The following is a 144179-nucleotide window of genomic DNA, read 5'->3' on the forward strand; positions in this document are numbered from 1 at the left end:
TGTATTGGTCGATCAACAAATAACATCGCTGAATATAGCACGTTGATAGAAATTCTCTCTGATGCCATCACACATGGTATACGCCGACTGATTGTCAGGCTAGACTGACAACTCGTCATACTACAACTCACTGGTATCTACTCTGTTCGAAATCCAACTATTTATCGCATGTTCCTAAGGGTTAAGATTTTGGAAAGACAATTTGATTTTATTCAATATCAGCATATTTCCAGAAACTTAAACACATTAACTGACTCATTGGAAAATTATGTGTTAGATAGACATTTGCAACATTTATAAAAAGAAGCATACCATCAATATTTGCATTTGGATCATGTAACTTAACTGAAATAAAGCTCCGAAAATCAAAAATATATATATATAACTGTTTATGGTTTACACATAATGTTCTGTAACCAAGACAAAATTGGTCAAATGACCAAAAACTCAAAACGCTAGGGGGCACCCTAGTCTAATGATGCTCGTGATAGCAAGTCACAGCCTGTGCGATCATGCGTAAGAGCCGAGTCCATTGTCTTGGCACACCAGTAGTATGTCGCTGCAACCTCAATGGAAACTCGTCTGTCCTCACATCTGGAATACCAAGAGTGAGGCCCTCAACCTGCTCCTGTAATGCTGTGAGAGTCTCGGCCACATCGAGGTCGCGAAGGATAGCCCTTCCAACAACCTCTCTTGCTGGGGCGGCAGCTGGCACTCTCAGGCGTACTACTGGCCGAATGGGACCAACATCTGCATGAACACATGAGTTTTATTAAGTCTTGATAGAATAAAGCACAAGGACATTATAAGAGAAAAACGATAAATAGGGATATGGTCAAAGAATTTACCAATGGCACCCCACTGTTCGCCAGCCGACAGTACTAAATCTGGGTCACCCCGGAAGTCCATACCAGCGTATGGGTACTCGGAATAAACCATCTCCTGATGATCAAACCACCCGAAGAAGGTATCAGAAAATTAAATCTGAGACTGACCAGCATGCCTAGACATATGGTCGACACATCTCTGCATACGTGGTTCAGTCGGTGAAGGTAAATCAAGTGCAATATACTGCGGTTGCATCAGTGGTATCTTTTCCAAGGCAAAGGTAGTCAAAATAGAACCATACCCAAAGTTCTTCAACCTCCCACTCTTTACCTTGGTCAACTATTCTTTCATCACAAGAAGTACCGCGTCGCACCAGTTGAACACCTTCGGTTGGAGACATTCCAAGGCATACTGCATATAAGATCGGTTGGCTACATGAAGAGCCGCTCCACCAGCCATCCTACCAAAAGTAAACAGAATAGTCCTAAGGGACCTATCAGTGACATCACAGATGATGATCTTGTCGTCTTTACTCGGTTGAGATCCCTCTCTGCAATACCGGCGAACATAATCTCTCACAGATTCACCTCCTCGAGCCGAACCTGATAAAGAGATGGGGGCACCCCGCCTCGACAAGCAAGTCAAGAAATAGATGTCCACTACAGTCAAGGGGATGGATTTGCCCTTGATCTAGAACACCTGGTTGGTAGGATCCCAAGCATCGAGAAAATACTGTAGTAAGTTGATTTGTTGTCTCATGCTAGAAATGCGGAAAAACTTCAGCAAGCCACAGTTCTGCAGTGCGTTTACTGTAACCGGATCATGTAGAGAAAGCATGTCCTCTTCTTCATGTTCACGTTCTCGCCATGTAATAGTCATCTTACTCCAAAGATCTCTTAAAAACAAACAAGAGAAGAGTTAGATCCTGATTTTGGTAAGAAACAGGCAAAATTTCCATCAAAAACTCTGTATAAAATTCCTTCTTTGCGCCCATCGCACCTACAGTAGTGCTCTGGGTGCGTTGCATGTCAGATGGCCAGTAGACAGGCCAACATCCAACGCACCTTTCGATACACAGAGGGTGCGCTGAAGGCAGAGCGAGTTTTTAAAACCCCAGAGGCTCAGGAAAACCAGGAATCAAGCTTAGAATGCAAAATGGAAAGCATGAAATGAAAGAGCTCAAGTTTAGCTCCTACCTGGTCCAGACGGCACCGAGAATTGTCCACAGAATCTCCCGAAATCAGCTGATGAAAATCAAAGGGGGAAAGCACCTCCAAAGCTGCAACAAACCAAAGTTCAAATGAAATGGTAGAATGGGAGGTAAAGGCACTTTTACATTACTTTTTACGTAGTTCAAAGTAAAATATTAGTGTTCTAACTCATTTTTCAAGCATATATTGTTCATTTCTGACTAGTTTGATGAAGCAATTGAAAATACAGTACAATCTTTGAAAGAACAAAGCTATTTATGGTAAAGTCAAGAAGAGACCATTGTATCGAGCAGTTTTAAGACATAGTTCAAGCTCGTTAAAAAATAAACATAAGTCATGAGCAAATGTTTCCCTCCAGTGTTTAAGCTCAATAAAAAAATGAACCGATTTCCCGGTAAATAACCATCGTGAATGTAGTATTTCAGCCTTAAAAAGCCTTGGTCATGTTCTCATCATCACCTCCACTCTGTATTGGCCGATCATTCACCTCCATTTGATTGTTTACCCCTTTTTGAGGAACAACTGCGAAGAGTGATCTCACTAGCCATCCTTGTAACACTGCTGTGATTGGAAAATTCCAAACCTTACCTGGAATCATCTACTACCCATTTTATCTCTCGTTCCTCAAAAGACGAGTCTCCTTTAAGCTCTTTTCAATTGACTCATAAAATATGAAAAGATTGCCGAGCCATTGGCCTCTCCAACTCGTTAAAGGGACCGGAAGTGCTATCCCTCCTCTAAATTTTAATCTTTTTGGACCTGAGGGATTATTACACAAAAAGATCGAGCGCTTGTTTTGTTTTGGCTCGTTAAAAGTATTGAAAATTCATCCCTTCTGTATTTTTTTATACTTTCTCGGACTTGAGGGATTAGATGACGAAAAAGGAATTTTGGAGTTTCCTTTACATTCCTTTTCAGACTCTCTAAAATTGAAAAGGACCGAGTTATCTTTGTCGTTAAACTCGTTAAAATTTTAATAGAGACAAACTTGTCTATAGACGAGAACGCGTTTCACTATCCCTAGGCTCGTTAAAACATAGCGATGGGTTTGCCCGAAGGGCAAATTATAGAACAAGCATATGTTATCCTCCTCAAGCTTGACAAAAATAAAGAGGTACTGGTCAGCAATGACTGGGGAAAAATTGGGAAGAAAACTTGAAGAAACTTTGTTGGTAGCAAGTTGCCCTTGAACATGACACTTTCACTCCGCATCCAAGTCAGGTTGGGTTGTTTCATTCACCGGTCACATCGCCATGGTCCCATCACACCATCCACATTTGGGGTTAATGCTACCAATCCATCATGTCAGTGTCACCGATATGTTCAAGAGAAGTCATTAAGAGAATTCACCTGTGTCTCACCCACTACAATACATTCATACTCCATTCTTTCATGACTGCCACCTGAACCTTAGTCACCAGATCGTTTTCACCTCCGTTAAAATCATTTGCTCCATTACGTGTCATTGATGTGGGATTCATTAATGCCCTCCTATGACGGATCACTTCTTGTCGACATCATCTCATTATCCAAGAAGTTGATCTAGGAACACCCCATTCAGTACTTTGAAGCTTGCATGCCTCAATGGCAAGTTTCTCACTTCCGGCGACAGGTTTACATCAATGACCTTCGACCGAAAGATTTTGCGTGGTGTTCGATGCCAAGTCCTTTATTCACACCATGTGAATTGTACTGCAGTACCTTGAGGGTCATTATCATTATCGGTGATTCCTCTCGCGCTTGTTAACAGCTTACATCATTGGCTGGTAATCAAGCGATCTCTTTCCATGTTCGACTCCAGAACATCTCTCACATGGATTGACTTGTACTTCAAGTGAAGATCGAACGAGATTGAAGACCCCGGATCTAGTTTCATCCATCCGGGCTGCGATATATATTCAGGGAAATAAAGACATTAAATGTACATCATTGCTGCATAGATAATCATCCAATCAAAGGGATGATGGCTCTATCAGAATCATCAGTCTACACTCAGACGATTGTCTGTCCTATGTACATGAAAATGAATTTATAAAGCTGAGCATGGGAATGCCCGCCTCAGCTAGATCATGAAAATGTTATGAAGATAATGTATTGTATTGTATCTTATTACAGGTCTCCTCCTAGTGCGAAAGAACTTCGAATCCTCATAATAAAGAATTTCACCCGACATCAAAAGATTAACGACTTCATGCTTTAGGGGGCAACTGTTATAGACATTTTTGGGCACTGCAACCCCAAGCATGAAATTTCCATAAACCAAGGGCTCCTAAGTCCCTAAAAGTGTTGTTCTAACCCCTAAAGGAACAAGGTCAACTGATTACAGCTTCTCCCAGAAGTTCTCCATGAAAAACTGCTCAGAATTGGTCAAAACAGGATCATTTCAGCTACTCCATAGGAAAAGTGCGTTGCATCTCACCTAAACACACTGTGTGGGTGTGTTGCATTTCAAAAATCCCTTCTATGGGGTGCGATGGGCGAGAAATGACAAATGGCAGTGTCATTCCGCGAGGTGGAGAGGCAATGGAAGCTTCCAGAAACTTCTCCTGTGACACTTGCCTCTCTGAATTCGACCAAGGATGAGTAAGAGATCATCAATCTCCAAGTGGAAGAAAGAATTATTAGAGGGAAGACACTAATCAAATCACAAGCTGACTCATCTCCCTTATAGATATCTATATATGGATCCCTCATCCCAGAGATCCAGAGGCTGGAATTTTGCATATTGTAAGGAATTGTTGTTGGTTTCTTGAGACATACATCAAATTGTTGGGTGATCTAAGCTTTGTATGAGGTGAAGAGGGGCTTCCTTGCTGAGAGGATGATGCTGGGTCAGAACAACTGGTTGTAACTCCCCTTGGCTCTTTCTTGTTTATCAATAAAAGCTATTCAAGTTTTCCTCCATACTCTTGTGTAATTTATGTTTGCTGCATTTGTATGGTCAATTTACATTTGATCCTAGATTGTTTATGATTATAGATCCATGTTCTCATATAGTGCTATGCTACTGTGATCTTACAGGTACTTTTTGAAGCTGGACGTGCAAGGGAACAAGTAGCGAAAGACTATCAAGAAAGAGAATAATCGAACCAGGAGATTAGCACAAGACAGAGGTTGGTCTTCTTTGTTCTTCTCTATCTATACTTCATAAAGGAAAAACGAAAGTAGCTTTACTTTGTTTGTTTCTAAGGCAGCTATCACACCTTAGTGGGATAAGCAGTTCTGAGTAGACACTTTTCCCTGTAACAACGAGAGAGTGGCCCCTAAAAATAAAGCAAAAGAAGAAAATAAAACAATCACAAATTTAAGCTCAGGACCTGAAACAGGGTGACATAAAAACTTCCCTTCCCAAGATGAGAGAGTGGTTCCTATGAAAAAGAAAACAAGACAATCAAAGCAACAAAAATGATCTAATGCTCAGGACCTGGAGCAGGGTGAAAAATTCCCTCCCCAAGACTAGAGATCAGTTCTATGGTCAATATTGGTTGTACTTTCGCGCCTTCGATAGCCTCCCTGGCAATGGCACCAAAATGTTGGTGTTTAGATATGAATCATGCAATTCACCCAATTCCACATTAATTGTCAACCTAGGGCTCTACGAGTTATTTCAAGGCTATCATGCAAAGTATATGCAGGCCACAGTTTCCCTACCCAGTACTGAACATTCAATTATAAACTTAGCAATGTGTAACAACGAGCAATAACTCTAACAAAAAATAATAGTAACAACAAGTAATGATTGTAACATCAATAAGAATAAAAACAAAGAAAAGTCACTGTAACACACTGATAATAATTCAAAACAACAAATAACTTAACTAAAATAAACCTATGCGCACATCTATCCAACATTAACACTTGGCCAAGAGAGTGGGCCCAACTCCCTGATTAGGGCCATGGCAAGATCAAGAAGTCATGAAATGCTTAGAAGGTTAGAATTCCATTAATCAAAAAGAGTATTACAATGTATGTTATTACAGACTCAAAGTTAACATAATTCTCTACGATCTTAACTGTCGGATTTCACAATCCCGTAACTCTACTTATAAAATTTGTTAACAATAACAACTCCTAGAATTACGACAGTTGTCTGCCTACAATTACATAGTGGTTCCTAAAGCAAAACATAATATAAATATAGCAGTGTGTTGATTGAGAGGTTGATCCACCGTTGCAGCTGCTATCTCAAGACAACACTACCAGCTCGATGGTCACCATTCGTTAAACCACAGTCTTGATCATTCTTCCTCCAAATCTGCAAGAATAATTGAATTAGAAAGCCACTTAGGTAAAAATCCCCTATGACTATGCATCATTAATTAATGATTCATAACGACATGACAAGAGGTATACCTGTGCAGTTTAGAATGTAAATTGACCAACAATGGTGTAAAATGGATACATGAAATAGGGTAAAAATGTGGGTAAAAACATGAAAATTCAACCACCAACATAAATATAGCCAAATTTGGTGCAGGGCGTGGTGATAATTAATGAAAATTCTCACAACTTATAAGTTCACATAGGTATGTTAAATTATTATTATTCAAACGAAAGAGAGAAAAGTGAACTCCAGTCTCCTGGTATGATATTACCACACGTACATACAAACATTGCAATGATTGTGACATAAATCAAGATTTTGCAACGATGTGTGAAGGTTTTGATCACCAAAATCAAGAAATCAAGAAAGTTTGGGTGATGGCATGGGTGATGGTGTGGGAATTGTTGCTTCTTTTCTTATTCATTGTAGTGTTCGCAACAACCGAACTGCATGGAGGAGGTGGTAATATATTGATGGAAAACTCCAGCGTCTTGATCATGCACATGCTCCTACCACACAATATGATCATCAAAATCTAGGCAAACACCGCAGATCATATTCTTTCTGGCATCGTCAGTGGGTCATGGTCATTCAACTATCTGAGCTCTTCCTCCTCTATTCTCCTCCCACTGGAGAACAGAGTCACTGATCCAACTGATTAGGTGCTCATCATCTGTGGTGAGGGAGCATAGTCTTTCTATCTAGTATCTGATAATGATGCACATGTTGTAGACGCGCATCGACCCTTAATCATGTTCTTGTGGTCTGCCATGGGATTTTTCATCCATAGCTAGATTTGTCAACTAAAAGAGAATATATATGTTTCAATGGTGGCGTCATCTTCCACCACTACTACTCACAAACTACAATGACTCTTCACACTGTAGATGGTGGCTTCAATGATTTCACTTGTTATCACTCACTCTTCTAAGCAGGGAAAATTTTAAGAACCCCCCCTAAATTTATAAATATAATAAATGGGCGAATCTCCATGGTATATAGGAAAAATGGAAGGCGATTTTATCAATAATATAATATTTATATATAATTTTTTGGCGAATCTCTCACTAGGCATGGCGAATATTTTACTCAATTATAAAATCTTGTAAGATCTTGGCGAGTCTTTCACTAAATAATAAAACTTTGTAAAGTCCTAGTGAATCTTAGCATAGGCTACATGCTAGTTTAACTCCCCCATTTAAATAGGCTACATTCCAGGTGAATACCATGGGTCAATACCATGTGCCATTTTGGTGAATACCATGGGTCAATACCATGTGCCATTCTTATTTTTATTAATTCTAATATTAGGGTTAATAATGGTTTTTTGCATGGTATTAATAACACTCTAGTCCATGGTATTTGTCCCATAGTATTTTGGCCATAGGTTTCACCTAAATATAACCCATTTTTTGAGTGTTCGTAAATATAAGGTGACTTATGGAGTAAATATAAAAAAATGTTTTATTTGTTTACCATACCTCTCGTTTATTTATATTTTTATTAATTTACCATACCTCTTTTACAAATATGGTATTTGGCCCATAGGATTCACTTAAATAAAACCTCTTTCTTGAGCCTTCATAAATAGAACGAGGGTTATGGACTAAATATAAAAAGAGGTTTTATTTATTTACGATACGTCTAGTTTATTTATATTTTTATTTATTTACCATACCTTTTGAGTAAGTATAAAGAGACGTTTTATTTATTTACCATACCTCCACTTTACTTATATTTTTATTTGTTTACACCCTTACATGTATATAAGGTGACTTATGGAGTAAATATAAAAAATGTTTTATTTATTTACCATTCCTCTCATTTATTTATATTTTTATTAATTTACCATACCTCTTTTATAATATGGTATTTGGCCCATAGGATTCACTTAAATAAAACCTATTCTTGAAAATGGGCGAATGGAAGGTTGTAAGTCCTAATTTCAAGGGCTAAATTTACCTTTTTTACCCTCTCCCTTAAAATAAGGTGGGCTATTTGAGGTGATTTGTAAAAATTTACTATGATACAAAATATTCGCCCACTAAAAATTTAATACCCCTTAATTTCGCCGAAGGGCGAACATTCGCCCCTAAAATTATCCTTGCTTCTAAGGCTATGTAAAAGACGTGCAATGGCAACACTAGATATGGTTCTGGATTTTATAATGAAGGTAATTTTATGACAGAAATGGTTGTGGCTCTCACTATCATTCTTTCTCTCGCTTTTTTAAGGCTATGTAAAAGGAGTTTAATGATGGTGATTTTAATGAAAACACTATTTTTGGTTCTATATTTTTAAGGGTTTCCTAAAATACTTAATGATGTTGATTTTAATGACAGGGATGTCTTCAACTCTAGATTTTCTAAGAGTTTATGAAAGACTTATAATTATGATGTTACTAACAACACTCGGTATGGTTGTGGCTTTTCAAGGGGTGTCCACAAGATTTGAAATGATGGTGATTTTAAACACAATATGAGCTTTGGCTCTTGCTTTGGGATTTTTATATAGAATTCCAATGATGGGAATTTTAAAGACAAGACGAACTTTGGATTTATCTCTGGAATTTTTATATATACTTAGAATGATGGTGATGTTAAAGACAAAAAGAGCTCTGGATTTTTTATACAGACTTAAAATGATGATGATTTTAATGACCAGGCTAGCTCTCGGTCTAGCCCTAGCTTTTCTAACTGTATCTAAGAGACATACAGTGATGGTGTTTTTTTAAAGGTATCTAAAAGACTTAGAAGGATGGTGATTTTGATGAAAAGACTAGTTTTGGTTGTGGATTTTCAATATAAACTTATAATGGTGTTGATTTTAATGACAAAACTCACTCTGGATTTTCTATGGATATTTTAAAGATGTACAGGGATGACGATTTTAATTACAGGAATCGTTATCGCTTCCGGATTTCTAAAAGTTTGCTAGAAAACTTAGAATGATGGTGGTGATTTTACTGGCTCCGACTTTCATTGTGGGTGTATTATTATTCAACGATTTCTTCTTAATTGTAAGCTTCCATATGCATATGTATTTTCAATTACATATATGTTAGATGTTTTACATGGAAATAATTCAATTCCAAATGGAAATATATTAATTGGTACCGAATTCTAGCATAATGTTTTCATAAATGGATTCTTGTAGGGTTATGCCTACAATATTTTGCATGGGAGTTGTAACTATGAAAATCACTGGGGATTTATTGTTACAAGTTATCAATTCCCTCGGTATCACTCCTATGCGTTCAATTTTTATTTTTCAATAGAAAGAGAAAGAAGCGAACTCCTTCTGATATTGTGTACATACACTACACACATTGCAACGGTTGGTTTGTTAAGGTGTTGATCACTAAAACTAATTGTGACATAAATCAAGATTTGGGCATATAAAGATCGCTTGAATTTAGGCACCAAAATTGTGATAGAAATCAAGAAATCAAGAAGGTTTGGATATCTTGACATCAGAATCAAGAAAGAAAATATTGGGTTTACTAGATGGCGTGGGATTGTTGCAACTTTTCTTCTTTGTAGTGCCTGTAGCGGAAGAAACGCAAGGCGAAGGTGGCAATATGATGGACAAATTAAGTGTCTCCATAATGCACATGTTGCTTCCATGAAATATGATCATCTTCCACTCATCCAGCATGTGTTTTACGATTATCTTTAATTCATCATCTAACGTGTCCTCTTCGATCATCTGACCCATCATCCAACATGTGTTTTCAGATCATGTTTGGGAAATGCAGGAATCATCAAATTCTAATACCACGGGACTATTGGGCCCACTCCAATGACTATGATAGTAATTTCAATGAGAACTTGGTGCAAACCATTGATTTCAATGTCATCATCATAATCAATTTATGTGATTGGATCAAAATTTCTACAAACACCACAGATCATATTTTATCGGGCGTCATCTAGGGGTCTCGGTTATTCAACTATAAGAGCTCTACCTCCTCTATTGTCGTCTCATTTGATCCACGAAATGGAGACACTCATCAGGTGCTCATTATCTATGTCTAGGGAGTGGAGTCCTCCTATCTGGGAGTTAAAAACAATGCGCATGCGGGAGATGTGCCTGGGCCCTTAACCACATTCCTACGGTCTACCATGGGATTTTTCTTTGACAGTTGAATTAGACAATGAAAAGAGAATATATTTGTTTCAATCATGGTGTCGAATTTTAGCACTACCACTCATAAGATACGATGAATTTTCACACTGCAGATGGTGCTCTTAATGATGGCACTGGCCCTCTCTCTTAGTCTTCTAAGGCTATCTAAAACACATACAATGACAACATTGGATCTTGTTTTGGATTTTATAGTGAAAGTGTTTTTTATAACATAAATGCCTATGGCTAGTGGCATGCATGCTTGCATTATATTCTTCCTTGAAAGCACATAATTTGTTTCATGTTTCTTTATTGAAAAATTATGTTATGGTCCTAACCATGTCATTGACTAGAATTTTATTAATTGGATCTAGAAGGAGATGTTTTGGTACAACCAATATATATAGTGGACAACAAGGCCATGATGCTTTGGAACAAATACATGGGGTGGTTAAAGATCTAGTGGATGTGCCAAAACCCTAAAGAAGGAACATGGGGTCTTAAAGATTCTTTGTGAGAAACATACCACATTTAGTTTTGTATTTTTAAATGTAAGTTTGTATATATGCACACTTGTATGGTGTTGAACACTAAGGATGGTCTAGAAATAAGGGGATGATGAATGTAAATCCCCAGGTTTTAATCCCCAGTTTAATAATTTTCTTTTGTACCCGATGATAGGACAAAGTGCTTATCAGTGCAATAGTTTCAACTATTATTAATAAAATACACCAAAGACTATAGATAACAAGGAATAGAGTTATAAGTGGGTGGCTAAAGAGTCTATACTACTTTATTTATATTTTATTATACAGATATTTGATACTAAGGAAACGTTTGGTTATGTTTTCTTCTTGGAGAGGTCATGTGGCACTTTGAAATAATGCATATTTAGCCTTACTTTTTTGGGTGTTGGGGGTTCATTTGTTCATTATTCTCATTCATTTTTGGTGTTCTTACTTCTTAAAGAGAAGTGTAATTCTACAAAATTGAATCATTTTTTGTGATTTTGTGTCAAATATTATTATTATTCCAACATGTGGAATATGCCTAAGTGCATTATGCATTGGCCTTTTCAATGAAACTATCCATGGATGAGATTCTTTTGAGCTTCTAGCATTGAGATTTCTTGATTAGTGCCACTATAACACTAGATGGAAAAAGGAAAAGAATAAGGGACTCCATTGCATATAAGGGATTCATTTCCTTGGGTTGTGCGAGCTAAATGGGAAAGAGAGTTAGGAGTTTGGGTCAGGGAAAATTTTAGGCGCTAATATTCGCAGGTGGGCTAATTTTCCATGCTTTTTCCAAAAAAAAGATTTGCCAATTTCCATTTTTTTCTAAAATTATTTTCCCAATTTTTATAGTACACCATTATTTTACCTTGAAAATTGCCAAAATATTATATTGACTAATATAAAATCATTTTAAATGTAAATATTTCTACAAAAATATCAACAAAAAATTTACAATTTGCATATTCGGGGCGAGTAAGATTCACCAAGGTTTCTAAACTTTAAGGTAAACTTCCATCCTTAAATTTTTTCTTGGTTTGGATTGCTATTGAATTGGTTGAGTAAAATATTTGTATATATGTCGATTACAATGTGATTGTATGCATATAGACAACTTGTGAGCTAACTCTATGTTAGTGATAGATTTTTCCTATGGATCCATCATTGTATAATCATAGTCTAAGCTAAGGGGTGGCATACTATGTAGAGAATGAATGCACAACAAAACCCTGATGTTAAGTGGAATTTCTAACATTTGAAATTAGTTTGTGACTATTCTTAAAGATGATTGGTCTCCATTTCATCTAAATTTTCTTCTCCATTGTGCTCTTATGGTTTGTCAGTTATTTTCATGAGCATGTACATTTTCTGCATCGTTTTTTACTTTATGGCATAATAAATAATGATAATATATGCACATGTTTACCAAGAAATTGGTCCTTCGAAGTTTACATTGGCATGAGTATGCTTATTTAATGTTGACATCTATTATTGAATTTCCTAGATTTAATTCTCCATGAGAAAGCATTCTACATCTTTCTCCAATAACAAAGACATAAAATCCTCCTCTTGAATGAGTAGAACTGATAAATCCATACATTAGCCTCATGTAAGTTAGGCTAAATAAGTTGACAAGAAATAATGCAAATATATGGTGGAGAAGGAAGTAGGTTAAAATATTTTGAAATATTCTTTTACGAATCTAATCATTGTAAAGGAACAATTGGATTAATGACGACTATACAAAACTTGAGAAAAGCACTGAAAAAAGTAACTAAAAAGAAAAAAAATATTACTAATTTATAACAACATAACTCACCCTTTATAATAACTATACTTTTTAATTTACTAATTTATTAAACTTAATTCCCCAATTAATAATACTAACAAAAAAATTTAACTTACCAAATTCAAATTTCTTAAAACATAATTCAATCCAATCATCCTTTTCTAAAACAATTGAACTCCAATCTTTTAACCACCCACCTTTCATTTCATTTATAAAATGATTATTAAAATAATATAATCTTATAATAGTTGTGAGCTTTAATTATGGTTTTAATCTATTTTAAACAAAAACTATCATGTACTAAATATTATGGTGTTGCGTGAATAGATATTCGGCTAAAGAAATAATTAATTTTATTTGGTGTTTAATTATTAAAACGATCAGGTCAATTGTGTATAAAGATCATAAATATCGCCAAATTTGGTGCAAGGCACTATGAGAATTAACGATAATTCTCACATCTTATAAATTCACATGGGTCTATTCAATTATTGGTCTCATGTCTTAGTCCCCGATCTCATGGAATAAGGCCTTAAGGTCTCTCTTTCTACGCACCTTTTCACCACTTGGCTTGCCCACAACAACCCTGTGTCCCAAGCATCCAAAGAGCATAAGTTCGTGCAAGAAATAATGCCAAGGAGATAAGTGAGTCAAACGAAAGAGAGAAAAACAAACACCTGATGTGATATTACCACAGACATGCATACAAACATTACAATGATTGTGACAGAAATCAATATTTTGCAATGGTGTGTGAAGTTTTTGATCACCAGAATCAAGAAATCAAGAAAGTTTAGGTGATGACGTGGGAGATGTTGTGTGATTCATTCTCATTTTCTTATTCATTACAGTGCCTACAATGACAAACCCTCAAGGTGGAGGTGGAAACTCCAACGTCTCTGCCATGCACATGGTCTTGCCACACAACATGATCATCAAAATCCTGACAAATGACAGGGATCATATTCTGTCGGGCGTCATCCGTGGGTCACGGTCATTCAAATATCCAATCTTTGTCTCCTCTATTGGCTCCCCACTGGAGAACAGAGTCACTAATCCAACTTATCAGGTTCTCATAATCTGTGGCGAGGGAGCATATCAATCTTCCTATCTAGAAGCTAACTATGATGGGCATGTGGAAAATGCACCTAGGCCCTTAATCATGTTGTTGCAGTCTACCATGGGATTTTTCTTCCGTGGTTGGATCAGTCTACTAAAAGAGGAAATATTTGTTTCAATGGTGGCGCCTTATTCCACCACTACCACTCACAACCTGTGGTGACTCTTCACACTGCAGACGTTGGCTTCTATGATATCAATTGTTATCACTCTCACTCTTCTAAGGCTATTTAAAAGAGGTGAAATGGAAACACTAGATATGGTTCTAGATTTTATAATGAACATGATTTTTATGACATAAATGGTCGTAGCTCTAGTTCTCATTCTTTCTCTGGCTTTCTTAAGGCTATGTAAAAGAATTTTAATGATGGTGATTTTAATGACCACACTAGTTCTGGTTCTAGTTCTAGATTTTTTAAGGGTACCTAAAAGACTTACAATTACCTTGATTTTAATGACAGAGTTGTCTTTAACTCTAGCTTTTCTAGGAGTTTCTAAAATAATTATAATTATAATGTTAGTAACATCACTCGGTACAGTTGTGACTTTTCAAGGGGTATCCACAAGATTTGAAATCATGGTGATTTTAAACACAAGACAAGCTTTGGCTCTTGCTATGGGTTTTTAATATAGACTTCCAATTATGGTGATTTTAAGACAAGACAAGTTTTGGATTTAGCTTTGGATTTTTTATATAGACTAAGAATGACAGTGATTTTAAAGACAAAGAGAGATTTGGATTTTTATCTCGACTTAGAATGATGATGATTTTAATGACCAAGCTAGCTTTCGGTCTAGACCTAAGTTTTCTAACTGTATCTAAGAGACGTACAATGATGATGATTTTAATGACAAGTTTGGCTATGGCTATGGATTTTTTAAAGGTATCTAAAAGACTTAGAAGGATGGTGATTTTAATGACAAGACTAGTTTTGGTTGTGGCTTTTCTAGATAAACTTATAATTATGTTGATTTTAATGACCAGACTCACTTTGAATTTTCTAAGGATATCTAAAAGATGTACAAGGATGGAGATTTTAATTATAGGACTTGTTGTCACTCTTGACTTTCTAAAAGTTTCTAGAAAATGTAAAATGATGGTGGTGATTTTACTGGCTTTGACTTTCGTTGTGGTTGCTTTATTATTCAATGATTTATTCTTTATTGTAAGCTTCCATATGCATATGTATTTTCAATTACATACCTGTTAGATTTCTGGCATGGAAATAATTCAATTCCAAATGGAAATTTATTAATTGGTTCCATATTCTAGCGTAGAGTTTTTAGAAACATATTCTTGTCCAGTTATGCCTAAAATATTCTTCATGGGAGCTATAACTGTGACAATAATTGGGGATGTATTGTTATAATTTATCAATTCTCTTAGTCGCAGTCTCACACGTTCAATTTTTATTGTTGAATAGAAATAGAAAGAAGAGATCTCCTTCTGATATTGTCTACATACACTACACACATTGCAATGTTGGTTTGTTAAGGTGTTGATCGCCAGAATTAATTGTGACAAAAATTAAGATTTGGGCATATAAAGATCGCTTGCATTTAGGCACCAAAATTGTGATAGAAATCAAGAAATAAATAAGGTTTGGGCTTCTTGAAATCAGAATCAAGAAAGGGTGTACTAGGTTTACTAGATGGCATGGGATTATTACAACTTTTCTTCTTTGTAGTGGCCACAGTAGCAGAAATGCAAGGCAGAGGTGGAAATATGATGGACAACTCAAGCATATCCATAATGCACATGGTCTTGCCATGCAACATGATCATCTTCCACTCATCCAAAATTTGTTTTCCGATCATATTTAACCCATCATCCAATGTGTCCTCTTCGATCATATGTGACCTGTCATCCAACATGTGTTTGTCGATCATGTTTGGGAAATGTAGGAATCATCAAATTCTAATACCACAGGATTGTTGGGCCCACTCCATTGACTATGAAAACAATTCTGACCAGTGCTTGATGTAGATCATTGATTTCAATGATGTCATCATAATTGATTTCCGCAATTGGATCAAATTTTTTACAAACACTACAAATCGTATTCTATTGGGTGTCATCTAGGGGTTGCGGCCCTTCAACTATCAGAGCTCTACCTCCTTTGTTCTTGTCCTGTTGGATCCATGAACCATATATGTTGATCAGGTGCTCATCACCTATGGCGAGGGAGCGAAGTCTTCCTATATGGGAGCTGACAACAATACGAATGTGGCAGGTACACCTAGGCCCTTAGCCACATTCTTGTGGTTTACCATGGGATTTTTCTTCAATAGTTGAATCGGTCAACGAAAAGAGAATATATTTGTTTCGACCGTGGCGTCGTATTTTATCACTACCACTCATAACCTGTGGCAGATTTTCACACTGCAGATGACACCCTCAATGATAACGTTAGCCCTGTCGCTTGGCCTTCTAAGGCTATCTAAAACACATACAATGACAACATTGGATCTAGTTTTGTATTTTATAGTGAAAGTGTTTTTTATAACAGAAATGCCTACAACTAGTGGCCTGCATGCTTGCATTATCCGCTTCCTTGAAAATGCAAATCTGTTTCATGTTTCTTTATTGAAAAAATATGTCTATGATCCTAACCATGTCATTGACTAGAATTTTATTAAGTAGATCTAGAAGGAGATGTTTTGATACAACCAATGCATATACTTGAAAACAAGGCCATTATGCTTTGGAAAAATACATGGGGTGGGTAAATATCTAGTGGATGTGCCACAACCCAAAATAAGGAACACGGGATCTTAAAGATGCTTTGTCAGAAACATACCACATTTATTTTTGTATTTTTAATTGTAAGTTTGTATATATGCACACCTGTATGGTGTTGAGCACTAAGGATGGTCTAGAAATAAGGGGATGACGATCGCAATACCCGAAGTTTTAATCCCTAGTTTAATAATGTGCTTTTATACTCGATGAGAGGACAAAATGCTTACCAATGTAATAGTTTCAACTATTATTAATAAAATACATCAAAGCCTATATATAAATACAAACAATAGTTATAAGTGTGTAACTAAAGAGTCTATACCACTTTATTTATATTTTATTATAGACATATTTGATATTAAGGTAAAAATTGGTTATGTGAGCTTCTTGGATAGGCCATGTAGCAGTTTTAAAGAATACATATTTAGACTTACTTTTTTGGGTGTTGGGGGTTCATTCATTCATTATTCTCATTCATTTTTGGTGTTCTTACTTCTTGAAGAGAAGTGGAGTTCTACAAAATTGAATCATTGTTAGTGATTTTGTGTCAAACATTATTATTATTCCACCATATGGAAGATGCCTAAGTTCATGAATGCATTGGCCTTTCCGATGAAACTATCCATGGATGAGATTCTTTGGAGCTTCTAGCATTGAGATTTCTTGATTAGTAGCACTATAACACTAGATGGAAAAGGAATAGCATAAGGGACTCCACTACATAAAAGGGATTCATTTCCTTGGGTTGTGTGAGCTAAAGGGGAAAGAGAGTTGGGAGTTTGGATTGCTATTGGACTGGTTGAGTAATTTTTTATAGCCATGATTACAATGTGATTGTGTGAATAGAGACAACTTGTGAGCTAACTCTACGTTAGTGGTAGATTTTTCCTATGCACACATCATTGATGAATCATAATCTAAGCTAAGGGGCGACTTATTATTCAGAGAATGAATGTGCAACAAAATCCTGATGTTAAGTGGAATGTGTAACATTTGAAATTAGTTGGTGAATATTCTTAAAGATGATTGTTCCCCATTTCTTCTAAATTTGCTTCTCCATTGTGCTCTTATGGGCATGTTATCTATCATTTAATGTTGTATGTGTTTAGGAATTGCTTCATTACATATAATTTTGTTTGATGGTTATTTTCATGAGCATGTGCCTTTTGTGCCTCACTTCTTAATTTATGGCATAATAAATAATGATAATATATATGCAAACTTTGACCAAGAAATTGGTCCTTCAACATGTACATAGGCACGGGTATGCTTATTAGAACAATTTGTGACTTTAAATTTATTATTTATTAAAAAGATTTCGCCAACAAACATCAAAGTCAAGCACCCGAGAGATACAAAGCCAAACAATTCGAGGGATCTATTTAAACGAAGAAAAAAACTCACACTTACTTTTTATATTTAAATAATAATATATCTTAAAAGATATAATAAAGATTTAAATAATAGTATATCTTAAAAGATATAATAAAGTTATATGCATAATTTAATATTATTAGATTTGATTAATTATGAAAATAATAAAAATATAGAAGAACAAGAAATTTTAAAATATGAAATTTGTATTTTTTAGTTTAAATTTTTTTTTTTTAATATTTTTTAGTTTTATAAATTTAAAAATAATTTCTTTGAGTGTTAAAAAAATCATATACTATTCATGTTAATTTATTATGGACTTTAATAATTTTTTGATTTTTTAATTTAAATTAAAATAAAATCTAAAATAAATATTTTAGTATAATAATAATATTTATTTTTCATTTTAAATCAATTTCTCATTAGTTTTCATTAATATTAAATGAGAAGCTTTTGAACTCAATAATGCATGTCTTCATATTGAGTGAATTTGCCCTTTCTTTTTGAATTGATTCACTCTCACTAATCTTACCTGAGGAGATTTTGTAAAAGTTAAATGAATATGTTAAAGTAAATAGTAAATATTTATTTAATCAATTTTGAATATTAAATACTTATTTTATTTTTAGATATTAATTTTTTAAAGAAAACTATAAATAAGTATTTTAACTATCTTTTAATAATTATTTGTTTAAATTGATTAAAATCATAAATAAATATGGTAAATTCATGAATGAATAGATTATTTATAATACTAAATTATTTAAGTTCATTTTTTATAAGTAATTATTGATATAAAATTTAGTGTTTAATTTTTATTATTCAAATGGTTTTGGAAATAAAATACAAGATTTTGGGAAGTAAGGTTAGAATTACATTATAAAATAATTATTTAAAATATAATTGTTAATGCTTCTTGTAACAATAAGTTTGTCTTTACCTAATAAAATAATAATGTACCTTTAAAACAATTATCCATCTTACCTAGAAACTTATAGTTAGGTTATGGAATAATATTTATCTAATTCTTTAACATAATAAAACTGTTTATACACATTCACTTTAAGTTGGAGAGGTTAATTATTCAAAACCACGTATTTGTTGTGTAATATCCCTCCCCTTAATAATAAATAATAAATAATAAAAATAATACCTAATTCAACATAACTTCGGAACGAAGTTCCTTAAAGTGGGAGAGTATGTAATATCCCTCCCCTTAATAATTAATAATAAATAATAAAAATAATAAATAATAAATAATAAATGATATTTAAAATATACAAGAAAATAAATAAAAAATAATAAATAGTAATAACTATAGTAAAGCTCTAAATAAGAATAAATAGAAATAAAACAAAGAAAACAATAAAAAAAAATCAGTGAAGCTATCAAAAAGAAGAAAATAAAACAAGAAAGCTAAAAATCAAAAGAAAAGTAAAGAAATAAAACAAGAAAGCTAAAAATCAAAGTCGCATGTAGACACATGGAGTGTGTGCATGTGGTTCCCATCCAATGTTTGCTCTCTTTATTAGATGGTGAGGAGGATGGGAGGCATTCCATCTTTCTGAGATTCTATCTTCCATTCTCTTGGGAGAATGGTGTTCTAAGACTAGGAGTCACTGGTAGTAGTACGTTGATTGAGGGCTCGGGGTGGCCAATTGTAGCAAATCCTTGCACAATTGAGCCTACGGTTGGGTGGAGAGTCGTCCCCAAAACCTTGTTGCGGTAAGCCTACTTCTACCACAGGTAAGCACTATTCATAGTTGAATTTAATTACATGTTTATTTGGCTAGGTAAGTGCCACTCGGATTTAAATTTAATGTTAATTATAAAAGGTAATTAGATATTTATTTTTGGACTGTTACATGGTGGAGTACTTCAAGCTCCCTTAGTCACTAACTAGGTGATATTTGTCTCACATTTGGCTAGATAGACTCAATTTTCCACTACTCCCTTAACATATATTTTAATTTAATTATATTTAAAATAAGTTAATTTAACTATATTTTAATCTAGCACGACACATCGGTCTTTTCCCATGAGAGCATTTCTAAAAGGTAGTTGTACATTTTTTCGAAAAAAACAAAATTTCCATACAAATCTATACAAATAATAGATTAAAATGAACAAATATGATAACAAAGTTTATAAAAAAAAAACCATCTACAAATAGAGTTCTTATTATTTTTGCCTAGCCAAAGATAATGTAATAATGAATTATCTTATTTTTTTTTTACTTTAATTTATTCAGACAATACCTTTGCTTAATCCCAAAGCCTTACAAGCAGAGGCAAAGAAGCTAAAGACAAATTATTTGCATTTAGGGTGCATTCCGTTGGAATCAATCCTTTAATCCACAAAGGATTACACAGTTTTGTGCTTGCTACTGTAAGAGACATGATGCACAATAAATATACAGATTCCATTATTGGCGGAATCGTGGCCCCACTGTCTGATGGTCCAGTCTATTTCGACTGCTTCCCAAATTTCTCTGTATATGTTTATGATGAAACCATTGAGGAAATCCTACAGCTGCAAATCCAAACAATGGGATTTTATATGAAGAAAAAGAGAAATAATATAGCCATACAGACTAAAGCTTGTTTCCGACATACAAATACTTTGTGGCCAGCTATCTGTCATACACCCAGTAGAGACTCCAAGTCCAGTGTTGTTGTCAAAACAGATCCCAAGAACCAAAAGGTTGAACACCTGTTAATCAAATGGGAAGACTTGCAGTTTCCAGAACATTGGGTTGTAAACCATTCTAGGCCTCAGATACCTAGAAATATCACCTCTGCAAATATTTCTGAAAATGCTTCCAGTGCAATCATCTCTTTTCCCCAAAGATCAACCATTGACTGCCGAAGAATTGATGTTGCTTGTAAATATTCTAAATATTATAGAGATCCTTCCACTGTGGATACCGCCTGCTCATCCTTGTCTTCCTGTAGACATAACCAACTATATGAATTAGCTCAGCTTGTAAATTATTCTTCCTTAGAAGTAAAATGTCCAGACTATGAAGATACCATAAATATGCTTATATTAGCCGAACAAAATGTTCACCTACATCATAATCCAAGAATTGGTATTGCTCCTCCTTCTACTTCCATAAATTCATGTCCGAATCCCAAATGCTCTGATATTCCGTTCCCACATGAGCCAGAGCCAGATTTAGACCATGTCCTTATGATACATATAGTTGAAGAAGAAGATCCTAGACTTACTAAGATGATTTTTCTGATGAGACCATCAAAACCAAGATATGGGCTAGGAAAACTTGAGCAATCACAATTGATTCCAGAATGCAGATTTAAACAAATTCCTTATGATTGTAAAAAGCCGGCAGTAATGGAAATGTATAAGTTCTTTTCACTTATGGATGGATGTCTGAAGTCAGAAATTAGTGCAAAGTGGATGAAAGACATGTTGAATTGGGATTTGTATACAAATCCCCAGGCAGAAGAATTTGACCAAGCATACAATCCTGAACAAAAGAGATAGTTGGCAACAGATGGGAAACATTATATGAAAGCAAATAACACTTAGATATCTTTCTATTCATGGAAAGATAAGGTTGCCCCTATAAATGTTTTCACTGGAACCACCTCTAGTACTACAACTGATAAGCATGGGTGGACTGCACTTGATGGGTCAAAAGTAGAAACTCCTACTACATTTCCTCCTTATAAAGGAATCATTTTAGGAGAAAAAACTAATGCAGCCAAAGCCATTCCTCTGGTCCAAAAGGATGACAATGCTTTAGGCATTGATGGAAGAATCCAAAAATCCAGTCAACAATTAAATTGGACCGACACTGCTATCAAAGGCCTGGAGATGAATGTAGCAAAAACAGAAGATGTAAAGAAGCAGATAGATGTTGTACAGTCTTCATTGAATAGTGTAAATAGTTGTTTGAATAATTTGCATTTTGATTCCAGCATGACTCACTCTTATACCAGAGAATCAATAAATAAGATAGAAGAAGTAGGAGAAAATTTAGTTGGACACATAGGTGTAACTAAGACTCTCCTTACTGGCTTAACAACAAAAATTGAAAGGATACAATTGTCAAAAATTGAAAAGCCAGTTCCAAATTCTTTTCTGGTAAAGAGAAATATTAAGATTGAAAATCCTGTGAGAAATGTCCAGAAATTTCCTCTATTGTTTCCTAAAGAAATTGCCTCATCATCAGGAGCTGATGAATCAGAACATATCAGTATTGCTTCCTTATTCAAGGAAATAGAGGCAGAAGCAGAAACAAAAGAAAGAAGGCAGGAATCACCAGAAACACAGATTCTTCCAATCTATGAGCCTCTGGAGCATAGATTTACTAGATATTCTGCTCCTGATATTGAAGGAAAAGGGAAAATGCCTGAAGCTCATACTTTCTTCCCTGATTCTCACAGAGAATGGAACATAGATAACATGAGCATTGGCCAAATACGCCAAATGATAGATTTGATGTATACTGAATATAAGCTCATGTGTCTCAGAGGCAAATCTGAAATAGATGCTTGCAGAACCATCATTCAATGTTTCACAGGTACTCTCCTCAGGTGGTGGGAGACTGAATCCTCTCCTAAACTCATTGAAACAATGGAAGTTGAAGTTCTCAAAGATGAGAAAGGAGATGTTATTCACAATCCAGATGGCACTGTCATTAGTAACATGATTGGTGCACTGACATCAATGATTCTAGAGCATTGGTGCGGCAGTGAGACAGAGATAGCCAATAAACATGAGGTTATTCTGATGAACCTCAAGTGCCATAAAATGTCGCAATTTGATGATTTCCATAGAGACTGGATGCAACGGATCTATGAGGTAAAAGACTCCAAAAACTTGTTATGGAAACAGGTATACCTTGCTGCTTTACCCTCTAGATTTGTTGATTATATCAGAATGCAAGAGATTTTTCAGTTACCTTTTGAATCTTACACATGGGGTGAGATATATTCTCATATTACAAAGACATTGGTGAGTCTTTGTACTAGTTCAAAGGTTAACAAGTCTCTGGAAAAATTATCAAGATTACCAGATAAAAAGTCCATCTGCAGCAAGTATGGACTCACAGTAGATGATCCTTTGGTGAAGAAAAGAAAGTCCAGAAAGAGAGCCAAAAGAGAATTTAAAGAGACTTTCTATAGAAATAAAAAGAATTATCCAAAGGACAAGAGAAGGTATCTTGCAAAAGATAAAAATCAGAGATATAAGAAGAAGGGTTATTACAGATATGTTCCAAAGACTCATTACTACAACCCCTCTGATATTCATTTGCATTCAACCAAACAAGAAAAATGGAATAAAATCACTTGTTGGTTGTGCGGCCAGAATGGGCATACAACTTCCAGATGTCCCCAAGGAGAAGAATCAAAGCTCAATAAAGGAAAGAAAACAATTGTTTATGCTCAGAAGTCCAAGCAAGTCAAGCAAGAACATTCAGGACCTATTTTTTGTCTCAGATGCAAATCCAAGACACATGTCACAGAAAGATGCCCAAATCTTTCCATCAGAGATACAGCCCAGCAACACCAACTAGAAGAATCTTCTCTCGATTCTTTTAGCACTACATCAGAAGAAGAAGTGCAGGTCTATATGGGCCAGTATTCTGAATCAGACTCATCAGAATGCCCATGCTCAGATTCAGATGAGTGTGCTTGTCATGCTATATACAGAAGTGATCTTGAGTATTACACCAGCTCCAGTGAAGAAGAAGAAAATTTTAAGCCGCCAAAAGAAAAAGTTCTTATGGCATCTACTGAAGAAGAAGCAGAACTGAAGATTTTATCCCAAATAAGGGCAATGGAAGAAGGAGATATGAAGAATCGCCTGATTGAAGCATTCACTGACCAGCTCAAGAATAAAGCAGACCTTGTTAAATGTGAGAACTAGTTCATACCTTTCAAAATTCAATAATTAAACCAAGCAGCAAAAAATGCTAGCTATACAATTAGTGATTGTTCATTTAATTTTTTCTCATTAATAATTATACATTAAATAACAATTTTTATAAAAATTAAAAAAAAAAACCATTATACCTACACTTCATAGTTCATTATTAATACCTCATTATTAATACCTCTGTACTATGTATACCTGTAGGTCATAACTCGCATTAATATATTCGTACCGAGTTTTACGGTTTAGTTAGTGTACCAGTGCAGCTGAGTCAATTCAAGTGATGAAATAGGCAACCAATAGATCCCATGCTATTGGGCCATTAATGCCCACTCCATCTTATGTCTATAGCATGGGATTCGTATGCACCACCATGCCATACCCATCCCCCATGGCGTAAATGCAATGCTGCGTAAACAACCGAGATTTCCGGCTTTCCGAGATTTCCGGCTTTGCTGCGAATACCATTGAGATTTCCGGCGCCGCGTATCTACCACGTTATAAATTTCCCGCCGTCCGAGGGTTGAATTTCCCATTTAAAAAACAGCGAAAGGGCGAAATCATGGTATCCATTTCGGCATCCATTTCTGCGTCTGCGTTTTGAAACCAGGGTCCATTTCTGCGTCTGCGTCTGCGTTTTGAAACAGGTAAGTTTATTCTGTTAGCATGGATGCCTTTTCAATTTGTTTTTTTCCATGATGAATCTACGATGCACGATTTATAATTTCAGGGTTTATACATGAATCTACACTTGAAATTATTCGACCCACTTACACCGTATTCCAACATTTTTGTCCATTGGTAAAATTGGTTAGAGTAAGGGCAAAGACGCGTGAACACATTATCGCTGCAATTACTACATTTTGATGGTTCAAAATGTGGTTGAAGACAACGGAGGCAGATTTAGCGAAATTATTGCTTCATATCGCTAGCTTCATATCGGAAGCTTCATATCGCTAGCCGTTGCATGGTAGTTATCTATTTAAACGTGACTGCAATTGGAATCTGGGCACAAAATTGTGAACTGGGGTTGCAATTAGATTTTGTGTTTTTTTATTTTATTTTGCTTTGGTCCTTTTACTTTTTCACTGGTTATTTGCTTTTGCTATATTCCTGTTAAATGGATTCTTGTTTGTTTTCTATGGTGTACTGCTGCTTTAGAATTTCTGTTTATGAGTGATGGGTCCGTGTATCTGGTTGTCTTCAATGCTGTCTTTTTTTTTGGTCTTGTATGAAGCGAGTAGAACCTGTATGCGGGTGGATTTCTTCGGTTTTGCTTTTATTCTGGGTTTGAGTGATTCCTGAGGAGGGCAGGTAAAAGACTTGTTTCTAAATTATATTCTACGATGCACGAAATTAACGAAATCTGTTGAAGTATTCCAAGTTTTTGTGCTTTCATTATATATGAAGTATATTTATAATAATAATATAAGGAGATAAAGTTATAAGTTAATGACTTACAAATATATGTAGAGTAATAGATTTTTTTGGTGGACTATCAATAAATTATTTTTTTAGTATCCAAATTTTATCTACCCATAATGATGTAAGCTAAACCAATAACCCTAAGTAATGTAAGTTTTTACTTATTCAAGATATAATTTTGTTTTTTTAATTGAACACTACATATTTGTGAATGAAAGTTTATAGCTAGCCTCTTAAGAGAAACGAAGTGTGACATCGTTTTTAATTTGTTTTTTTATTTTTCACAAGTCACATAACTTAAGTGGTCCATAATCCACACATATTTTTTTACTAACCAAAGCATTTTTACTTCATTAGGAGTGGGACTTTGAACAAAGGGCATCAAGTTTCAAGAGCTTTTGTTCATAGTTTATTTGAGCTTACTTTTTCACACCATAAGTGAAGGAAGACACATAAAAGCAATCATAACTTGAACAAACTAAATTTCCCCACAGGGGCCATAAAATAATTTATTTTGTACAAATTGAAATATGTTCCGAAAATACTCTTGTTAATATCTAAATGGAAATTTTGTTATACTAAAATGGAAATAATTCACGTATTTGTCATTGAGATTTTGAAATTTGTTACCAAATGATATAGAACCAGTTATGGTTTATTAAGTTTTATGTCTTAGGAGCCAAATCAATGTTCTTAACATTTATTTATAAGTGGAGAAAAAAATACAACTAACACATTTTAATAAAAGCACACACATATTGAATAAATAAATAACCTACCGAGTTCATCAAATGTACTGACAAAAGTAGGATTCTAATTCTTACAACTAGCCGCAAAGTTTATATCAATATATATCAAAGTAAAAAAAAATTACTTCCAAAGCTTGTGTTTTTGAAAAACAATATGTTTGATTAGAAAAGTTCAATGAAACTATTGCAACCATATAAATTAGATGACTAGTAAATAATAGATATCAATTCATAATCAATAACAATAGACACTACTTTAGCATATCTCATTTTATTAAGATTTAAAAAAACATAAAACCCAACTAATCTATAATTGTATTTCCCTTCGACCCCTTCCACCTCAACCACTCATCACAAGTTGTACCATGAGACCAACATGGTGACACCACCTCCACAAAGACATCATATGTCATACATGGTTAGTCTAAATTTGTATGAAATCTATAAGTTGATGAATGACCCAAATATTACCTTTACCAAAGTGGTTTACCTGAAAAGTATAAAATAGCTACCTAAAAATGTGATTGCTATTCTTAGTGATATGCATTAATCAAGACCATAATATCTACTCAAACCAAATTATTTTCGATGCAATTTTTATAGGTATTTGAAGAATGAAGAAGTGGGAGAGGATTAATGAGTTGGAAGTTGAAGACCCGGAGGATATGATTGAATTTTCAGCAGAAGATTTAACATGGACAGAGATTAATGGGGACCAAGTTGCAATTATTCCATATTGTCGACTTGATGATTTTATAAGAGGAGAGGAATCGAGTGAACGGGCACCCACTCAATTTCTTCTTGCTTCTCAACGAAGTAAAAAAGCAGAGGATATCGGACAAACATATTTTTCAACATATCTGGAGTACATGATGTGAGTCTTTATATCTTTTTTCAATATATGTATAATTATTTTCAATATGCATAAATTTTATATCTAATTTGTTGTAAATGTTTTATATATAGTTATTGGTGTGCATATGGTCCGAAGTGCAACAACAGAATTATGAGTGCATCCTCAGATCAAAACAAAAAACACAATCAACGTGAAAGTATTAAAGTTGGTTGCCAATGTCACTTCATTGTGCGGCGACTTCAACTTAGACCAGATGATGCTGTAATAATATATATTGCATGTAGGCATATTGATAAATCCAATGTTGTTTGTCATGGAGAAGATGCAATCGGTAGGCCTATGAGATTCAATTATGCACCACATTTAACAAGGGATATGCGATCTATTGTCCAACATTTAATCCAAAGAGGTTTTAATGTTACAATGATATGGGATAAGTTCATCTCTGATGTGAAGGATGGATTCGGTGAGTTATACACAGGGACCTCTCGAGATACATACATGACAAGACAAGATATATTAAACATTTACAATGATACCATAAGGCTAGAGTATGTTAAAGATCAAAGTGATCCAATCAGTGTAGAATGTTGGTATAAGGAACACGCTGAGAGCTTTTTCTTCTACCAGAAACAAGATCTTGCTGAAAACATCCCTTTTATCATAGGCATACAGACAAAGTGGATGCGTTCAATGATGCTAAAATATTCTCACAACAATATAATCTCAATGGATTCAACATTTGGTACAAATAAGTACGGGGTGAGTACAAAATTACCCTAAATCTAATTCATTTATTCAACACCATTTTAATGCTTCTATCTTATATAAATATAATTATGTACTTTGTTTGTAATGTAGTATCAAATTTACACTTTAATGGTCTTCGACAAACATCACAATGGGGTTCCAGTAGCTTGGGTGATATCATCACGCAATACTATAGTTGATATTTGTAAATGGATGTCAACTCTCTTTGCCATTGGGAAGAAAGAGCAACCAGATTGGCATGTTAAAGCCTTCATTACAGATGATGCTACTGCTAAAATTGAAGCATTAAGGTGATGTGTTTATTCTTTTTATAAGAGACATAAAAATATTCTTAATGTATATTCTCTCTAAAAATTATGTTATTCCAGGTCTTCAATCAACTGTACAATATTATTATGTGTGTGGCATGTTCGTCGTGCATGGTTGAAGAATGTTGGAAACAAAGTCCAAGGAAGGGAAAACCAAATCCAAATTTTCCGTGCTTTAGGAGAAATCATGCACACATGTGCAGATGATGAATCTGTAAAAAAGGCAGTTGAAAATTTATTTGAAGGATTCAGTGACCATACAAAGTTTTTGGAATATTTTAAAGCAACTTGGTTAGCCAACAACAAAATATGTAAGTTTCTTATAAGTGGCTTTAATGACTCTTTTTTGCATGTCATATGTATAGTTATTAATTCATAACCAATAAATTTCTTTCTACAGATATGTGGGCAAAAACGTACAAAAATTTTCCACATTCCAATCAAAATACAAATAATGCAATTGAGTCTTACCATCGGTATATCAAGCAGAGGTACCTAAGTGAGAAAAACAATGCATGCCATAGGCGGGTTGATTGGTTGATTTATGTGTTGTTGACAAAGGTTGTATTATATTACAATCATATGCAATGTTTAAAAGAAGCTGGTTTTGTACGACCCAGAAAAATTGAGGAACAGTTGAATTCATCCAGGTGTAGAGCTAACCAAATCCCAAATGAAGATTGTGTGCCTGATGAAAAGAGTAACAACGATTATTGGGTTCGTAGCCAAAATAACAATACTCGTGATATTTGGTACAATGTCATATATAAAGATTCCACTCTACACTTTTGTAATTGCAAGTGGGCCTTAAATGGAAACATCTGTAAACATGTATTGAAAGTTGAGATGTTGGCAAGTAACATTAGCTTGGGTGAAAATGTATTCCCTAATGTCACTAATCCTACTACAGAAATTCCTAGAATTTTATTTGATTTGAATGAGTCACCTATATTGGGCCCAGAAATCCAAACAGAGCTTCTACCATGCTTTGATTCTCCTCCCATTCTAAATTATCATAATGAAACAAGCAATGATAATTTAGATAATTTCTCATATAATGTTGAAACGACCAATGTACGACCAAATAGTGCATTATTTGAAGATGATGAGATGAAACGTGTTAACTCATCAACTCATGAGAAATTGAGATCCATAATACCTACAAATTTGGAACAGGCATATGCATTAAACAACTTGTTAGACAAAGTATGTCAAGAATACAACAAAATGTTTTTCAATACTATAACTCCATCCAAGATCACTACCAAGAGAAAACATAGTTTCTTGAGCCCAGTCAATAAGAAAAGGTGTTGTGGTCACAAGTCAAATGCAGGGAAAGATAAACTACAATTTGAAAGGGTTGGACGAGTTCGTGCAAAAAAAAAGAGCATGAATGAACAGCTGGAGTTGTCTTCTCAATGACAAAGAACTGTGGACCACATGCCTGAGTTAGTGCAACATTCTATTATACACAAAAATGGTAAATCTGATGTTATGCATTTTTTCATGTGAAATATGATATACTATCATTTGCAATGCATAGGCATAACTATATGAACTTTTTTTGTTGTTACAGTTGACAGGCCAACTTGTCGACTCCAATTATTTGATGAGCATGTCGATGAAAGAAACTATAGCATTGGGAGCACTTCTCCAATCAGTACTATCCCAATTCCCTCCCCGAGGGTGCTTCCCCCTATTGTACAACCAATGGGGATGTATTGTCGGACACACCCACCACCTTTTTCCTTCATAAATTCTCCCATGCCTATAACCGACTCCCCAAACCCTTCCCAATTCCCACCCCTCCCCTTTAACCATCTGCCCTTCTCATTGTTCCAATCATCCACCCTCAACATTCCAATTTCCCCCCCTAGGGTGATCGCTCGCCCTAGGGTTATTCCCACTATCGTACAACCAATAGGGATGTATCATCGCCCCAACCCACTACATTTTTCCAATTTTTCTCCCACCATGCCTTTATCCATCACCCCTGAACCATGCCTATATCCATCACCAAGTGCTCCACCATCTACCCAGGAAGGGCAGTCTTCTCCATTGCCTTAGATCTTCATGGTGAGAATGAGTAGTTGACCAAAAACTTATCATTAATTAACGAAATTGATTATATGCATTTTGGATTTTACAACTAATTGGTTATTGAATTTTTGCAGCAATATCACTTTGGAAATGCACTTGGGAGTGCCAAGAGTGGCGATGGTGACTTATACACCCAATTTCTAGATCAGTCGTGAGGCGGCATTTCCATAATGTCATTCATGGGCATGAACTTCCATTATCTATGTTGGGAATGAAGTTCCATTTTGTAGAAAAGAAAAATGTATAACTAGACAAATTTGGAATACAAATACATGAATTTGAACTTGTGTGTATGACAATGTCTTCATTGACTTTTAAATTCATGATGTGGATTTGATGTTATATTCTATCAATGTTACATCAGGTTTGAGGAATGTAGTTAGAATGGATTTATTTGTTTCATGTACAAGTTATCAAGTTTGCAAGTTAAGTTACTTTTATATTTATATCTTACTCAATGTTGCACGCATGAAAAAACATATCATTACCAAGGAACTTTGCTTAGTTATAATAATAGATGTATCATGTACATGAAGAGAGCATATATATGGATTTAGATTTATTTTAATTTTTTATTTATGAAAAAGAAAACTAAAGTTGAATTTATGAAAAAGAAAAGTACACTATACATGCCATATAAGAAAATCTGCAAAAATAGATAATGATTTGAGCCTTTACCACTTAACTACTAACATTTAGAGATGAAAAATTTATTGATAAGTGGTGTAGTATTATTTAAGTTTTATTATATATATATATATATATATATATATATACAATTCCTTTATTTATCTTTGGAGCCCTGTAACATAATGTACACAACTCAATGCAACATAATGTCTTACCTAAATTCCATTAGGTAGAAAAAATTAAGTATCCTATTGAACTTTACAATACCTTATAGAATATGTGCCACATGTCAAGTTTAGGTAGCTCAGAGTGGATAGAGACAAAGAGAGCACAATTGAGAGGGTTTACATTTTGTAATAGCCCATGGATCACATGTCTCAGGTAACTACATAGATAATGTCTTCTCCTTTGCACTTGCATTATTTCAATTCGAGATAAAAGAGGACATAGTAGATTCACTTTTCGAATGAATTTTCTTTTGAAAGGGTTTTCCAGAAAATAATTGGCATTCATTGTGGTTTGTGAGTGATTGTGAATACTTTTCTTTATTTTTCACATTTAATTTATTGCATACATAAACAACAAAATTGGTAATAAGGGATCTAGAATCTAAAGGAATTAACCCTTCATAGTATAGATTTATATTTAAGTAACATATATGTTTTGATGGACTATCTAGTGGAATTTCCACTAGATAGTTTATAGATCAACTATGGTTAAGGACCTAATGTACATGAACAAGATAAACAACATGGATGATAAGAGAATCCCCAAAAAAAATTTGAACTCTATCCATTACTATCAACACCTTAAGCAAAGATGGCATCAAGATGATGTGTTGGTTAAATCATTAGGGAATATAGCAGGATGTCATCCTACCCATACGGACAATATTAAAAATATAATTGTATCTAAATTTAAAGAGGATTTGTGGTGCAAAGAAGAGTTAGACATTAAAAGGAAGCCAAGATATTACGAGGGAGTAACTCGGATTCTAAAAGATCAAAAATATCTTTTAGTTCTAACTAGTATAAAAAGAAATCAACATTACTAAAACAAGAACCAACTCCCATGAACTACATAACTACAATGGTCATTGGGAAAATTCCTAAAACCGTGGGATGTAAAAATTTGTCACCTTTGTGATGGTTGAAGATGAAAATCAATTTCTCAAATTAAAACTCATTTACCTTTCTAACCTCCCAAATCTAAAAAACTATGATAATCTTGGAATGCTTCTCTTACAACTTTTAAAGGATAAAAACAAGATTTCAATGAATTTAAATAAACTTTCCCTTTTAAAAACAAAATTTTTAAAAAATTTAAATAATCTTGGTTTTTAAAAATGAGATAAACTAATTTTGATCTCAATGAACATGAATTATCATTATTATAATCACATTAACATAAACATTATTATTTGTTATTAATATAGATACCATTATTTCCATGATTAAAATCTATTCTTTATATTCAATGTATTTCTTCTTTATAAAAAAATGATAATAATAAATGAGATTTAAATAATAAGTTTGATGTCTATGTTGAATTTTGTCAATTTTTTTATAAATTATATATAATTTTTTTTATATAAAATTATATCATATCCATATGTCAATAATTATTATTTATAAAAAAAAATAAAAATTTAAATTATTATAACATTTTAATTAACTTATAATCTTTAATTCATAAATATGTATTTTAAAATATTTTAAGGAATTGTAAAAATAATTATTTTTTATTAAATATAAATTATATTTTATAACATATTATTTTTAAAAACATAAAAGTTTAACAAATATGATACAAACAAAAACCAAATTCCGATTGAATTGACACGTACGATCGGAATGTAATATTTAATGCTATTGCCGAGACTCGCTATTGCCGAGACTAGCTGGGAAGATAGAATCTGTCAATTGTGCGATACTCAGAGGGTGGAGGATGAAAACACTTTCTTTTAGATTGTCCAACCCTTACTCACATCTGCTCTCATTTCCTTAACATTTGTCACACTTCCAATCTTCTTGACTTGTTAAGTCAGCCCAACTATAGTGATTTTGGTGTGCTTCTTTCCTTTTTTTCTAAGCATAGAAATAAGATTTTGAATGATTACAATTAGATTCTTTTTCTTCTTAAAATCCGATAGACCATATTAATCTCAATAAACGTTAAAAATCATCATTATAAATTTTATTTGAATACTATTAATTATATGTAAAAATTATTTAATAATTTATAATAAAAAAATTATTTTAAAATAATAGTGAAAAAAACATTTTATTAAGTAAATTACTTAATGAAATACCATTTGTATATGGAAATATAATGTATAGACGTATTTTAATTATGTAACACTATGTATTTAATAAGGTGTTTTCAAGGCTTATAAAATCATGTGAAATTAATAATATATGATGCATTCACACCTTAGTGTTATATATGTATATATATTAATAATGTATTAATTATATTAAAAAATATTTATAATATTTTAATTTTAATATAATATATCTATAATTATAATTATATATAATTTAAAAAATACTTGAGAAAAAAGATACAAATGACAATGATATTATTGTTGGTTTCCATATCACAAATAACCAAATCTCACTCACAAACTATGACTAAATTATAACCTAAAATATATATAAAGTTTATTAAATTAATCTTTTATTAATTTTTTATTAGAAAATGATACCGTCATTTTCAACAATGTCGCCATTATATTTGATTTTAGCATTCTACCTGTAGCACCTACTCGACTTTAATATTCTATTTCATGTATATAATTTACGATTAAATTATTAAAATTATATTTTTAAGAATATATATTAGTTAGTCAAGAAGATTTCCCGCAAGGTGAAATATGGTAAGGTGGTAAGAGGAGGTTATTGAACACTATTCCAGGGGTATTTTGAGGATAACAATAACTCTTGCTACGAGCATAGAAGTCAAGAGATTATCAGGATCAAGAGATTATCAGGATCCTTGTTTTCGTTGAACTACGTTTTGGTTTTGGTTCGCCCAAAGATAAATGGCATTAAATGTAAAATAGTACCACGTACTTGCGATTGGCCAACTCACCTATGCCTCCGAGATTCAATCTATGTAACAGGGTCCCACTGTACACGTGAAATCAGTGATGTGTAGATGCATGAAATGGTATGGTCATACATAAGAGAGGATACTATAAGGCATTAAAATCCCTATAGCATGGGATTTATGGCTTGCCGATGAAATATATATTCCATTCCGGTGATGTTGGACGTTTTGATAATTGTTCATTAGAATAGGTATATGACACACATTGAAAGATGACACACATTCCACTCAAAAACAGTGTTTCTGCTCTTTTTTTTTTTTTTTTTGAAATCTTTTCCAAAATATTCTATTTTGGATTTATGATTCGGAGCTTTACCTCATCCATTCAAGCTTAAAACCCGGGTTAAAACCAAAATACTTTATTAAAAACATAGGCATGAAATTGAAAAATATAATTTATAATTATTATTTTTCACATTTGATTTTTTCTTTTGCAATAAACTCAACAAATATAATTTATAGTTATTATTTTTGAAATTTGACTTTTCTTAAGGTATTATAGGGTGGAAAAAAGTAGTTGTAATCATTGATTTCATAATGGTGGTAGTGGATAAATCGAAAAATGATGTTTATTTTATTCTAGTAAAAATTAGTCATAAGACAACCTCTACTGTGTAAATATAAATATATATGAAGGGAATTACTAGAATGCATGGAGTATCAAAAGTAATTGTTTCAAATAGATATCAAAATTTTACTTTGAATTTTTGAAGAGGATTATTTATAGGATTTGGTACAAATATGAATTTAAGCATAATATATTATCCACAAATAAATAGGAAGATAGAGAGAGAGTTAACCAAGTGCTTGAAGACATGTTGAGAATGTAATGGTGGATAAAGGATCTAAGTCAGAAGATTACTTGCACTTGGTTGGGTTCTCCTATAGTAATGACTATCAAGATTCATTGAATATATGTCGATTTTAAGATTTGTATGGTATAAAATGTAATACTCAAATGAGTTGAGATAACCTAATAGAGAGATTAGTACCTAAGCCAAAGTTACTCAAGGAGATGGAAGAGTAGAAAGTAAAATATAAGCGAAATTTTAAAGCATCTAAAGATGCATAGAACTATTATGAAAATAATAGTAGTATAGCTAAATAATTTAAAGTGAGCTGGCATGTATTTTTAAAAGTGAATCCAAATAGAATTCCATTGATGTTGAGTACTTGTACTAAGCTAGTATTCAAATTTTATGGTCCATTTGAAATATTGGACGAAATAGGACTAGTGGCATGCATGCTTTCATTATCTGCTTCCTTGAAAGTGCATAATGTGTTTCATGTTTCTTTATTGAAAAACAATGTCTGTGATCCTAACCATGTCATTGACTAGAATTTTATTAAGTGGACCCAAAAGGAGACCTTTGGGTACAACCAATGCATATACTGGACAACAAGGCCATGATGCTTTGGAGGAAATACATGGGGTGTGTAAAGATCCAATGCATGTGCCAAAACCCTAAAGAAGGAACATGGGAGCTTGAAGATGCTTTGTGAGAAGCATACCCACATTTATTTTCATATTTTAAATTGTAACTTTGTATATATGCACATTTGTATGTTTTTGAGCACTAAGGATGTTCTAGAAATAAGGGGATGATGAATGTAATGCCCTAGATTTTAATCCCCAATTTAATAATTTACTTTTGTACCTGATGAGAGGCAAAAATGCCTATCAACAATGTAATAGTTTCAATTGATATTAAAATACATTAAAGACTATATATATATATATATATATATATATGGACAATAGTTATAAGTGGGTAGCCAAAGAGTCTATACCACTTTATTAATACTTTATATACACATCTTTGGAATTAAGGAAAATTTTGGTTATGTGAGCTTCTTGGAGAGGTGATCTGGCATTTTGAAAGAATACACATTTAGCCTTGATTTTTTGGGTGTTGGGGGTTCATTCATTCTTCTCATTCATTTTTGGTGTTCTTACTCATTTTTTTTGTGTTATTACTCCTTGAAGAGAAGAGGGGTTCTACTAAATTGAATCAATATTAGCGATTTTGTGTTAAAAATTATTGTTATTCCACCATATGAAATTTTCCCAAGTGCATGAATGCATTGCCATTTTTAATAAAATTATCCATTGATGAGATTCTTTGGAGCTTCTACTTTGAGATTTCTTGTTTAGTAGCACTAGGACACTAGAGGGAAAAGGAATAGCCTAAGGGACTTCATTGCATAAAAAGGGCTTCATTTTTTCGGGTGTGAGATAATGGAGAAAGAGGGTTGGGAGTTTGGATTGCTATTGGACTCGTTGAGTAAAGTTTTTCTAACTGTGATTGCTATGTGAGTGTGTTAATAAAGACAACTTGTGAAGTTAACTATATGTTAGTGTTAGATTTTGTATATGCACCCATCGTTGTGGAATCATAGTCTAAGCTAATGGGTGATTTATTATACAAAGAATAAATGTGAAACGAAGGCTAATGTTGGGTGGAATATCTAACATCTGCAATTAGTTGGCGAATCTTCTTAAAGACAAATGTTCTCCATTTCTCTAAAATTGGTTTTTGATTGTACTCTTATGGACATGTTATTTATCCTTAATGTTGTATGTGTCTAGGAATTGATTCATTGCATATAATTTTGTTTGTTGGTTATTTTCATGAGCGCATGCCTTTTATGCATCATTTCTTAATTATGGCATATTAAATAATGATATTATACATTCAAATATTGACCAGGAAATTGGTCCTTCCAAGTATACAATATAGGCGTTGGTATGCTTATTTAATATTGGAATCTACTACATAGTTTCCTACATTTAACTCTCCATGAGAAACCCTTCTACATCTTCCTCCAATAACAAGGACATTAAATCCTCCTCTTGAATGAGTATAAATCCATTCTTAGCCTCATGTAATCTAGGCTAAATAGGTTGACGCGAAATAATAAAAATATATGGTGGAGAATGAAGTAGAGTAGAATATTTTGAAATATGCTTATGTATCTAATCATAGAAAGGAAACAATTAGATCAATGATGACTATACAAGACTCGAGGGAGGGATGGAAACAAGTAATCAAGAATAAGAAAACATTCCATCTCTATCACATACAACAACTAAAAATCAGAATCAAAACTTATTCTAGATATGTATTATTTCTCTACAATTTTCCTCATTCTTAGATATCTTGGACTTACCTATGCATTCCATGTTATGAAATAATTTTTGGAAAAAAATGTTCTTTCAAGAATTGGTAAAACTCCATCATTGAGGTGTGCATATGCCCCACATTTGAGCATGAATAATTTACTTTTTATTGTAATGATATTCAATTAAACTACAATTTTTATCATATAAATCTTAACCATTAAAAAAAAAACTCACAACAATATGTGATGCTCTCAATACCTAGATTAAGCAGTCACTTAAAAATAATAATAAAGTAAAATGCAATACACTCCTGCATATATACGATAAAGTTAAATTGTTTTTTGTTTGTGTACTTTTAATTTGTTGAATTTATCTTTTGGATTTAAGGAAATTAACAATAATTATAAAGAAAATTACATTTCAAATAATTTATGAATTTTGATTTATTTTATTTTTCAACATTTCAAAAAATTGTTAGTTATATATTTTCATGAAGTTACGAATTATTAGTAAAGTTAAGTTTTCCAATTTTTTTTTTCACTTTATGTTTCACGGATACTCGGGTCAGTGGGTAGCCGCTACGTCCAAGGTTGTTTAACACTGAGTGGATGCCACCCAAAGGGCATCAACACCCCTCGGCCTATTTACTAACCTGACCCCAAGAGCTTTCGGGATTCAACCCCGTGACCTCCCATTGGCGAGGCACTTGATTTGATTGATTGAGCTAACTCTTGGGGCTTAAGTTTTCCAATTTTTAATTCAAAGTAGTATTTCTTTTTTAGCTTGGAAAACTTTTATTTTAAGTTAGTTTAGTAGCAAGGATAATTATTAGTAGATACTATTAAAAAATGTAGATTGTAACTTAAGAAATATTGATTCGAATCCTCCTCTTGAGTAAGTAGAATTGATAAATCCACCCCTTAGCCTCATGTAAGCTAGGATAAATAGGTTGACGAGAAAGAATACAAATATATGGTAGAAGATGAAGTAGAGTAGAATATTTTGAAATAGATTTTTGTGAATCTAATTATAACAAGGGAACAATTGGATCAATGATGAATATACAAAACTTGAGCGAGGGATATAAAAAAGAAATCAAGAAGACAAAAACATTATGTATCTATCACAAATGACAACTAAAAAAACAATAGAACCTTATTCTAGGTATGTTTTATTTCTCTATACTTTTCTTGGTTCATATATATTTTGCACTTACCTATGAATTCCACAATGTTCTTTTATGAATTGGTAAAAAATCTATCATTGAGGTGTGTATATGTCCCACGTTTCAACATAAACAATTTACTCTTTATTGTAATGATATTAAGCTACATTTTTTATCATATAAATCTTAACCATTAAAAATAAACAAATTTAAAACTCACAACCACAATATGTGATGCTCTCAATATATAGATTAACTAGTTTTTAAAAATAATAATAAAGTAAAATGTAGTGCACTCATGTATAGATAATATAACCTTAAATTGTTTTTTTTTTTTACAAATTGATCACAATTTATTGAATTTATCTTTTGGATTTAATGAAATTAATAATAATTATAGAGAAAATTACATTTCAAATAAGTTATGCAATTTGATATATTAGATTTTTCATCATATCAAAAGATTGTTAGTTATATATTTTCATGAAGTTATGAATTATTGGTAAACTTAAGTTTTTCTAATTTTTAACTTAAAGTAGTATTTTTTTATATTGGAAAATTTGTATTATAATTTAGTAGTGAGGATAGTTATTAGTAGATACAATTAAAAAATATGGATTCATTTTCATTGTTACTCAAGAAAAATCATATTATTTAAAGTGGTTGGAGTCTGTAAAGTGGTAGAATTTCATGCTTTCTAGATGTCTTAAAGTCTTCCGTTATTAAGTTATCTTACATCACATTCAAGGAAAAAAACTCTCAATTCGACTTTGTTAGTATTTGCAAGAAAGTCAATATGTTGTGTGGTTATCATTTTAATTATCTCTAATGTGGTAATATGTTTTCTACTAATGCTTAGTTTTAAATCTATATTATCCCATTTACAATTTAAAAGCTTAAAAAAAAAAAACTTGATTTATCCATCAGTTAACAAAATCAAATATATACATAAATTCATTTAATTCAATGTTACTCTAATAATATTTATTAGGTTTCTGTCAAAGAAATCAAAGATCACTTTCTAGTATAGTATAGTAGACTACTCACCTAATCATGGTAATAAGTAGAATAGAATAGCAAATATTGTCTTTAAAACTAAATACCATCATCTTTCTCATAGGAAAACTTACTAATAGAGTAATAATAAGTAGATTAACCATGCATATTGAAATAATTTTACATCCATAATTTTTCTTGCAGGAAAACTTACTACTAGAGTAACAGGGAGATTAACCATGCATAATGAAAGAATTTTACATGTAATTGATATTAAAAAATGGAGGTATATGTAAATAATAGTTTGGACTAAAATATAAAATAATATTAATTTTTTTATGGAAAATTTTAATATTTATTTTGATTAAAAAGTTACAATTATTTAAAAGAAAAAATGTAAGATAAAATGTTACCCTTTTTTTTAAATGATGCTTTAATATGAATAGAGATAAAGGATATTTAGGAAGTTAAATGTTTATAAAATAATTGGTTTCAAGTGTGAACTAGGAAAATTATAAAAAAAAACTTAAGTTGAGACTTAATAAGGATATATTTTAGGGTTATCATGATTTGTACACTTTTCTTTTTCTTTTTCTTTTTTTCTTTTTTCTTTTAGGACATACACATGTTCTCTAATTCATCCATATACTTGACCTCTAAGTTACTAATTTAACTTGAAACCCTATAACAATTTTAACCTTTAACTTATTAATTAAATATGTTTAACTCAGTAACTAATATTCCCCAATCCTTGGCTAACTAAACTCTAATTCTTAATTTGCAAGTCGAAATTTATTAAATAACAATCCATATTATTGAATGCACTAATATTTAATGGTTAACTGCTCTAATTTCTCATAATTTAACTTTTAACCATTCACCTTTCAACCACACAAAACTAACTTACTAACCCCAATTTGTTAAAAAAAAGAAAGAAATTAATTAATTATGGCTCTTTAGAATTAATTATAGTTGTTGTCTAAGCGCATCTAATATAATCTCCCAACTAATGATCATCCTTAGCACATGTGGTAATGTTTCTTTGATTCGCCAATTGTTTCAAATATTTTTGTGCTCTCACCTTTGAATGTTTTTGTGTAGCTATTTGGATCTCCTGTCCAATAATATGCACAAATTCAAGAGGAATTTGGAGTCACTATGTACAAAAGTCTTATCATTGCAGATTCATGATTAAGATTAAAAAGTCTAAATTGTAACTACATACGATCCTAAAAAAAATATGGATCGCCATTAGTGTGAGCTCACTATAAATGGTATAAAGGAAAAAAATTGAAGAAAAATGTTATATTCCACTTCGAAAGAGTAATTTCATATTGAAATTAAAAAATTATATATATATATATATATATATATATATATATATATATATATTCCCTTGGAAAAATCGTAATTTTATTCATTAAACATGATCAAAATTACATGTTGTAGATGCTAATGAGCACATGCAATAATAACAAGTTCTGATTTCTCAAAAGCTATAAAAACTAATATATTATTTCCTTCCTTTCTTCTTTTTCACTTTTCGCCAACCACTAGTGTCGGGAGTGGATGTTACAATAGAAATTTGATTCTAATTTGTATTAGTTTGAAATTGTTTGTTAGAATCAGATCCCTCAGATACATGAATTCATTTGCAGCCACTTATTTCTTTCCCTGATGTGTGCTGCTCATACTGTTGCGAAAAGTTGTTGAGCCTCTGTGTTAATGTTGAGTCGTGATCTATCTTGTCCTTTGTGGGTTGTTTTGTGTTGTCTACACATTATTGTCTGTAGTGTTTTCTGTTGTCTCTTCTTCATCTGTTGCTTCTTCTCTAATCTCAGTGCGTTGCCAGCCTTTTGAATTTTTGGATTGCTTCTTGTTTCTTTTGGGGTCTTTTTTAGCTCGTGGACATGCACTATGAAGGTGACATGTTTGTTGACAACTATGCTATCAGAATGTCATATTTTCATAATCAAGTGGTTGAGTCCACTGTATATTATTGTGGACCAGTAATATGCAGTTGGGTAAACCTTGATTCAGATCTACGTCGACACATATTCTGGCAAAGGTAAATATGCCTCTTGTGACTCTATCTGCATCAATCTTGAGAAATTTTCCCAGTGAATTACTTATGCCTTCTAATACTTTGTGATGTTAGAAGTGTACTGGAAGGTTGTGTATCATGACCCATACAGGCATTTTAGATACCATCATAATGGTGGCATCAAAACTTGGGAACCAAGGGATCATGAAAAGTCCTTCATTGCCCCAGAACCATGGTCCCTCATTAAGGTCATAATCCCTGTCTTGTACTATGTCGAATTTGACAATAAAATACCCCTTGGAACATAGATGAATATCACAATTTGTTGTCCATGTAGAGAATATCCATTGGTGTAAAGCATCAAATTTAGGCCAAAAACCATTAAATCTACATATGATTGCTTTGGTGTGAAATTCTTCATAAAGTTCACTTACCTCAGGTAGAGTGACTGTCATGGCTTGTATTTGGGATTTTTTTTCCATAATATAGGGTCGAGGTAGTTCTGTAGGTGGTGTTGGTTTAGTTTGGGATTCCTTCCCTTTGACCGCATCTTTGAAATATCCTGTGCCCTTTGAGTTGGTTCCAGAGCATCCCCCTCATAGATGCAGATTGAGGATGATGGTCGATTCTGAAGCATTACCATAGCCCTGTAGTGTGTGATTGTCCTACAGGATTGTCCTAAATAAATCAAACTTTACAGACTTACCAATATTCCTAGATGATTTTGGATTTTGCCCTTTAATTATTGTATTCACCTCCCCTTCCAGATCCCCTTCCAGACAGTCTGGCCTTGCAGTGTTCAGATGAAAATTTGTATCAGATCCAATGTTGGGTTGGGTGGATCTGTCCTTGACGATGCTCAATCTTTTGAGGTGTACCCAGGTTCTGTTAGATTTGGTCGAAACGTCCTCCCCACCCGCTATTTCTTGTGTCTTCAGATCTAGGCCGGTATAGCCTTCTTGTGTGATAGGTTGTGGGGGTTTCTCTTTACTTGATCCAGAAAGGCCCTCATCAAAAGCAGCCCCGATGTTCTCTGTTATCGTTGTATATTGCTGCTTGTTTTCGATCTGGTGGAAGCATTAGAACAAACTCCTTAACCTGGATCCTGATCTATGCACAGAGCCCCATATCAGGGTAGATGAAGCCCGATTAGGGCATAGTGACATCTAGAATACAAGATCTACACCATAGACATTCAAATCAAAGACCTCAACAGCGAATCTCGTACCTTCGTCAGTTGATTTTTGTGAGTTGGAATCTAAGGAAGGTGTCAATGATAGGGTTCGATCCGGAGAAGAAGACTTCCAGATCTGGTTGGATTGGGGACGATCTTACTTATGTGGGAGCGGATATGATAAATATTTGTTAGATTTGGATATCCTGGATCCAAAACATGATTGTACAATAACTTGGGTATTGTACCCTGGTTCATGGAAAATGTGTGCGAGAGAAAGTCTGATCGAGTCCATAGGGTTGTTTCTAGATCTGTTACATACCCAAGCAGATCCCGTGCTGAGTGCACCATTGTTGCCAAGGAGACAAGACAGGTAGGTCGCAAGAAATATGTTTGCAGAAAGCCTCTCCGCCTCCATCATGATCTCTCCTATTTTCTTCCATATATAATAATCTAATATATATATATATATATATATATATATATATATATATATATATAATATAAAAATAATATATGGTGAAAAATTATAATTTATAAATTATAGTAAAAACATAACTCAATCATGAAATAAAATTAAACTAATATAGTATAATTTCAATTTTTGTTAACTAGATATGATAAAACTGTCTAAACCATGTATCCAAAAATTATTAAAACCATATCATTATGAATAAACCAAAACTACTTCATCGTCATATATTGGAATTTTTAAAATTTTTATTTCAAAGAACAACAAACAACGTTTACATGTTCAGTTCATCTTTAAACATGTATTATTTTAAAATTTATTCTTATCGAGTTATATATACTTACTGCTAACTCTTTAGACTTAATATTAAATAGTATTAAATTACTATTTGCGAGTTTTAATTATTAAAAGGATAAGGTAATGAATAAAGAACAATAAATATTATTGCGAGAGTTGGTGCAAGGCATGGGCAATGAACGACCTTGTCAAACCAACAACAATTCTCACATGCAATAAATTCTTGCAATGTCTTGTGCGTTAAAGTGTTATCCTTCAAAAGAAGGAGAAAGAAGTGAAGTCCTTTGATATTTCGTTCATACACCACACATTGCAACGACACTAGAATTAATTGTGACAGGAATAAAAAAGGTTCGGGTTTCTTGAAATTAGAATGAAGAAAAGGAGGTACTAGGTTTACGGGATGGAGTGGGCATTGTTGTTGCTTTTCTTATTCATTGCAGTACCTACAGTGGCAAAACAACAAGGCAGAGGTGGAAATATGTTGATGGATAACTCCAATGTCTTTTCCATGCACATGCTCCTGTGACGTAACATGATCATCAAAATCTCGACAAACGCCACATATCTTATTCTATTAGGCATCATCAGTGAGTCACGACCATTCAACTATCCCAGCTCTGCCTCCTTTGTTCTCCTCCCATTGGAGAACAAAGTCACTAATCCAACTGATCAAGTGCTCATCATTTGTGTTGAGGGAGAAAAGCCTTCCTATTTGGCAGCTGACAAGGATGTGCATGTGGTAGATGCGCCTCAACCTTTAATCATGTTCTTGTGATCTGCCATGGGGTTTTCTTCTACAGTTCGATTGGTCAAATAAAAGAGAATATATATGTTTCAATCATGGCATCACCTTCCACCACTACCACTCACAACCTGTGGTGACTCTTCACATCGCAGATGGCGCCTTCAATGATATCACTTATTATAGCTCTCACTCTTTTAAGGCTATGTAAAGATGTGTAATGACATCATTGGTTATGGTTCTGGATTTTATAATGAAGGTGATGTTTATGACAAAAATGGTCGTGGCTCTTGCTCTCGTTCTTGCTTTCGCTTTTTTAAGGCTATGTAAAAGATGTTTAACGATGGTGGTTTTAATGACAACACTGGTTCTGGCTTTTTTAAGGGTAGCTAAAACAGTTACAATGATGTTGATTTTAATGACATGGTTGTCTTTAGCTCTAGCTTTTCTAAGAGATTCTGAAAGACTTATAATTAGGATGTTACTAAAAACACTCGATATGGTTGTATCTTTTCAAGGGGTATCCACAAGATTCGAAATGATGGTGATTTTAAACACAAGAGAAGCTCTGGCTCTTGCTCTGGGTTTTTTATATAGACTTCCAATGATGGTAAATTTAAAGGCAAGACAAGCTTTGAATCTAGCTCTAGATTTTTTATATAGACTTAGAATGACGGTGATTTTAATGACTAGGCTAGTTCTGGGTTTAGCCCTAGCTTTTCTAACTGTATCTAAGAGATGTACAATAATAGTGATTTTAATGAAAAGTCTGCTATGACTGTGGATTTTTTAAAGGTATCTAGAAGACTTAGATTTTAATAAATAGACTGGTTTTGGTTGTGGCTTTTTTAGATAAATTTACAATGATGGGCATCATTAATTTAATGATAAGAGTGGTTTTTTTTTTTCAAGGAACAGGTAGCATTTTTCATTAACAAAATTGGAAATGTGCGAGGTCCCTTACAATCAAGATAATATTTGTCTCATATTTTTGCATATACGTAATCATAGAGATCCTATTGCTACCGATTTTATTTCTATATATTTTCTTTACATAATTTAGACTATATATTTTCCAGTAAACCCCATAGATATTTACTATCTGACAAAACATGAAAATAAAAATGACTGTCTACCCACACTTCCATGTTCAGTTTCCTCCCGAGCCACCTCAGATGGCTGGCCTAGTTCTGCATTGCTCACAATGTCAAGCTCTAGTTCTCGTCTCGTAGCAACTGCACTTTCCTTCGCCATTGGAGCGGGTCCATCACATAACCCAAATACCTCCTTCAACACCCCAATGATGGTCGTTTCAACTCACACTTCAATGTTATCCACTTTGTGTTTCAAATTTACCATTCCAGTGTTCAGGTGTTCCATTGCCTTTTGCATCAACTCCATATCCTTCCCTAATCCAGACAGGTGGAAAAAACAACCGCAATATTTCCCTGAATATCCTTGAATATCTCCTTAACCATTTGATTTCTTGAACTTTCTATCATCTCCCCCAAACTCCTGCTGCGTCTAAGCTCCTCTGCTTCATTCCCACTACCATTGTTACTCACAAAGGCCATTTTTTTCGTAATCCTTCCCTACACGAGAATGATTCTATGATTGAGATGCATCAAACAACTTCTATAAATAATTGTTTGTTCCCTATCGATTGTTACTCCCATCTTGTCAAGCTTTAATGCCTTTCCTGTCTGCAACATAGCCAAGCCACCTTCCGCCATCTTTGTCACTGCCAAATTCCTTTCAACCAGAACTAAAATGGTACTGAAACTGTATTCACCTAAATACCCATTAATTAACCGAGGGAAGCAATTCCACTTGTGTTTTAACATGGATGCCTTATGCCCTGCGCCTATATGTTATTAAATGCCCAACTGTTGTGGGGAAAAATGCCTATTTAGGACGATCCTATCCACCTAAGGTGTGACAGCGCCTTAGCAACAAACGAATACAGCTATCATGATTTCTTCCTTTATGAAATATGAAAGAGAGGAGATCGACAGACTTACTGTTATCTTCCAGTTGTCCCTCGAACTAGATCCTCTTCTCTTTGTGTGTCCACAGCTACTTGCCTCCTCGCTTGATCAAGAGAACAGCTACTTGAATCCCACGAGATCACAAGAGAACAGCTACCTGTGACAAGAGAACAACTACTTGCAACAAGAGAAGAACACAATACAAAGGCAAATATACATATTCATAAATGATTCAGGATTAGAAGTAAATCAAATATACCAATGAAATCATACAAAGTACACCAGCATATAGGAAAGAATCAAGATAGCTTTATTGAAAGTAACAGGGTTTAGGAAGAGATACAACCCATAGGGCTCCAACCCAGCATCTCCTTCCCAGCAGAATGGAATTCGCTCTTCAGCTCCTTTCAAAGCATAACACACCCAATATTTCTAGCCACAAACCAACATCAATTCTTTGCAAATACTAAATTCCATCCTCCCTAGACCTCATGAGAGAGATCTATATATAGGAGTTTTGGAGAAAGGATGAGTCCGCTTGAGGCTGGTATGAAGCTAACTAGTGTCCTCTCCCACTTCAGTTCTTGAGTCCACTTGGAGGTTCTTGCTTGCACTTGGAGATTTGGAACCTCTTACTCATCACCAGTCGAATTCCCTGATCCAAGTGTCATTTTGGAAGCTTCCTGGGCATTGACACCTTGAGGAATGACTCTGCCACATGTCCAAACTCGCTCAACGCAGGTAGCCTTCTTTTCAGTTGACATTCAATGCAGGTAGACAGTGGAGCAGTTGACATTCAGCGCAGATGCTCAGTGGAGCAGTTGACATGATCCAGAATTGCCTTGTTTTTGAGTGTTTTTAGGTGGAGAACTTTTGTGAATTGCTGTGGTTACTTGGCTTTGTTCCTCTAGGGGTAGGAACAAAATGTTTAGGGACTTTGGATCCTTTGATTATTGACATTTCATGCTCAGTGATGTAAGGCACAAAAATCTCTATAACAGTTTCCCCCTAAAGTATGAGGCCGTTTATCGGGTGAAATGCTTTATCTAGGAGGGTCCGAAGTTCATCCATCTGCTGGGAGGAGCCCTGTAATAAAATACAATACAATACATTATGATTCATTCTGCTTTCATGATCTAGCTGAGGCGGGCATTCCCATGCTCAGCTTTATAAATTCAGTTTTGTACATAGAACAGACGATCGTCTGATGGTAGACTGATAATTTTAGTGAAATTATCATCCTTTGAGTAGGATGATCATCTGCTGCAATGATGTACATGTCAAATGTCTTTATTTTTCCTGAATATATATCGCAGCTCGGATGGATGAAAGTAGATCCGGGGTCTTCAAACTCGTTCGATCTTCACTCTAAGTACAAGTCGATCCATGTGAGAATTGCGCTGAAGTCGAACATGGAAAGACATCGCTTGATTATCGGTCAATAATGTAAACCGTTAACAAGCGCGAGAGGAATCACCGATAATGATAATGACCCTCAAGGTACTGCAGTACAATTCACGTGGTGTGAATAAAGGACTTGGCGTTGAACACCACGCGAAATCTTCTGGTCGAAGGTCATTGATGTATACCTGTCGCCGGAAGTGAGAAACTTGCCATTGAGGCATGCAAGCTTCAAATTACTGAAGGGGTTGTTCCTAGATCAACTCCTTGGATAATGAGCTGATGTCGACAAGGAGTGATCTGTCAAAGGAGGGCCTTAATGAATCCCACATCAGTGACACAGAATGGAGCTAATGATTTTAGTGGAGGTGAAAACAATCTGTGACATATGATTCAGGGTGGCGGTCATGAATGGATGAAGGATAATGTATGGCAGTGGATGGGACTCGGTTGACTCTTTCTGAACGAATTCTCTTGAACATATGGCGACACTGATGCGATGGATCGGTAGCATTACCCCAAATATGGATGGTATGGCAAGACCATGGTGATGTGACCGGTGAATGAAACAACCCAACTCAGATGTGATACGGAGGAAAAGTGTCATGTTCAAGAGCGACCTGCTACCATTAAAGTTTTCTTGATTTTTCCCAATTTTTCCCCAATCATTACTGACCAGTACCTCTTTATTTTTGTCAAGCTTGAGGAGGATAACATATGCTTGTTCTATAACATGCCCTTCGGGCAAGCCCATCGCTATGTTTTAACGAGCTTAGCGATAGGGAAACTCGTTCTCGTCTAAAGACAAGTTTGTCACTATTTAATCATTTTAACGAGTCTAACGACAAGGATAACTCGGTCCTTTTCATTTTTAGAGAGTCTGAAAAGGTACGTAAAGTTAACTCCAAAATTCCTTTTTCGTCATCTAATCCCTTAAGTCCGAAAAAGTATAAAACAATACAAAAGGGATGAGTTTTTGATATCTTTAACGAGCCGAACAAAACAAGCGCTCGATCTTTTTGTGCAATAATCCCTCAGGTCCAAAAGGATTAAAATCTAGAGGAGGGATAGCTCTTCCTGTCCTTTTAACGAGCTGGAAGGCCAAAACTCGGCAATCTTTTCATATTTTACGAGTCAGTTGAAAAGAGCTTAAAGAAGACTCGTCTTTTGAGGAACGAGTGATAAACAGGGATAGCAACTGATTCCAGGTACAGGTTGGAATTTTCCAATCACGGCAGTGTCACAAGGATGGCTAGGTGAAATCACTCTTCGCAGCTGTTCCTCAAAATGGGTAAACAATCATATGGAGGTGAACGATCGGCCAAATGAAAGTGGAGGTGGCAGGTGCAAACACGACCAAGGCTTTTATGGCTGATAAATTTACGATCACAACGGTTATTTACCGGGATAGGTTCATTTTTTAGATAAAAATGAGCTTAAACTCTGGAGGAAACATTGCTCACTGCTTTTATTTATTTTTTAACGAGCATGAAGACCGTGTTAAAACTGCTCGGATCTTGCGTTTATTTTTTAACGAGCATGAACTTTATGCTAAAATTGCTCGATTTACCCAGTCATAAGATAAGAGTGTCTCATGAAAGATCCCATTTTTTATGGAGCTTGCGCCTTACCAAAGCTATGCTCACTCTCCTTTCTTTATGCAAGTTCGGAAATGGCTAATCCTACGAGTTTAAAGGGTTAGACCTACAGGTTTAAATGGAGGACCTAAAAATTTAAAAAATAAATAGTCGCCCCTTGCTTGCACTCCAAAAGGTTTGCATGCCCCCAGGTATAAAACAGAGTTTCAAGGTTACCTCTACTTACCCTCCGCCAAAACATTTGTTTTAATCGAGAGAGGCTTACCTCTTTCAGGTTACCCAAAGATTGTCTCGTTAATCTTTCAAACAAAACACTTCCTCGGCAATGTCTACCGGAATAGACAAGGGTGAATGACTGGTGCCAAACACGTAACTTTGACAAAAGAATCCTATTCTAGAACAACCCCTCTTCCATCCACGGACGGGGTACGGACTAGTCATATTCTCCCGCGGAAACCTACCTTATACCCAAAAGTTTCCCTGCCGAAGCAGGCCAGGATGCATGCCCCCTGGGTTCTGGTCATATCCTCCCGGATTACTCACGCTCATCAGGAGGATGGACCGTGGGTTGAGACACTTCTTGCATGAATAGACCATTTAGGGATGGCACATGACTATTTGCGATGTGTGATCCGGGAAACGAAAGTTGGTCTACGAGCTTGACCATTCTTCCTTCATGCGGAAAACACATTACTCTAAAGAGTGAGGAGACTACAACTCCCATGCAATATATATAGTCTCGTCCAAGGAGTAGGTTATAATCCAAGGGTCCTTGAACGACCATCACGTTCATTTGAACGGTCTTCCCTTTCAATGTTATAGGCACATTGGGGAGGATCCCTAAAGGTCGACTGGTTCCTTTATCAAAACCTGATAGATTTCTCATCTCAGGTAAAAGCGCGGTGAACCAAGCGCTTTCCAAGCAATAGAGGAAAGGATACTCACAGATGCCCCCTCATCAATGATAGTGCCAGCCATTACCATTCTGTATATTTGACAAATAATTCTGAATGGCACACTGGCTGGCAACTGGGGTCTGCCTAGTTGGTTCCAATCAAAGGACACAACCATGTTGCTTGGTGGTGGGACCGAATATATGACCGGATAGTGCTCTGATGAACTTCCTTCCCGTGACAAAGGAATGGTGGCATTGCCCCCTTGATCATTAGAGTCAGTGTTGATGAAGAGAACTTGGACGGTGTCGTCTGTATTCTCCTCTGTGATGGTGTCATTCAAAGATGGAGCCTCTGAAGGCAAAACCGGGTCAACTGTTGTATCAACCTTTTGACTTTCGTCAGGCATGGATCCAGACGTTCTTCTTCAATGACAGGTGCTTCGGCTGACCATCTAGGTGGCTCAGCCGGATTCTCAACTAGTGAGGGACTTGGCAGGAGTCTTTGATATCCAGGAGGAAGATTCGCTCGTAAAATCGGGCGATCTTCCAGAACTCTTTTTGCCTCGTCTAAGAAGGGACAACGGTGGATGGCGTGATCGCCTTCACACAGTCTGCAGGGAGATTTAACTCTCCCATTCTATCTTGGAGCTTCACTCCCACTAGTTGACGGTGAGCAGTCGACATGGCTATCAGAGGTCGATGCTCCCGAATTGTGCAAAACGGGGGGACCAGTCTCTTAGTATCCGTGGGATACAGGGACAATCTCTATGGAAGTGGTCTCCCCTGCATATGATGCATGGAGATTTAGGCCTTACAAGTGCAGTGTGTGGATTTTTGTTAGATGACATTTGTTTGCCCCCAGTCGCCTTAGGCTCCTTCTTCTTCTTTTATTCCTTCTTCTTCTTTTATTTCTTCTTCTTCTCCTTCTTCTCCTTAGGAACCCGATTTTTTGATCGACCAGTTCCGCCAAGCGAAGAGGAAGGAGGGGAGGAAGACGAAGTGGAAGGCTGGGAGGCAACTCTTGTCTGATCTAACTGTTGACTCGACTGTTCAGGAGTGGTGGTATTCTGAACGACATTGGTCGAAAAGAGCCAAACTGGTAGGCCAATTGTCAATCCTGGAAGCGACAATGTAGCCATGTGGGGCGCACCAACATCTCCCCAAGAGGAGAAGGGACTAGGATTTCCACCCAAGGGAACTCCTTGGTTGGTGTGCTCCATCTTTTCAACCTAAAGATCAACGCAGGATTAAAGGGTGATTGTTCCGTTTAAAATAAATTGTTAACGACGCTTTTTAGACACAACTTGCTTTTTCAGTTTTAAAGAGTCGAGAAAAAGCTAAAGATGACTCTAGTCTCCTTCGATGTTTTAATGAGCCCGAAGTGACAAATGCTCGGATGGACTTTTTCTGTTATAGAGTCTGAAAAAGGCCAAAAGAAACTGCTCTGGAGATCTAGGCAGAGGGTGGGCCAAACTTTTCGCAAAACCACAGAATACGTTTTACGGTACAGGTGGTCGATCTTCGTGAATGTTGTGTTCACTGCATTGCGATCAGTAAGGCGGCTGACACGGCTTCCTAAGGATAAAAGATATATGCCTATAGGGGTCTCCCAATATATACGCGACGGTACGTGGGAGCACAATCCGTATTAGCGCCATCGACTCTCAGGAGGAATCACCCACCTTCTTCGAGATCGACAGTCACTATGTTTAACGACGCCGGAACATGCCTCTAGCCTAGACCTCTATGTTATGCGTTATGTTACAAAGCGTTGTTAGATTCATTCAGTTTATTTTAGGTTGATCTTTTTAAAGTTTGCCTTTCAAGGTTCACCACGAGATGTATGATACAACTTCCTAAATGCAGTCTAAGATGATAAGCAAGCTTTACAATCTTTCAACTTTGAAAATCCTAGCTACTAAGGGAAAAGAGAGCGACTATCTTTTCTCAAAGAGCAATCAGCACACTCTAATGCACTTTCCCTAAATCCAACATGCAAACTTATCAAATGCAAAATGCACAATGCAGGTGTTTGTTTTCACTTTCTTAGTATAAATGCCTACAAAGAAAGCTTTTTGCACAACTTTGAATTTGCTTTTACAATGATCAAAATAAACAAGTTCACTTTCTTCGAAATCAACAAGGGTAGAAGAGATTACAATCACTTTGCGATTTTCGAAATAAAGACTCGTTTTGATACTTTGAAAAGAACAAATTCAAACCAATAAGCAAAAGTAAAACTATAATCAATCTGAACAAACAGCCAATGAATTCTCTTCTAAGATCACTTTCAATTAGATCTGAATCAAAGGCTACAGAAAGACTACTTTACTCATGCAAAGGAAGACTGTAAATGATGCCACAAACACATAAAAACATTCACAATCTTTTTGTACAAAAATTGGGGCGGAATTCAGGCAAAGAAAAGGGTTATCAGACCAGCACCTAGATCAAAACAGGGCAAAAAAGGACAAAGAACCCCAGCTGCACAAGGCCACACTGGTTCAGCGTAGGTCCAACACTGTCAGTTTGACATTCAGCGCAGGTAGCCCCTTCAGGACCTGCGTTGAAATGCAGACTGCCTTCACAGTGCCTGCGCTGAAGAGAGAAACTCTCGTTTCTCTTGGTTTCTGGGTCACAAAATGCTCAAAAATCAACTGTTTCAGGCCAAATCAGAAACACAAGCAAGGTATAAACAGAGGTATGCTTTGATAGGGTACTAAAGACTATCACAAGGATCAATCAAATCATTTGTGGATCTAGTTTAAATCATAGACAAGTCCAACATACTGGATCAAAGCAGCAACTTTTACTTTGCATCCGGGAAAGATGCAGTTCAAGAGTTGCTGTCAAGTCTATGAAGTAAACAAATGATGGAAACACAAATGAAATGAATAAACAAGTTCTTCCCCGGCGGAGTTGCCAATTTGTTGTGGGGAAAAATGCCTATTTAGGACGATCCTATCCACCTAAGGTGTGACAGCGCCTTAGCAACAAACGAATACAGCTATCATGATTTCTTCCTTTATGAAATATGAAAGAGAGGAGATCGGCAGACTTACCGTTATCTTCTGGTTGTCCCTCGAACTAGATCCTCTTCTCTTTGTGTGTCCACAGCTACTTGCCTCCTCGCTTGATCAAGAGAACAGCTACCTGTGACAAGAGAACAGCTACTTGCAACAAGAGAAGAACACAATACAAAGGAAAATATAAATATTCATAAATGATTCAGGATTAGAAGTAAATCAAATATACCAATGAAATCATACAAAGTACACCAGCATATAGGAAAGAATCAAGATAGCTTTATTGAAAGTAATAGGGTTTAGGAAGAGATACAACCCATAGGGCTCCAACCCAGCATCTCCTTCCCAACAGAATGGAATTCCCTCTTCAGCTCCTTTCAAAGCATAACACACCCAATATTTCTAGCCACAAACCAACAGCAATTCTTTGCAAATACTAAATTCCAGCCTCCCTAGACCTCATGAAAGAGATCTATATATAGGAGTTTTGGAGAAAGGATGAGTCAGCTTGAGGCTGGTATGAAGCTGACTAGTGTCCTCTCCCACTTCAGTTCTTGAGTCCACTTGGAGGTTCTTGCTTGCACTTGGAGATTTGGAACCTCTTACTCATCACCAGTCGAATTCCCTGATCCAAGTGTCATTTTGGAAGCTTCCTGGGCATTGACACCTTGAGGAATGACTCTGCCACATGTCCAAACTCGCTCAGCGCAGGTAGCCTTCTTTGCAGTTGACATTCAACGCAGGTAGACAGTGGAGCAGTTGACATTCAACGCAGATGCTCAGTGGAGCAGTTGACATGATCCAGAATTGCCTTGTTTTTGAGTGTTTTCAGGTGGAGAACTTTTGTGAATTGCTGTGGTTACCTGGATTTGTTCCTCTAGGGGTAGGAACAACATGTTTAGGGACTTTGGATCCTTTGATTATTGACATTTCATGCTCAGTGATGCAAGGCACAAAAATGTCTATAACACCAACTACCATCGATTATTCTTGAGGATCTCCTGCATATATTTGTAGAAAATCCTGTAGATTCACAAGCTCATGCAATGTACTGAAGAATAGGACAGGAATCTACTTCTACTTTCAACCAGTGGAATCTAATAGATTGATGAAAACAATATGAACAAGAAGAAGATGAATTAATGACACATAAAACAAGATGTATTTGGGGAAATCCACTGCTCAAAACCCCGCTATTTGTATTGCATATATCAGAAATATGAGTGAAGATACAAAACTTGCTCTCACTAGAACAATTCCGCACAAGTATGCTCAACTCTCTCAGCTCACAAGCTAGATATTGGCCAAAGCTTAGCCAATTCTACAACGCTCCAAGCTCATGATCTATTACATAATTCCTATGAATAGCCCATATTTAAAGGGAATTCTTGCTTCCAAAACTGTGCAATCCAAACATAGGATCAATCTCTAATGCATGCATGCTATTTACACTCCAATAAATAATTCCTGTTATCACTGAAAATTTGATTGCCAAAATAGCTCACACTAGCTTGAGGACAAAGTGTTTTGTAGCACATAAATCCTTTTGGCAATTTCGCAGCGCAGCATGTTTTAGGTGATTTCGTAGCGCATAATTCATATTTTGCACTGGCTGCGCTACGAAATTGGGGATTTGTTCGGATCTATAGTTATTCTTTCCCAGCTATCATGTTTATCAAAATCCATTGGGTTTGCATCAACAGTTGTCAGTTTGTAAGGTTTTTTAGTACCCCAGCAGATGGTGTTTCATTGGGTTTATCTGGAGCACTCTTTCCTTGGAAGAAGCCTTCTGTGGTAATCAGTGGATAAACAAGGGATCAGACTGTGGATATCACATCATTCATTTTGGCACTGTTGCAAGTGCAAGGGGAACAGACCATTGTTTTCACATCTTCTGTTGTTTCTACCCAGAGGTTATGTACTTTATTGAACTGTTTCGAAGGGCTGGTCTTAAGGATGATTGAGTATTCAAGCCTACAACATCAATATTCACGAAGTAAAGCGTTGGATGCATTTAGAGCAGGAGATGTTGAAGTGCTAGTTGCTTCTGATGCAATTCCGGTAGATGTAGCAAAGCTAGATCAAGACATTTGCAAAATTGTTGATAACTGCTTCACAAGAGCAAGACTTCATGTTGAAAGATTGATTTTTATACAGTCATCATATTTGTCATTTGAACTTCTCAATCTTGAAAACGATCCAGCTTGCTTTTCTTTATGGAAGGGCCAGCCTATTGATTCCAGTCAAAGAAAATGGTTTTTGTGGGCAACACACTTGGGTTTATTTCTAGAGACGGGAAGCCTTGATGATTTAGCCCAGAGTAAAGCCCAGGCTTGTGGAATTGTGTTGAATTGCATGAACCTGGCATAGAAGGAGCAATGGTGATGGGGATGGTAATCCATTGATTACAGGACCACCTTCAGGTGGTGTGGTTCAAAATGAGAGATCTCCATACTGGTACACTGGCTACAACTGCTGTAGGTGATGTTTGTTACAGGCATACTTCTCTGTTTTAAGCAGTTAGCTTCCAGGAGGTATTTAGCGCGGCTGAAAGAATATTTTCGAAAACAGAAAGATGTTTTTATTCTTAACATACTGAACTAGAAAAACCTCTTTCATTTTCTTTAGATTGATTATGAGATGGGAAAATCGAGTGACTAAAGTTGCGCTACGAAACTGCTGTAGGTGCAGTTTTTTAATTTCCTGTGTTACACCTCTTTTTCAAAGACAGATTCTGGGCAGCTGGAGAGGTGTTTTAAAAAACCAAAAGAGGTTTTTGTTAAAGACGGATTGGGTTACAGAAACCTCCTTTAGTTTTTCCAAATACGTTTTCTGTGAGAAGATATGAGCTCTGTCCCGAGACCCATTTTTCAGGCAGAACAACAGTTTCGTAACAGCTGGAGCTAAATAATTCAATCTCAAACTAGAATTGAAAACAAAAGATTCAGTGTCTGATGCATATTTGTGGACAGTACCAGCCCTTAAGCAAGCAAAGATCATGAGAAATCTGAACACAAGCCTAAGAGCAGAAAACAAGGCTTTGAAGAAAGAGGTTAGCAGTTTGAAGAAGAAGCTAGGTAAACTAGCTCATTGATCCAAGGAGAAAGTTGCTTTTCAAGTTTTGGTAAATCTTGATTTCCATCATTTTGTAACCTTTTTGGATCCCTAACACATGTACAAAGTAGCTGAAGAAATCATGAAGTTAAGTCAACAGTGCTTTAAGATTCATATGTTCTGTTTTGATTATCTACAGCAGTTTCGTAGCGCGCTACGAAACTGCTGTAGATGACTATTTTATGAGAAAAAATGAAATTGATGCTGAGGTCAGCAAATCTTGAAAAGGATGACTCGAGGCCAATAAGGAGACTATATAAAGCTATCCAGGTATTCAAAGGGTGACAGGTGTGAGTGTTGAAGAAAAAGGTGAAACTTTTTGTTTTTTGCTAAAAGTCTTCCTAAAGTTACTTTATGACCGAATTGTTAGGGTTCTGGTAGGGTTACCGAAATTTTGGGTGGTACACCTGTTCAGTCCACAAAGCGTCCAGATCATGAGGCATATTGGATTATGCGTGGTTATTAAAGGTATTAAATGGCTTGGAGCATAGTCTTTTAGTACATGAAGACTAATGGAAGGTAGGAACCGTGAAAACAGGGCACATATCCTCATCAACTAATGAGTCATCCACACAGCAAGTATCCGAAGCTGCTCGTTCAGTGAATGTTTCTCCAGCATGTCTTGGTCACTACAGAAATGGTACAGGTGTCAAAGTTCAAGAAAGCATCAATGCACACGAGGAGATAGAATTAGAGTTTCAATAGGAATGGGACTCTATGTATTCACAGCGCAATACCTTTGTATTTAATAAGTTTGTTTAGATATAGATAAGGCAATTAATGATAGGATTTCGAGCTCCCCTCATGCTGGAGGAGGAGTCTCAAGTAGTAGTAGTTTTGTTTTCCTATATATAGGAAAAACTCTGATGTAAAAAAGGTTGGAGATTTTTATAAAAACAGAGTTTTCATATTGGCTTATGTAAAAAGACTTTGACAGAAATAGAAAGAGTACTTTTTCTTCCCAAGATTCATCTTGTGTCTCTAATGCTCAGAGTATATGTGGTTTGGTTTTATTCATCTTGTTTTACAGTTCACTAAACATGCAATCACTCTGAATTCACCTAGTGCTCAGACTTCCTGTGTATGTTTTTTGAGTTGAGGTTCTTCTTGGTAAATGTTTTGAGCATTTAGACATTATATGCCTTGGTTTCCATGATTGAGTAACCACTTGTTTACTGCAGAAGTGTATGACTCCATAAGCCCAATGGGAGAAGCCTAATTTTGTTGTTCCAACCAGCTTAAATCTCATCTACTGTTTAAAGAGTTAGCCATCTTTTCTTGCCCTTAAAGCATATCAAAAATCTATGAGAGAGCCCTCTCTGACTAAGGAGGCTAAACCTTAGTCTAAAGCCTGGTCTGAAACAGTTTCATGAGATCTTGCTAAGTAGCAGCCCTTAGTACACGATTTTGTGATAACAATACCACTGATAGAACACTGTCCATGCACTCTAGTCTCAACTGGGTCTTTCTCTGAACTGACATGCATGAGTTTCTCATGAGGGAATCTTCAGTTAATTAGAGTAGAATTAGTGGATGCATTAGTGCACCAACTGACTATTAGTCCTCTATTAGTTCCAAAAACAATTTAGAACTAATTTAACTGAACTTAACTTAGAAAACTGAATGATCTAATTTCCAACTCAATTTAAACTCATACTGGACCCCTAAAACTCAGGGAGAACATATACATGATTACAGAAAGACTTCCAACTTGAAATTCCTAAGCTAATTAAGTTAATTAAACTTAATTAACTATTTAAAAGTTGCTATGAGAATAGAATTAGATTTTAATTCTAAGTTTAATTCAAGGACAAATTAAACTAGAATTTATTGTTGTCGTTTCTCAACACTCCCTCTCAACAAGAAAGGGATTATTAGCTACCCCGATCCTGTCTCTGTGAAACTTGAATTTACATCTTAACAATGCCTTTGTCAAAATTTCAGCATCTTGCTCCTCTGTGGGAATGTACTCTAACAACATAATCCACATGAATACAAAATATCTGATATGATGATATCAAATATCAATATGCTTGGACTGATGATGAAAAAATCGATTTTTAGAGAGTTTGATACAATTCTGATTATCGCAGTAAATCACAGTTGGATCGATCTGATGACCAAAGAGACCAACCAAGATCTTCCTCATCCAGATGGCCTCACATGCTGCCTGACTTGAAGCCATGTAATCTGCCTCTGCTAAACTTAGTGCAATCGATCTCTGTTTCCTGTTGTACCAAGAAACTATTGCTAACCCAATACTGAAGATCCCTCCTGATGTGCTCTTCCAGTTGGATGGACTCCCTGCCCAATCTACATCAGTGAAGCCTTGAAGCTTCACTCTCTCTATCCATCTATACCATATTCCATACTGAGAAGTTCCTCTAAGGTATCTCAACACATGATTTGTCGCCTTCCAATATAGCTTGGTAGGCCTAACCATTGCTTGACTAAGCTGGTTAACTGCATAGCACATATCCCGTCATGTGTTCACCAAGTACATGAGTGAACCCATAAGCTGCCTGTAAATAGTAGCTTCCACTACTTCTCCTGAAGTAGCATTCTCCTTCCTTCAGTTACCTATTATAGGAGTCTCCATGGGTTCGCTGCTCTCCATGCAAAATCTCCTAAGTATCTCATTGGCATGCCCTAAGTCACAAACAACTCCCTATCTCCCTTCCATACCTCCATTCCAAGAAAGTAATGCATGAACCCCATGTCCTTCATCTCAAACTCTCTTGCAAGGTCCTCCTTGCAAGATTTGATCAACTGACCATCACTTGTCAGTATGAGATCATAAACATAAAGTAAAATGATCAACAATTTACCTTCCACTGCTATGTGGTACAGGTTCACATTTGCGTCACTCTTCGTGAAGCCCAACCTGGTGAAGTAACTATCTATCTTTGTGTACGAAGCACGGGGTGCTTGTTTAAGCCCATACAACACTCTCTTGAGCTGACACACATCTGACTCACGATCAAAGGTCTCAAAACCTTCAGGCTTCTTTATGTACACCTATTCCTCAATCATTCCATTAAGGAAGGTTTTCTTTACCTCCATTTGATGTATCATCCAACCCATAAATGCTGAGAGTGCCAATATATATCTGGTTGACGAGTACCTTGCAACAAGAGCAAAGGTCTCATCATAGTAAATCCCCTCTACCTGTGAAAAGCCATGGGCCACAAATCTAGCCTTATGCTTCTCCACACTACCATCTTCAGCTTGATTTACCTTGTAAAGCCAATGGGAGCTCACCAGTGACTTTTCCTTCGGTGTCAAGACCACATCCCAAACACTGTTATGAAGTATGGAGTCATACTCCTCCACCATGGCATCAACCCAAACCGGCTACTGCACTGCTTCCTTAAAGGAAGATGGCTCTATCACAACACATTCTCCCATAAGATCCATGTATCCAGTGTACCTCTTAGGTGACCTCCTCTGCCTATGCTTAGAAGTGGGTTCTCCCACATTCTCCCGTGCATCATCCAACAATCTACCAACCTCTCTGGTGCGCTTTCTTCCCTCTATGGAAGACTCTGCATGAGTGGATGTTTTGAATCCCAGATCCTCTGCCTGTGGTTGCTCCACATCAATATGAGGTTCCTCAACCTTAGGAGCTAAAATCTCCTCATCTGCATGTAGCTCAAGCTCCCTCTCAAGGGAAACTCGCATGGCCTTCTCCTCACCGAATCTGACATCCCTGCGAACCACTGTCAACTTGTTGGCCGGCAAGTACACCCGATAATTGTGAGGTGTATCAGTGTACCCTACAAATATCCCCAACTTTGTTATCTTCTCAAGCTTCTTCCATGCATCTTTGGTCACATGGAAATATATCGATGACCCAAAAATCCTGAAGTGACCAACATATGACCTCTTACCAGAATATGCTTCCTCTGGTTTCTTCGTCTCAAGTATCTGATATGGGCTATGGTTCTAAACATAAACCATTGTGTTGCATGCCTCAACCCACAAGTGTAGTGGTAGGGCCTGATCATGCAACATCACCCTCACTAACTATACTATGATTTTGTTCTTCCTCTCTGCCACCCCATTATACTAAGGGTTATGGGGTGCCATAAACTCCAATTTAATCCCTTCCAATGCAAAAAATTTCTTAAACTCGTTTGGGACATACTCACCATCATTATCACTCTGTAGAGATTTAACCTTCTTGCCTGAATCTTTCTCCACCAATGCTTTAAACTCACAAAACTTTGTGAAAGTTTGATCATTTTTTTGCATGAAAAATATCCAACATTTACGAGAAAAGTCATCAACAAATATAACATAATACTTGTGTTTGGCCGTGGATGTTGTTGAGAATGGTCCACACACATCTGAATGGACTCATTCTAGAATAGTCTCTTCTCTATTGTCTCTGTAGTGAAAGGAAGACTTGGTGTATTTTCCCAAAGTACACCCCTGCATGTATCAACTTGCTCAAGCATACCTTTGGGAAGACCGGTAGAAATCTGCTACAATATCTTCAAAACCCCATGATGCAAGTGGCTCAATCGCCTATGCCACAACTCGCCAACGTCTTGTTGGAAATAATACTGAGAGGGGGGTGAATCAATATTATCAAATTCTTTTCAATATACCTTCTAGATTTATAATTTAATTTATTCTTCAGATGTTGACCATTAATTTGTATGTCAGTACCATATAATAATGAGCAGGAACAAGAAAAATAGACAGTCACACCAAAGAACACTAGATATAAGGTGGAAACCCAATGTGGGTGAAATCCACCTGCTGCAATGTGTCTCTATCTTCTTTAAATTAGAAACTTATTTTTACAATGATTCTGTACTGGTGCAGTCCTTTACCAGTACGCAGGCTGCAACTTGCAGAGAGCTACAACCCTCTCTCGTTTTCCAGACTCTCCTAGAAGGGAGCTAAAACCCCCTTAGCTCTTGTACTAGTTGAGCTACTAGTACATAGGTGCTCACCTACTGAAGGCTTCAACCTTCTCTTTTCTTCCATGGACCACGTTTCATAAATTTTCAAACTGGATCCAAGAATCTCAATCAAACATCAAATAGATCTGCAATCAACCAACTTCCTTGTGCAATATTGAATCAATAACTTCTCAGAACACAGTACCAGTAATCAGACACCAATTCAGAACCCTGAACACAACAATGATAGACAGAAGCAACTAAAACATATTTCAAAAGTCCGCAACTTCACCAATAGTAACTTGTGGATGTCCGCACTTTCTCTGTCAGTGACCTGCGTAACTTCGCTCCTGCGCTGTCTATGGCCTGCGCAGCTTCGCACTTGTACTGTCTCTCCCTGCAGACCTCTACACCTGCGATGTCTTCTGATCTACGTACCTCCACACCTGCGCTGTTTGTGCTTTGCGCACCTCTGCACCTTCATTGTCGGCTACTCCGCGCACCTCCGCACCTGCATTGTCGGCTTCTCCGCGCACCTCCGCACCTGGGGCGTCTTCTGATCTACGTTACCTCTGCACCTGCGCTATCTATTCTTTGCGCACCTCCGCACCTGCACTGTCGGCTACTTCGCACACCTGTAGGCATCTCATTTTATATCATTTTGAGAGCCTGAACAATGATTTGCCACTTGAGTGAGTTTCCATCAAGGACAACACTTATGCCATAGCGCCAAACCTGTGTCATAATGCTAACAATCTCCCCATTTGGACTTGATGGCAACCCCAAGATCCTTAAAGTCATTCTCCCCCTTTGTCATCAAGGGCAAAGGGTGATGCTCCCCCTGAGAACATGCTGAAAACTCTGCTCTACTGTGCTGATCGTGCTCCCCTTAACTGTAGGCCAGATCTGCAAAAGAAATGTTCTTCAAGAAGAACCATGATCCATTATACATCATAAATGACTTTCCTATCACCAAAAGACTCTATACATACATCCATCACCCAACCAAGTGGGGATTACCCAGAAATTTGCATATGACAACCAAGAACATTATATCATTCATCCCAGGCATAGTGGGGAAACCAAAATAGGTTGTTACATGACCTTGACAACAGAAATATAAGACATAGAGAAAAAACATTAGCAACATTATTCAGATCAACATCCATGTTCTTCTTTTGTACTTGCTCCTCCAAGATCTTCTACCATAATGCCAACAATGCATTATTAGAAGAATATATGCTCCCCCTGAACCTATGCCAGCTGGTCTCTGACAGATCCATACACCAGCGAATGTACGCACATACTCCATATGAAACTCACGCACAACCAACAATTTCTGAAACAGATAAGATTCAACAGCAAGATGATGCATCAACTACCCCCAGCTTTTGTCTGAGGTATTCAAAGGTCTCCCTGGGCAGAGGTTTGGTGAGAATATCTGCAACTTGTTCCTTAGAGGGAACATACTCCAACTTGACCTTTTGTTCAAGCACTTGTTCCCGAAGAAAATGATACTTGATTGGTATGTGCTTGGTCTTTGAATGCATGACAAGATTCTTTGAAATACTGATTGCACTTGTATTATCACAGAAGATGGAGATAGGTGGAGTACAAGTGATTTGCATGTCTTGCAACGTTTGCATCATCCAAAGGAGTTGTGTGCAGCAAGATGCAGCAGCTACATATTTTGCTTCAGCTGTAGATAATGCAATAGAGCTTTGTTTCTTGCTGAACTAAGATACTAATCTAGGACCCATGACAAATGCACCACCACTAGTGCTTTTCCTGTCATCCACGCTTCCTACCCAATCCGCATCTGTGTATGCATGAAGTGTGAGGTCTGTACCTCTAGGATACCATAGGCCATAGTTTTGAGTTCCTTGAAGATACTTGAAGATTCTCTTAACTACCTGAAGATGAGTTTCCTTTGGATTTGCCTGAAACCTTCCAACTATTCCCACTGCATGCATAATGTCTGGTCGGGTACCTGTAAGATAGAGTAGAATACCAATAATGGATCTATAGGTTGGTTGATGTACTGCTGCCGATTCATCATTCGTGCTGAGGTTGCATCCTGTCACCATAGGGGTACATACTGGTTTTGAATCCTCCATCCCATATTTCTTCAAGATTTGCTTGAGATGCTTGGTTTGTGATAGAAAAATACCGTCTTTGTTTTGTTGGACTTGCAAACCAAGGAAATATGTGAGCTCACCAAGCATGGACATTTCAAACTCCTTTTGCATCACCAAGGCAAAATTTTGACTCATGTCTTCTTCATTGCTGCCAAGATGATATCATCTACATACACAACAAGTATTAGCAACTTTTCATTGTCAACCTTTATGTATAGATTGCTGTCAGTTGATCCTTTTATAAAACCTTGTTGATGAAGATATTTATCCAACCGATAATACCATGCCCTAGGAGCCTGTTTAATACCATAGAGAGCCTTTTTGAGCCTGCATACAAGATTTGGATCATTTCCAAGGATGAACCCATCTAGTTGTTCAATGTACACTTCTTCATTCAAGACTCCATTTAGAAAGGCAGATTTTACGTCCATCTGAAATACTTTGAACTTCTGAAAGCTAGAGAGAGCAAGGAACATTCTTATAGCCTCAAGTCTAGCAACTGGTGCAAAGGTTTCTTCAAAGTCTATGCCTTCTTGTTGCGCATATCCTTTACAAACAAGTCTTGCCTTGTTTCTAACCACATCTCCATTTTCATTTAGTTTATTTTTGAAAATCCACTTTGTCCCTATGACATTCTTATCTTTTGGTCTAGGAACCAATTCCCAAGTGTTATTCCTTTCAATCTGTTCAAGTTCTTCATCCATTGCCTTGACCCAACATTCATCTTTGCATGCCTCTCTTACATTTTGTGGTTCAGTGGAGGAGAGTAATGCCAAATAGCTTGAAGCTTCTGCAATTGTTCTTCTTGTTTGTATACCTGCCTCCTTTTGCCCCAAAATTTGAGATTTTGGATGATTCTTTTGAACATACCTGAATGGAGTCTTTTCTTCTATCCTTATCTGTTCCTCTGGTACCTCATGGGTTTCTTCTTCATCATGAATCTGATTTGATGTTGATGGATAGTCCTCATCATCTTCAAAGTCTTCAGATCTTACCTGCCTGGGAGTGTTTTCTTCTTCATCCACCACTACATCAATGCTGTCAACAATTCTTCCAAGCCTTTTATTGTAACATTTGTATGCTTTTTTGTGAGGAGAATAACCAAGGAGAATGCCTTCATCTTCTCTAGGTTCAAACTTGCCAAGATTTTCATCATTATTTTTAATATAGCATTTGCTTCCAAAAATTTTGAAATGTTTTACTGAAGGAGTCTCACCATACTAGAGCTCATGAGGAGTTTGAGTGTTGTTCACTCGGATATTTGTCTTGTTGAGAATAACAACTGCAGCAAATGCGGCTTCATCCCAGAAGGTTGCGGGAGTTCCAGAGTCATCAAGCATAGCATGAGGCATTTGTTGAACCGTTCTGTTCATCCTTTCCACTACTCCATTTTGCTGAGGAGTCCTAGCTGTAGAGAATTCCCTTCTTATTCCATGTTCTTCACAAAAATCGAAAAACTCATTTGAGGTAAACTCCCCATCTCTATCAGACCTGAGGCATTTAATTTTGAGATCTGATTCATTTTCAACCAAGGCTTTAAAGATTTGAATTTTTCAAAGCCTTCGTCTTTGTGCTTCATAAGTCCTATCCAACACATCCTGGAAAAGTCTTCAATGAATAATATAAAGTATTCTTCTCCTCGAAGTGACCTTTTCCTATATGGACCACATACATTAGTATGGACAAGTTCAAGCAGTCTGCCAGTTGCTCCTTCCTTCTCAGGGAAGTTAGTTCTGGTTTGCTTACCAAATTGACATGATTTGCATATTGTATTGTCTGGAATTCTGATATCTGGAAGACCCCGAACTTCCTAGTATTTGCATGCTTTCCTTATCTGTGAGAAGCTTAGATGCCCCAATCTCCAGTGCCATAGCCAGTGTTCATCATTCTTGCTCAGGTAGCATTGTTGTTGTCCTTCTTTGAATATGTATAAATTATTTGGAGTTCTTATGCCTTTGATCACTATTTTCCCTGTATCAAGATCACGAACACTACATCTATTTGATCGAAATATTACCTCAGTTCCTTGATCGCACATCTGAATGACACTAAATAGATTATGCTTTAAGCCATAAACATACATAACATTTCCAACTTTGACCTTTTCTTTCAATTGAACAGAACCTTTACCTTTTATGAGCGTAGGGGTGTCATTTCCAAATGAGACCTTCTTCTCCTTCTCTAAGGCACTATAAGACTGAAGTTTTTCTTTATCACCCGTCATATGTTTCGAACATCTACTGTCGATGTACCATTGATTTTCTTTCCCTTCCGCATATAAGGCTATACCACATCTTTCTGGTTGCGGTTCTTTCATTCTCCATGTCTTGGCATTTGAGGCTTGTTCCTTTGTTTGCCGAAACCTGCTCCTGCATTCAGAATCTTCATGATCGAAGTTGTTGCAAATAGAACATTCAATTTCATTTTCAAGGGCAGAAAAGTTATTGTAGGTCCTTTTCGTGATCCCAGTCATACTTCTTTGTTTTTGAGCTTCTCTAGTCATGATTGTCTTATAGGCAACACATTGAGCTGCTTTGTGACCAAAGTTATGACAAGAGAAACATTGGCCATTGAAGAAACTCCTACGATTATCAAATCTACCAACCAAATGATTGTAGTTTCTACTGACATCCATTCCTGAGGAAAATTGAGAAGGTTTTACCTGTGGTTGGTTGTAGCTTCTGTTCATCCTTAAAGTGGATTGCCCTTGATTTACCTGGTAGTCTTTGTTCATTCTTGAGGTAAATTGTCCCTGATTTACCTGGTGATTTTCATTGGGCCTTTGCTCACTCCTCCTTGCAGCATCAAGATCAATTTTGGAGGTGGATGGTTTCTGCGCTTGAGATGATTCTTCATTATATCCCAGACCTGTCTTGATTAGAGGAGAACGCTGCACATTGATAATATCATCTAGATTTTCAGATCCTTTAACAAATCTAAGATTAAGAGCTTTTGTTTTCTCAATCTCTTTTCTAAGACCCACAATTTCACATTCCAACTTTTCATGATGTTTTTCCCTTTCAGCCAGTTGGAATTGCAGAGTATCAATAATCATATTTTTCTCTTCTAAACAAATTTTGAGTTTAGAAATCTCTTCATACAGACCTTCTTCATCTATAGCATCCATGAAATCATCATCTTCAAAGGCCATTAAAATTCTATAATTATTACCTTGTTCATCTTCATCACTATTTGAAAGTCCATCACTGTCTTCATGAATGTAATAGCTTTTCTTATTTACATTCTGTTTCTTGTTTCATCTAACAGGTTCCTTACCTTTGTCAAGCTTATCTTTATGAGGACACTTGGTAGCATAGTGACCAACTCTTCCACAAGCAAAGCATTTGAAAGGTAACTTACCTCTGAATCTTCCAGCACCCCGTTGAAGGTTCTTGACAAAATTTGATTCTTCCTCTTCTTCTGACATATGTCCTAACTCATAGTAATCTCCTTTGCCTGAAGCCTTGAATGCAGCTTCTGTCCTGTCTGATGGTCCTCCTTTCCTCATTCTGTAAGTAGTTAGAATCCTGTGCAGCTGTGACATGGTAAGTTGCCGTAGATTCTGTTTTTCTTCTATTGTAGAAACTTTTGGTTCAAACTTAGAGGACAAAGATCTTAGTACCTTTTCAACCACAACAGCCTCTTTTATTTCTTCACCCAATTTTTTCATACAATTAACAATCTCATCTATACATAAAAATTAGTTAGCCACACTTTCATCATTGTACATTCTGAGATTTTCATACCGAATTCTGAGGGTTTGAAGTTTTTCTCATTTTACTTTTTCATCTCCTTCATAGCTCAGAACGATCTTATCCCATATTTCTTTTGCGGATTTGTACTGCGTAACCTTGATGAACTCGATTGAGATAGACATCCTAATAGACTATTGACAGCCTTTGCATTTGTTTCATATTGCTTCTTACTAGCCGAATCTGTAGGTGTTGATGACGGAAAAGTGTACCCTGTATCTATGATATCCTAGACTTTTGTACCAAGAGATTGAAGATAGGCATTGACTCTTACCTTCCAATATACGAAGTTGGTCCCATCAAAAATTGGTTGCCTGATTGATGCTTCTCTCTTGTAGTTTCTCATGATGATAGATCTTCCTTCAAGTGATCAAGCTTCTTCTGAAGGACCTGCTTTGATACCAATTGTTGGAAATAATACTGAGGGGGGGGGGCTGAATCAGTATTATCAAATTCTTTTCAGTATACCTTCTAGATTTATAATTTAATTTATTCTTCAGATGTTGACCATTAATTTGTATGTCAGTACCATATAATAATGAGAAGGAACAAGAAAAATAGACAGTCACACCAAAGAACACCAGATATAAGGTGGAAACCCAATGTGGGTGAAAACCACTTGCTGCAATGTGTCTCTATCTTCTTTCAATTAGAAACTTCTTTTTACAATGGTTCTGTACTGGTGCAGTCCTTTACTAGTACGTAGGCTGCAACCTGCAAAGAGATATAACCAGGGAAAATTTTAAGAACCCCCCCAAATTTATAAATATAATAAATGGGCGAATCTCCATGGTATATAGGAAAAATGGAAGGCGATTTTATCAATAATATAATATGTATATATAATTTTTTGGCGAATCTCTCACCAGGCATGGCGAATATTTTACTCAATTATAAAATCTTGTAAGATCTTGGCGAGTCTTTCACTAAATAATAAAACTTTGTAAAGTCCTAGTGAATCTTAGCACAGGCTACATGCTGGTTTAATTCCCCCATTTAAGTAGGCTACATTCCATGAATACCATGGGTCAATACCATGTGCCATTTTGGTGAATACCATGGGTCAATACCATGTGCCATTTTTATTTTTATTAATTCTAATATTAGGGTTAATAATGGTTTTTTGCATGGTATTAATAACAATCTAGTCCATGGTATTTGTCCCATAGTATTTTGGCCATAGGCTTCACCTAAATATAACCCATTTTTTGAGTGTTCGTAAATATAAGGTGAATTATGGAGTAAATATAAGAAAATGTTTTATTTGTTTATCATACCTCTCGTTTATTTATATTTTTATTAATTTACCATAACTCTTTTACAAATATGGTATTTGGCCCATAGGATTCACTTAAATAAAACCTCTTTCTTGAACCTTCATAAATAGAACGAGGGTTATGGACTAAATATAAAAAGAGGTTTTATTTATTTACGATACGTCTAGTTTATTTATATTTATATTTATTTACCATACCTTTTGAGTAAGTATAAAAAGGCGTTTTATTTATTTACCATACCTCAACTTTACTTATATTTTTATTTGTTTACACCCTTACATGTATATAAGGTGACTTATGGAGTAAATATAAAAAATGTTTTATTTATTTACCATACCTCTCATTTATTTATATTTTTATTAATTTACCATACCCCTTTTATAAATATGGTATTTGGCCCATAGGATTCAGTTAAATAAAACCTATTCTTGAAAATGGGCGAATGGATTCACTTAAATAAAACCTATTCTTGAAAATGGGCGAATGGAAGGTTGTAAGTCCTAATTTCAAGGGCTAAATTTACCTTTTTTACCCTCTCCCTTAAAATAAGGTGGGCTATTTGAGGTGATTTGTAAAAATGTACTATGATACAAAATATTCGCCCACTAAAAATTTAAAACCCCTTAATTTCGCCAAGGGGCGAACATTCGCCCCTAAAATTATCCTTGGATACAACCCCCTTAGCCCTTGTACTAGCAGAGCTACTAGTACGTAGGTGCTCACCTACTGAAGGCTTCAACCTTCTCTTTTCTTCCAGGGACCACGTTTCATAAATTTTCAAACTAGATCCAAGAATCTCAATCAAACATCAAATAGATCTGCAATCAACCAACTTCCTTGTGAAAATATTGAATCAATAACTTCTCAGAACACAGTACCAGTAATCAGACACCAATTCAAAACCCTGAATATAGCAGTGATAGACAGAAGCAGCTAAAACATATTTCAAGAGAAAATTCCGCAACTTCACCAATAGTAACCTGTGGATGTCCGCACTTTCTCTGTCAGTGACCTGCGTAGCTTCGCTCTTGCGCTGTATATGGCCTGCGCAGCTTCGCACTTGTATTGTCTCTACCCTGCGGACCTCCGCTCCTGCGACGTCTTCTAACCTGCGTACCTCTGCACCTGCGCTATCTATGCTTTGCGCACCTTCGCACCGGCACTGTCGGCTACTCCGCGCACCTCCGCACCTGCACCGTCGGCTACTCTGCTCAGCTCCGCACCTGCACTGTCGGCTACTCCACGCAGCTCCGCACCTGCACTGTCGGCTACTCCGCGCACCTGCGGGTATCTCATTTTCTATCATTTTGAGAGCTTGAACAGTGATTTGCCACTTGAGTGAGTTTCCATCAAGGACAACACTTATGCCATAGCGCCACACTTGTGTCATAATTTCAACACGTCTCAGCTCTGCACCCTTTCTACTTTTGTTCTCAAAACATCGCACTCCTCTACCTAAAGCTTATATAGATTCTTCACCCGAATCCCTATCTTCTTTACCTGACCCGTGGCTATGTTTCAAAGGAAAGCCTTTCCTTTCAAGAAGATCACATCATAGCCTTTATCCTTAAGCATGGAAATGGATACGAAGTTATTCTTCAGCCCAGGCAAATACATAACATTCTTCAAGGTGAGTGGAGCCCCATTCTCCCCCTAAAAAGTAATCATGCCCAATCCAATAACACTATTATCCCATCGCCACCCATCTCGATATGCATCTGGATATCTCTCTCCTCTAGGTCACTGAATAACTCTTTGTTTCCAGTCATGTGGAATGAAGCTCCACTGTCTAAGTACCATACACTTCCCATCATTGATGACACCATGTATGCAATGAGGGAAAAAGTCCAATTCGAATTGAGAGGCCAAAGCATCACCCTCCGCTCCTCCTGAGGACTTCTTCTTGGACTTCTTGAGTGGAAAATTTGTAGCAAAATGGCCCAGCTCATGACAATGAAAGCACTTAACTTTCATCATGTCTTTCTTCTTACCTCCATGATAAGAATCTGATTTTGAATGGGAAGCTTTCCTTTTCCCCTTCTTCACCTTAATCGCTAAGGCACAGTTCTCTTCATCATCAATCTTTGATGAAGAACCATCCTTGGTGTTCCTCCTGATCTCCTCCTGCATCAAATCCGACCATACTCGTTCCCAATCTGGCAACTTCTCCTGACCATTGACAGAGTCTTGATAACTATTCCAACTATTTGGGAGTCCTAGAAGAGAAAGACTCACCATATCATCCTCGTAAACTGTGATTTAAACACTTCTAAGTTCATCACGACATTGGGTGAACTTGGTTAAGTATTTTGGAATCGTCTCACCTTTCTCCATTTTGATTTTTCGAAGTTTATCCTTCAGTGCCAATTTCCTTTGGTCACTGCTATTCTGATACAAGTCCGTTAATACTTTCCACATAGCGTATGGATTTTCCTTTCCATGGAGACTCAAGACAATTTGGTCTCGAACTCCCTCAAGGATTATCGGCCTCGCCTTCACCACGCACTTCTTCCATTCGACCAAATTATGTGCATCCAATGCTGTTGGCTTAGAAATTTCTTGATCAACAAATTCGTTCAAGTTGTTATCCTCTAGAAGAACCTCCATTCTGTCCCTCAAGGCTATAAATTTGAGATGCCTTCCAAGGCATACTCGAGCCAAAAACCGTAGAACGCCATCTCCTGATCTTGAAGTATGTATTACAAATTTGAATTTCACCTATAATCTAAAACTAAAAACTTCTAAATCTCCTCTAGTATATTGTTATCAGCTTTGATACCATGTATAAAATCCTATAGATTCACAAGCTCATGCAATGTACTAAAGCATAGGACAAGAATATACTTCTACTTTCAACCACCGAAAGCTAATAGATCGATGAAAATAATATGAACAAGAAGAAGATAAATGACACATAACACAAGATGTATCTGGGGAAAGCCACTGCTCAAAACCATGCTATTGGTATTGCATATATAAGAAATATGAGTGAAGATACAAAGTTTTTTCTCACTAGAAAAATTCTGCACAAGTATGCTCAACTCTCTCAACTCACAAGCTAGCTTTTGGCCAACACTTAGGAAATTCTACATCTCTCCAAGCTCCTGATATCTTGCATAATTCATAGGATGAATAGCCTGTATTTAAAGGGAATTGATGCTTCCAAAACTATGCAATCCAAACATAGGATCAATCTTTGATGCATGCATGATATTTACACTCTAGTAAATAATACCATGGATAGTAAATTGTCTTTGAACTCTAGTCTCAATTGGGTCTTTGTCTGAATTGACATGCCTGAGTTTCTCACGAGGGAATTTTTCGTTAATTGGAGTAGGACTAGTGGATGCATTAGTGCACCAATTGATTTTTAGTCCTCGATTAGTTCCAAAAATAATTTAGAACTAATTTAACTAAACTTAACTCTGTAAATTGAGTGATCTAATTTCCAACTCAATTTAAACTCACACTGGACCCCTAAAACTTAAGGATAACATATACATGACTACAAAAAGACTTCCAACTCGAAATTCCTAAGATAATTAAGTTAATTAAACTTAATTATCTATTTATAAGTTGCTATAAGAATAGAATTTGATTTTAATTCTCAGTTTAATTCAAGGACAAATTAAACTGGAATTTCTTGTTGCCATTTCTCAACAATCTTCATGATATTATCATAATTAATGGTCTGCTGATGCTTTCTTATTCCTATGATCCAGCTGTGATCCATTAAGGATTTGATTAATAGCTCATTTAAGGTATGTGACATATGACACTACAATGATCAATGTATAATATTCCTTATTCTAATTCCACTCCCTTGTTGGCTTGAAGATCAACCATATGGTTGTTTTCTCTTTTGACATAAATTTTTTTGCATTCCTCTAATTTTCTAAGAAGATACATTATCCTTATGACCAAGGGAGAAGTATCTGAGTAATTAAGGTGATCATTCTTAGAAATTATTATGAATTTTTGAATTACCAATATTGAGTCACCGATAATGATCAATTTCCTGATGCCTTTAGAGATGCTAATCTTCAGGCCTTGCCAAAGTGAGAGCGTTTCGGGTTGATTGTTCGAGCTTTTCTCTAGTCCCCAAGCATACTTTACTTCATATTTTTCTTTGAGGTTATAAAGTTCCCCTCCCACTCCTGCCTCCCCAAATGATAAGAGTGGATTTTTGATTTCTAATAATATCTAAAAGATGTACAAGGATGGTGATTTATCATATTTGACCCATCATCCAAAGTGTCCTTTTTGATCATATGCGACCCATAATCCAACGTGTCCTTTTTGATCCTATGCGACCCATCATCCAATGTGTGTTTTCCAATCATGTTTGGATAATGTAGGAATCATAAAATTCTAATACCACAGGACTGTTGGTCCCACTCCATCGACTACGACAATGATTTTGAAGAGCACTTGGTGTAAACTATTAATTTCAATGATGTCATCATAATCGATTTCTGCGATTGGATCAAAATTTCTGCAAATTCCACAGGTCATATTTTATCAGGAACCATTTAGTGGTCATGAATGTTCAACTATTGAATCTCTACCACCTTTGTTCTCATTCCGTTGGATCCACGAACCAAATATGTTGATCAAGTGCTCATAATATATGGCAAGGGAGCAAGTCTTCCTATATGGGAGTTGAAAACAATGTGCATGTGGCAGATACTCCCGGGCCCTTAACCACATTCTTGTGGTCTAACATGGGTTTTTTCTTCGATAGCTGAATCAGTCAACGAAACGAGAATATATTTGTTTCAATCATGGCATTGTCTTTTACCACTGCCACTCACAACCTACCGCAGATTTTCACACTACATATGACACCCTCAATGATAGAATTAGACCTCTCTCTTGGTCCTCTAAGGCTATCTAAAACACATACAATGACAACAATAGATTTGGTTTTGGATTTTATAATTAAAGTGACTTTTATAATAGAAATTCCTATGACTAGTGGAATGCATGCATGCATGTAACAACCTTGGTGAAATTCCATGTAAAATTATATAAATACCACAGATGATGGGACACGCATTCCAAGATGAATTGTGGGTAGGAAATCCTAGTGTGTGTTCATTTGGTTGTTTATGGCTAAGGAAATTGGCAAAGGCAATGGCTAAGGCATTAAAGAGGCAAAAAGGTATTTTGGCACATTTATTTATGAAAATAATGGAAATTGGGAGAAAAGGAAGGTGAAAAGTCATAGGTTTCATGTGAGGATGAAATTGAAGGAAAATAATGGAAAATGAAGAAATTAGAGTCCTCATTCATAAAAATGATTCTAAGGATCAGTTGGCAAGCTTCTTCCTTTCAGTGTGAACCTTTTGTCAGTTTAGCTTTGGAGCTCTCTCATTATTCTCTCTCTCTCTCATACTACACTTAAGAGTTTTCTTGGATCACTTTGGCATTAGAGCAAGAAGGGCAAAGAAGGAAAGAGGAAGCAAAGATCAAGTAGGGAAAGGCAGGATCAAGCAACTACAACAGGCTTCATTGCAGGTATAAACTTGCATGTTTATTTTCCTTGCTAGATTTGGAATGAATGGGATTGCATGTGTTTCTTTTCTACCATGGCATGGGTTTTTCCAGGTGTGGTAGTATTTTAAGCCTAGCCTTTCCATTTCCTGATAGCTTTGATGAGATGGTTTCTCTCATGCGGTTTGTGGGGGATGGACGGATTGGATTCGAAGTTGCATGGTGTGGATCCCTGAATTGACAAACACATGGTGGTAGTGGTCCCTAAACCATACTAAGGATGTATGAAGCCATTGGCCTAGTAACCCCTGAACCAGACTGTGGGTTGTGGTAAAGCTAGATTGTGTGCCTTGGTGGGCCTAAGAATCCTTGTCAGTGAATGGAGGGATATACAATAAAGCCAAGAGGTGGATTTTCTCTCTGTTGGGCCTAGTGATTCCGGGATGGAATGCACAGTAAAGCCTGGAGAGTATGTCTTGGTGTAGGGCCTAGTGATCCTTGGATCAGACTGCAGATGCATGGTAAAGCCTGAGAAACTAGGACACATTCAAATTCCTCACAGTGTAGGCGAAGGACTCCGGTGGCATCCAAATTGATTGGTGTTTTTGATGTGTTCTGTGAGTCCCACATTCATGCTTGGAATATGGCACAGGGGTGATTGGCTGAAGAGAAACTTGGCTCAACCAATCTATGGTCAGGTGGAACGTGGTAGTCCCATCACTGATTGGTTCATTGCATTTATTAATGAGAAATTAATTCCCTTGATTTTCATGTGAAAATGTAGTGATGTATATATATATATATATATATATATATATATATGATTTTGATGGCTGAGATGTCCATTGTATTTTTGTTCCTATTATGCTAGTTATATGTACATTTTATGGCAGCAACTATGTTTGCCTCTCGGCATGTTTTACTTGTGTTCGAATGGATATTGTATTTATGACCTAATAAGTGATAAGGCAAAAAAAGACACGAGGAAACAATGGTTCATAACGATTCTCAGATAAGTATGAGATACCTACTCTTAATTCTGTTATTTACACTTATAGGTTACATGTTGATGATATGTTTGACAAAATTCCTATCATGGCTAGTAGGGGCCTGGTTATGATCTTGTTCATATTATTACTTTTGCATCCATGTTTCCTTGTATCCTTACCAATTCTAAATTATCATTCCATTCTGGGCAATGTCCTGGGCTCTGCGTCAAAAAAGGTGGCTCAAATCCTGAAATGCTAGCATTAGTTATGAGACTAACTCACCTGGGCAGTGTCTGAGGAGCGTTATAAAGCACTTTTCCAGTCTCTGGGGAGTGTTAGTCCTGAAACTAACTCGCCTGTGCAATGTCTAGGGAGTGTTACCTTGCCCTAAGTTTTCTCAAACAGTAGGAGGACCCAAGGACATGATGTCTGAGTGGTTGATCTGTCTTCTGAAGGTTATGTGGATGATGTTGGATGAATGTGTGTGATGTTCCGTAGATTCCATTTCCTTCAAGTCACCAAGAAGGTTGAATCTTATCATAGCAGCCTCTTATCGCATGTTTACCCCGACTGGCCAGTTGCTTGGGTAGATGTCAAAGGAGGGTGTTACAGAGTGGTATCAGATCATGGTTCAACTTTCAGATTGAATGGGTTGAATGTGTTATTCATGCATGCATGTCAATTGCATGCGTGTCTCTTACACTTACATACTGGTCGCATTTTCTTGACGATGTATTAGGCTTGTAGTATGGTTATCATGGAGGATTTGAGATTGATTTCATTAAATGTATTTGAAATAAGTATGTGACTGACTATATATGGTTATTTGTCTCTTACATGTTGATTTTATGTCACCTATTTACATCCTTGTATGTTAGGTTACATTTTTAATATTTTTATTACACACATCAGTCTTGTAGGCTAATTGCAAGAACTTATTGGTTATGTTCAACTACACGCATTTATGCATAGGTGTAGCTGATTTGGCATTTCTTATGCATGTTGTTGGTTGCATGGGGCAATGTGTGTAGTGGAGTGATGGTTGTTGTCATGCATGAGGTCATGTTTTGTGTAGTTGATATAGTCATGCATTGATGATTGGACTCTAGATAGAATAATGTGTCTATGGTTTGGCATTCATGTGTTATATGTTTATATGTAGTTTTTATACATGTATGGTCTTGGTAATAGTTATGCCTTAATAGTAGGTCAGAAATGCCTGGTGAAGTCATTATATGCAATTTAGGTCATCATGATGTTGTTGGTTGTTATGATGCTAATCTGTTGGTTGAGATAGAGCAGGAGATGCAAATCATCAAGTGAAGTTGCAACATTGGACCTCGAGGCAAGGACATGTTTTCATATAGGTTTGGTGTTTGGCATGTAGGTATGTAGGTTAAGGATTTTTATATGCATTAGGGTTATATACATTAGGTTATGTACACACCTTTTGATATTATGGTTACATTCATTATAGATGTTAGTTGATCAGTGTAGTTATATGCACATGAGTAAGATAGTCAAGAATGATAGTAACCTATGGTTGTATGCATGGCTAATGTTGTTTTATGTTAAATAACTTGATGGTCAGGTTATATGTTGTTGATGAGCATGATATATAGCTTATTGTTATTATATGCTATTAACATGATGATTAAGGTTATCTCATTGAGATCTTGATGTTGTAATTTGGATTGGTCATATGCGTGATAGTTATGCTAATTTCATTGAAGATCTTGATGCCATATGTATTGCGTTAACCTGGTTTGACCTATGCATATGGTTATGGTTGCGATACTCAGGTATGAGCTTACATAATTGTGATATTGTGTCGTACTAATATATACTAATCATACCTATGTGATTGTTGTGCATGAACAACAAATCTTTATGAGCTTATAACATGAACATGTTAGTTAGTTACTGTTATGAGTATCATTATTTATGTTTGAGTTGATATGTTGTGATGTTGTATCGTGCTAACCTAGATTGGTTGTGCAGACAAGATAGCCTCCCCTGAGGTACACTAAGGTATGAGGTTGCTTATATAGTATTCTTGGTGCTTCATTCTTGATTATGTTGTCTATTGATGTTGAAAATTCAGTGTTTATTATTTCGTCTAATTAATTTATTCAACATGGTATCTTGCAAGTTGGTTGAATGTTTGATGAATTCCATAATATGAGTATGTGTTCAAATGATATTGTTTTAAGATGATTATACTAACACATATGTGTTGAGACAATTGATATGTACTGGAGTATAGTAGGTGATAGTTGTAGTATTATGACTGATGTCTATGCGTTGACTATGGATTATGACATGATGGTTAATCTTGGTAAAGGTCAATTTCAAATTGATATATATGATTGTCTTAATATTTAGAACATGTGGTTGACATGTGTGATCAGTTGCAGGGTAACATTCTTGGTATTAGCATGACAATGTAATAGTTGATGTGCCTATATAACTAATAGGTGGGTGGTGCGACAACACATAGTAAGCCTCGATTCCAAAAAGGTAAGAAGGTAAAAGAAAGGAATTCAGAAAGAATCCATTTGGCTATGTTTGGAAACCCTATTTTCGAACGAAAGAGTGCTTTTCACACATGAAGTCTCTTAACCTTAATATAGTCTGACATTATGTGGAAACATGCTATATTCATAAACATGTACTTGACAGGTATATTAGCTAGTCTCTAGTTACAGTAGGATCGATCAAAGGATTGGAGTCCCTTGAGAGATGGTGTGGATGTGTTCAGTTGCAAGCAACATGCTTGGCACAATAAGATAAGGTAACTAGTGTATTTTTATGTTTATTTATGCACTGACAGTTATGCGTTGATAGCAATATGATGCAGGGGATTGCATGGCAAAAGAAATTGCCACAAAATCTTGAAGAAGGCCCTGGTTGAGTTTCCTTGGGAACTATGGGGATTGTGTCATGGTGTCTATTGTTAGTCTTATGATTTTGGTCTTTTGCGATTGTTGTGATTGATTTGAAAATTTGTTTATGTCAAGTGTATGGCCATACCAATTTGTTTGTAGAGTCATGTTGTTATTGGTTTTTATGGTATTCTTCTTGGTTTTTTCTTGCCTTCTCTTTTATTGTTTGAGTCTTGGGAATTGGTTGGGAAAGAGGAAAGTTGATGGAGCTCGGGGAGAGATGTGTGGTACTCGAAAGGTAATGTAAGATTCAAATGAATCTTGATGCACGAGTAAACACAACAGAAAGTAAGGCTATGACAGTCGGTTGGACTGGCTGGGTCCATTGTGGTAAATGGACAGTAGCAGTATAGTCATGAGAAAGGTAACATGAAAAGGTAAAGTAAATGGACTTGAGGCATCATATGCCTTGGCTATGTTGGGAACTATTGTTCTCAATGTTGCGCATGTGTTGCATGAATAAAGGAATTTCTCTTAACCTAGACCTTATGTTCTGTTAATTATTTTATTATCATCATTATGTTGTTGTTTATATATGTATACATGTATGTATGTATGTCATATTTGATAGGGTGATCATGAATCATGATTATTTTATGTTAATGTTTATATGTACATATGTATCTATGTATGAAGTTGACTGACAAGATAATTATTATTTTATGGTGTACATATGTGTACATGTATCTATGTCACTATCTGACAGGGTCATCATGAATCATTCTTGTGGAGGAATGATTTCTTATGCAGGTGAATGGCATGAAGAGGTGCCTAGTCTCGCGAGGAAGCAAGTGGAAGAGTAGTCATGACAAATATACGAGGTCAGTATCATGTGGTTATGAGTTGATATTATGTGATTATATTATTTCTATGTTGTGGACAAGTTATACCAAAGGATACACTAACAGAATGAAAGTTTTGGGGTCTACAGCATGCTAGGATAAGCATGGATGAGATATCGAAAGTAAGGTTTCTTGGTAAGGACAATGTGGTTTTGGATGTGCGGTACTATTGTTGTGCATATGTTGTATATGTTGTACATGTTGCATCTATGATGTGTGCACTTGTTCTGTTGTGTATACATAGCATGTGTACATGTTATTTATGAATGTTATGTCCACGATGGTACAAATAGGGTTGTGTGAATATTGCATATGGCGTGTTGTATACATATTGTACTGTCTTCATGACGTATATGCGGTGTGTGTGCATATGGTGCTCTATGCATGTTGGATATTCAGTGATGTGTACAGATAATGCTATGTACATGTTGGGAATGCAATGCTATGTACAAGTGGTGTTATGTGCATGTTGTACATGTGGTGCTATGTACATATGGTGTGGTGTGCATGATTGTACGATTGGTGCTGTGTGCATGTGGTGTTGTGTATATGTTGTACAAGTGGTGTTGTGTGTAGGTGGTGCCGTGTGCATGTGGTGTTGTGTACATGTTGTACAAGTGGTGTTGTGTGTAGGTGGTGCTGTGTACATGTTGTGCATGTGATGCTATGTACATATCGTGCATGTGATGCTATGTACATATGGTGTCGCATACACATACATGTGGTATTGTGTACACATTGTACAGTGGTGTAGTGTACATGTTGTGCGGTGGCGCCGTGTACATGTGATGTTGTGCACATGTTGTGCGGGTGGTGCAGTGTACAAGTGGTATTGTGCACATGTTGTACATATGGTATTGGTGCACGTTTGGTATTTTGTGCATGCCATACATGCTGTGTTGAGGGTATGTGGTATTATGTATGTGCACCATGTAGTCGTCGTATTGCAACATGTGTACTCGTTGTGTTGTATTCTGTGTAGGTACATGTATTGGGTGGTATTGCACATCAGGTATAGATGGATGCATTGTGTTGTACAATGGGTGTAGGTGTATGTATTGTATGTTAGATATTTATGGCATGTATGGTTGTATGTGTGTGATGCACACTATGCATATGTGCACCTAGTGGAGGAACAGGCACTGGGTGTTTGCTGGTTGTGGAAACTGATCTAGTGTCTATAAAAAAGAACAAAGCCAAAAGTAAGGTTCCATGAAGGATAGGTATCGATATTATATTTCAGTTTTATTATACATGTGATTTATGATTATGGTATATGATGATTATATGTGAATTATGATTCTGGTTTATGATCTGTGATTCTGATTTATGATCTATGATTCTAGTTTATAATATATGATTCTAGTTTATGATGGTTACATTTGATTTATGATTTTGATCTATGATGGTTGTATTTTGAGCTAACCTGATGTGATATCTTTATACATGTTGATTTGGTAAAATATGCTAGTTTGACTTGTTGTTCAGGAAGCGAACAAGATTGTAAATATACCTTATTGACAAACTACCGATGAGGTATGATGTGAATTTATTTCAATTTATTTTAAATCTAATGGAAGTTATATTCTTGGTACAAGAATGCATGAACTTGCCGCATTGAGTGGCCGAAATTGACTGCAAGAATTAGCACCAACAACAAAGGAATTTAAACAAGAAACAATATGCTGGTAAAGCACTTCAGAAGTAGGGCCATTGTGGGACACTAGTACCCAACTATGTCCATTGATTTCCATGAGCATGCTATGATCAGTATGATGGTTTTAAGGTAGGTATATGCCTTGGTTTTTTTATCTTCCGATGCGAGGAATCCTTGCCAAGGGATGGATTGCCTGGGATGGGGGTGTCAACAGAACTTGGAAGGTGAGTGATTGCATGGAAGAGGTGACCGGATTCCCGAGGGACTATGTAGTAGAGAAGGGAAGGTCGTGGATGGATTTGGTTTAGTCATTAGCATTGCCAGATGGAATGTGCCCTAGGACAATGAGTCAGTAATTGTTCGTTGAGAGGAAAAGTGGCGCAGGATTATAGCACTGGGCATTGGATGTAGATTTGACTTTGCAGTGGATTCTAGACTTCTTGGGAAGGAGGTGAATCTTGGTATTACTTTGAGGGTGGAGGTGTGAGCCTTTGGATCCCCTTGTTGCAGATATGAGCATTGTATCCTCTATTTTCTAGTTGAGCAAATGTGTATATGTGTATATCATGGTAAATACCGTAATGAGCTGTGTTATAAAGCTCCAATATGCGGTATGGTTTTTATCTGGTCATTTGGTCATGATGCTTTGCTTTTGAGCGGGTCATACATTGTAAATACTGCAATGAGATGTGTTATAAAGCTCCATGGGAAGTATGTTTTGTTTTCAGTAGTCATGTTGGTTATAGGTGTCATTGAACACCAAGGACGGTGTTCCGCCAAGGGGGAGGGTTCTATAATAGCCCTAGTGAAAATTCCATGTAAAAATATATAAATACCATGGATGATGGGACACATATTCCAAGTTGAATGGTGGGCAGGAAATCCTAGTGTGTGTTCATTTGGTTGTTTAAGGCTAAGGAAATTGGCAGAGGAAATGACTAAGGCATTAAAGAGGCAAAAAGGTATTTTGGCACATTTATTTATGAAAATAATGGAAATTGGGAGAAAAGGAAGGTGAAAGGTCACAGGTTGCATGTGAGGAGGAAATTGAAGGAAAATAATGGAAAATGAAGAAATTAGAGTCCTCATTCATAAAAAGGATTCCGAGGATCCATTGGAAAGCTTCTTCCTTTCAGTGTGAACCTTTTGTCAATTTAGCTTTGGAGCTCTCTCATTATTTTCTCTCTCTCTCTCATACTGTTGGACACTTAGAGTTTTCTTGGAGCACTTTGGCATTGGAGCAAGAAAGACAAAGAAGGCAAGAGGAAGCAAAGATCAAGTAGGGAAAGGTAAGATCAAGCAACTACAACAATCTTCATTGCAGGTATCAACTTTCATGTGTATTTTCCTTGCTAGATTTGACATGCATGGGATTGCATGTGTTTCTTTTCTACCATGGCATGGGTTTTTCCAGGTGTGGTAGTATTTTAAGCCTAGCCTTGCCATTTCTTGATAGCTTTGATGAGATGGTTTCTATCATCCGGTTTGTGGGGGATGGCCGAATTGGATTCAAAGCTGAGTGGGGTGGATATATTTGAATGGACAAACACATGGTGGTAGTGGTCCCTGAACTAGACTAAGGATGCACAAAGCCACTGACCTCGTAACCCATAAACTGGACTGTGGGTTGCGATAAAGCTAGATTGTGTGCCTTAGTGGGCCTAGGAATCCTTGTCGGTGAATTGTGGGATATACATTAAAGCCAAGAGGTTTTTTTTTCTCTGTTGGGCCTCGTGATTCTGGGATGGAATGCATGGTAAAGCCTGGAGAGTATGTCTTGGTGTAGGGCCTAGTGATCCCTAGACCAGACTGCAGATAAATGGTAAAGCCTAAGAGACTTGGATGCACTCAAATTCCTCACGGTGTAGGTGGAGAACTCCGCTGGCATCCACATTGATTGGTATTTTTGATGTGTTCAATGAGTCCCACATTCATTCTTGGAATATGGTACGGGGGTGATTGGCTAAAGAGAAACTTGGATCAACCAATCTATGGTTAGGTGGAATGTGGTAGTCCCATCACCAGTTGGTTCATTGAATTTATTAATGAGAAATTCATTCCCTTGATTTTCATGTGAAAATGTACTAATATATATGTGTATTTTGATGGATGATATGTCCACTGTATTTATGTTCCTATTATGCTGGTTATACGTACATTTTATGGCAACATCTATGTTTGGCTCTCGACATGTTTTTACTTGTGTTTGAATGGATATTGTATTTATGACCTAATAAGTGATAAGGTAGCAAAAGACATGAGGAAACAATGGTTCATAGCAATTCTCAGATAAGTATGAGATCCCTACTCTTAATTCTGTTATTTACACCTGTAGGTTACATGTTGATGATATGTTTGACAAAATGCTTGTCATGGCTAGTAGGGGTCTGGTTATGATCTTGTTCATCTTATTGCTTTTGCATCCTTGTTTCCTTGTATCCTTACCAATTCTAAATGATCATTCCATTCTGGGCAGTGTCCCGGGCTTTGGGCCAAAAAAGGTGGCTCAAATCCCAGAATGCTAGCATTAGTTCTGAGACTAACTCGCCTGGGTAGTGTTTGGGGAGTGTTATAAAGCATCTTTCCAATTTCTGGGGAGTGTTAGTCCTAAAAGTCACTCGCCTGGGAAGTGTCTAGGGAGAATTACCTTACCCTAAGTTTTCTCAAACAATAGTAGGACCTAGGGACATGTAATCTGAGTGGGTGACCTGTCTTCTGAAGGTTATGTGGATGATGTTGGATGAATGTGTGTGATGTTCCGTAGATTCCATTTCCTTAAATTCACCAAGGAGGTTGAATCTTATCATAGTGGCCTCTTGTCGCATGTTTACCTCGGCTGGCTGGTTTCTTGGGTAGATGTGGGAGGAGGGTGTTAAAATGCATTATCTGCTTCCTTGAAAGTGCATAATGTGTTTCATGTTTCTTTATTGAAAAATTATGTCTATGATACTAACCATGTCATTTAATAGAATTTTATTAAGTGGATCTAGAAGGAGACATTTTGGTATAATTGGTGCATATATTGGACAAGAAGGCCATGATGCTTTGGAACAAATACATGGGATGGGTAAAGATCTAGTGGATGTGCCACCACCCTCAAGAAGGAACGTGGGATCTTAAATATGCTTTGTGATAAATATACCACATTTATTTTTGTATTTTTAATTGTAATTTTGTATATATGCACACCTGTATGGTGTTGAGCACTAAGGATGGCCTAGAAATAAGGGGATGAGGATTGTAATGCCCTAGGTTTTAATCCCCAATTTAATAATGTGCTTTTTTACTTGATTAGAGTTCAAAGTTCCTATCAATGTACTAGTTTCAACTATTATTAATAAAATACATCAAAGACTATAGATAAATAAGGACAATAGTTATAAGTGTGTAGCTAAAGAGTCTATACCACTTTATTTACATTTTTCTATACACATCTTTGAAATTAAGGAAAATTTTGGTTATGTGAGATTCTCAGAGCGGCCATGTAGCATTTTGAAAAAAATTCACACTTAACCTTACTTTTTTGGGTGTTGAGCAATGAAAATTTTAAGGATGAAATTTTATCTTAAAATTTTGCTGCCTTGGCAGATCTTATTAGTCCCTAATATCCAATTTTAACATGTTTGAATATAATGTTGTAAAAATATTTAGACTTTTAATTATTTTACTTTTGACAATATATAATATTGGTGATTTTTAAGGTAAACTAATTTTATACGATAAAATTTGGGCAAATTCATTTTTAGAAAAATGGAAATTGGCGAATGTTTTTTTTTTTTTGAAAAAGCATGGAATATTAGCCCACTTGCGAATATTATCCTCTAAAATTTTCCCTGGTGTTGGGGGTTCATTTATTCATTATTCTCATTCATTTTTGGTGTTCTTACTTCTTGAAGAGAAGAGGAGTTATATGAAATTGAATCGTTGTTAGTGATTTTGTGTCAAACATTATTATTATTCCACCATATGGAAGATGTCAAAGTGCATGAATGTATTGGCCTTTCCGATGAAAATATCCATGGATGAGATTCTTTGGAGCTTCTAACATTAATATTTCTTGATTAATAGCAGTATAACACTAGATGGAAAATTAATATCATAAGGGACTCCACTGCATAAAAGGGATTAATTTCATTTGGTTGTGTGAGCTAAAGAGAAAAGAGAGTTGGGAGTTTGGATTGCTCTTGGATAGGTTGAGTAATTTGTTTTTAGCTATGATTTCAATTTGATTGTGTGAATAGAGACAACTTGTGATCTAACTTTATGTTAGTGATAGATTTTGTGTATGCACCCATTGTTGTGGAATCATAGTCTAAGCTAAGGGTTGGCATACTATTCAGAGAATGAATGTGCAACAAAAGCCTAATTTTAAGTGGAATGTCTGACATTTGAAATTAATTGGTGAATATTCTTAAAGGTGATTGTTCTCCATTTCATCTAAATTTTCTTCTCCATTGTGCTCTTATGGAAATGTTATCTATCCTTTAATGTTGTATGTGTTTAGGAATTGATTAATTAAGATTAAATTTTTTTGTTGGTTATCTTCATGAGCATATGCCTTTTCTACATAATTTCTTAATTTATGGCATAATAAATAATGATAATATACATGCAAATTTTGACCAAGAAATTGGTCCTTCAAAGTTTATATAGGTACGGGTATGCTTATTTAATGTTGACATCTACTATGGAATTTTCTACATTTAATTCTCCATGAGAAACCCTTCTACGTCTTCCTCCAATAACAAAGACATAAAATCCTCCTCTTGAATGAGTAGAATTGATAAATTCATCCCTTAGCCTCATGTAAGCTAGGATAAATAAGTTGATGGGAAAGAATACAAATATATGATGAAGAATTAAGTAGGGCTAGAATATTTTGAAATATGTTTTTACAAAACTAATCATAGCAATGGAACAATTGGGTCAGTGATGAGTATACAAAACTTGAGAGAGGGACGAAAAAAAGTAATCAAGAAGAAAAAAATCATTCCATCTCTATCACAAATGACAACTAAAAATAATAATAGAAACTTATTCTAGCTATGTATTATTTATCTATATTTTTCTTGGTTCGTAGATATTTTACACTTACCTATACATTCCACGTTATGAAAGAAATTTTGGAAAAAAATGTTCTTTTAGGAATTGGTAAAAACTCCATCATTGGGGTGTGTATATGTCCCACATTTGAGCATGAATGGTTTGATGTTCAATTAAGCTACAATTTTTATCATAGAAATCCTAACCATTAAAAAATAAAATAAAAAAAAAGCTCACAACAATATGTGATGCTCTGGATACATAGATTAAGTAGTTTTTAAAAATAATAATAAAGTAAAATGCAATACACTCATGTATAGTTAATATAAAGTTAAATTGTTTTTATTTTTATTTTTATACATTTAATGCGTTGAATTTATCTTTTGGATTTAATGGAATTAACAATAATTATAGAGAAAATTACATTTCAAATAAGTTATGCATTTTGATGTATTAGATTTTTCATCATATCAAAAGATTGTTAGTTATATCTAGAAAAATCTCTTTTCATGAAGTTATGAATTATTGGTAAACTACTTTTTTCTAATTTTTAATTTAAAGTAGTATATTTTTTTTAGGTTGGAATTTTTTTATTATAATTTAGTTTTTAATTAGTAGTGAGGATAGTTATTAGTAGATACTATTAAAAAAATGGATAGACAAGACTAACTTACTAACCCTAGGAGTGTTTCTTGATACACACGACTAACTTACTAACCCCAATTTCTAAAAAACTGAAGGAAAAAGTAAGGTTATATTTCATCTACCATTCATTAATTATAGCTTTTTAGAATGAATCCACCAAGTAATATTTAGTCATTTCCATCCACTTGTATCATCTAAGTGTCTTTTATTAAACACATTATAAAATAGTTCTTAGTAGTTTGTAAACACAAAATCATGGAGGGTAAAACAAGTATAACTAAAATATCATGAATCAACTTTTAGTTTGAGCACTTGAATATTTTTGCACCTCTCCCTTGCATGAGGTGCAACAAAAGTGTGTTGTTAATCCATTATGTACCACATAGTCATGGTTACAATGACTTTTCCTTAATTTTTATGTTCCATACAATGTGATATCATTTTTTGGAGTTAGGAATTTGTTAATGAATGACTTATAAAGTTGTCAAAATGTTTATATATAGTTAATTTTAAGTATGAAGAAGTGGAAACACCTATGAATAGCCTTTTTTATATGAAACCCAACATTTCAGACTTCAATGTGAGTCCATCTTTAGGGGATTTCAATACACAATGGACTCACATTGAAGTCTGAAACGTTGGGTTTCATATAAAAAAGCTATTCATAGGTCCTTCCACTTCTGCACACTTGTTTTTTTTTTAATGTACAAATATTCTCCAATAAATCCATACATTTAATCTCTAAATTACTAATTTAACTACACCCTTTATAACAACTATAATTTTTAATTTACTAATTTATTATACTTAACTCACTAATTAATAATACCTAACAAAAATTTCTTAAATTACAAAATCCAATTTCTTAAAACATAATTCAATTCAATCATCCTTATTGATAATAATTAAAGTCTAATATTTTAACCACCCACCTTTCATTTCATTTATAAATGATGAACTTTCTCACCCTTGATGATGATTATTAAAATAATATATTTTATAATAGCTACAAGCTTTTGATTATGGTTATAAGCTATTTAAAAAAAAAAACCCTATCATGAAATGAAAGGTATTAAATATTATGGTGTTGTGACACATTTTCCCATTAATATTAAATTACTATTTGTGTGAATATATATTCAACTAAAGAAATAATTAATTTTATATGGAATTTGGTGTTTAATTATTAAAACTATAAGGTAATTATGTATAAAGATCGATAAATATCACAAAACTTGGTGCATGGTGGTTGAAAATGGTGAGAATTAGCGGTAATTATCGCAGGTTATAAATGATCACAGTTCTATTCAATTATTATTATTCAAAAGAAAGAGAGAAAAGAGAACTCCTCCTAATATTACGACATACATACAAACATTACAACAGTTGTGAAGGTGTTGAGCACCTGAATTAAGTGTGACATAAATCAAGATTTTCCAACGGTGTCAAGAAAGTTTGGGTGATGGCGTGGGCATTGTTACTGTTGATGGACAAATCCAGCATCTCGGCCATGCACATGCTGCTGCCACACAATATGATCAACAAAATCCAAAGAAATGCCATAGATCTTATTCTGTCAGGCGTCGTCGATGGGTTGCGATTGTTCAACTATACGAGCTCTGCCTCCTTTGTTATCCTCTGTTCTCCTCCCGTTGGAGAAAAAAGTAACTGATCCCAATAATCAAGTTCTCATCAACTATGGCGAGGGAGTGAAGTCTTCCTGTCTGGCAGCTGACAATGATTCCCATGTAGCAAATGTGCCTTGGCCCTTAATCATGTTCTTGTGGTTCACCATGGGCTTTTTCTTCCACAGCTGGATCAGTCAGCTAAAAGATAATATATGTGTTTCAATCATGGCATTGTCTTCCACCACTAACACTCACAACTTGTGATGACTCTTCACACTACAAATGTTGGATTCAATGATATCACTTGCTATCACTCTCACTCTTCTAAGGATATGTAAAAGATGTGCAATGGAAACACTAGATATGGTTCTAGATTTTATAATGAAGGTGATTTTTATGAAAGAAATGGTCATGGCTCTCGCTCTCATTATTTCTCTCACTTTTTTAAGGATATGTAAAAGACATTTAATGATGGTGATTTTAATGACAACACTGGTTTTGGTTTTGGACTTTTTAAGGGTACCTAAAAGACTTACAATGATGTTGATTTTAATGACAGGGTTATATTTATCTCTAGATTTTCTAAGAGTTTCTGAAAGACTTATAATTATAATGTTACTAACAACACTTGGTATGGTTGTGGCTTTTCAAGGGGTATCCACAAGATTTGTGTTGGGCGTGGAATCCCCCCCAAGGCATGTTTTGGGGCTTAAAGTCCAAGTCTTGACCAAGTCCATTGTAAATACTCCACGATTTATGGGTGTGAAGCGCGAAGTCATAATAGAGTCACAGGGTTGTTCGCCCTTGTTTTTGTAATGTAATGTCAGCTTGAAAGATCCACCCATGGTCTACGGACCATGGGATTGTATAAATAGAGCAAGGCTCTAAGTGTAGAAAGAAAGGAAGAAGGGAAGAGATAGAAGCAGGATGAGTCTGAGGGATTGAGTTGAAGTGTAAAGTGTGTCTTTGGGTCGTAGAATAGGAGAAGACTTTGTAGCTGAGTGCACAGATGCCTAGTAGTTCGTAGCTAAGTGCGTAGGACAGGTTGAGTCTGTAACCGTTAGAAGCATTAGTAAAGAGAAGTTTTATCATATTTCGATGTATCTTTTCCTGTTTTATGTATTATTGGGTATAAACTGCAAGTTTGTTGTTTATTTGTTGTGCGAACTCATATGAATGTGCTGTATAAATAAATATAACGTAAGGCATCCATTTACGCGAAGATAAGTAATTGGTGTAGGAAGATAAGTCAGAAATCAGGTGTGACTTAGGGAAAGAGTGCAGAGTACTGCTCCAGCAGAGTGGAAACCCCCCAGCCCCTGGTTAGGGTTGCGTGAAGGCAAGTATATCAGGGCGTGAGGGACAGGGAAGTGCACGAAGTAACCTGTGGGGAAGTTGGACCAATTCAACCTCTCAAACATCTCAAGGGTGCAGAAACCTGGTTCCAGAACCCCCCCATACTACCTCGGGTGAGACCTCAATCCATGCTCCATGGGTTGTTGCTGAAAGGGCTAGTAGTACAGGGATTTGTTTGGCTAATTAACTCCGAACCTGGGTTAGGCCCCAACAAGCCAAAAAATGGTTTTGTTGTTGGACCGGGATCTGCATAGAGATGTCTGATGTCATATCACTAGAATCTAACAAATAAGGGAATTGAGGATTGGGTGGATAGGAAGATTCACGAGTTCACGGCGCAGGAGAACAAGAATCCGTGAGTATCAAAGGAAGAGTGGTTAGACTACTACTTATACACAGAGATCCACAAAATTTTCTTTGCATATTTCCCTACTGAGCTATACGAGTGGATCATGAAGCTAGCAGATAGCCAAGGAAGGTACAAGCTTGACAAACCTATTGTGTGGACTCCAGAATTGGTGTGCAGATTGGAAGCGATGGAGGATAATATCGCGCACGCTGTTGATCAATGGCTTGATCGAATTATAGGAGGATTCATCACTGAGTTCACGGTAGATACTTTAGTCAGCTATAGCGAGGCAGAGCGATGCTTCCTTAGAGGACTGCGAGGTAAGTAAGTTAAGTCTTTGAACACTTGGATTAAAATGCTAATGTGTGAAAAGCGGGTTATGCGAATAAATTGATTTTTGGGGCTATGTGAAACGGGAGAATCTACAGAAATGAAGGTAGTGAAGAACTAGAAACTAGCCCCTTGATTTTACCTCCGCAGGGGGACAAGGAAGAACTCGTGAAGGTCTCACCAAGAAGTACGATCAATTTGATAAGGCAGAGGATTCCGTGCATACCACCCCCACCTACACCACTGCCAGTTTCAACATATTCATCCCCATCTTCGCCCATACCACCTCCGCCACCACCGCGAGTCAATATGGTGAGCGTGATAAAGTTGCCAGTGTTGAAGGGAGTAGGGAATGAAGATCTGGATCAGTTTTGGTTTGTGATAAAAGCTGTATGGGAAGTGCAGGGAGTCATGGATGACATTATAAAGAAAGCAACATTGGTTAATGCTCTGCAGGATCGCACACTAACCTGGTACATTAAGTATTCCAATGACAATCTGAATGTAGGGATCACAGATATCCAAACTATGCTAAACAAAGACTTTAGCAGGCTGAAGTCAAAGACGTAGTCGACCATTGGGTTCAAGGAAATCACAATGCTACCAGGTGAGACCCCTTGGGAGTTGGATCAGAGACTAAAGTGCACAATTCACAAAGCTAACATGATGTTGATGGATGGACAACACCGCAAATGGTTTGTAGCATCCTTAACGTCACATCTAAGGAATGCGCTTTCACAACAGAGGCTAACAACTCAAGTCGAGGCCTTGGAGATCGTGATGAGACTACACGAGACCTCGATACAAGATCCTAACCTGGGAGTCCAGCAGATTCACGTGTAGTTGAAAAACTTGTGCCTTGAGATGCAGAGTTTGAAACAAGATAGGACAGCTCGCCCAGAAGTGCGCGACGAGGTATGGTGCGTAAAGTGCAAGGGTTAGGGACATGACAAGGACCACTACCTGGTGTTCGCGAATTACCTCGCAAGAGGAGGACCAATGCCATTGAGACGAGTGGCACAAGCAGGACCTAGTGCAAGCCCTGTATTGTGGTGCGCTATTTATCAAATAGGAGGAAAGCATGCTACAGATAACTGCCATTAATTGTAAAAGTACATGCAGAATTCACAATAGTTGTTCTGTAATTTCTATAGATCAGTGGAACATGAAGAGCGCACCTATAGAAGTTATGAGCTAATTATGGATCAGACTCCTACCTACAGAGTTCAGGCGGAAATGCGGCCCTTTGACCGGAATGCAGGGATGGCGTGAACTGGATTTCAGGGGCGTGGACGAGGCTGAGGTGGAGGACCTGGAAGAGTTCGCAGACAGCTGATATGTTACAATTGCAAAGGGCCAGGACATTATGCCCGCAAATGTACGAATCCAACATGGCCATCATGATTGTATTGTACATTGTTTGATCATGAGATGGAGGATTATCCCATGCTAATAGCGAGGTTGCATGATAAAGGAGCACTCCAACCTCCCCCGACTCAGAACCTGAAAATGATGAGGTCTGAGCCGTGTGAGGAAGACCCTAATGTGAATATTGTGCTCCGAAGTGGAATTACGATAGGGGACAAAGGCAAGCAACTTGAAGAGATTACTTGGGTTTGTAAGGCTCCCACGAAAGAACCAGAGTTTAATTTGGAGTGCGCTAAGGAAACCTTCATGGAAGTCAGGAAGAGCTTTGCTAATGCCTCCACTTCAGGAAGAAAAGACATAACAGAGCCAGAAATGGACCCATTGATGCTCACAACATTCTTGGAAACATGCATGAAGCTGCTGCGCGACAGTAAGGTTGTAAAGGGGTTGCAGGAACTCATAAATATATGCATTGGGACCACACTACGAGAACTGCGCGTAGTCTGGAAGCTCAAAAAGCACACGATGAGAATGGGAAGGGAGATGAGATTGACCACGCATATTGGAGAATATGAGATGGACCAAGTGATTCTGGACCTAGGATTAGACGTGAACATTCTACCGAAACAAACATGGGAGCGCATGGGAAGGCCTATGCTACAATGGTCTCCTATCCAATTGTGAATGGCGAACCAAAAAAAGATTCTACCTATGGGAAGATTACAGGGAATCAAAGTGGATATTGAAGGAGAGAGCGTGCTGGAAGATTTCGAAGTGATAAAGATTGTTGATGACAACAATCCCTACCCTATGCTATTAGGAATAGATTGGGCCACTAACATGAATGGGGTGATAAATATCAAGAAGTGCAAGATGATTTTTGAGAAAAAGTCTCTACATGTAGTCATACCTTTGGACCCTGAAAAAGGATCGTGCTACACAGAGCAAGTGTACGACTATGACAATGGCGATGATTTGGACTGCATCTACAAGATAACCGTGTGAGAACAAGACTGGGTGAATCCCACCGCAGATGAATGAATCTCATGGGAGCGCGAAAGCTCCTACACCTTGGATTCTGACGAGGAGATAGAACAATGGCAGAACTAGTTACACGAGGTAACCACGCTAAACTGTAACATGATGACGAGATCATTGCACTGCGGAGGTTAGGGATCTGCCTACGTATGATGGGTTAAGTGAGGTAGATGACTTCCTAAACATATTTGAAAGAGAGGTGTTAGAACAACAACCTTTTGAAGCTTTGAAATGGGTACTGCGCGCTACGCCCACGAGGTGGTGGGGTACGCACCAAGGAAGCTTCGGGGACTGGCACGAATGCATGAGGTTGATGCGCATGTGGTTTTGGGAAGCCTCAGATGTGATTAACAGATAATATTTCCAGATGAAATAGTTTGTTCGCCCACCTGTCCAGATGGATACAGGCATATGGTATGAAACTTGCACAGATGCACACAACCTTCACGTCAGGAGACACGGTCAGTAAGTAGGTGCGTGCAAGGAAATGGCGTGAATGACCCCTCTGGTTAGAACCACGAAGTATGGAAAGACCAAGTGCGTAGAAGGTTATCCATGCAGAAGCCTTTAAAAAAGTATGTGAAGCGCTGAACAAGGTACATAATGCGCAGTGGATTGATTGGGACCTGCACGTACCAGCGATTCTATGGGCTTATAGGACCACGTGCAAGAAACTGACAGTGCAGGCACCTCCGAGGCTGGATTATGGAGTGAACACTGTAATCCCCATAGAGTATAAAATTCCTAGTCTGCGCATAGTAGCATCGACAGATACGACGGTTCGTGGAGTCTTGGAAGAAGGGATCGCGCAACTGAAAGAAGTAGAACACTTGGGACATGAGGAAGAAATATGACAGGGTGGTCTTAGGCTCCAAGAACTTATGAAAGATAGGGTGTGATTAAGGGAGAAAAACGCTTTGCTAGAAGTGAAAGCCAAGAAGCTTGAGGACGGGATCAAGAAGGATTTTTTTGATAAAGAACCTAGGATGACAAAATAGGGTGTGCACGATCACATTGATGAATTTGGGGAATCTCGCCGAGAATTTATCAGCTTGATGCCTTGGATTGTACCACATATTACTAAAGAGATCAACCATGGTGGCGCGATGCTGATGATAAAGTGCGCGACGCAACCAGTAACAATGAAAGGTAGGTATTTTCCAGGAAAAGTGATGGATGACCGGATGAAACCCTATACAGGTGGCGTGACCACTTGACTAGCCTTGGAAAGTACAATCTTAGCACTCTAGGCAGTTGAAAGGAGGCGCGGGACTATAAAATACTTTTCCTGGGAGCTACATGCAGAAGCAAAGTGTCACAAGGTCCGTGATCGTGCAAGGGGGCTGAGTTGCCATGCGGGTTCGCTGGAAAGTGACCGTTGGAGTCACTATTCACGATGTGATGCTCGACGTGAGACGAAATGGAGTGAGCGACAAGCATTTAACACGTGCTTTATGGGCAAGATTTGGGAAAATTTGCCGCCAAGGGAGCATTAATGAACCAGATTTGGGGGGAACGGTTGAATTCAAATTCAGAAGGCACTATAAATTACAAAGGGCTACCCAACAAACAACACTTGATGATTCGCAAATTGAATTGTTGTATGCCCCGTGTATTTGAGCTGAGATCTGTTTTCCCTATGCTGAGTGTTGATTGAGGCCTTGATTATACGATTAAAAGATTCCTGGACCAGCAAGATGGCAACGTCACAAGAAGTTAGGGAAATTGCATAGATGACCTTCAAGAGTCCGCACAGGTCCTGACTGTGGGGGATACCCCTGAAGGCACCGAGATTTTGGCCGAAATCCCTAAATCACCACACACGCTGAGGCTAAAGAAAGACAAATAGATGATGGTTCCTGTACATGTGTCCCATCGAAACCCGTTGCTCACCAGGTTAATGATGTAGGAGAAAGGGAAAGCAGTTAACTTGGAAACCGAGGAGGAGGAGGAAGACCTAGAGGACCTTATCATTGAAGAAGATGAGGATGAAGGCATGTAGGAAGAAACTAAGCCTATGCACCCTCCAATAAACCTGCTTGCCTATACCACCCCCCCGCGGAAGGGGAAGGCAAAATTACCCAAGGATCTCGACGAGAGCAAGAGCTCTCTCTAGATCCTGCCCCTCCCGGTCGACATCATTTTTGAGGGCACACACCTGGGACGGGTGCCGAGCTTTAAATTTGAAGATTGGGATCTCACTAACCATGAGAAGTTCCCTCATCTAGAGACTACACAGCTCATGAAGCCCAAGCTGAACACCACAGTGGGGGATATCGAATTGGAGCCGCGGAAGTGGTTATGCGGAGTGGAAAAGGCATGGTTACTAAACCTGCTCTAGGTGCCAGATTTCCATCGTGGCCCAATAACAATATTCGTCATCAGGCAGCTCCTCTGCCTGGTGCATGGTGGGTTTTTGTGGCTGGAGGAGCCCATCCCCATCACGGACCACTTAATCCACTACATTACCCGGCTCCCATGCAAAGAAGAGGACCCCACAGACACCTCAGAGGGGAAGAGCAGTGACTTGGCCATCGTGGAGGCCATGAAGAAAAAATACAAATTGGAGGAGAAGAAAAGGGGCTACGCCATATCCAGCATAAAAAACAAAGTAGTTAAAGTGGCGACCCAAATACTAGCAAGTAAATTTATGCTCGAGTGTCACACGAACGAGGTACCTGCGCCGATGGTGGCACTTGTTGAGTAATGCGTGGAGGGGGTCCAGTCTAACTGGTCTGAGTTCCTATGCAAGGAGTTCTTGGAAAATTGCTGCGAGGCCTAGGAACAAGGCAAAACATTCCACTATACATGGCTTCTGTTGTCCATAGTGCTCGTGGTAGGGGAATTGCCGAAGGATAGTCAGTTCCCCACAATTGACAGGTATCTGTCAGAGGCCGTGAAGTACGCTTCACTCTGGGCCACGAAGGATGCAAAGTGGATCCACGAGAGTAAGATATTTTGGGTGTTCATGGAAATGAACATCAGAATGGGGATTAACCAGAAGCCATGGTTATCACACACTATCTACAACAACCTGCAAAGTTTTGCAGAATTTAAAGCAGACCTCAACAACATATATATCAGAGCGTGCAAGGACTCAGCCAAGAAATGGACAGAGCTACACTTTGTAGCCACGGATGACATAATATTTGATGTACTGGAGACATGGCTACCGGAGTGGCATGCCCTAGACATCATGGCAATGGAGAAGTCTACGGCGCAAAAGAGGAAAGAGGAGGCCAAACTGTGCATGGCATAGTTGGGAGAGAAGAGAAGGCAAGAAGCAGCGGCAAAAAAAGCACAGGAGGTGCGGGACACTGCATAGACAATAACAGAATAGAAAAATACTGCAGCATAAGAGGCAGCTGAGAAGGCGCGCGAGGGCCAAAGGTCGGCTTTGCATGGGCAGGAAGCAGAGGAAGAGGAGGGCGGTGCGGACCCACAAACCACATCAACACAACTGAAGCGCCAGCGTCTGAGTGAGCAGATGGGGCCGCGCAAGAAGGTCAAGGCATCAAAGTTGTATATCAACCCGATCACCCTTACTGAGGGTGATATGCACAACATCGACGAGACAGTGCGTGACGTCACCTCTGAGGCCCTCCAAAACTTCTCGCAAGAGAATCAGATTATGTTAGGGGCCCTCATAGCACAGCTTTAAGAGTTGCAGGTGTGTACTCCTCATACTGATACCCTTTCAACCAACCTCGCAGTAGGAACAACTGCAGTGGAGCAGATGTTGTGCGCTCTCACAACAAATACAATAGTTCTACCAGAAGGGGCATTGGTGACAACAAATAAGGTCGATAGGCCTATGATTAGCACATTGAAAGGTATCAGGATCAACATGGCTGCACTCCCTCAAGAGACGTTGTACATTCTATAGGATGGGATTATTGTAGAACTGCGGGCTAGGGAGAGCCGTGTGCTGCAAGTGTTGAACGAGAAAAATATCAACAAGGAGCAGTTGAGCTTGCAGCACGACGAAGTGCTGTCATAGAACAAGTAGATAGTATAGGCACTGGAAGAATCCTGTCAAATGGTCCTTGAGATGGCCATCCTAGCAGATGCACCAACAGAGGCACGCATCCACAGACTAGCAGCAGGGGTGCGTAAGGCGTGGGATGAAATGACTAAGGTTCAGCTGGAGCTGAACCTTCAGACAACAGAGCTGCGGTTGAAGGCGCAGCCATCCGCCCCTCCAGAAGTAAGAGAATAGTGCACCAGTGCTATTACATCATGGGTGGAAGAGATCAACAATGCAGTAAGGGACTGCACCAGAATGTTGGAGGAGTCATTTGAGGTCCTCATGAATCTGCAGGAGGACCCTAACATCCAACGCTTAGAGATAGAGGCACGTGAGCTCCAGCAGTAGTATGAAAACGTCAAAGGGACCGCGCAGATGGTGGCCCTCACTCAGAGGCTTGTGCGAATGCAATAGGCCAAAGCACTAAAAGAGCAGGTGGACACAACACGACATAGAGAAGTAGTCTTGAAGGTGCACGTTCAGCCTTGGATCGACGAGGCCTTCACCATTACAACAACAATTGAAGGCAAGCTCGCACAAATGTAGGGGATGCAGGAACAGATGCAGGGAAGCAGTTCCAACACCACGGTCTCGAAAAAAAGGGTAGAGAAATTCAACAAGCAGTTGCTTAGTGCGCTATTGAACTTGCAACGGTTCGAGCAGAGTTGGAGGGACTCCGTGCGAAGATCTCCGCACCGACATAGTGACTCAAGGGAAAGTCAAGATATTTGTGTTGGGAGCCTGTTGGGAGTGGAATCTCCCCCAAGGCATGTTTTAAGTCTTAAAGTCCAAGTTTTGACCAAGTCCATTGTAAAGACTCTGCAATTTATGGGTGTGGAGCACGAAGTCATACTAGAGTCACAAGGTTGTCCACCCTTGTTTTCGTAATGTCATGTCGGCTTGAAAGATCCACCTATGGTCCGCGGACCATGGGATTGTATAAATAGAGCGAGGCTCTATGTGTAGAAAGAAAGGAAGAAGGGAAGAGATAGAAGCAAGATGAGTATGAGGGATTGAGTCAAAGTGTAAAGTGTGTCTTTGGGTCATAGAGTAGGAGAAGGCTCTGCAGCTGATTGCGCAGAGGCCTAGTAGTCCGCAGCTGAGTGCGCAGGGCAGGTCGAGTCTGTAACCATTGGAAGCATTAATAAAGAGAAGTTTTATCATATTTCTATGTATCTTTTCCCATTTTATGTATTATTGGGTATAAACTACAAGTTTACTGTTTATTTCTGTGCGAACTCATATGAATGTGCTGGATAAATAAATATAACGTAAGGAATCCATTTATGTGAAGATAACTAACTGTGTAGGAAGATAAGTAAGATCTCAGGTGTAACTTAGGGAAATAGTGCAGAGCGCTGCTCCAGCAACGCGAAAACCCCACAACCTCTGGTTAGGGCTACGCAAAGGCAAGTATATCAAGGCGTGAGGGACAGGGAAGTGCACGAAGCTGGACCAATTCAACCTCTCATACATCTCAAGGGTGTGGAAACCTGGTTCGAGCACCCCCCCATGCTACTTTGGGTGAGACCTCAGTCCGCGCTTTATGAGCTATTTTTGAAAGGGCTAGTAGTACAGGGATTTGTTTACCTAATTAACTCTGAACTTGGGTTAGGCCCCAACAAGTCAATAATTTGAAATGATGGTGATTTTAAACATAAGAATAGCACTGGACCTTGCTCTAGGTTTTTTATATAGACTTCCAATGATGGCAATTTTAAAGACAAGACGAGCTTTGGATTTAGCTCTAGATGTTTTATATAGACTTAGAATGACAGTGATTTTAAAGACAAAAAGAGCTTTGGATTTTTTATATAGACTTAGAATGATGATGATTATAATGACCATGCAAGCTCTGGGTCTAGTCCTGAATTTTCTAACTGTATGTAAGAGACATGCAGTGATGGTGATTTTAATGACAAGTATATCTATGGCAGTGGCTTTTTTAAAGGTATCTAAAAGACTTAGAAGGATAGTGATTTTAATGACAAGCCCGATTTTGCTTGTGGATTTTCTAGAGAAACTTATAATGATGTTGATTTTAATGACCATACCATGGGGGATTCACTCAATGAACCTTTGACATATCACATACGTTCGTGGCATACTAAATAGTACCATTAATTTGACTACATATTGGAAAATACCTCTAAAAATCACATTATTTAACCCCCTACCAATACAAACCCAATACACCTTCACAATTTAATAAACCCATACTTTCAAAAGATATTGTAGGTATCCATTTTTTTATTAACCTTTTTTATATCCCTTTATATTTTTTTATTAACTTTGAGCTCCATATTTTATACTTTCCAATATAAAAGCCCTTTAACCCCTATTATATGCTCAATATATTATGTCATTTTTTCCTCAATATATATCCCCCAATATGAATGCACGTGGTATGGTATTTCTCCCCTAGTGAAGCCCCCATGGACCAAACTCGCTCTGGCTTTTCTAAGGATAGCTAAACGATGTACAAGGATGACGATCTTAATTACAGGACTCGCTTTCACTCTTGACTTTCTAAAATTTTATAAACCACTTAGAATGACAGTGGTGATTTCATTAGCTCTAACTCTCATTGTGGGTGTTTTATTATTCAAAGATTTATTCTTAATTGTAAGTTTCCATACGCATCTGTATTTTCAATTACAAATGTGTTAGAGTTTTGGAATGGAAATAATTCGATTCCAAATGGCAATATGTTAATCAGTTCCAGATTCTAGCATAGAGCTTTCAGAAATAGATTCTTATCTAGTTATGCCTGCAATATTCTGCATGGGAGATGTACCTATGCCAATAACTGGGGATGTGTTATTATAAGTTATAAATTTTCTTAGTCTCAGTCATGCACATTCAATTGTTATTATTCAAAATAAAGAGAAAGAAGTGAAATCCTTATGATATTGCATACATACACTACACATATTGCAATGGTTGGTTTGTTAAGGTGTTGATAACTAGAATTAATTGTGACATAAATCAAGATTTGGGTTTCTTGAAATCAATATCAAGAAAGCACGTATTGGGTTTACAAGATGATGTGGGATTGTTGCAACTTTCTCCTTTTTAGTGCCCGTAGTCGTAGAAATGCAAGGAGGAGGTGGAAATATGATGGACAACTCAAGCATCTCCATAATGCACATGGTCCTACCACACAACATGATCATCTTCCACTCATCCAACATGTGTTTTCCGATCATCTTCAACCCATCATCCAACGTGTCCTCTTCGATCATCTGTGACCCATCATCCAATGTGTGTTTGTCGATCATGTTTGGGAAATGTAGGAAACATCAAATTCTAATACCATAGGAATATTGGGCCCACTCCTCTTACTACAATATCAATTATGATGAGGACTTTATGTAGACAATTGATTCAACGACATCATCATAATCGATTTCTACGATTGGATCAAAATTTCTACAAACACCATAGATCGTATTCTATCAGTCGTCACGTAGGGGTCTCGACAATTCAATTATCAAAGCTATACCTTCTCTGTTGTCTTTCCATTGGATTCACGAACCAGAGACATTGATTAGGTGCTCATCATCTATGGCGAGGGAGCAGAGTCTTCCTATCTGGGAGTTAACAACAATGCACATGTGGTAGATGTATCTCGGCCCTTAACCACATTCTTGTGGTCTACCATGGAAATTTTCTTCGACAATTGAATCTATCAATGAAAAGAGAATATAATTGTTTAAATTGTGGCATCATATTTTACCACTACCACTCACAACCTACGTCCGTATTTTCACACTACAAATGGCACCCTCAATGATAACGTTGGCCCTCTTTCTTGGTCTTCTAAGGCTATCTAAAACATGTACAATGACACCATTGCTTCTAGTTTTGGATTTTATAGTGAAAGTGATTTTCATAACAAAAATTCCTATGATTAGTGGCATGCATGCTTGCATTACCTGCATCCTTGAAAGTGCATAATGTGTTTCATGTTTCTTTATTGAAATATTATGTCTATGATCCTAACTATGTCATTGAGTAGAATTTTATTAAGTGATCTTGACAAAAACATTTTGGTACAACCAGTGCATATACTAGACAAGAAGGCCACGATGCTTTGGAACAAATACATTGGGTGGGTAAATATCCATTAAATGTGCCACAACCCTAAATAAGGAACATGGGATCTTGAAGATGGTTCGTGAGAAGCGTACCCAATTTTATTTTTGTATTTTTAATTGTAAGTTTGTATATATGCACGCCTGTATGGTGTTGAGAACTAAGGATGGTCTATAAATAAGGGGATGAGGAATGTAATTCCCTATGTTTTAATCCCCAATTTAATAATGTGCTTTTGTACCCGATGAGAGGAAAAAGTTCTTATCAATGTAATAGTTTCAACTATTATTAATAAAATACATAAAATACTATAGATAATCAAGGACACTAGTTATAAGTGGGTAGCTAAAGGGTCTATACCACTTTATTTATATTCTAATATAGACATATTTGATATTAAGGAAAATTTAGGTTGTGTGAGCTTCTTGGAGAGGCCATGTAGCACTTTGAAAGAATGCATATTTAGCCTTACTTTTTTGGGTGTTGGGGGTTCATTGATTCATTATTATCATTCATTTTTTGCATTCTTACTTCTTGAAGAGAAGTGGATTTCTACAAAATTTAATCATTGTTAGTGGTTTTGTGTTAAACATTATTACTATTCCACCATATGGAAGATGCCTAAGTGCATGAAGACATTGACCTTTCCGATGAAACTATCCATGGGTGAGATTCTTTTTAGTTTCTAGCATTGAGATTTCTTTATTAGTAGCATTATAACACTAGATGGGAAAAAAATAGCATAAGGGACTCCACTACATAAAAGGGATTCATCTCCTTGGGTTGTGTGAGTTAAAGGGGAAAGATATTTGGGAGTTTAGATTGCTATTGGACTAGTTGAGAATTTTTTTATAGCTATAATTACAATGTGATTGTGCGAATAAAGACAACTTGTGAGCTAACTCTATGTTAGTGATATATTTTGCCTATTGACCCATCATTGCGGAATCATGGTCTAAGTTAAGGGGTGGTGTACTATTCAGAGAATGATTGTGCAACAAAAGCCTAATTTTAAGTGGGATGTATAACATTTGAAATTAGTTAGTGAATATTTTTAAAGATGTTTGTTCTCCATTTCATCTAAATTTGCTTCTCCATTGTGCTCTTATGGAGATGTTATCTATCCGTTAATGTTGTATGTGTTTAGGAATTGATTCATTACATACAATTTTTTTTGTCAGTTATTTTGATGTGAATGTGCCTTTTGTGCATCGCTTCTTAATTTATGGCACATTAAATAATGATAATATACATGCAATTTTTTATCAAGAAATTGGTCCTCCAAAGTGTACATAGGCACATGTATGGCTATTTAATGTTGAAATCTTCTATGGAATTTCCTTCATTTAATTCTCGATGAGAAACCCTACTACATCTTCCTCCAATAAAAAAGACATAAAATCCTCTTCTTGAATGAGTAGAACTGCTAAATCCATCCCTTAGCCTCATGTAAGCTAGGCTAAATAGGTTGATGAGAAATAATACAAATATATGGTGGAGAATGAAGTAGGGTAGAATATTTTGAAATATGTTTTTACGAATCTAATCATAGCAAGGGAACAATTGGATCAATGATGAGTATACAAAACTTGAGAGAGGGACGAAAAAAAGTAATCAAGGAGAAAAAACATTCCATGTCTATCACAAATGACAACTAAAAATAATAATAGAAACTTATTCTATCTATGTATTATTTATCTGTATTTTTCTTGGTTCATAAATATTTTTCACTTACCTATACATTCCACGTTATAAAACGTAATTCAATCCAATCATCCTTGTTAATAATAATTAAACTATAATATTTTAACCACCCACCTTTCATTTCACTTATAAATGACGAAATTTCTCACCCTTGATGATGATTATTAAAATAATATATTTTATAATAGCCACGAGCTATTGATTATGATTTTAAGCTACTTTAGGAAAAAAAACATGTCATGAAATGAAAGGAATTAAATATTATGGTGTTTTGTGAATAGATATTTAGCTAAAGAAATAATTAATTTTATATGGAATTTGGTGTTTAATTGTTAAAACGATAAGGTAAATTCTGTATAAAGATGGATAAATATAGTGAAATTTGGTGCATGGAAGTGGTGAGAATTAACTACAATTCTCATAGATTATAAATTCATAGAGGCCTGTTCAATTATTATTGTTCAAAAGAAAGGGAGAAAAGTGAACTCCTCCTGATATTGCGATATACATACAAACATTGCAATGGTTGTGAAGGTGTTGATCACCCAAATTAAGTGTGACAAAAATCAAGATTTTGCAATTGTGTGTGAAGGTTTTGATCACCAGAATCAAGAAATCAAGAAATTTTGGGTGATGGCATGGGCATTGTTGCTTCTTTTATTATTCATTACAACGCGTGCAACGGTAGAACCACAAGGAGGAGGTGACACTATGTTGATGAAAAACTACAGTGTATCAGCCATGCACATGCTCCTGCTACGCAACATCAGCATCTCAACCATGCACGTACTCATGCCACGCAACATGATCATCAAAATCCCAGAAAATGCCAGGGATCATATTTTGTCAGGTGTCGTCGATGGGTCATGTCCATCCAATGGATCAGGTGCTCATCATCTATGGCGAGGGAGCAGAGTCTTCCTATCTGGTAACTAATAATGACCTTTATCATGTTCTTGCGGTTTTCCATGGGATTTTTCTTCCACAACTGGATCGGTAAACTAAAATAGAACATATCTATTTCAATGGTGGTGCCATCTTCCACCCTTACCACTCATAACCTGCGACAACTCTTCACACTACAAATGGTGGCTTCAATGATATCACTTGTTATCGCTCTCACTCTTCTAAGCCTATGTAAACGACATGCAATGCTAACACCAAATATGATTCTGGATTTTATAATGAAGGTGATTTTTATGACAAAAATGGTTGTGGCTCTCGCTCTAATTCTTGCTTTTGCTTTCGTAAGGCTATGTAAAATGTGTTTAACGATGGTGATTTTAATGAAAACACTAGTTATGGTTTTAGATTTTTTAAGGCTACCTAAAAGACTTACAATGATTTTTATTTTAATGACAAGGTCGTCTTCAACTATAACTTTTATAAAAGTTTCTAAAAGACTTATAAGTATGATGTTACTAGAAACACCCGGTTTGGTTGTGGCTTTTCAAGGGGCATCCACAAGATTTGAAGTGATGGAGATTTTAAGCACAAGACGAGCTCTGGCTCTTTCTCTGGGTTTTTTATATAGAATTTCAATGATGTTGATTTTAAATAAAAGACGAGAGTTGGATTTAGCTCTAGATTTTCTATATAGACTTAGAACAACAGTGATTTTAAAGACAAAAATAGCTCTATATTTTTTGTATAGATTTAGAATGATGATGATTTTAATGACCGGTCTAGCTCTAGGTATAGCCTTGAATTTTATAACTATATCTAAGAGACGTACAGTGATGGTGATTTCAATGAAAATTTTGGCTATGGATGTGGACTTTTTAAAGGTATCTAAAAGACTTAGAAGGATTGTGATTTTAATGAAAGAATAGTTTTGGTTGTGTCTTTTCTAGATAATCTTATAATGATGATGATTTTAATGACCAAAATTGCTCTGGATTTTCTAAGGATATCTAAAAGATGTACACAGATAGTGATTTTAATTACATGACTTGTTGTCGCTCTCGACTATCTAAAAGTTTCTATAAAACTTCGAATGATAGGGGTGATTTTACTGGCTCCGACTATCGTTGTGGTTGTTTTATTATTCAATTATTTATTCTTATCTATAAGATTCCATATGCATATGTATTTTAAATTACATATGTGTTAGAGTTTTGGCATGGAAATAATTCACTGCGAAATGGAAATATATTAATCGGTTCCATATTATAGCATAGAGTTTTTATAAACATATTATTTTCTGGTTATGCCTACATTATTCTGCATGGGAGATGTAACTGTGACAATAGTTGGGGATGTATTGTTACAAGTTATTAATTCTTTCTATATTAGTCTTGAGTGCTCAATTATTATTGTTCAATAGAAAGAGAAAGAAGCAAACTCCTTCTAATATTGTGTGCATCCACTACCCACATTGCAATGGTTGGTTTGTTAAGGTGTTGATCACTAAAATTAAGTGCGACAAAAATCAAGATTTGGGCATATAAATATTGCTTGAATTTAGGCACTAGAATTGTGCTAGAAATCAAGAAATCAAGAAGATTTGGGTTTCTTGAAATCAGAATCAAGAAAGGGTAGAAATGTTGCTACTTTTCTCCTTTGTAGTACTTGGAGCAGCAAAAACGCAAGGCGGAGGTGGAAATATGATGGACAAATCAAGAGTTTCCATAATTCATATGGTCCTACCATACAACATGATCATTTGACACTCATCCAACATGTGACCTTTTCTGATCATCTTCAACCCATCGTCCAACGTGTCCTCTTCGATCATCGACGACCCATCATCCAACGTGTGTTCTCCGATCATGTTTGGGAAATGCATAAATCATCAAATTATAATACCACATTATTGTTTGGCCCACTCCATTGACTACGCCAACAATTCTAATGAGCACTTGATGCAGATCATTGATTTCAACAACATCATCATAATCAATTTCTACAATTGGATCAAAATATCTACAAATGCCATGGATCGTATTATATCGGGTATCATCTAGGGGTTGTGACCATTCAACTATTGGATATCTACGTCCTTTGTTCGCGTCCTGTTGGATCCACGAACCAGAGACACTGATCAGGTGCTCATGATCTACGATGAGGGAGTGAAGTCTTCCTATCTGGGAGCTAAAAATAATGTGCATGTGGTAGATGCACCTAGGCCCTTAACCACATTCTTGCGGCCTACCATGTTATTTTTATTCGAAATCTGAATTATTCAAAGAAAAGAGAATACATTTGTTTCAATCATGGCATCATCTTTTACCACTACCACTCACAACCTATAGTATATTTTCACATTGCATATGGCACCCTCAATGATATCACTGAACCTCTCTCTTGGTCTTCCAAGGATATCTAAAACATGTACAATGACAACACTGGATGTAGTTTTGGATTTTATAGTGAAAGTGATTTTTATAACAAAAATTCCCATGACTAATGGCATGCATGCTTGCATTTGTTGGGAAAAATACTGAGGGGGGTTGGGGGGGGGGGCGGGGTTGAGTCAATATTTTAAAAACTCACAATAACAATTTTTCTTTTCTGAAATGTATACACGACTTTACTAAACCCAACTAGCGTATATACATGACTATTGCAAAAGAAAGTAGCATATTCCCTGTAAACTTTGTAAAACAACTAATTCTTTATCTGTTAAACTTTGAACCAGAATGTAAGAGATTTATCAGGAATTTGATAAGCAGTAAACAAGTGCAGTAAGGACATAATAAAGTATCACACATAAGTAAACACATAGGAATTCTAGGATTTAAGGTGGAAACCCAATGTGGGAGAAAACCACCACTGTTGTCGTCTCAGTCTTCAAAACTTATTAATATAAAAAACTAATTACATTATTGTACTGGTGCAGACTCATACGAGTACGCAGGCACCCACCCACTGAAGGCTACAACCTTCACTCGTTCTCCATCTCCTACTGGAAGGGAGCTCCAGCCACTTGATTTGATCACCAAATACTACTAGCAGGAAGCTTCGAGTTCCTCACTGAAGGATCTAACCCTCAGCAACATCCATGGACCACATTTCATCAAATTTTCATACTAGATCCAATATCAACAGTTATGCTCAACCATTACTGTAAAAAAATCATCAATATCTGGCACACAGAATCAACCAATCACTGAAAACCCAGAAAACTAATACATAATCAAACCTAAACCAATCAATTGGAACATTCAAATCACTGTAACCAATACATAGAACTAAACTTAGAATGTTGCATCAACACAAAAAATCAACTGCAACCCTGATCATTCATTTTTCAATATATATACACTACTTCACTTAAGGCAACCCACCTACTTACAAGCTTTTCTATAGTGAAACCCACATATATATCTTAATATATTGAAAACTGAAAATTTGACCACTGCAATTTCTAGAAAGAACACTAAATCACACTCAGGTATATTGTAACACTCTGAACGAATCACAGAATTGTCTCTGATCTTCAATCACAATCTAAAATTAATCTTAACATTCATCAATCAATTAATACCCAAATTCAACTTCATCATTCAATCATATCTACTTCAGACGTTATCACTCAAACCAGATCAACATGAGGACATCATTGACAGACAACAGAGAAATAGAAGCATTGATGAGGTTGATCAATCATTTATGAATAGAAACTCCTTACCTTATATACGCAACTTCACAAAAGTAACCTGTGTGTATACGTTCTTTTCCTAAAACCAACCAGCGTATGGATCTGCAAATTTTGACCTAAAATTACACAGCTCTTCATAACTTAAAAAAGAGCCAGATCGTAATAATCAAAGATAAAAACACACGTCAGTACTTAGATCTAGTCAATCCTTAAACATATCATATAATGAACAGTCATTTCATTTATCATGATTCTGATCCATCATTGTATTCATCGGCGCATAATTATTTCATATCAATGTGACAATTATGGCCCTTACAATGCAAATATACTTCATATTCAAGTATTCATCAAAAACCATTTCACTTGCACACTTAGCCCTCTGATCTTCAATTATTTTTATAATTTAGCCCTCATCCAATACCACAAGTCAAAACAACATTAGTGCCAGTGGTAACCTTTGACGGGATCAATAGTCATTGTCGTGCTCATTACTATGGGCCAATACCATGGTAAGGACCCCTGGTATTTAGAATACCATGGTACAAAAACCATACTCTACTTTTCTTCACTGAACTCATGCGCATTCGTGACTTGGATTAACAGAACCTACATATAGTTCTTGAACTTCCAACTTTATCATTCTATGAATTGATTCCTCTGAACTGTCATGCATTCTGTCACATCTGTATTCATTATGGTAATTTTTTGTATTCATTCTGTCACCTCTAAACTGACTTGTGAATTTTGTTTATAAGTGAGTTTCCATCAAGGATAACACATGCATCATAATTCCAACAATATTATCTGCTTCCTTGAAAGTGCATAATTTGTTTCATGTTTCTTTATTGAAAATTTATGTTTGTGATACTAACCATGCCATTGAGTAGAATTTTATTAAGTGGATCTAGAAGGAGACGTTTTGGTACAACCAATGCATATACTGGAAAATAAGGTCATGATGATTTTGAACAAATACATGGGGTGGTGTTGAAGCCTCAAAAATCGTTGCGAAAACATGGGGGAAAACCACCTGGTCTGGACCTAGGTTAGCAACTCCTTTTCCGTTTGGTGTAGTGGCTCTGACTGGGGATAATGGGATCAGTTTCCTAGAAACGATTTTGATAGTGTTGGTGGGGTTATATATGATGTAATGGGAAAATGACTGTGCTAAGTGTAATCTAATATAACTAATAAACACATGCATATATCCTATTTTAACACTATTTAGCTATAAATATACCCGAGAATTAAATACAATATGCAATCTACAATGTTGTCCTACAACAATTGGTAATAAAGATCATTCAACTGCAATAAGAAGTGAAATCGTTTAACAATAATCATTTTGGATAAATAGTTAGATAAAACGTTTGAGAAAGATATATCGCATAGAAAATGGTTCATGTATTCAGAATAGAGTCAAAGCTAACATCATAAAAAAGTGCAATAATGCTAAACTGTAATTCAGACTTTCACACATAAAACAATTTAAAGAAGTATTTCCTTATACATAAATAAAAAAAGACCATAGGATAACAGTACCATATATGACGAGTCCTGTTCATGTGCTTCAGCAATATTAACCCAATCTCAATCAATCCAACACATTCTAAGAGTACAAAATTGTATTTTAGTAGAGCATGCTAGATATTTGAAAGAATATAGATCATGTTCCATTCATTCCATCAGAACTTCCTCAAAAGTATAGACGTGTAATGTTTGGAAGAATGTTTCCGATAAAATTTCTAGACCCCTCTCTAAATGCATGAGAGGGGTTTAAATACTAAACTATAGGTCCTAAAATAGATTATTACAAAAAATAGTTGAGGAGGTTTAAACAACCTTCCTCAGAATATGCAAAAAATAAAACTAAAAGAAAAATAAATTAAATGACTAACTCCTTTGGACTTGATCTCTAAGATCGCAAATATCAGTGATTGGCTTGAGCTGGGTCGGTTGGAAGATCACAGATTTTAATTGCCCTGCAAATATAGCGTCTGTTAGTGCTAGAACCATCTTTTGTGTTGAGGTTGTTAAGCACCTCAAAGTCATCCATTAACTGTATGGTTTCACTAAAAACTGCCACTATGCTTCCCAATTCAGCCTGCTTAGCTGTCTAATTGCCTCCTCCTTTTCCTGTGCTACCTGTTTCCACTGCTGCTCTAACTGTTTGACATTCAGAATAAATCCTAGTATACATTCCTTAACTAGATTGGTTCCATGAAGATTTTCATTGATGGATTCTATTATGTGGTTTGTTGTTGTCGCTGCTATCATTGTTTCCCTTTCTGCTTGTTTCAACCGAGAATCCCAATCAATGAATAAGATGTCTTTATGAGATTCTTCCAGCTTTGGTAGGTCAGCCTTTCTCCCATCCTCTGATTCTTTCCATGTGATAAAGTCATAAATCCTTTTATGGATTTTGTCATACTCAAGTCTCATGTCAACGAATTGGTTTGTTAGCTTATCACTGGTCTCGCAGTAAGGAATTATCTGTGAGATCTTCTGGAAAAGTACTTTCTTCTACTAGATTAGTTGGGAATTAAGACCGAGTGCTTCCTTTATGAACTCATCGATTTGAAGATTATCCTTAAACTTGTATGTCATAGCTTGTATCTATGCATCTCTTTTGCTAAATTGGTTTGATGTTGTATTCTCATATGTTCAAATTCCTACTGGAGTTGGGCTACTTGTAATTCTGCTCGTTGATTGGATTTTTCTTGAGCTAATTGTTTTTCTAACAGCAAATTTTTTTGTTATTTTTCCTTAAGAAGCATTTGGACCTATGTTACTTTGTCAATAGTTGTTGTAGCATAGGCTCCTATGTATTGCGAAAATTTTGTGAGAATTTCAGATAGGTCCATGGGCGATTCCTTCCAAACGATGTCCATTGGTTCATTTTTGGAAGTTGTAACAGTTACAACATCCAACTTTCTTTTCTTCCTCTGTCTCTTGATTACAACTTCGTGGGTAGGAATATAAAATACATCAAGTGGAGGTATTTTTTCAACTCTCAAAACAATTTTTGAAGTAGGAGTAATAGGAATGATTTCAACGTCCTGAGTGCCCTTAACTCCTTCCTTTGTTGTTTCTAGATTTGACTTGTTGTTATAGACATTTTTGTGCCTTACAGCATTGAGCATGAAATTTCCATAATCTAAGGGATCCAAAGTCCCTAAACATGTTGTTCCTACCCCTAGAAGAACAAGGCTAACAAACCACAGCAATTCACAGAAGTTCTCCACCAGAAACTGCTCAAAAACAAGTCAATTCAGGATCATTTCAGTGGCTACACTAGCTGTTTGAGCTGAATGTCAAAGCCAACACTAGCTACCTGCGTTGAATGTCAAAGGGAACACTGGCTACCTGCGCTGAACGAGAGTGGACATGTGGCAAGTTCATTTCTCAAGGTGTCAAAACCTAGGAAGCTTCCAAAATGACACTTGCCTCAGGGAATTCGACTGGTGATGAGTAAGAGGTTCCAAATCTCCAAGTGGAAGCAAGAACCTCCAAGTGGAATCAAGAACTGACATAGGGAGAGGACACTAGTCAGATCTCAAGCTGACTCATCCTCTCTCCAAACATCTATATATGGATCTCTCCTCCATGAGATCTAGAGGCTGAAATTTTGTTATTGCAAAGAATTGCTGTTGGTTTGAGATTGGAATCATTGGGTGCTTAATGCTTTGAAGGGGGTGAAGATAGGAACCATTTGCTGGGAAGGAGATGCTGGATTGGAGCCCTCTGGGTTGTATCTCTTCCTGAACCTTGTTATTCATTAATAAAGCTATCTTGGTTTCTCCTATATACTGATGTATTCTTGATGTATGATTGCATTAGTATGTTTAGTTTATTTCTAATCCTGAACTAGTTATGAATATGAACCCATGTCTTGTGTAGTGTTCTCTTCTTGTGATCTTGCAGAAACCTCTTGAAGCTGGGCGAGCGAGAAGGCAAGTAGCTGGGAACTCTCCAAGAGAAGAGAAGCCGGATCGAGGGACAAACGGAAGACACCGGTTAGTCCATCCATCTCTCTCTTCATTCTTAATTCATAAAGGAAGAATACTAGAATAGTTGTCTCTGTTTGTTGCTAAGGCACTGTCACACCTTAGGTGGATAGGATCGTCCTGCATAGGCATTTTTCCCCAAAACAAATTGGCGACTCCACTGGGGAGATTTGTTTAGTCATTTTATTTGTGTTTCTATCATTGTTTGCTTCATAGACTTGACAGCAACAATCGAACTGCATCTGCTACTCCCAGATGCAAAGTAGACAGTTGTTGCTTTGATCCAATCACTGGACTTGTCTATGATCTGAACAATGGACTCACAAATGATTTGATGATCCTTTGTGATAGATCTTAGTACCCCCTCAAAGCATCCCTTTGATTGCACCTTGCTTGTTGCTTTGATTTGGCCTGAAACAGTGGATTAAATAGCAATCTGTGACCCAGAACCAGTGAGAAACGAGAGTTTCTCCTTCAGCGCAGACCCAGTGAAGGGATTCTGCATTTCAACGCAGGTCCCGTGAAGGCTACCTGCGCTGAATGTCAAAACCCCTGTGTTGAGGTTCCGCTGAACCAGTTTTCCCTTGTGCAGCTGGGGTTCTCTGCTCTGTTTTGCCTTGTTTTGATCTCTGATTTTTGCAGCCTGTAACCAGCATAGGTACCAGTCTGATAACTCCTTTTCTCTACTTAAATTCCGCCTCCTTTTGTACAAAAAGGCTGAGAGTGTTTTTATGTGTTTTTGGCGTCATTTACAGTTTTCCTTTGCAAGAGTGAAATAGTCATCCTGTAGCCCTTGATTCAGATATGTTAATTGTGATCTTAGGAGAGAGTTCATTGGCTGTTTGCAGTTGATTATACATTTACTCTTGCTTATTGGTTTGAGTTTGTCTCTTTTAAGTGTCGAAACAAGTATTCATTTCGAAAATCATTAAGTGTTGTAATATCTTCTACCCTCTCTGATTTCGAAAAAGTAAACTTGTTTGTATCTGTCATTTAAAAGCAAATTCAAAGTTGTACAAAAAGCTTTCTTTGTAGGCATCAATACTAAGAAAGCGGAAAACAAACACTTGCATTGTGCATTTGCATTTTGATAGTTTGCATGATTGATTTAGGGAAAGTGCATTAGAGTGTGCTGATTGCTCTTTGAGAAAAGATGGTATCTTTCTTTTCCCTTAGTAGCTAGGATTTTCAAAGTTGAAAAGATATAAAGCTTGCTTATCATCTTTAGACTGCATTTAGGAATTGTATCATACATCTCGTGGTGAACCTTGAAAGGCAAAATTCTAAAAAGATCAACCTAAAATAAATTGAATGAACTTAACAACGCTTTGCAACATAACGCACAACATAGAGGTCTAGGCTAGAGACGTGTTCCCGCGTCGTAAAACCTGGTGACTGTCGATCTCGTGGATGGTGGGTGATTCCTCCTGAGGGACGATAGCGCCAGTACGGATTGTGCTCCCACGGACCGTCGCGTATATATTAGGAGACCCCTATAGGCATAAAACCTTTATCCTTAGGAAGCCGTGTCGGCCGCCCTACTGATCGCAATGCACTGAACACAGCATTCAGGAAGATCGACCGCCCGTACCCTAAAAAGTATTCTGCGGTTTCGCGAAAAGTTTGGCACACCCTCTGCCTAGAACTCCAGAGCAGTTCCTTTTGGCCTTTTTCAGACTCTATAACGGAAAAAGTCCATCCGAGCATTTGTCACTTCGGGCTCGTTAAAACATCGAAGGAGACTAGAGTCATCTTTAGCTTTTTATCGACTCTTTAAAACTGAAAAAGAAAGTTGTGTCTAAGCGTCGTTAAAAAATTTATTTTAAACGGAATAATCACCCTTTAATTCCTGCGTTGATCTTTGGGTTGAAAAATGGAGCACACCAACCAAGGAATTCCCCTTGGTGGAAATCCTAGTCCCTTCTCCTCTTGGGGAGATGTTGGTGCGCCCCATATGGCCACATTGTCGCTTCCAGGACTGACAATTGGTCTGCCGGTCTGGCTCTTTTCAACCAATGTCATTCAAACCACCACTATTCCTGAACAGTCAAGTCAACAGTTAGACCAGACCAGAGTTGCCAACCAGCCTTCTACTTCATCTAACTCTTCCTCTCCTCCTTCCTCTTCGCTTGACAAAACTGGTAAAACAAAAAACCAAGTTCCTAAGGAGAAGAAGGAAAAGAAGAAGAAAGAGAAGAAGAAGAAGGAGCCGAAAGCGACTGGGGGCAAACAAGTGTCGTCTGACAAAAATAAACACACAGCACTGACTAGGCCTAAATCGCCATGTGTCATATGCAAGGGAGACCACTTCCACAGAGATTGTCCCTGCATCCCTCGGATACTAAGGGACTGGTCTCCCTGTTTGCATAGTTCGGTAGCGTCGACCTCTGATAGCCATGTTGACAGCTCACCGTCGACTAGTGAAAGTGAAGTCCCAGGACAGAGAGGGAAAGCTAGATTTCCCCGCAAACTGTGTGAAGGCGACCATGCCATCCACCGTTGTCCCTTCTTAGACGAGGCTAAAAAAGTTTTGGAAGATCGCCCGGTTTTACCAGTGCAACTTCCTCCTGGATATCAAAAAATCCTGCCAAGTCCTTCACTAGTTGAGAACCCGGCTGGCCCGCCCAGGTGGTCAGCCGAAACACCTATCATTGAAGATGAACCGTCTGGATCCATGCCTGACGAAAGTCAAAAGGTTGAGACGGCAGTTGACCCGGTTTTGCCTTCAGAGGCTCTATCTTCGAATGATACCATCACAGAGGAGAATAAAGACGACACCGTCCAAATTCTCTTCATCAACACTGACTCCGACGAACACGGGGGCAATGCACCCATTCCTTTATCGCAGGAAGGAAATTCGTCAGAGCGATATCCGGCCGTCTATTTGGTCCCACCACCAAGCAACCTAGTTGTCTCGTTCGACTGGAACCAACTAGGTAGACCCCGGTTGCCAGCAAGCATACCATTCAGGATTATCGTTCAAATATATAGAATGGTAATGGTTGGCACTATCATTGATGAGGGGGCATCTGTGAGTATCCTTTCCTCTATTGCTTGGAAAGCACTTGGTTCGCCAGCGCTTTTGCCTGAAATGAGAAATCTATCAGGCTTTGATAAAGGAACCAGTCGACCTTTAGGGATCCTCCCCAATGTGCCCATAACATTGAAAGGGAAGACCGTTCAAATGAACGTGATGGTCGTTCAAGGACCCTTGGATTATAACCTACTCCTTGGACGAGACTATATATATTGCATGGGAGCCATCGTCTCCTTACTCTTTAGAGTAATGTGTTTTCCACATGAAGGAAGAATGGTCAAGCTCGTGGACCAACTTTCATTTCTCGGATCACGCATCGCAAATAGTCATAGACCGTCCCTAAATGGTCTATTCACGCAAGAAGTGTCTCAACCCACGGTCCGTCCTCCTGATGAGCGCGAGTAATCCGGGAGGATATGACTGAAACCCAGGGGGCATGCGTCCTGGTCTGCTTCGGCAGGAAAACTTTGGGTATAGGGTAGGTTTCCGCGGGAGAATATGACTAGTCCGTACCCCGTCCGTCTAGGAAGAGGGGTTGTTCTAGAATAAGATTCTTTTGTCAAAGTTATGTGAGTTGGCGGGCATTTTCGCTCACCTTTGTCTATTTCGGTAGATATTGCCGAGGAAGTGTTTTGTTTGAAAGATTAACGATACAATCTTTGGGTAACCTGAAAGAGGTAAGCCTCTCTCGTTAAAACAAATGTTTTGACGGAAGAGAAGTAGAGGTAACCTTGAAACTCTATTTTATGCCTGGGGGCATGAAAACCTTTTGGAGTGCAAGCAAGGGGCGGATATTTATTTTTTAAATTTTTAGGTCCTTCCCTTTAAACCTGTAGGTCTAACCCTTTAAACTCGTAGGATTAGTCGTTTCCGAACTTGCATAACGAAAGAATGCGGGGCATAGCTTTGGTAAGGCACAAGCTCCATAAAAAATGGAATCTTACATGAGACATTCTTATCATATGACTAGATTGTTCGAGCAGTTTTAGCACACAGTTCATGCTCGTTAAAAAATAAACGCAAGATCCGAGCAGTTTTAGCACATAGTTCATGCTCGTTAAAAAATAAACATAAGATCGAGAAAATGTTTCCACCCGCGTTTAAGCTCGTTAAAAAATGAACTATCCCGGTAAATAACCACAGTGAATGTAATATCATCAGCCATTAAAGCCTTGGTCGTGTTTGCACCGTCACCTCCACTTTTCCATTGGCCGATCGTTTACCTCCATATGTTTGTTTACCCATTTTCAGGAACAGTTGCGAAGAGTGATTTCACCTAGCCATCCTTGTGACACTGTCGTGATTGGAAAATTCCAACCTGTACCTGGAATCAGCTGCTAACCCTGTTTATCACTCGTTCCTCAAAAGACGAGTCTTCTTTAAGCTCTTTTCAACTGACTCGTAAAATATGAAAAGATTGCCGAGTCCTTGGCCTTCCGGCTCGTTAAAGGGACAGGAAGAGCTATCCCTCCTCTAGATTTTAATCTTTTTGGACCTGAGGGATTATTGCACAAAAAGATCGAGCGCTTGTTTTATTCGGCTCGTTAAAACTATCGAAAACTCATCCCTTCTGTATTTTTTTATACTTTTTCGGACTTAAGGGATTAGATGACGAAAAAGGACTTTTGGAGTTAACTTTATGTACCTTTTCAGACTCTCTAAAAATGAAAAGGACCCAGTTATCCTTGTCGTTAGACTCGTTAAAATCATTAAATAGCGACAAACTTGTCTTTAGACGAGAACGAGTTTCACTATCGCTAGGCTCGTTAAAACATAGCGATGGGCTTGCCCGAAGGGCAGGTTATAGAACAAGCATATGTTATCCTCCTCAAGCTTGACAAAAATAAAGAGGTACTGGTCAGCAATGACTGGGGAAAAATTGGGAGAAACTCAAGAAAACTTTGATGGTAGCAAGCCGCTCTTGAACATGACACTTTTCCTCCGTACCACAATCAGGTTGGTTTGTTTCATTCACCGGTCACATCCATGGTCTCGCCATACCATCCATATTTGGGGTAATGCTACCGATCCATCGCATCAGTGTCGCCATATGTTCAAGAGAGGTCGTTCAGAAAAGTCAACCGTGTCCCATCCACTACCATACATTATCCTTCATCCTTTCATGACCGCCACCCTGAATCATATGTCACAGATCGTTTTCACCTCCATCAAAATCATTAGCTCCGTTCCGTGTCATTGATGTGGGATTCATTAAGGCCCTCCTTTGACGGATCGCTTCTTGTCGACATCAGCTCATCATCCAAGAAGTTGATCTAGGAACAACCCCTTCAGTACTTTGAAGCTTGCATGCCTCAATGGCAAGTTTCTCACTTCCGGCGACAGGTATACATCAATGACCTTCGACCGAAAGATTTTGCGTGGTGTTCGACACCAAGTCCTTTATTCACACCACGTGAATTGTACTGCAGTACCTTGAGGGTCATTATCATTATCAATGATTCCTCTCGCGCTTGTTAACGGTTTACATCATTGACCGGTAATCAAGCGATGTCTTTCCATGTTCGACTTCAGAACATTTCTCACGTGGATCGACTTGTACTTAGAGTGAAGATCGAACAAGTTTGAAGACCCCGGATCTAGTTTCATCCATCCGGGCTGCGATATATATTCAGGAAAGATAAAGACATTGACATGTACATCATTGCAGCAGATAATCATCCTACTCAAAGGATGATAATTTCATCAAAATTATCAGTCTACCATCAGACGATTGTCTGTTCTATGTACAGAAAAATGAATTTATAAAGCTGAGCATGGGAATGCCCGCCTCAGCTAGATCATGAAAGCAGTATGAAAAATAATGTATTGTATTGTATCTTATTACAGGTCTCCTCCCAGCATTGGATGAACTTCGGATCCCCCTGATAAAGCATTTCACCCAATAAACGGCCTCATACTTTAGGGGGCAACTGTTATAGACATTTTTGTGCCTTACAGCATTGAGCATGAAATGTCCATAATCTAAGGGATCCAAAGTCCCTAAACATGTTGTTCCTACCCCTAGAAGAACAAGGCTAACAAACCACAGCAATTCATAGAAGTTCTCCACCAGAAACTGCTCAAAAACAAGTCAATTCAGGATCATTTCAGTGGCTGCACTAGCTGTTTGCGCTGAATGTCAAACCCAACACTGGCTACCTACGTTGAATGTCAAAGGGAACACTGGCTACCTGCGCTGAACGAGAGTGGACATGTGGCAAGTTCATTTCTCAAGGTGTCAAAACCCAGGAAGCTTCCAAAATGACACTTGCCTCAGGGAATTCGACTGGTGATGAGTAAGAGGTTCCAAATCTCCAAGTGGAAGCAAGAACCTCCAAGTGGAATCAAGAACTGACAGAGGGAGAGGACACTAGTTAGATCTCAATCTGACTCATCCTCTCTCCAAACATCTATATATGGATCTCTCCTCCATGAGATCTAGAGGCTGGAATTTTGTTATTGCAAAGAATTGTTGTTGGTTTGAGATTGGAATCATTGGGTTCTTAATGCTTTGAAGGGGGTGAAGATAGGAATTCCATTTGCTGGGAAGGAGATGCTGGATTGGAGCCCTCTGGGTTGTATCTCTTCCTGAACCTTGTTATTCATCAACAAAGCTATCTTGGTTTCTCCTATATACTGATGTATTCTTGATGTATGATTGCATTAATATGTTTAGTTTATTTCTAATCCTGAACTAGTTATGAATATGAACCCATGTCATGTGTAGTGTTCTCTTCTTGTGATCTTGTAGAAACCTCTTGAAGCTAGGTGAGCGAGAAGGAAAGTAGCTGGGAACTCTCCAAGAGAAGAGAAGCCGGATCGAGGGACAAACGGAAGACACCGGTTAGTCCATCCATCTCTCTCTTCATTCTTAATTCATAAAGGAAGAATACTAGAATAGCTGTCTCTGTTTGTTGCTAAGGCACTGTCACACCTTAGGTGGATAGGATCGTCCTGCATAGGCATTTTTCCCCACAACACTTGTGATAGGTTTTCTTAGGAGTATGTATCTCAGATGTTTGAATATATGTGAAGATTTTCGTTGAACTGTTCCCATTCCTGTTCCAAGTCAATAATTGGGCTTTTACATGATTGAGTTGATGTAGAGACAATTTCTTCTTGCTTCTTGCTGAGGTTTGCTTGGCCGTATCTTCTGTAGTTCCAGTTGTGTCCTTCTCGGACTCTTTATTTGTGTTTCCTCCTCCATTTTGAGACTTCTTCTATGCGTTCCTTGACTCATGCATGGATCTCTGTTGGGTTTCTTCTTTAGATTTTACTTTGGAGCTCTCCTCCAAGCTTACACTGGGAGTTGGCTCCCTTATTGATTTTATATGTAATAGGTCCAATGGGAACTTCAATAATCATTTTTCCCTATATACATGAAAAGCCCTAAAATCATCTGGGGTTAAAAGTTCTGATGCCAATTGCAACACTTGTGAATATGTTTCTTCCTATAGGAAGAGGTCATCAAAGGCATCCCTTTGTGGGTGAATGACTTTACTTTTACCATAGTAGTAAAATTATTAACAGTGTTGTTTGGGTCATATTGCCTTCCCGGAAGTGTAGCTAATTTCATAGATTTAATAATATATGTTTCTTTGCATGTATGTCCAAAATCATGTAGTGAAAATGCACCACATTGTAATGGGAATGTAGGCCAAATGGCCTTCTTCTGCTCTTTCAATCCTCTGGTTAATCCACCTTCCCCTGCTGTTTGGTAGGATAATTCTTTGGCCATTAATATGTCGGGGACGTAATATGGGAGAACATGCAGTGAAGTGATGCTCTTGAATACTATGAAGTAGGTAAAGGTTTCTTCCCCAAACCATATGGCTACTATAAATATATCTATATCGGCCTCTTTAGAAAACCTAGGGGCGATTCTATTGCACACTTCTTTATGGATGAGTAGCATAACTCCTTGACAGGTTTTATAGAAATGGGGGTGAAATTGAAATTCCCACAAAATCTTATGGTACATATGGATGGGAAGTGGGTCCTATACAGTCCACTTCCATCCCATATTGGGAAATTTAGAACTAAAACAGATTGCATCCATTACAAAAGCACTCATGAAAAAGGGGGGAAACACTCTTAGAGAATAATTTCTCTTCCTTCTATATTCTATAATAGCCTTAGCCAAATTGTTTGATAGAATTTGAGCCCATCTCATTATTGTTGCATTTATTGCTGCATCTATCAATGGGAGCCATTCCGGGGAAAACTTGGTGCTATCGGGTCTATCAAACAATCTACATAACATTTCTGCTGCGAAGCTAGGAGGGGGAGAAATGGATATCGTAGAGTACATACTCGTTTTATCCCATTTGAGCTTGCCTTCGTTTGCTGTCTAGGTTTACGTGACGTCTATTGGGTCTTCATTTTCATTAAAAAATTGCTCAAGGAATTGTTTGTTGTAGAGCTTCTGTGGCTTTGGTAACTAGTACATGAGTCGTAGTCTTTCTACTGGAAAAGACCCCATAACCTCTTTCCTGTGATTCCTGAATGTTCAGTCTGCAATGTCTGCCTCGTCAATTACCCATTTGACCATGTCCATATATGGGATTATCTTTGTTCATGCAGCTATGCGGTGTAGGAAAGAGAACGCTATCTCGAAATAGGAGGCTGTTGTGGGAAAAAATGCCTATTTAGGACGATCCTATCCACCTAAGGTGTGACAGCACCTTAGCAACAAACGAATACAGCTATCATGATTTCTCCTTTATGAAATATGAAAGAGAGGAGATCGGCAGACTTACCGTTATCTTCCGGTTGTCCCTCGAACTAGATCCTCTTCTCTTTGTGTGTCCACAGCTACTTGCCTCCTCGCTTGATCAAGAGAACAACTACTTGAATCCCACGAGATCACAAGAGAACAGCTACCTGTGACAAGAGAACAACTACTTGCAACAAGAGAAGAACACAATACAAAGGCAAATATACATATTCATAAATGATTCAGGATTAGAAGTAAATCAAATATACCAATGAAATCATACAAAGTACACCAGCATATAGGAAAGAATCAAGATATCTTTATTGAAAGTAACAGGGTTCAGGAAGAGATACAACCCATAGGGCTCCAACCCAGCGTCTCCTTCCCAGCAGAATGGAATTCCCTCTTCAGCTCCTTTCAAAGCATAACACACCCAATATTTCTAGCCACAAACCAACAACAATTCTTTGCAAATACTAAATTCCAGCCTCCCTAGACCTCATGAGAGAGATCTATATATAGGAGTTTTGGAGAAAGGATGAGTTAGCTTGAGGCTGGTATGAAGCTGACTAGTGTCCTCTCCCACTTCAGTTCTTGAGTCCACTTGGAGGTTCTTGCTTCCACTTGGAGATTTGGAACCTCTTACTCATCACCAGTCGAATTCCCTGATCCAAGTGTCATTTTGGAAGCTTCCTGGGCATTGACACCTTGAGGAATGACTCTGCCACATGTCCAAACTCGCCCAGCGCAGGTAGCCTTCTTTGCAGTTGACATTCAACACAGGTAGACAATGGAGCAGTTGACATTCAGCGCAGATGCTCAGTGGAGCAGTTGACATGATCCAGAATTGCTTTGTTTTTTAGTGTTTTCAGGTGGAGAACTTTTGTGAATTGCTGTGGTTACTTGGCCTTGTTCCTCTAGGGGTAGGAACAACATGTTTAGGGACTTTGGATCCCTTGATTATTGACATTTCATGCTCAGTGATGCAAGGCACAAAAATGTCTATAACAGTTGCCCCCTAAAGTATGAGGCCGTTTATCGGGTGAAATGCTTTATCCAGGAGGGTCCGAAGTTCATCCATCTGCTGGGAGGAGACCTGTAATAAAATACAATACAATACATTATGATTCATTCTGCTTTCATGATCTAGCTGAGGCGGGCATTCCCATGCTCAGCTTTATAAATTCATTTTTGTACATAGAACAGACGATCGTCTGATGGTAGATTGATAATTTTAGTGAAATTATCATCCTTTGAGTAGGATGATCATCTGCTGCAATGATGTACATGTCAAATGTCTTTATTTTTCCTGAATATATATCGCAGCCCGGATTGATGAAACTAGATCCGGGGTCTTCAAACTCGTTCGATCTTCACTCTAAGTACAAGTCGATCCATGTGAGAATTGCGCTGAAGTCGAACATGGAAAGACATCGCTCGATTACCGGTCAATAATGTAAACCGTTAACAAGCGCGAGAGGAATCACCGATAATGGTAATGACCCTCAAGGTACTGCAGTACAATTCACGTGGTGTGAATAAAGGACTTGGCGTTGAACACCACGCGAAATCTTCTGGTCGAAGGTCATTGATGTATACCTGTCGCCGGAAGTGAGAAACTTGCCATTGAGGCATGCAAGCTTCAAAGTACTGAAGGGGTTGTTCCTAGATCAACTCCTTGGATAATGAGCTGATGTCGACAAGGAGTGATCTATCAAAGGAGGGCCTTAATGAATCCCACATCAGTGACACGGAACAGAGCTAATGATTTTAATGGAGGTGAAAACAATCTGTGACATATGATTCAGGGTGGCGGTCATGAATGGATGAAGGATAATGTATGGCAGTGGATGGGACCCAGTTGACTCTTTCTGAACGACTTCTCTTGAACATATGGCGACACTGATGCGATGGATCGGTAGCATTAACCCAAATATGGATGGTATGGCAAGACCATGGTGATCTGACCGGTGAATGAAACAACCCAACCCGAATGTGATACGGAGGAAAAGTGTCATGTTCAAGAGCGACCTGCTACCATCAAAGTTTTCTTGATTTTTCCCAATTTTTCCCCAGTCATTGCTGACCAGTACCTCTTTATTTTTGTCAAGCTTGAGGAGGATAACATATGCTTGTTCTATAACCTGCCCTTCGGGCAAGGCCATCGCTATGTTTTAACGAGCCTAGCGATAGTGAAACTCGTTCTCATCTAAAGACAAGTTTGTCGCTATTTAATAATTTTAACGAGTCTAACGACAAGGATAAATCGGTCCTTTTCATTTTTAGAGAGTCTGAAAAGGTACATAAAGTTAACTCCAAAATTCCTTTTTCATCATCTAATCCCTTAAGTCCGAAAAAGTATAAAACAATACAGAAGGGATGAGTTTTCGATAACTTTAACGAGCCGAATAAAACAAGTGCTCGACCTTTTTGTGCAATAATCCCTCAGGTCCAAAAAGATTAAAATCTAGAGGAGGGATAGCTCTTCCATTCTTTTAACGAGCTGGAAGGCCAAAACTCGGCAATCTTTTCATATTTTACGAGTCAGTTGAAAAGAGCTTAAAGAAGACTCGTCTTTTGAGGAACGAGTGATAAACAAGGATAGCAACTGATTCCAGGTACAGGTTGGAATTTTCTAATCACGGCAGTGTCACAAGGATGGCTAGGTGAAATCACTCTTCGCAGCTGTTCCTCAAAATGGGTAAACAATCATATGGAGGTGAACGATCGGCCAAATGAAAGTGGAGGTGGCAGGTGCAAACACGACCAAGGCTTTTATGGCTGATAAATTTACGATCACAACGGTTATTTACCGGGATAGGTTCATTTTTTAGATAAAAATGAGCTTAAACTCTGGAGGAAACATTGTTGACTGCTTTTATTTATTTTTTAACGAGCATGAAGACCACGTTAAAACTGCTCGGATCTTGCGTTTATTTTTTAACGAGCATGAACTTTATGCTAACTGCTTGATTATATGGTCAAATTTTGATTTTTTACCATTACTAGCTTTTCTCTTTCCAAGAATAGTACTGTATTTTCAATTGCTGCATCAAACTTAGTTAGAAATACATAATCATGAGATGAAAACCCTAATATTTTGCTTTGAACTACGTAAAAATCTATTAAAAAGTGTTTTTACCTCTCATTTTACCATTTCATTTGCATTTGGTTTGTTGGAGCTTTGGAGGTGCCTCTTCCCCCTTGATTTTCACCAGCTGATTTCGGGAGATTCTGTGGACGATTCTCGGCGCCGTTTGGACCAGGTAGGAGCTAAACCTTAGCTCTTTCTTTTCATGGTTTCCTTTCTTCATTCTGTGCTTGTTTTCCAGTCTTTTTGAGCCTCAGGGGTTTTGCCAGGGCGCCCTAACTTCAGCGCAGGTTTCCCATTCGAAACCTGCGTTGAATGTCAAGCTGCCTTAAGGCAGCCTGACCTTCAACGCAGGTAGGACACTCTCTGCCTGCGTTGGGCTCAGAAAACTGAGTTTTTAGCACATTTTTGATGAATTTTCGCCAGTTTCTCATCAAACTCAGGAACTTACTCCTTCTCTTGTTTGTTTTGCAGGGATCTTTGAACAAGATGTCCCTTACATGGCGAGAACGAGAACATGAAGAGGAGGACATGATTGCCCTCCATGACCCTGTCACGGTGAACGCGTTGCGGAACTGTGGCCTGCTGAAGTTTTTCCGTATCTCTAGCATGAGAGCACAGATCTCTCTACTGCAGTATATGCTTGATGCTTGGGATCCCATTAACCAAGTATTCCAGATTAGGGGAAAATCCATCCCCTTGACCATAGAGGACATTTACTTCTTGACTGGATTGTCAAGGCGAGGTGCCCCCATTTCTTTGTCAGATTCAGCCCGGGGGACTGATTCCGTGAGAGATTATGTCCGCCAGTATTGCAGGGAAGGCTCCCAGCCGAGTAGAGACGGCAAGGTTGTTATCCGTGAGATTACTGACAGGTCTCTCAGGTCCATTCTGTATACCATTGGTAGGATGGCCGGTAGCGCAGCTCTACATGTTTCCAACAGATCTTATGTGCAGCACGCCTTGGAGTGTCTCCAACCGAAAGTATTCAACTGGTACGATGCAGTACTTGTTCAGATGAAAAGTCAGTTGACCAAGGTAAAGGACGGGAAGCTGAAGAACTTTGGATTTGGTTCTATTCTGACTGCCTTCGCCTTGGAGAAAATCCCACTGATGCAGCCTCAGTATATTGTACTCGACTTGCCTTCTCCGACCAAGCCACGCATGTAGAGGTGGGTCGATCATATGTCTAGGCATGCTGGTCAACCTCATATTACTTTCACTGATGCCTTCTTCAGGTGGTTCGAGCGCCAGGAGATGGTCTTTTCCGAGTATCCATATGTGGGTATGGATTTCCGAGGTGATCCGGATTTGGTGTTACCGGATGGCGAACAGTGGAGCGCTATTGGTAAAATCTTTGACCATATCACTGTTTACTGTTTTTATTCATAATGTTGTTGTGCTTTATTCTATCAAGACTTTTAATCAAACTCTTGGGTGCATGCAGATGTTGGTCCTGTTCGTCCAGCAGTTCGTCCGAGACCGCCAGTCACTGCCCTGGCAGCGGAGCCTGCTGGGAGAGTTATTCTTCGCGACCTTGACAATGCTGAGACCCTTACAACTGTGCAGGAGCAGGTTGAGAGCCTTACTCTCGGTATTCCGGATGTACGGATCGATGAGTTACCTTTACAGTTGCAGCGGCATAGTACTGGTGTGCCTAGACGATGGACTCGTCTCTTGTGCATGATCGCACAGGCCGTGACGTGCTATCATGAGCACCACTAGGCTAGGGTGTCCCCTAGCACTTTTGAGTTTTTGGGTCATATGACCGATTTTGTCTTGGTTACAGAACATTATGTATGAACGATAAACAGCTTATATATATTTTGATTTTCGAGTTTTATTCTGGTTGAGTTATATGATCCATATGTACAATCATTGATGATGTGTCTCTTTTATAAATGTCGCAAATGTCTATCTAACACATAATTTTCTAATGAGTCGGTTAATGTGTTTAAGTTTCTGGAAATATGCTGGTATTGAATTGAATCAAATTGTCTTTCCAAAATCTTAACCCTTAGGAACATGCGATAAATAGCTGGATTGCAAACGGAATATATACCATTGAGTTGTAGTATTACGAGCTGTGAGTCTAGCCTGACAATTAGTCGACATATGCCACGTGTGATGGCATCAGAGAGTAGTTCTATCAACGCGCTATACTCAACGATGTTATTCGTTGATTGCCCAATACACACACCTCTGAAACTTACTAACTCGCCGCTTGGATCAAAAATGGCCCAGGCTGCGGAGGATAGGTTCCGCGAACTACGACTTGCTCCGTCTGCATATCCAACACATGTCTCCAGAAGGTTCGACATCTGCAACAAATGAAAAAGGGATCACTCGACCAGAATGAATACTTTAGCGAAAACAAAATACAACAAAAGCATGCAGGTTACTATTTAAGCATAGTAACGCTTGAGGTACAACCCGTTGCGGGGTTGCACCAGTGGAATTCTGTCATAATCCATTAAATCGTAGGCTCCTTTTGCTAACACCCTTTTAACAATATAGGGGCCCATCCATAAGGATTTGAATTTACCTGCTCCCAATTTATCGGATTCTTGGTCATAAAGCAAGACCAAATCACCTTCTGAGAAGACACGGGGTTTGACACTTTTGTCGAACTGCGCTTTGACTCGTTTCTTATGGGCTTCGTTAGCCAAAGTGGCATCACGACAGGTTTCATCCAATTGGATTAATTCCAAGAAACGAGCCTCTTCTTCTGAAGTTCCGGGGAGGAGATCAATTGCGAGTTTAAGCGACGAAATTTCGCACTGGATTGGCAAGACTGCTTCCAGGCCATACACCAGTTGAAAAGGTGTGAACCCGGTTGCGTTCTTTACCGACGTTCGGTAAGCCCACAAGGCTGAGTACAGGATTAGGTGCCACCTTCTTTTATGAACCCCGATCATCCTTTGCAACATACGCTTCAGGACCTTGTTGATTGCTTCAACTTGTCCGTTGGCTTGTGGATAATACGGGGTAGAGCTGTCGTGAGATAGCCCTAGCTTGGCAGCTAATTCGACCATCATGTGATTGCGAAAATGCGACCCATGATCTGTCACTATAGCCTGTGGTATGCCGAACCTGGCGACTACATGATTGAAAAAGAAAAGGGCAGTTGTTTCACCAGTGTTATCCAATATAGGCATCGCCTCGGCCCATTTGGTAAAATAGTCAACAGCGACTATAATATACCCATGCCCCCCAGTCGAGGTGGGGTTACATTGCATGAAATTGATGCCCCATTTGGCGAAAGGCCCAACAGCAACTATTGGCTGTAAAGGTGCGGGTGGTCTTCTGGTTTTGCTATCAAAAATTTGACAAGCATGGCAACTTCTGACTGCGATTATGCAATCTTTGAACATGGTTGGCCAGAAGTATCCTGCTCGTAAGATTTTTTGTGCTGTTGCATATCCAGATTGATGCCCCCACATGCTCCTGAATGACATTCATTCAGGGCTTTTTCGGCCTCCTCATGGGTAAGGCACCTCCTCAGAACTGTATCGATACCACGACGGTAAAGTGTATCACTGACAATCATGTAGTCTTTTGCTTGGTATCGTATACGTTTCTGTTCAGAGTGAGAGGTGTTAGACCTGAATTTTTGAGTTTGGAGATAAACTATGATATCCCCGTACCACTCATCGCTTGTAGATATCAGAAACAAACTTTCGTCCACGATTGACTCTTCTGATGTTTCATCGTTGGACGACGATGGGAGATCGCACCATAATTCTGTGAAAACTAGAGCTTTCTTTGATTTGGATTTTACAAATTCCAGATCAAACTCTTGAAGGATCGCTATCCATTTTGAATATTTTCCCCCCAGCAACTGTCGCGACAGTATATAAGTCATGGGGTTGCAATCTGACAAAATGGTAGTTTTCCGAAAGAGGACATAATGTCGAAATCTTTGAATCGCTTGAACAGCTGCAAGCGCTAGTTTTTCAACATAAGAATATTTACTTTCTGTATCATTTAAGTTTTTACTTAAATAATATATAGGATGTTCAATTCCATCGACTTCTTGAACTAAAACCATCGCAATGGTCGTATCCGCTGCAGCCAGATATAGGTTAAAATCTCTTTGATAGTCCGGGGCGTACATTAATGATGCTTTTACTAGACAATCTTTCAGAGCATCAAAAGAAGCTTGCGCCACCTAGTCCCAGACGAAAGGTACATCCTTTTTCAAAACATGAGTATAACCTTTAGCAAGTTCTGCGTAATTTGGAATGAACCTCCTCAGAAAGTTCGCTTTCCCTTGGAGTTTCTGAATCTGAAGCAAATTTGAAGGTGGAGGCAAATTAATGATTGCCTGAACCTTGCAGGGGTCGAGACGAATCCCATCCTTAGAGACTACAAATACAAGTAAACGACCAGAACCGACGCAAAACACACATTTGTGCGGATTGAGTCTTATCTTGTAGTGTCGGCAACGTAGAAATATCGCTCTTAAATGCTGCGGATGATCAGTCCGCTTTCGCGAATGAGCTAGAAGGTCGTCGAGATAAGGTTGAACAATGTTCTTGATGTCATGGAAAGCATAATTCATTGCCCTCTGAAACGTCGCCCCTGCAGTCTTTAAACCAAAGGGTAATTTTCGATAAGCGAATGTGCCCCACGGACAAATAAATGCAGTCTTTGACTGGTCCTGTGGGCGGATATTTATTTGATTATACCCGGAAAATCCATCCATAAATGAAAAGATTTCACATCCGGCGCATTCATCAATTATCTGGTCGATGAAGGGTGTAGGGTAGTTGTCCTTCGGACAAGCTTGGTTTACATCCCTATAATCGACACACACTCTAATCGTCCCTTGTTTCTTCATAACAGGGACAATATTTGATACCCAATCGGTTAGAGGAACCGGGTAGATGAATCCAGAATGGAGAAGTTTTTCAACTTCCGCCTTAATGGCAGCGGCTTCCTTGGGGTGCACCTGCCGAAGCCGTTGTCTTACTAGTTTGACATCAGGATACATTTTAATTTCATGTTCAACGATACTCGAGTCAATGCCTGGCATTTCATCATATGACCAAGCAAAGACATCTCTGAATTCGCGAAAAAGAGCGTTATATATTTCTAGTTCTGAAGGGGAACAACCTTTGCCGACATAAATATTCTCTACAACATTTGTTGTAGTCGAGATATTTATGGCTATAGTCTCTTCAATATTGGATAAGTTTCGCTCGGAATCCACCGTATTTACAGTATTTGTTAGGAATTCAAAAACTGAAGGGTGATAAAGGTCACGTTGAGTATCTTCTTCATATTCCGGAAGAAGGGAACGATGGTGGTGATCATTCCATGGTGCCCCCTCAATCAACATTGATTGTAAGATTCCTTCGTCAGTCCCATGTACTTTCGACCAAGGATCTAATGAGGTACCATATTCTCTAGACCTATCTACCCAAACGCTTGACGAGCGTTGATTTGGGTTCGCCCCCCATGCTTGAAACATTGATTGCTACAATATTTCTAAAGGGCTTGGGGGCAAAACAATTGCACGATCCATGTCGACACTGTCTTTTGCGACCTTCGAGGAAGATATCATGTTGCAGGTTTCTACAAACGGTATATTTCCTATGTAAATAGGAGGTGGTAGTGCGAAAGTTCCCATCAATGTGGGGTCTTTCAATAATCCTACTCCGATATCTTGAAGCGAATGGTTGCTCTCATGGATCATGGGAATGCTTCCTGTAACTTGTGAACTATTAGGGAGGAAGTTCTGTTGGTCGACGACCATAATCCCTCCTTCAAATGGGAATGCGATCTTCCTAAAATAAGTCGACACAACAACTGCCATGGCATAAATCCATGGTCTACCCAGTAGGATGTTGTAGTCAAGATTTCCATCGATGACCTCAACATCAATTTCTACTGTTTTTCCTCCCAGTTCAACCTTCAAGTTATTAAGGATACCATACGGGGTATAAGTCCTTCCGTCGAAAGCTTTTAATGTCGTCGAAGATCGCGACAAGGTTGGAGATCCTAATGTTTTCCAGCAACCCATCGACATAATACATGTAGATTCTCCCTCATCAATAATTGTTCTGTGAACAGTTTTGTTGAGGGCTTTCACTTGAATAAGGAAAGCTAGTTGAGCTGGTAACTGAGGATCGTATCCTTTGTGGTCAAAGGATACAAGATTGGAATCCTTAGGATCAACCCCACCAATAGCCGATAACAAAGCCTGCCTTTGGGATGGTCAATTTTGTAATACTTCAAGAGTCGACATAGCGGATGGCGATTGGGCCAAATCTTCCACTATGTTATAATGCTGCGCCGCCCTGGCGCGAGGATTAAATGTCGACTTGTGTACTACTCCCTTTGGCGGTTTTATTGTTAATTCAGGAATGATGGGCGGTACAACTTCTGTCGAAGTTTTTGTCGAACTACTTGGTTGATCTTTACCTTTGTCGTTCGACAGCTGAGGATTCCCGTAATCTTTGTTCCTTGTCGAAATCAAAGCATCATTCTGCTGTTTTGAAACCGACAACATAAGCACTTGCGACGGGGAAGCATTCCCACTATCAACCAGATTTTGACCTGGGTTGGGAAATGGATCAGTTAACACAGCTGAGGTTTGGGAACTTTTAAATAACCTCTTCAACTCAGCTTTGAATGGACAATTCTTTGTGTAATGATCCTCTTCATCACATATTTGACATGGATAATTTGGTTTCCCTTGACCAGGAGGGTTTGAAGAATTTTTTCCAGGGGATGACTCATCCTGTTTCTTCTTCTTCCCTTTGTTTTGCTTCTTCTTGCTTCCTGGTTGACTGGTTTCTTTGCCTTTATCTGCTGATACGGCATTTACTTCCGAAGCAAGAATTTCTTGTTTTGCATTTTGATCTGAATTCTTACGGGATTTCTTAGACGAAGCCTTTATCGATTTCGCGTTTGCCGTGCCAATCACGCCATCACCGGCATGAGAGTCACTATTGGATTTTGGAGGAGGAGGAATTGAAAATTCCGGTCTAGGGGCGTCAGGTATTTTGTCGTAGAGCGTGCCAGACTGAGTATAAACTAAGTCCAGATACTGTGCACGAGCGATAACTTGCTCCTCTGTTACGACTCCCCCCTTTGCCACATCTTCCATTATAGCAGGAAGTAACGACTTTATAAACCATTCAGCTAACAGCTGATCGGGAACGTATGTTTTAACCATTCTACGACGACGATGCCATTCATGTATATGATCAGATATATGAGTGGCAGTTGTCTGCTTGAAGTTGGTTAATATTTCTGTTCCTGTTTCATACCTTATCGGTAATTGAAAATGGGTTAAGAAAGTCGTGGCTAGGGAACTAAAATTGTCGAACGAGGCTCTAGGTAATTCAATATACCATTTAGCCGCTGGACCTGTCAATGTCCTCTGAAAAAGGCGAAGCCTTATCGAATCGTCGTTTAGGGTGTTGGATGAACACCACAGATGAAAAGTCATCACGTGATTCGATGGGTCTTCACCTGGATTTCCATTGAATTTAGGAATGTCAGATGGAAGTTTGTGAGGAATCGCTGGCCACCAAGGGGCATAAGCAATCGGATCGTTGGTTAACCGGTGTAAATCGGGTAACTCTAAAGTTGTTACGAATGGTAACTGTTGATTCAGGTTAGGCGAAGCATAACCAGGGTACGATGGAATCGCTTGAGCAGTGGGCCTTTGCATACTAGCATAATGTAATTGATGTTGGTATGACTGATACGGTTGGTGGACTTGACCACTGTAAAGTGGTTGGTTTTGACCCTTTTGGATATACGGTTTTCCACTGTTCGCAAAGATCTGTTGCTCAGAACCTTGGTATACCTGCTGGAATTGTGGTTGTTGGTATTGCACTAGCCACGATTGTGAAGCCATGTTCTGTTGCGCTATGCTAATCGTTGGACCAAGGTGTGGGGTAATTGTACCCGTTTGGACCTGTGTCGCCCCACCAGTTGGCGATTGTGGTTGTGACCCATGTTCAAGGGGCTGTTGCATTACAACTTGAGAAATCTGAGGTTGACATGCAACAGGCATTGCTTGAACTTGTGACACTGTTACAATAGCCGGTGTGGTTGGGATGTTAGTCATAGGTACACACTGTTGCATAGAATATACAACCCTTGGTTGTTGAGGTAGCATAGGTACCCAACCACTTGATGTAATTCCAGTATAACCTGAATACTGTTGTGAACTCCCGTATGGGTATCCTCCCGGAGGGGGTAATGAAAGGGCATACTGCCCCCCATACGGTAGCAATCCGGAACTCAAGGAGATTGATTGTCCTTGGGGACTGGATTGCCCAAATTGACCTCCAAATGGATCAATTTGGTGAGTCTCAACATAAGAGTTGCCGGATATTACTCCGGATGAACAAACTGGAACAGACCACACTGTCGAAATAGTCCCTTGGTGGACTCCTTCTAGCGGTTGTGAGCTAGTTGGGACAGATGGTATGCTGGCAAACATTGTTGGAGTGACGGCAGGGGCTTCTGCTGTCGCTGTGTCATTTGACACAGTCCTAGATGATGACGGTTGTTCAGACATTTTAAGTCTATCCAATAGATTGCCTAGCAATTCTACAGGAACCTCCACTTGTGGTGGATTAACTTCTGATGAAGGAAATAGAGTGACCCCGACTCCAAAATGGGTTGGAGTACTTGCTTGCGGATCCTCTGCAATTTCCTCTATCGCAATCAAACCAGGTGGAAGAGGAAGACCGTAAGGTCCGTTAAATATTTCTGGTGCCGAAGAAGGGGTCGTTTCGTCAGCGACAGTTGTTTGAGGAACAAAACTCTCTGGACCGGTTACAGATGGAACTGGTTCAGTTACACAAGTATTTTCCCCCAGACTAGGATCAGTATTACTGTCCCTCTGTGGCTGTTGAACTTCTTCTATAGAGGCAGGGTTTCCAGAAATGTTTGGAGTAACCGGAATCTCAGATGTAGTCGGAACACTAGTTCGAACTTTTATAGGAGATTTTGAACCGGTTAAACGAGTTCGCTTTGTCCATACTGTTTTCGATTCCGGAGACAAAGACGGTTGACTCGTAAGTCTCCGCGAACGACGGGGTTTCAATTGACTTTCTTCCACGATTGCGGATTACTCGATCAACCAAAATATTAAAAGGGGAAATTTGTGTTTCCGAACTGAATGAATTTTATTAGACGCTTTTAGACACAACTTGCTTTTTCAGTTTTAAAGAGTCGAGAAAAAGCTAAAGATGACTCTAGTCTCCTTCGATGTTTTAACGAGCCCGAAGTGACAAATGCTCGAATGGACTTTTTCTGTTATAGAGTCTGAAAAAGGCCAAAAGAAACTGCTCTGGAGATCTAGGCAGAGGGTGTGCCAAACCTTTCGCAAAACCACAGAATACTTTTTACAGTACGGGTGGTCGATCTTCATGAATGCTGTGTTCACTGCATTGCGATCAGTAGGGTAGCCGACACGGCTTCCTAAGGATAAAAGATATATGCCTATAGGGGTCTCCCAATATATACGCGACGGTACGTGGGAGCACAATCCGTATTAGCACCACTGACTCTCAGGAGGAATCACCCACCTTCTTCGAGATTGACAGTCACTATGTTTAACGATGCCGGAACACGTCTCTATCCTAGACCTCTATGTTGTGCGTTATGTTACAAAGCGTTGTTAGGTTCATTCAGTTTATTTTAGGTTGATCTTTTTTTAAAGTTTGCCTTTCAAGGTTCACCACGAGATGTATGATACAAATTCCTAAATGCAGTCTAAGATGATAAGCAAGCTTTTCAATCTTTCAACTTTGAAAATCCTAGCTACAGAGGGAAAAGAGAGCGACTATCTTTTCTCAAAGAGCAATCAGCACACTCTAATGCACTTTCCCTAAATCCAACATGCAAACTTATCAAATGCAAAATGCACAATGCAGGTGTTTGTTTTCACTTTCTTAGTATAAATGCCTACAAAGAAAGCTTTTTGCACAACTTTGAATTTGCTTTTACAATGATCAAAATAAACAAGTTCGCTTTCTTCGAAATCAACAAGGGTAGAAGAGATTACAATCACTTTGCGATTTTCAAAATAAAGACTCGTTTTGATACTTTGAAAAGAACAAATTCAAACCAATAAGCAAAGGTAAAACTATAATCAATCTGAACAAACAGCCAATGAACTCTCTTCTAAGATCACTCTCAATCAGATCTGAATCAAAGGCTACAGAAAGACTACTTTACTCATGCAAAGGAAGACTGTAAATGACGCCACAAACACATAAAAACATTCACAATATTTTTGTACAAAAATTGGGGCGGAATTCAGGCAAAGAAAAGGGTTATCAGACCAGCACCTATACTTGGTTAAAGGCTGCAAAAACAGAGATCAAAACAGGGAAAAAAAGGACAAAGAACCCCAGCTGCACAAGGCCACACTGGTTCAGCGCAGGTCCAACACTATCAGTTTGACATTCAGCGCAAGTAGCCCCTTCGGGACCTGCGTTGAAATGCAGACTGCCTTCACAGTGCCTGCGCTGAAGAGAGAAACTCTCGTTTCTCTTGGTTTCTGGGTCACAAAATGCTCAAAAATCAACTGTTTCAGGCCAAATCAGAAACACAAGCAAGGTATAAACAGAGGGATGCTTTGATAGGGTACTAAAGACTATCACAAGGATCAATCAAATCATTTGTGGATCTAGTTTAAATCATAGACAAGTCCAACATACTGGATCAAAGCAGCAACTTTTACTTTGCATCCGGGAAAGATGCAGTTCAAGAGTTGTTGTCAAGTCTATGAAGTAAACAAATGACGGAAACACAAATGAAACGAATAAACAAGTTTTTCCCCAGTGGAGTCGCCAATTTGTTATGGGGAAAAATGCCTATTTAGGACGATCCTATCCACCTAAGGTGTGACAGCGCCTTAGCAACAAACGAATACAGCTATCATGATTTCTTCCTTTATGAAATATGAAAGAGAGGAGATCGGCAGACTTACCGTTATCTTCCGGTTGTCCCTCGAACTAGATCCTCTTCTATTTGTGTGTCCACAGCTACTTGCCTCCTCGCTTGATCAAGAGAACAACTACTTGAATCCCACGAGATCATAAGAGAACAGCTACCTGTGACAAGAGAACAACTACTTGCAACAAGAGAAGAACACAATACAAAGGCAAATATACATATTCATAAATGATTCAGGATTAGAAGTAAATCAAATATACCAATGAAATCATACAAAGTACACCATCATATAGGAAAGAATCAAGATAGGTTTATTGAAAGTAACAGGGTTCAGGAAGAGATACAACCCATAGGGCTCCAACCCAGCGTCTCCTTCCCAGCAGAATGGAATTCCCTCTTCAGCTCCTTTCAAAGCATAACACACCCAATATTTCTAGCCACAAACCAACAGCAATTCTTTGCAATTACTAAATTCCAGCCTCCCTAGACCTCATGGGAGAGATCTATATATAGGAGTTTTGGAGAAAGGATGAGTCAGCTTGAGGCTGGTATGAAGCTGACTAGTGTCCTCTCCTACTTTAGTTCTTGAGTCCACTTGGAGGTTCTTGCTTCCACTTGGAGATTTGGAACCTCTTACTCATCACCAGTCGAATTCCCTGATCCAAGTGTCATTTTGGAAGCTTCCTGGGCATTGACACCTTGAGGAATGACTCTGCCACATGTCCAAACTCGCCCAACGCAGGTAGCCTTCTTTGTAGTTGACATTCAACGCAGGTAGACAGTGGAGCAGTTGACATTCAGCGCAGATGCTCAGTGGAGCAGTTGACATGATCCAGAATTGCTTTGTTTTTGAGTGTTTTCAGGTGGAGAACTTTTGTGAATTGCTGTGGTTACTTGGCCTTGTTCCTCTAGGGGTAGGAACAACATGTTTAGGGACTTTGGATCCCTTGATTATTGACATTTCATGCTCAGTGATGCAAGGCACAAAAATGTCTATAACAGAGGCATCAGATGACTCCTAGGAATTTGTTGTGGTATTTGTTTTCAGTGGCCTGGGGTGCTTCTTTTCTAACAAGTTGTAAATGGCCTCCCATGTCATATTTCCTTCGTCTCTGTTACACATGGTATCGGAGAAAAGAGAAATCATTTTAGATTTGTTGGACGCGGCTACCTTTCGCTTCTTTCTCATTGTTTCTAACAGTGATCCCTGTGGATTTTTCCTGAAATGGAGCAAATCGAAAGTTATCGGATAAACACAGGTAAGAATGAAAATGAGAATGAATGATACAGATAACCTGAAAAGGTTACAAGAAAGGAGTTTTAATCAAACGCAGATGAGAAGATATTATATCACGTCGAGCCGCCTTTTAACATAAATTCCATTAACCTATATTAAATAGCCACTAATGGTCCCTTATCGCTGCCTTTATTGCTCATTAATGTACCGCATCACAAAATTGGAAGGAAAATTTTTAAGGTGGCAAACTTAAGTTGCGAGAATGCCAATTTTGCAATTGCGATGCAATATCGCAAATCACATTATCACATATTTGTATGTGCGCTTTCTCAAAGTTTTTTAGGATTCCACGGGATGCAAGATGCGAGATAAGCAGTATATTATTTTTACTTATAGTGTAGCTTGTTTGAAAGAGTAATTACCTTATAAAGCACTTTTCACTATGTGGCGGATTTAAGTACCATTTATGACATTGGCTACTATCGGGCCCGGGCTTGCATTTCGCAATATTGCGTAGTTCGTAAGATTTAGTCCTTAGTAAGTATCTTGATGTGATGTTGTAAGGTTGACTTGTCCTATCGTGATATTTCATTTCACACATTTCAACATGCTTTGTGGGTTTGCGTCCTTTGTGAGCGCCAATGTGCAATTGTGATATGGGCTTTATTAACTAGGAAATGTCATAGGTCTTAGCTTTAAATGAAAATCCCAACAATATTTAAGTTAAGCATGGCGATCCCTTTGATTGAAATTTTTGGGTTTTGCTTTGTTAACAAGGCTTTTGACACACTTGGTTCGGTGGTATGCGAAAAGGCAAGAATTTCTAATTTTCAAAGGGTTTTGATTTCATATCTTACTTTATTCTTAAAAAAACTTAAAAGAAAGTGTCTAAGTGTTAAATTTATTTTTGAAGGATTTTATCAAGGGTCCACATTTATTAATAGAATATTAGTTATTAAATCAATAAATGTGGTGGTTGGGGGGGGGGTTGTTGAATAGCACAAGAATTGGCGATTCGCTGGAAGAACCAGTTATATCTGATAGTTTTTTGAAATTTCTAAAAAATTCCAAAAAAAAAGGTAGTTCAGAAAATAAAAGTACATGAAATATAAGATAAGTAACATTTCTCTGAACAATAAAAAAAAAGTACCTAGTTATCATCCATTTGATTATCCTCTTCAATATGAATTTTCTTTGTCTACATCAGTCATTACTTGGTTTTAAAGATAAAAAAAAGGGGGCTCTCGCAAACTAGCTTTTAGATGTACTCAATTGTCATAGGTAGAGCCTTTGCTTCCAGTAGGCATTCATAGCCTCGATATGGTTACCTTTTAACCATCAATGATTCAGTGTCCCATCTAGATAAGAGTGCAATTTTTAAAGATAAATTTAGATTCATATACTTACTTTCTTTCTCATTCTTTTCTAAACAATTCCTTTTTCTTAAAATTTTCATTTTCTTCTTAAAGGTCATTGTCTTGGTTTGGTGGCCAAAATTGACAATGCCATTCACTAGTTGTAACTTTAATTGAACAAGCTAGCTCATGATGAGACCCTTTGTCTTTTGATTAGCATAATCTCAAGTCATTACCTTGTTTTGATATGCAGGACTAGTAATGTCAGCTTGTTACTTCCCTATGATCATGGTAAGTCAGCTCTTGATGAGACTTCTTATCCTTTAAGTTTTAAGCATATTTTAGAATTACACTCTAAAAAGTGAAATCTTACTAGATGGGGAGAATCATTGATTCCTTAAGAGTTTATGGATGACAATTATAGAGTTAAAGATGCTTCTTTGTAGAGATTCCTTGCTTTGTTATATCTATTTTTCTTAACTGATGGTAGAACAAAAGTTTCTTTACAAAGTTGAGGTTTATCAAAGGATACATAATTTTGGTAGAGGACAAGCAATTTTATAGTAATAGAACTTAGCTTATGTTTCAAATGTAAAAATAATCTTCTTAAAAATCTATACTTATACAAGTGAAAAGTCAAAATATAAAAGAGATTATTATTATAAAGGCCAAAATTAAATGCTACTCAACTTTTATTTTCCTAAAAAGTAAGAGCAGTAGTATACAAGGAATAGAAGAGATTATCTTCTATGAAAAATATTTTTTTAGAATCTGCTCATTAACAGGCAGAGAATCTCTCTTTCCTGATAAATATTGTAATAGAAAGGTTGATGGGCTTATTTGTTCCACAATATGAAACAGGCCAAGCCACATTATTTGGAATTTGGTATGCTTACCTTTTTCCTCGAATGCTTTATCCCATTTTAGTACCAGGTCTCTGAGCTGAAAGGATTTTGAAGTTATAGAATTCACATGAAATGAAGATTTGACTAACTGTTAATGATGGGCATATGTGATTTTGGCCTTTTCCCTTTCTTCTTCGAGCTTGAGGATTTGTAATTGTCTTAACTTCATAAAAGAGGAAGGGGTTTCTTCAATAAATTGAACCAGGGCTAGAGAGGGAATAACTATATTTGTAGAAATGATAGCTTCTTTCCCATGGACCAAATTAAAAGGAAAAGTGCCTACTGAGGCCTTCTGTGTTATTTGATCTACCCATAGAGCAAATGTTAAATATTTGTGCCATATTTTCTGATTTTGATCAACGGTTTGTTTGATGATTCTTATGAGATTTTTGTTTGTAGATTCAGACAAGCCATTTCCTTGAGTATAATAGTTAGTAGAGTATTTAAGTTTAAGGCCTCTTTTACGAGAAAATTATGTCATACCATTGCCTGTAAAATAAGACGCATTGTCAAACATGAGGGTAGATGGTAGACCAAATATAGCAGTAATAAATTGGTCAATTAATTTAATGATGTTATCAGAATTGGCTACCTTAAGTGGAATTGCTTCCACCCATTTTGTGAAGTAATCAATGGCTGTAAGGATATATTTATGATGCTTTGAGGAGTGAGGAACGATCTCACCTATTATGTCCAGTATCCATTGTTCAAATGGTTTTTCAATGTTGACCAGCTACAATGGTAATGCGGGTTTCCTTTGTCTCCCAACAGCTGTTCGACAAATTTTACATTTCCTTACATATTCATGTACATCCTTGAATAAGGTTAGACAATAATAGACAACATACATGATTTTATGTGCAGTTATGTCCCCTCCAAAATATCCACCAGCGGGTCCATCTTGCAGTTCTTTCAAAACCTTTTCTGCCTTAGATTTTTCAAGACATATAAGAAAAATAGAATCATAATTCTTTCTAAACAACACATTATTGATTATTTCATATTGTTTAGCTTTTAACCTCAAAGCCCTTTTTCTTTTATAACTTAGTTGCATAGGGGCATATCCATTTTTCAAATAAAAGATGAAATCATCATATTTGGATTCAGTGTGGTTGAGGCTTACCTCATATACTTATATATCGTCCCCTGAATCTTGTAGTGCTGGTAAGTTAACATTCTTCAAAAACCTTGACCTTTTACAATTTTAGTTGGTTTGATCTCAATGTCATATTCTTGCATTGATATTACCCAATTTTCCCTTTTCTCACATACATCTCTTTGTATTAATAAATTTATCACTGCTGAGAATGGGACTACTACCTTGGTGTGAGTTTTGAGGAGAAAGAGTCTGAAATTCTTTATTGATTTGAAAACAATGAATTTTTTTTTTACAACATATTAATAGTTTAATTCAACCCCCTGCAAATTGGAGCTAAAGAAAGAAATCGGTGCTTCAGCTTTGTCATCATTAACCTGTGTTAATATAGTTGTATATGATTTCTCAGAAGCAAAGGTATGTAAAATGAAATGATTAGAATAATTTGGGGTCGTTAATGAGGGAGCGTTTATGATTTCTTGTTTAATCAAATCAAAGGCTTCATGCTCAATATATCCCCATTTAAAAAGATAATTTTTTTTAGTCATATTTTGGAGAGGTAAAACAATTCACGAAAAGTCAGGGACAAATATTTTGGAAAAAATTATCTGACCTAGGAAAGATTGCATGGATTTCTCGATATGAGGTAAAGGGATTTCAGAAATTTCTCTTATCCTATCAAGATCAACGTGAATTCCTCCTTTGGATATAATAAATCCAAGAAGCTTTCCTTCACTTAAAGAAAAGAAATATTTCTTGGGATTTAGAGAAATTCATACCTCTGACAACGCTCAAAGATTTTTTTTCAATCCTTTAAATGATTATTGCGGTTTTTGAGTACAGATTTATATCATCTAAATACATTTCCACTGATTTATTCACCAAACCTTTTAAATCTATGTCCATGGCTCTCTGAAATGTGGCAACAACATTGATTAACCCAAATGGCATCTTTTGATAGGCATAGGTGCCCCATTTGGTTTGAAATGTAGTCTTTAGCTGATCATTTGGATGTACTAGAATCTAATTATAACCTGAAAATCCATCTAGAAAAGACATTGGTTCTGAGCCTGCAACTGATTGCAGTATCTGTTCCATAGGGGGTAATGGGAAGTTGTCCTTCTGACAAGATTTGTTGAGATTACGTAAGTCTAAACATATTTGAATATCACCATTCTTTTTTCTAATTGGAACAAGGTTGGGAACCCACCTTGAGTGCCTGACAGGAAATATTATTTTGGCTTTGAGCAACTTATTCAATTTAGATTTGATCTGATTTTCTAAATGCGGCTGGATCTTTCTTAGCTTCTATTGCATGGTCTTTTCATCAGATATCATGGGAATGGTATGTTGAATAATGGAAGTGTCATATGTCTTAATATCTTCATAGTTCCAAGCAAATAAATTCTTGTATTTCTTCAACAAATGAATGAAGGATGATTTTTCATTAGGTGTAAGACCAAGTCTTATATTGGTATTTTGAGGTTTAAGGTCGGTTCCAAGATTAACTAGTTCAAACCTCAAAGTTGAACTTTGAAGTTTTGAGTTAGTGGGTTTTTTAAACCTGTCCTTAAGATCATATAAGTCTTCTAGCTTAACCACAGACTTAGGTATGCAATTCACAGTTTTTTCTTGCTTAAGCTGGTTGTCATGTTGATCTTTATCTATTATCTAGTCATCATAAGAGCCTTCAGATGTTAGAAAAATTATGATATCCATACCATTATTAAAGACTTGCCAATTGGTGATATTGTCGGGAATAGAAGACCTAAAAAATAATTCAATAGAAAAGTGATAGGGGCTAAAATCTCCTAGTGGAATGAGCTTGGATGCAACATGAGCCAAAAGATTGGCACTTGAATTTTGGAGTCTTGAGATAGGGGAAATATTGAATGCCATAAAATGAGAAGTGATGTCCTGGACTAACAATTGATAATGTTTCAAATGTCCATATAGACAGTGTATAGTATTTCTTACCTATTTTATCACAATTTCAGAATCTCCAAATACTTGAATATATTTGATATCAAGGTTGATGGCTTTATACAACCCTTGAACCAATTCTTTGTATTCGACAGTGTTGTTTGTGCATTCAAATTCAAGCCTGCATGCTAACATAGTTTTTTCCTCTTTTGGGCTAACTAATATGCATCCTGCTCTGGCTCCATCGTTAGATTTAGATCCATCAAAAAATAATTTCCAAAATAAAGATCTAAGTACAGGTTTATCTACAAAATTTATACACTTAGAAGCATCTGTTTACGAATAATTTTCAACTTGCGATATAACAAAATTTTCCAAAAAAGGTGAAGTTTTTGCATTAAAATTTCCTAGAAATGATTCGACTGAGTATTTTCCAATGATATTACTGTTGTATGCCACTGGTTCGTTTTCCCCCTCCAATTCTATGACGATATACTTTTGATGTTTATCTCGGTCAACCCTTATTTGATTCGGCTTATCATTATATGGAAGCCACATGTGGGACCAATCGGTTACAAAATATCCATGAAGCTTTTCTGACCAGTCTCTGCTAATGATTACGCCATAGAATTCAGGTATATCAGCCACAAGGATGTCAATGACTTAACACACTTTTGGGTTTGATGAGAGTCTAATAGTGACTTGATTGAGTTCTCCTATAACTTCGACTTGAGATCAATATAACTGCACAATGCAAACAACATATTTTTGGGGCTCCACATTTAATTTCGCGGAAACTTTTCTTGGTAGAATGTTGGATGAAGCTCTAGAATCAACTAAACAATTGTGTAGATTTTTGTTGAAAACTTCAAAAGTCAACAAAACTGGAGGAGTATGGGATTTGGATCTTCCTCCTATTAGATCAATATTAATAGGACTGATTCTATCTAATGAGGTAGTAGGAGGCCTTCCCATTTCTTGAGCATCTTGCGAGATTACAACAATGGGAAGAAGAGAAGTAGGGATTGCTTTTAGATCTTTGAGCAATAGCTTATGTTGATGTTCTATCATGCTAAGCTCATGGAATGTGATGTTTTCCATAGTCTTTTTCATATGTTCAACGATGTTGTATTCCATTTCATCAGAGACTAGTGGGTTTTAGCTAAAGGTGAAGAATTTGTTTGAGGAGGAGTGGTTTGAGTGGATTTAGACGAAGATTTATTACCTATTTATTTGTCTTTGGGAGCCAGAGTTGATGCCTTCTGCTTTTTATTTGTTTGTGGTAAATCAACAGGGCTTCCACTTCTCGTTGAGACAAGTAATTATTCTTTTGCTTCTTCATTGGGAAGCATTAAATCCCACATTCCTTGTAACTCAACTACTTCTTCATCATCTGTTTGTTCTTCAACTGTTGAGACTTCTTCTTCCTCCACATCTAACTCCACGTTTGATATGGTACTTGGAGGCTTAGGATGAGATGTAGGGTTTTTTTTGTATGGTCTGAAAGGTTTCCTTGAGGAAGTCTCTGCTACCTGTTTCTTGATATCAACCATAATTTTCATTGGACATCGTTTTAAGGACTTTTTGTAGACCTTCAAGATCAAAAGGACCTTTAGGTGGTTTTTTCTTGGATTCATTCTGAAAAGTTACTTTCTTGGACTTTCGTTCTTCTAATGCATTCTTCTTATCTAAGGCTAAGATGCATTTTTCTACAGCTATGGCTTCTGTCATGTTTTCAGCCAAAGTTGGCTTGGCAGCTCTATTGACAAAAATAGTTGTGTTTGAGGGAAGAGAAGGAATGTACGCTTCATTTTGGACTTCATCACTGGGCTTGGATGTCATTCGGATTTTATTTAATAACTTATTAAAACATGAATTGAAGTCCTTAATGGGTTCTCTTGGTTCAACTTTCAAGGTGGAGATATCATTGATAAGAGTTTCTGTTGATCGGTCATCTCTAAACTTGGTTAAGAATTTCTCTTGAAAGGCATCCCAACTATTAATGGAACCAAATGGTAATGAAAAATACCACGGTCTTGCTGATCCTTGTCAAGGATATGGGAATAATCTTAACAACATCTTCTTCTACTACTTTATTGAGATTTATGGACAACATAAAGTTGTTTATGTGTTCTTCAGCTGGTAGGCCATCACCAAGATTGAACTTTGGTAACCATTTTTTTTGGATGGGCGGGAAATGGATGTATAGGTCCCGCCATCTGAATAGATCCTAGATTTTTTCATGGTCTTTGAGCCATCTTAGGTATTTGTGTAGAGGAATATGTTCCATTAGTTGAAGGTGATTGGGTAGAGGAGGCTTGTGCTCCAATACCAGTGTAAACCACGATCTGGAGTTGTGAGGCAGATGGTTGATTTTGTGATGAAGTGGATGGAATGAATGAGGGTGTTTGAGGTGATGATGAGAGAACCTCACTATGGGATTCAGACTGTGTCTTCTTAGCTCTCTTTCAATTTGGTAGAGGGAATTCAAATGGGGGGATCCCAAATTTTTCGCTCTATGATCTAGTTAACCTTTGAGAGGAGGGAAACTAAGAAGAAACACTAGCTTGGGATAACTCAGATTCTTCTTGAGATATTGAAATCCCCTACAACTTATGGATCAATGACTGGACTTCAAGGGTTTCTATAGAATAAGAGTGATCTGACTTCTTTGAGATCACATTATTGGATTCTAAGGGTTTCTTTACAACTTCTCGCTTTGGATTTGGAGATTTAGAATGCGATCGAGAAGTTGGAGGAGATGGTGAGGGAGTTTTACTCTTAGAATGGCCTATTGATTTGAATTTACTTGCCATTCATATTTAGGCCCTCCTTCTAGCACCAAAATGTTGAAGCCTTGAAAATCGTTGCGACAACATGGGGGAAAACCACCCGGTCCGGACCTTGGTTAGCAACTCCTTTTCTATTTGGTGTAGTGGCTCCGACTAGGGATAATGGGACCAGTTTCCCAGAAAATATTTTGATAGTGTTGGTGGGGTGATATATGATGTAACGGGAAAATGACTGAGCTAAGTGTAATCTAATCTAACTAATAAACACATGCATATATCCTAGTTTAACACTATTTAGCTATAAATATACCTAGGAATTAAATACAATATGTGATCTACAATGATGTCCTACAACAATTGGTAATAAAGATCATTCAACTGCAATAAGAAGTGAAATCGTTTAACAGTAATCATTTTGGATAAATAGTTAGACAAAACGATTGAGAAAGATATATTGCATACAAAATCGTTCATGTATTCAGAATAGAGTCAAAGATAACATCATACAAAAGTGCAATAATGCTAAACTGTAATTCAAACTTTCACACATAAAACAATTTAAAGAAGAATTATTTCCTAATACATAAATAAAACAAGATCATAAGATAAAAGTACCATATATGACGAGTCCTACTCATGTGCTTTAGCAATATTAACCCAATCTCAATCAATCCAACACATTCTAAGAGTACAAAAGTGCATTTCAATAGAGCATGCTAGATATTTGAAAAAAAATAGATCCCATTCCATTCATTCCCTCGGAACTTCCTCAAAAGTACAGAAGTGCAATGTTTCGAAGAATGTTTCTGATAAAAATTTTGGACCCCTCTCTAAATGCATGAGAGGGGTTTAAATACTAAACTATAGGTCATAAAATAAATTATTACAAAAAATAACTAAGGAGTTTTAAACGACCTTCCTCAGAATATGCAAAAAATAAAACTAAAAGAAAAATAAATTAACTGACTAACTCCTTTGGGCTTGATCTCTAAGATCACAAATATCAGTCATTGGCTTGAGATGTGTCTGTTGGCAGATCATGGATTTTAACTGCCCCACAAATATAAAGTTTTTTAGTGATGGCACCATATTTTGTGTTGAGGTTGTTAAGCACCTCAAAGTCATCCCTTGACTATATGGTTTCACTAAAAACTGCCAATATTCTTCCCAATTCATCTTGCTTAGCTATCTCATTGCCTTCTTCTTTTCATGCGCTGCCTGTTTCCACCGCTGCTCTAACTGTTTGACATTCGGAAGAAATTCTGGTATACATTCCTTAACCATATTGGCACCATAAATATTTTCATTGATGGATTCTATTATGTGGTTTGCTGTTGTCGCTACTATCACTGTTTCCCTTTCCGCTTGTTTCAACTGAGAATCCCAATTTGTGAACAAGATGTCTTTATGAGATTCTTCCAGCTTTGGTAGGTCAACCTTTCTCCCATCCTCTGATTCTTGCCATGTGATAAAGTCAGAAATCCTTTTATGGATTTCGTCATACTCAAGTCTCATGTCAATGACTTGGTTTGTTAACCTATCACTAGTTTCGCAGTAAGGAATTATCTGCGAGATCTTCTGGAAAAGTACTTCCTTCTGCTGCATTAGTTGGGAATTAAGATTGAGTGCTTCCTTTATGAACTCATTGATTTGTGGATTATCCTTAAACTTATCTGTCATAGCTTGTATCCACGCATCTCTTTCTGCTAAGTTGACTTGATGTTGTATTCTCATCTGTTCAAATTCCTGCTGGAGCTGGGCTACTTGTAATTCTTCTTGTTGATTGGATTTTTCCTGAGCTAATTGTTGTTCTAACAATAGAATTCTTTGTTCTTTTTCCTTAAGAAGCATTTGGAACTATTTTTCTTTGTCAATAGTTGCTATGGCATAGGCTCCTACGTATTGTGACAATTTTGTGATATTTTCAGATGGGTCCATGGGTGAGTCCTTCCAAACGATG

The 144179-nt window shown here is 37.4% G+C and overlaps 1 long non-coding RNA gene across 1 annotated transcript; it reads left to right on the plus strand.

Moving 5' to 3' along the window:
* The first annotated feature begins 24530 nt into the window (after nt 1-24530).
* LOC149222256 (uncharacterized) lies at nt 24531-27214 on the plus strand. Its single transcript, XR_016248890.1, has 3 exons — nt 24531-24582; nt 26713-26983; nt 27076-27214. It is a non-coding gene; the product is annotated as an uncharacterized LOC149222256 (long non-coding RNA).
* Nucleotides 27215-144179: the final 116965 nt, after the last annotated feature.

The sequence above is a fragment of the Pinus tabuliformis genome, chromosome Q (assembly GCF_031772625.1).
Source record: "Pinus tabuliformis cultivar Carrire ecotype Pingquan chromosome Q, CPIR1, whole genome shotgun sequence".
NCBI lineage: Eukaryota > Viridiplantae > Streptophyta > Pinopsida > Pinales > Pinaceae > Pinus > Pinus tabuliformis.